Source organism: Colius striatus, chromosome 4, assembly GCF_028858725.1.
Source record: "Colius striatus isolate bColStr4 chromosome 4, bColStr4.1.hap1, whole genome shotgun sequence".
NCBI lineage: Eukaryota > Metazoa > Chordata > Aves > Coliiformes > Coliidae > Colius > Colius striatus.
Window position 1 is genome coordinate 1547355 of NC_084762.1, and position 117293 is coordinate 1664647.

General features: G+C 42.2%; 2 protein-coding genes across 6 annotated transcripts; both read right to left on the minus strand.

Annotated features, from left to right (window-relative positions):
* Positions 1–4365: 4365 nt before the first annotated feature.
* Positions 4366–72380, minus strand: RECK (reversion inducing cysteine rich protein with kazal motifs). Of its 2 annotated transcripts, XM_061995234.1 has the most exons (21): positions 72292–72380; positions 68745–68803; positions 65436–65510; positions 63655–63691; positions 61724–61809; positions 60329–60376; positions 52481–52514; positions 51471–51668; positions 50786–51053; positions 49215–49394; positions 48034–48246; positions 47511–47647; positions 46223–46363; positions 45245–45433; positions 43076–43198; positions 42375–42546; positions 40809–41001; positions 38558–38768; positions 37307–37380; positions 5611–5766; positions 4366–5514 (listed from the first exon to the last, which is right to left on the minus strand). In XM_061995234.1, exons 1-21 carry the CDS (start codon positions 72365–72367, stop codon positions 5299–5301), a joined length of 2886 nt encoding a protein of 961 aa, XP_061851218.1. In that variant the 5' UTR covers positions 72368–72380; the 3' UTR covers positions 4366–5298. The 2 variants fall into 2 exon arrangements, with proteins under 2 accessions (XP_061851218.1, XP_061851219.1); XM_061995235.1 differs by lacking the exon at positions 68745–68803 and having other exon boundaries at positions 72292–72373.
* A 1222-nt stretch (positions 72381–73602) lies between these two features.
* TGFBR1 (transforming growth factor beta receptor 1) lies at positions 73603–110828 on the minus strand. Of its 4 annotated transcripts, none has more exons than XR_009818589.1 (15): positions 110654–110828; positions 102966–103217; positions 102311–102553; positions 98695–98925; positions 94619–94786; positions 93774–93930; positions 90362–90486; positions 89579–89709; positions 85079–88805; positions 83824–83990; positions 83480–83732; positions 82746–82946; positions 82142–82398; positions 76804–76870; positions 73603–73870 (listed from the first exon to the last, which is right to left on the minus strand). XR_009818589.1 is itself a non-coding variant. In XM_061994606.1 (9 exons), the coding sequence occupies exons 1-9, from the start codon at positions 110730–110732 to the stop codon at positions 88680–88682; spliced, it is 1512 nt and encodes a 503-aa protein (XP_061850590.1). In that variant the 5' UTR covers positions 110733–110828; the 3' UTR covers positions 84617–88679. The 4 variants fall into 4 exon arrangements, 1 of the variants encoding a protein (XP_061850590.1); XR_009818587.1 differs by having other exon boundaries at positions 76798–76870; XR_009818588.1 differs by having other exon boundaries at positions 76798–76870; positions 82746–82976.
* Between the last annotated feature and the right edge of the window lie 6465 nt (positions 110829–117293).

Below are 117293 nucleotides of genomic sequence, written 5' to 3' on the forward strand. Positions count from 1 at the left end.
GCATTGCCTCTAGCATTAGTTTTATCTGCAGTGTATTAGAAGCCCTTCTTGTTGTCCTTTGCCTCCCTTGCAAGGCACAACTGCAATGAGGCTTTAGCTGTCCTAGTTGCCTCCCTGTACCCTCTGGCAACAGCCTTACATTCATCTCAAGTGGCCATCTCTCCCTTCCATCATCTATAGACTCTTCTTCCACTGGTGTTTGCCCAGCAGCTCCCTGTTTAACCCTGTGGGTCTCCTGGCTCCCTCGCTGGATTTCTTACCTGCTGGATGCTCTGAGCCTGAGCCTGGAAAAAGGGATCTTTGAGCAGAGACCAACTGTCTTGGGCCCCTTTATCCTCCAATACCCTGTCCCACCAGATGTCCCCTAGTAATTGCTTGACCAGGCCAAAGTTGGCCCTGCTGAAGTGCAGGGCTGTGGTCCTGCTTGACATTCTGCTCCTACCACACACGAATGAACTCCACCATGCCATGGTTGCTGCAGCCAAGGCTGCCCTCGACCTCCATCCTGCTTGTTCAGTGAGTACAGGATCCAGTGGTGCTCCTCTCCTAGTTGGCACACCCACTGTTGGCATCAAGAAGTTCTCAGTGCACTGAAGGAACCTCCTGGACTGTCAGTGACTGGCTGTGTGGGTCTGTGAGCAGATGTCTGGGTAGCTCAAATGCCTCATGAGAGTTAGGGCCTGTGATTTTGTGAGGCTGCTCCCAGCTGCCTGTAGAAAGCCCCATCAGCTTCCCCATCCTGATCAGATGGTGTGTGATAGACACCCACAGCAGTGTCACACATGCCAGCCTGCCCCTTGATCTGACCCACAAGCTCTCAACTTGCCCCTCATCCTCTCCTGGACACAATTCAGCACACTCCAGCTGCTCTTTCACACACAGATGGTGAGAGAACATCATTAGCACTCATATGGAAACCTCAGCTGAAACCTGTGTCAGACTTGGTCTCTCTTAGGTTCCTGTTTTGTAACTTGCAAGGAAATGTGGGCTCAGTTTCTTCTGCACTTCCTCCTCATTCACTTGATTCAAACCCTGTCAGCAGTCTCTTTGTTCCTCTGAGGCAGGCCAGGGCCTTGGGAAACATGATAAAATACCGAAGTACTTTTATCTAGCCACCAAAAAGAAGCCCAGGCTTGTACACTTGCACAGAATCACAGAGTCTGAAGGGCTGGAAGGGACCTGCAGAGCTCATCCAGTGCAACCCCCTGCCAGAGCAGCAGCACCTAGAGCAGGGCACACAGGGACTCATCCAGCTGGGTTGGGATGTCTCCAGAGCAGGAGCCTCCACAGCCCACCTGGGCAGCCCCTGCCAGGGCTCCCTCACCTCAGCAGGGAACAAGTCTTTCCTTGTGTTTCTTTGGAACCTGTTGTGTCCCAGCTTGTGCCCGTTGCCCCCTGTCCTGTCACTGGCCATCCCTGAGCACAGCCTGGCTCCAGGCTCCTCACAGCCACCCTTGATGCATCTGTAACCATGAGTGAGGTCACCCCTCAGGCTCTTCTCCAAGCTGCAGAGCCCCAGCTCCCTCAGCCTTCCAGCACAGGGGAGATGCTGCACTCCCTCACTGTGGTGTCCCTGTGCTGAACCCTCTGCAGCAGCTCCCTGTCCTCCTGCAGCTGAGGGGCCCGGAGCTGCACACAGGGTTCCTGATGTGGTGTCAGGAGGGCTGAGGAGAGGGACCCTTCTCATGCAGCCCAGGCTGCCGTTGGCCGCCTTGGCCACAAGGGGGCGCCGCCGGCCGCGGCTGCTCCTGTGCCCCCAGCAGCCCCAGGTCGCTTTCCCCGGAGTGCTGGGTTGGAAGGGACTTCAGAGCTCATCCCGTCCATCCCCTGCAGAAGCAGGGTCACCTAGAGCAGGTCCCACAGGAACGTGTCCAGGTGGGGCTTGAAGCCCTCCAGGGAAGGAGCCTCCACAGCCTCTGGGCAGCCTGTGCCAGGGCTCCCTCACTCAAACAGGGAGAAAGCTGCTGCTTGTGTTTAAGTGGAACTGTTTGTGTTCCAGCTTCACCCCATCACCCCTTGTCCTGTTGCTGGCTGCTATAGAAAAAAGGGATGTCCCAACCTCCTGACACCCACCCTTTAGATAGTTATAAATGTTAATAAGATCCCCCCTCAGTCTCCTCTTCTCCAGACTAAACAGCCCCAGTTCCTGCAGCCTTTCCTTCTATGAAAGATGCTCCATTCCCCTGATCATCTTGGTGTCCCTGCACTGGCCTCTCTCCAGCACTTCCCTGTCCCTCTGGAGCTGAGGAGCCCAGAATTGGACACAATATTCCAGATGTGTTCTTGCAAGGGCAAAGAAGGCACTCAGTAACTCTGCCTTCTCTGTATCCTCTGTCACCAGGGCACCCACCTCATCCAGCACCCAGCCTGCATTGCCTCTAGCATTAGTTTTATCTGCAGTGTATTAGAAGAAGCCCTTCTTGTTGTCCTTTGCCTCCCTTGCAAGGCACAACTGCAATGAGGCTTTAGCTGTCCTAGTTGCCTCCCTGTACCCTCTGGCAACAGCCTTACATTCATCTCAAGTGGCCATCTCTCCCTTCCATCATCTATAAATGTTAATAAGATCCCCCCTCAGTCTCCTCCAGACTAAACAGCCCCAGGTCCTGCAGCCTTTTCTCCTATGAGAGATGTTCCATCCCCTGATCATCTTGGTGTCCCTGCACTGGCCTCTCTCCAGCACTTCCCTGTCCCTCTGGAGCTGAGGAGCCCAGAACTGGACACAGGACTCCAGATGAGGCCTCAGCAGGGCAGAGCAGAGGGAGAAGAACCTCCCTTGACCTGCTGCCCACACTCTTCTTGCTGCCCCCAGGCTGCCATTGGTTTCTTGCCCACGAGGGCACATTGCTGGCTCATTTTCAGTTTATTATGAATCAGCACTCCCAGGTCTCTCTCCTGGAGCTGCTCTCCAGCAGGTCACCCCCAGCCTGTGCTGGTGCAGGGGGTTGTTCCTTCCCAGCTGCAGGACTCTGCCCTTGTCCTGTTGAACCTCAGGAGGTTCCTCTGTGCCCAGCTCTCCAGCTGGTCGAGATCCCGCTGACTGGCAAGGTCATTAATGAACAGATTGCACAGTCCTGGTCCCTTCAGCGGCCCCTGGGGGACTGCCAGACACAGGCCTCAGCTAAACCCTGCCCCACTGATCACAACTCTCTGCCTTCTGCCCTTTAACCAGTTGCCAATCCACCTCACTGCCTGATCATTCACTTGGGATGCTGGATGCTCAGGGCTTGTAACAGGACCCACAAGATCTCTTACAAATAGAATGCAACCCCTTCAACCCTCCTCTCTTTTCTAGCAAGTGCTGCACACTCACCAGTGAATTAAAGACTCTCTGGGCTTAAAGTCTGCCTTTTGTAGGTGAAAGCTGAGGCAACTTCTTGTGGTATTATCTGTGATTGAAGAAAATCTTTGCAGATGTAAAACCCCCCTACCTACACGTTCTGTTCCTCAGAAGGGATACTTTTAAGCTCTTAACTAGTTTTTGCAGTGTGGTGCACAAATATGTGTGTGTATAGACACACATCTTCTCTCAAAGATGCTTATAAATGCTTTCATCTTAGTAGGCAGCAGAGTGCTTCAGCTAAATGCTGAGCAAGCCACCAGGCTCCCTGGCAGGGAGAAGAGCTGCCTCTGATTGGGAAAGAACAAGGAATTCATCGAGTCACCTGCCTTGCAGTGTCTGGGGAGGTGATCTAAAGCCATTCCAATTCACAAAGCTTCCCCAGTGCTTTGCTTATACTCCTGAGTCCAAGTTCCTAAAGATGCCACAGAAGGAACTTCAGAAACAGAGAATCAAGGTATTCAGCAAGTGGTTTTGTGTGTGGGCTGGCATGATGTGCATGAGGCTTCCTGGAGTTCTTTGGCAGGGGGTCTTCCAAAGATCACCCACATCTGTACTTGTCTACCAGAAGTACTCAGAAACTCTATATATACACTGCACTTATAATATCTAACTTGAGGCCTGAAATGACAGAGGTCATAGAATTCATCACACCCACTCTGTTGGCTTGCACCATCACTCAGTTTGCTTTGGAGGAGGTGGAGTGGTGAAGTTCAGGTGGAAAGAGGGCACAGTCCTGTCCTGAACATCTGTGAGGGCTTCTGGCTGGAGGCCAAAGCAAAACTGAGGATGAGGGTAACCTTACCCAAAGTAGTTCTTCTGTAGTTAATTGAGTCATGGCATAACTTACAGGCAGCTGACAGGTTTGGTAAATCCCAGTCCCCAGAAATGTACTTAATCTGGAAACCTTGTGCTGTGAGTCAGGAGTGTATGTAACTGCATGTACTTTGAAGTGTTGATTTGAGACAGGGAAGGCAGAGGCTGTGCTGCACAATCCAGTGAAGAATCCAAGGACACATGACACAGTGTTTTATTAAAATAGAAAGCTTTAATACTTTAGCAGGTAAAGGACTGAGCAGAGAACAATTGCTACAGCCAGGCTATGCCAACGTCACACACGTTCCAGCAGTTTTTCAGTGCTTTCTTTCCCAGGTCAGCATTTTGGCACGAGTAAGGTGTCTCTCTCTATACTTCCCAAGTTGGCTATTGTAATACTGATATAAAATACTTCATGTAGGCTAAAGGTCAGGTGCATAAAATACAATAAGTAATAAAACATAGTTTGTATAAAACATTTAAAGTATAAACTTCATTAGATAACATGCAAATACTGCAATATTTTAAATGGCACTTAAATAAGAGATACTGAGATTCTTTATAACTTTGCATCCAGTACAAGATTCTGAAATGTACAAGGCTCTAGGAGAACTTCTTTCTTCACTGAAGTCAGGTCCCAGTCCAGGGCTTGATTGTCATTTTACAGGCAGTGAGCCCAGCGTCCCGCAGCCCTTCACTAGTCCGAGTCGAGATGTCTGCTGAAACAGGCCCAGGCCGACTTAGTTTTCTTCATCATTAAAACAGGAAAGTGTATTTACATGAGGATAAACTCTTTAACATTTTTTGGTAAGGTAATTAAGTAGCAGCAATTTGTTTCTTCCAAAGCTGGTGTTTAGCAGAGGTTATACAAGACCCTCTTCCCTTGGTTCGGTGCTGGAAACACCCCTCTGCGATTCCTTCACAGGAGCTCCAGCACGGCAGAGCTGGCTCGAGCATCTTTGTGTTTCCAGGACCAAGGGAAAATGGTCTTCGTGGTGCTGAAACAGTCACCTGGGTAGGAATGAAGAATCACCTTTTCACATGATTCCCAATACTTTCAGTCCTTCATGGAGAAGTTCAGGCCCGAGTCCATCACACGGGGACAGCTATGGTGGCTCTGCAGGTCCTTCATGGGATCAGAGCAGTTAGGCAGAGCACAGGCATGCTGCCACGGTGGAGAGAAGGCTGATGATGAGGGAGTGCAGCACAGGCACCACTGTGACAGAGGGAGAGGAAATGCTGAAGGACACTTGCACTCGAGACGCGATCAGAGCCGACAGCGGCACGTGCGACGCCAGCGTGGGGCTGTCGGAGTTGATCAGGGACTCGATCTTTTCTGCTTCTTTATTGCAGGCTTCAATCTACAGGAGGGGAAAAGAATGAGGGGGTTATTTCTCTTCCAGCCATGTGAAATGCCAGGGCAAATCTGCCAGGAAAAGAACTCCAGCACAGGGTACCTGCAGGGGTTTGGGGTTGTGATCCACAGGAATGATGAGGATGACGATCTCGGACTCGATGCTCAGGTACCCAAAGACGTCACACTGCGGCACCGAGATGTGCAGCCGCAGCTTCTCCAGGATCTCCAGCACTGTGATGGGCTTCTTGTTGGTTACCTGCAAGAAAAGGAACAGACTCTGAGCATGATGTGGTGTGATGCCAAATGGCACTTCTCCCGTTCGGGTGTCGGCACTTGATGTCAGGCCAGGAAATGCGTCTCGGTTCTTACGTCCCTGTAAATGATGTGAGGATTGTGAATGGAGGAAGGAAAGCAGAGCTGGTGTTGATACAGTGTTCAGTATTCAGAGATGTGTAATCAGGAATCCCAACTGCCAGAGTAAACTGCAAAGGTGAATGTTATGCATACAGGCTGATTCAGGTAACAGCTGCACTTGGAAGCATCTAGTGTGAAGAGCCTAGTGGAGTGTTCTGAAGGTGATGGAGGTGTCTAACAGTAATTTTCAGATTGTGGCAGATGTTCAGTGAGGCAAATGTCCTTTGTTGGCTGAAGGGATTTAGTGGAGCCAGTGAAAGAGTGAGCAGTGTGCAGAGAGTGCTGTAGTGTAGATATGGTCAAAGGCATCTGCCTGGTGTTAGTGTCAAGAAAGACTTCTAAGGTGTGTGAGTTGAACAAGTTTTGTTTATGGCTCTGTAGGACTTGAGAAGTGCTACTGTTGTCTCAGATTTCTTGAATATTTAATGACCTTGAAACATTCTGGAGCTTGTGCTCAGGGGCTGTTGTGGCACCCACCAACCTACAACAGTCTGGCAGCAGGAGAACAATCAAGTGTGCAGCTTTGCCAGTTGTCTCTATCCTAGGCTTAATGATACTTGCTCTTTATGAAAGGGTAGAAACAAAGGGGATTGAAGCCTCCTGTAATTATTTTGTGGTTCAGTCTCCTTTACTTTTGTCAGGAGATTTGACTGGAACTGTAAGAGATGCTTGTTGATAAGTAACAAAGAGTTTTTAAGATGTTGGTTTTGGAGTTGGGCTGCCCTTTTTCATGTTGTACAATGCAGTCTGTGCAGCAGATGGCTGTTAGGGACCAGGTGCTGGTTTCATTCTACTGCCTCTAGCTGGATTGTTCATACGAAAAAGGCTAGGCCAGAAACATTTTCTACAAAGAACAGTGCTTAATATACTGAAACATACACTAGCTAATATAGTAGATCATCTCAGTGACATTAACTACAGAACTGATGCAGGATGTTACAGAGGGTGTGTGAGTATCATAGACTACATCCATTCACCCCATATTAGAGTATATATCTATATCTGTATAAGATAATAATACTGAATGTAATGGTGCCAAATGTACTTTATGATGTGTGACAGGAATAGGGAGTAAAAGATGCAGCAGCAATGTGTTGGAAATGAAGTTTGATGTGTCAGGCTCAGGAGGTCTGAGTATGTTTTGTCTGAGGTGTCTAGCTGTAGTGGAGCATAGACTGGAGTATTGCATAGAGTGGAGTATTTCATGTAGGTGGTATAAAAGTGAGTTGGTGAGAGGGTGAAATGCAGGGTAAGCAGGTGCAGTCATGATGTTGGACATGACAAGAGAAATAAGAAAGAGAAGAGAAAGAAGAGAGAAAGAGAATGAAGAAAAATAGGAAGAAATAGAGAAAGAAGAGCAATAGAGAAATAGAAAGAAGGGCAACAAAGAAGAAAGAAGAGCAACAAGAGAAATCAAAAGAAGAGCAACAAGAGAAATCAAAAGAAGAGAAATAGAGCAATACAGCAAGAAAGAAGAGAAATAAGAGAAATAGAGTGAAGAGCAATAAGGAAGAAAGAAGAGCAATAAGGGAAAAGAGCAATAGCGAAAGAAGAGCAATGGAGCAAGAGGAGCAAGAGGAGAAAGAGAGAATGAAAAGAAATAGAAGGAAGAGAAATGGAGAAATAAGAGCAATAAGAGAGAAAGAAGAGCAATAGAGCAACAGAGAAAGAAAGAGGAGCAAAAGAGAAAGAAGAGAGTAAGAAGAGAAAAAGAAGAGCAATAGAGAAGAGCGATAGAGAGCAAGAAGAGCAACAAGAGAAATAAAGAAGAGCAATAAGAGAAATAGAAAGAAGAGCAACAAGGAAGATAGAAGGGCAATAAGGCAGAAAGAAGAGAAAGAAGAGCAATAAGGAAGAAAGAAGAGCAATAAGAGAAACAGAAAGAAGAGCAATAAGGAAGAAAGAAGAGCAATAAGGAAGAAAGAAGAGCAATAAGGAAGAAAGAAGAGCAATAAGGAAGAAAGAAGAGCAACAAGAGAAATAGAAAGAAAAGCAACAAGAGAAATAGAAAGAAAAGCAACAAGAGAAATAGAAGAGCAACAAGGGAAATAGAAAGAAGAGCAACAAGGGAAATAGAAAGAAGAGCAACAAGGGAAATAGAAAGAAGAGCAACAAGGGAAATAGAAAGAAGAGCAACAAGGGAAATAGAAAGAAGAGCAACAAGGGAAATAGAAAGAAGAGCAACAAGGGAAATAGAAAGAAGAGCAACAAGGGAAATAGAAAGAAGAGCAACAAGGGAAATAGAAAGAAGAGCAACAAGGGAAATAGAAAGAAGAGCAACAAGGGAAATAGAAAGAAGAGCAACAAGGGAAATAGAAAGAAGAGCAACAAGGGAAATAGAAAGAAGAGCAACAAGGGAAATAGAAAGAAGAGCAACAAGGGAAATAGAAAGAAGAGCAACAAGGGAAATAGAAAGAGGAGCAACAAGAGAAGTAGAAAGAAGAGCAATAAGGAAGAAAAAAGAGCAATAAGAGAGACAAAGAAGAAGAATAAGGAAGAAAGAAGAGCAATAAGAGAAATAGAAAGAAGAGCAATAAGAGAAATAGAAAGAAGAGCAATAATGGAAATAGAAAGAATAGCAATAAGGAAGAAAGAAGAGCAATAAGGAAGAAAGAAGAGCAATAATGGAAATAGAAAGAAGAGCAATAATGGAAATAGAAAGAAGAGCAATAATGGAAATAGAAAGAAGAGCAATAATGGAAATAGAAAGAAGAGCAATAAGAGAAATAGAAAGAAGAGCAATAAGAGAAATAGAAAGAAGAGCAATAAGAGAAATAGAAAGAAGAGCAATAAGAGAAATAGAAAGAAGAGCAATAAGAGAAATAGAAAGAAGAGCAATAAGAGAAATAGAAAGAAGAGCAATAAGGAAGAAAAGAGCAATAAGAGAAATAGAAAGAAGAGCAAGAATGGAAATAGAAAGAAGAGCAAGAATGGAAATAGAAAGAAGAGCAAGAATGGAAATAGAAAGAGGAGCAACAAGAGAAAGACAAAGAGGAGCAACAAGAGAAAGACAAAGAGGAGCAACAAGAGAAAGAGAAAGAGGAGCAACAAGAGAAAGAGAAAGGGGAGCAAGAAGAGAAAGAAAGGGGAGCAAGAAGAGAAAGAAAGGGGAGCAAGAAGAGAAAGAAAGGGGAGCAAGAAGAGAGAGAAAGAGGAGCAACAAGAGAAAGAGAAAGAGGAGCAAAAAAGAAGAAAGAAGAGCAACAAGAGAAAGAGAAAGAGGAGCAACAAGAGAAAGAGAAAGAGGAGCAACAAGAGAAAGAGGAGCAACAAGAGAAAGAGAAAGAGGAGCAACAAGAGAAAGAGAAAGAGGAGCAACAAGAGAAAGAGAAAGAGGAGCAACAAGAGAAAGAGAAAGAGGAGCAACAAGAGAAAGAGAAAGAGGAGGAACAAGAGAAAGAGAAAGAGGAGCAACAAGAGAGAGAAAGAGGAGCAACAAGAGAAAGAGAAAGAGGAGCAACAAGAGAAAGAGAAAGAGGAGCAAAAAAGAAGAAAGAAGAGCAACAAGAGAAATAGAAAAAAGAGCAATAATGGAAATAGAAAGAAGAGCAATAATGGAAAAAGAAAGAAGAGCAATAATGGAAAAAGAAAGAAGAGCAATAAGGAAGAAAGAAGAGCAATAAAAGAAATAGAAAGAAGAGCAATAAGAGAAATAGAAAGAAGAGCAATAAGAGAAATAGAAAGAAGAGCAATAAGAGAAATAGAAAGAAGAGCAATAAGAGAAATAGAAAGAAGAGCAATAAGAGAAATAGAAAGAAGAGCAAGAATGGAAATAGAAAGAAGAGCAATAAGAGAAATAGAAAGAAGAGCAAGAATGGAAATAGAAAGAAGAGCAATAAGAGAAAGACAAAGAAGAAGAATAAGAAAGAAAGAAGAGCAATAAGAGAAATAGAAAGAAGAGCAATAAGAGAAATAGAAAGAAGAGCAATAATGGAAACAGAAAGAAGAGCAATAAGAGAAAGACAAAGAAGAAGAATAAGAAAGAAAGAAGAGCAATAAGAGAAATAGAAAGAAGAGCAAGAATGGAAATAGAAAGAAGAGCAATAAGAGAAATAGAAAGAAGAGCAATAAGGAAGAAAGAAGAGCAATAAGAGAAAGACAAAGAAGAAGAATAAGGAAGAAAGAAGAGCAAGAATGGAAATAGAAAGAAGAGCAAGAATGGAAATAGAAAGAAGAGCAAGAATGGAAATAGAAAGAAGAGCAAGAATGGAAATAGAAAGTAGAGCAAGAATGGAAATAGAAAGAAGAGCAAGAATGGAAATAGAAAGAAGAGCAAGAATGGAAATAGAAAGAAGAGCAAGAATGGAAATAGAAAGAAGAGCAAGAATGGAAATAGAAAGAAGAGCAAGAATGGAAATAGAAAGAAGAGCAAGAATGGAAATAGAAAGAAGAGCAAGAATGGAAATAGAAAGAAGAGCAAGAATGGAAATAGAAAGGGGAGCAACAAGAGAAAGAGAAAGGGGAGCAACAAGAGAAAGAGAAAGAGGAGCAACAAGAGAAAGAGAAAGAGGAGCAACAAGAGAAAGAGAAAGAGGAGCAAAAAAAGAAGAAAGAAGAGCAATAATGGAAATAGAAAAAAGAGCAATAATGGAAATAGAAAGAAGAGCAATAATGGAAATAGAAAGAAGAGCAATAATGGAAATAGAAAGAAGAGCAATAATGGAAATAGAAAGAAGAGCAATAATGGAAATAGAAAGAAGAGCAATAATGGAAATAGAAAGAAGAGCAATAATGGAAATAGAAAGAAGAGCAATAAGGAAGAAAGAAGAGAAATAAGGAAGAAAGAAGAGCAATAAGAGAAAGACAAAGAAGAAGAATAAGGAAGAAAGAAGAGCAATAGGAGAAATAGAAAGAAGAGCAATAAGAGAAATAGAAAGAAGAGCAATAATGGAAACAGAAAGAAGAGCAATAAGAGAAATAGAAAGAAGAGCAAGAATGGAAATAGAAAGAAGAGCAAGAATGGAAATAGAAAGAAGAGCAAGAATGGAAATAGAAAGAAGAGCAAGAATGGAAATAGAAAGAAGAGCAAGAATGGAAATAGAAAGAAGAGCAAGAATGGAAATAGAAAGAAGAGCAAGAATGGAAATAGAAAGAAGAGCAAGAATGGAAATAGAAAGAAGAGCAAGAATGGAAATAGAAAGAAGAGCAAGAATGGAAATAGAAAGAAGAGTAATAAGAGAAAGAGAAAGAGGAGCAAGAAGAGAAAGAGAAAGGGGAGCAAGAAGAGAAAGAGAAAGAGGAGCAACAAGAGAAAGAGAAAGAGGAGCAAAAAAGAAGAAAGAAGAGCAACAAGAGAAAGAGAAAGAAGAGCAACAAGAGAAAGAGAAAGAAGAGCAATAAGGAAGAAAGAAGAGCAATAATGGAAATAGAAAGAAGAGCAATAATGGAAATAGAAAGAAGAGCAATAATGGAAATAGAAAGAAGAGCAATAAGGAAGAAAGAAGAGCAATAAGAGAAAGACAAAGAAGAAGAATAAGGAAGAAAGAAGAGCAATAAGAGAAATAGAAAGAAGAGCAATAGGAGAAATAGAAAGAAGAGCAATAGGAGAAATAGAAAGAAGAGCAATAGGAGAAATAGAAAGAAGAGCAATATGAGAAATAGAAAGAAGAGCAATAATGGAAACAGAAAGAAGAGCAATAACAGAAATAGAAAGAAGAGCAATAAGAGAAATAGAAAGAAGAGCAATAAGAGAAATAGAAAGAAGAGCAATAAGGAAGAAAGAAGAGCAATAAGAAATAGAAAGAAGAGCAAGAATGGAAATAGAAAGAAGAGCAATAAGAGAAATAGAAAGAAGAGCAATAAGAGAAATAGAAAGAAGAGCAATAAGGAAGACAGAAGAGCAATAATGGAAATAGAAAGAAGAGCAATAATGGAAATAGAAAGAAGAGCAATAATGGAAATAGAAAGAAGAGCAATAATGGAAATAGAAAGAAGAGCAATAATGGAAATAGAAAGAAGAGCAATAATGGAAATAGAAAGAAGAGCAATAATGGAAATAGAAAGAAGAGAAATAAGGAAGAAAGAAGAGCAATAAGAGAAAGACAAAGAAGAAGAATAAGGAAGAAAGAAGAGCAATAGGAGAAATAGAAAGAAGAGCAATAAGAGAAATAGAAAGAAGAGCAATAATGGAAACAGAAAGAAGAGCAATAAGAGAAATAGAAAGAAGAGCAAGAATGGAAATAGAAAGAAGAGCAAGAATGGAAATAGAAAGAAGAGCAAGAATGGAAATAGAAAGAAGAGCAAGAATGGAAATAGAAAGAAGAGCAAGAATGGAAATAGAAAGAAGAGCAAGAATGGAAATAGAAAGAAGAGTAATAAGAGAAAGAGAAAGAGGAGCAAGAAGAGAAAGAGAAAGGGGAGCAAGAAGAGAAAGAGAAAGAGGAGCAACAAGAGAAAGAGAAAGAGGAGCAAAAAAGAAGAAAGAAGAGCAACAAGAGAAAGAGAAAGAAGAGCAACAAGAGAAAGAGAAAGAAGAGCAATAAGGAAGAAAGAAGAGCAATAATGGAAATAGAAAGAAGAGCAATAATGGAAATAGAAAGAAGAGCAATAATGGAAATAGAAAGAAGAGCAATAATGGAAATAGAAAGAAGAGCAATAAGGAAGAAAGAAGAGCAATAAGAGAAAGACAAAGAAGAAGAATAAGGAAGAAAGAAGAGCAATAAGAGAAATAGAAAGAAGAGCAATAGGAGAAATAGAAAGAAGAGCAATAGGAGAAATAGAAAGAAGAGCAATAGGAGAAATAGAAAGAAGAGCAATATGAGAAATAGAAAGAAGAGCAATAATGGAAACAGAAAGAAGAGCCATAACGGAAATAGAAAGAAGAGCAATAACAGAAATAGAAAGAAGAGCAATAAGAGAAATAGAAAGAAGAGCAATAAGGAAGAAAGAAGAGCAATAAGAGAAATAGAAAGAAGAGCAATAAGAGAAATAGAAAGAAGAGCAAGAATGGAAATAGAAAGAAGAGCAATAAGAGAAATAGAAAGAAGAGCAATAAGAGAAATAGAAAGAAGAGCAATAAGGAAGACAGAAGAGCAATAATGGAAATAGAAAGAAGAGCAATAATGGAAATAGAAAGAAGAGCAATAATGGAAATAGAAAGAAGAGCAATAATGGAAATAGAAAGAAGAGCAATAATGGAAATAGAAAGAAGAGCAAGAATGGAAATAGAAAGAAGAGCAACAATGGAAATAGAAAGAAGAGCAACAATGGAAATAGAAAGAAGAGCAAGAATGGAAATAGAAAGAAGAGCAACAAGAGAAAGAGAACGAGGAGCAACAAGAGAAAGAGAAAGGGGAGCAACAAGAGAAAGAGGAGCAACAAGAGAAAGAGAAAGGGGAGCAACAAGAGAAAGAGGAGCAACAAGAGAAAGAGAAAGAGGAGCAACAAGAGAAACAGAAAGAGGAGCAAAAATGAAGAAAGAAGAGCAACAAGAGAAATAGAAAAAAGAGCAATAAGGAAGAAAGAAGAGCAATAAGGGAAATAGAAAGAAGAGCAATAACGGAAACAGAAACAAGAGCAATAATGGAAACAAAGAAGAGCAATAATGGAAACAAAGAAGAGCAATAATGGAAACAAAGAAGAGCAATAATGGAAACAGAAAGAAGAGCAATAATGGAAACAGAAAGAAGAGCAATAATGGAAACAGAAAGAAGAGCAATAATGGAAACAGAAAGAAGAGCAATAAGAGAAATAGAAAGAAGAGCAATAAGAGAAATAGAAAGAAGAGCAATAAGGAAGAAAGAAGAGCAATAAGAGAAATAGAAAGAAGAGCAATAAGAGAAATAGAAAGAAGAGCAATAAGAGAAATAGAAAGAAGAGCACTAAGAGAAATAGAAAGAAGAGCAAGAATGGAAATAGAAAGAAGAGCAATAAGAGAAAGACAAAGAAGAAGAATAAGGAAGAAAGAAGAGCAATAAGAGAAATAGAAAGAAGAGCAATAAGAGAAATAGAAAGAAGAGCAATAATGGAAATAGAAAGAAGAGCAATAATGGAAATAGAAAGAAGAGCAATAAGGAAGAAAGAAGAGCAATAATGGAAATAGAAAGAAGAGCAATAAGAGAAATAGAAAGAAGAGCAAGAATGGAAATAGAAAGAAGAGCAAGAATGGAAATAGAAAGAAGAGCAAGAATGGAAATAGAAAGAAGAGCAAGAATGGAAATAGAAAGAAGAGCAAGAATGGAAATAGAAAGAGGAGCAACAAGAGAAAGAGAAAGGGGAGCAAGAAGAGAAAGAGAAAGGGGAGCAAGAAGAGAAAGAGAAAGGGGAGCAAGAAGAGAAAGAGAAAGGGGAGCAAGAAGAGAAAGAGAAAGGGGAGTAAGAAGAGAAAGAGAAAGAGGAGCAAAAAAGAAGAAAGAAGAGCAACAAGAGAAAGAGAAAGAGGAGCAACAAGAGAAAGAGGAGCAACAAGAGAAAGAGAGAGGAGCAACAAGAGAAAGAGAAAGAGGAGCAACAAGAGAAAGAGAAAGAGGAGCAACAAGAGAAAGAGAAAGAGGAGCAAAAAAGAAGAAAGAAGAGCAACAAGAGAAATAGAAAAAAGAGCAATAAGGAAGAAAGAAGAGCAATAATGGAAATAGAAAGAAGAGCAATAATGGAAATAGAAAGAAGAGCAAGAATGGAAAAAGAAAGAAGAGCAATAAGGAAGAAAGAAGAGCAATAAGAGAAAGACAAAGAAGAAGAATAAGAAAGAAAGAAGAGCAATAACAGAAATAGAAAGAAGAGCAATAGGAGAAATAGAAAGAAGAGCAATAAGAGAAATAGAAAGAAGAGCAATAGGAGAAATAGAAAGAAGAGCAATAATGGAAACAGAAAGAAGAGCAATAATGGAAACAGAAAGAAGAGCAATAACAGAAATAGAAAGAAGAGCAATAAGAGAAATAGAAAGAAGAGCAATAAGGAAGAAAGAAGAGCAATAAGAGAAATAGAAAGAAGAGCAAGAATGGAAATAGAAAGAAGAGCAATAAGAGAAATAGAAAGAAGAGCAATAAGGAAGAAAGAAGAGCAATAAGAGAAAGACAAAGAAGAAGAATAAGGAAGAAAGAAGAGCAATAATGGAAATAGAAAGAAGAGCAAGAATGGAAATAGAAAGAGGAGCAACAAGAGAAAGAGAAAGAGGAGCAACAAGAGAAAGAGAAAGAGGAGCAACAAGAGAAAGAGAAAGAGGAGCAACAAGAGAAAGAGAAAGAGGAGCAACAAGAGAAAGAGAAAGAGGAGCAACAAGAGAAAGAGAAAGAGGAGCAAAAATGAAGAAAGAAGAGCAACAAGAGAAATAGAAAAAAGAGCAATAAGGAAGAAAGAAGAAGAATAAGGAAGAAAGAAGAGCAAGAATGGAAACAGAAAGAAGAGCAAGAATGGAAACAGAAAGAAGAGCAAGAATGGAAACAGAAAGAAGAGCAAGAATGGAAACAGAGAGAAGAGCAAGAATGGAAACAGAGAGAAGAGCAAGAATGGAAACAGAGAGAAGAGCAAGAATGGAAACAGAGAGAAGAGCAAGAATGGAAACAGAGAGAAGAGCAAGAATGGAAATAGAAAGAAGAGCAAGAATGGAAACAGAAAGAAGAGCAAGAATGGAAATACAAAGAGGAGCAACAAGAGAAAGAGAAAGGGGAGCAAGAAGAGAAAGAGAAAGAGGAGCAAAAAAGAAGAAAGAAGAGCAACAAGAGAAAGAGAAAGAGGAGCAATAAGGAAGAAAGAAGAGCAATAATGGAAATAGAAAGAAGACCAATAAGAGAAATAGAAAGAAGAGCAATAATGGAAATAGAAAGAAGAGCAATAATGGAAACAGAAAGAAGAGCAATAAGAGAAATAGAAAGAAGAGCAAGAATGGAAATAGAAAGAAGAGCAAGAATGGAAATAGAAAGAAGAGCAAGAATGGAAATAGAAAGAAGAGCAAGAATGGAAACAGAAAGAAGAGCAAGAATGGAAATAGAAAGAAGAGCAAGAATGGAAATAGAAAGAAGAGCAATAAGAGAAATAGAAAGAAGAGCAATAAGAGAAATAGAAAGAAGAGCAATAAGAGAAATAGAAAGAAGAGCAATAAGAGAAATAGAAAGAAGAGCAATAATGGAAACAGAAAGAAGAGCCATAATGGAAACAAAGAAGAGCAATAATGGAAACAAAGAAGAGCAATAATGGAAACAGAAAGAAGAGCAATAATGGAAACAGAAAGAAGAGCAATAATGGAAACAGAAAGAAGAGCAATAATGGAAACAGAAAGAAGAGCAATAATGGAAACAGGAAGAAGAGCAATAAGAGAAATAGAAAGAAGAGCAATAAGGAAGAAAGAAGAGCAATAAGAGAAATAGAAAGAAGAGCAATAAGAGAAATAGAAAGAAGAGCAATAAGAGAAATAGAAAGAAGAGCAATAAGAGAAATAGAAAGAAGAGCAATAAGGAAGAAAGAAGAGCAATAACGGAAACAGAAAGAAGAGCAATAACGGAAACAGAAAGAAGAGCAATAACGGAAAATGAAAGAAGAGCAATAACAGAAATAGAAAGAATAGAAAGAAGAGCAATAAGGAAGAAAGAAGAGCAATAAGAGAAATAGAAAGAAGAGCAATAAGAGAAATAGAAAGAAGAGCAATAAGAGAAATAGAAAGAAGACCAATAAGAGAAATAGAAAGAAGACCAATAAGAGAAATAGAAAGAAGACCAATAAGAGAAATAGAAAGAAGAGCAAGAATGGAAATAGAAAGAAGAGCAAGAATGGAAATAGAAAGAAGAGCAAGAATGGAAATAGAAAGAAGAGCAAGAATGGAAATAGAAAGAAGAGCAAGAATGGAAATAGAAAGAAGAGCAAGAATGGAAATAGAAAGAAGAGCAAGAATGGAAACAGAAAGAAGAGCAAGAATGGAAACAGAAAGAAGAGCAAGAATGGAAACAGAAAGAAGAGCAATAATGGAAACAAAGAAGAGCAATAATGGAAACAAAGAAGAGCAATAATGGAAACAAAGAAGAGCAATAATGGAAACAGGAAGAAGAGCAATAAGAGAAATAGAAAGAAGAGCAATAAGGAAGAAAGAAGAGCAATAAGAGAAACAGAAAGAAGAGCAATAAGAGAAACAGAAAGAAGAGCAATAACGGAAACAGAAAGAAGAGCAATAACGGAAACAGAAAGAAGAGCAATAATGGAAATAGAAAGAAGAGCAATAATGGAAATAGAAAGAAGAGCAATAAGACAAATAGAAAGAAGAGCAATAATAGAAATAGAAAGAAGAGCAATAATGGAAACAGAAAGAAGAGCAATAAGAGAAATAGAAAGAAGAGCAATAAGAGAAATAGAAAGAAGAGCAATAAGAGAAATAGAAAGAAGAGCAATAAGAGAAATAGAAAGAAGAGCAATAAGAGAAATAGAAAGAAGAGCAATAATGGAAACAGAAAGAAGAGCAATAATGGAAACAGAAAGAAGAGCAATAAGAGAAATAGAAAGAAGAGCAAGAATGGAAATAGAAAGAAGAGCAAGAATGGAAATAGAAAGAAGAGCAAAAAGAGAAATAGAAAGAAGAGCAAGAATGGAAACAGAAAGAAGAGCAATAAGAGAAATAGAAAGAAGAGCAAGAATGGAAATAGAAAGAAGAGCAACAAGAGAAAGAGAACGAGGAGCAACAAGAGAAAGAGAAAGGGGAGCAAGAAGAGAAAGAGAAAGGGGAGCAAGAAGAGAAAGAGAAAGAGGAGCAAAAAGAGAAAGAGAAAGAGGAGCAAAAAGAGAAAGAGAAAGAGGAGCAAAAAGAGAAAGCGAAAGAGGAGCAACAAGAGAAAGAGAAAGAGGAGCAAAAAAGAAGAAATAAGAGCAACAAGAGAAATAGAAAAAAGAGCAATAAGGAAGAAAGAAGAGCAATAATGGAAACAAAAAGAAGAGCAATAATGGAAACAAAGAAGAGCAAGAATGGAAACAAAGAAGAGCAAGAATGGAAACAGAAAGAAGAGCAAGAATGGAAACAGAAAGAAGAGCAAGAATGGAAACAGAAAGAAGAGCAAGAATGGAAACAGAAAGAAGAGCAAGAATGGAAACAGAAAGAAGAGCAAGAATGGAAACAGAAAGAAGAGCAAGAATGGAAATAGAAAGAAGAGCAAGAATGGAAATAGAAAGAAGAGCAAGAATGGAAATAGAAAGAAGAGCAAGAATGGAAATAGAAAGAAGAGCAACAAGAGAAAGAGAACGAGGAGCAACAAGAGAAAGAGAACGAGGAGCAACAAGAGAAAGAGAAAGGGGAGCAACAAGAGAAAGAGAAAGAGGAGCAGAAAAGAAGAAAGAAGAGCAACAAGAGAAAGAGAAAGAAGAACAATAAGGAAGAAAAGAGCAACAAGAGAAATAGAAAGAAGAGCAATAAGGAAGAAAGAAGAGCAACAAGAGAAAAAGAAAGAAGAGCAAGAAGAGAAATAGAAAGAAGAAGAACAAGGAAGAAAGAAGAGCAATAATGGAAATAGAAAGAAGAGCAATAATGGAAATAGAAAGAAGAGCAATAATGGAAATAGAAAGAAGAGCAATAATGGAAATAGAAAGAAGAGCAATAATGGAAATAGAAAGAAGAGCAATAATGGAAATAGAAAGAAGAGCAATAATGGAAATAGAAAGAAGAGCAATAATGGAAATAGAAAGAAGAGCAATAATGGAAATAGAAAGAAGAGCAATAATGGAAATAGAAAGAAGAGCAATAATGGAAATAGAAAGAAGAGCAATAAGGAAGAAAGGAGAGCAACAAGAGAAATAGAAAGAGGAGCAACAAGAGAAATAGAAAGAGGAGAAACAAGAGAAATAGAAAGAAGAGCAATAAGGAAGAAAGAAGAGCAATAAGAGAAAGACAAATAAGAAGAATAAGGAAGAAAGAAGAGTAATAAGAGAAATAGAAAGAAGAGCAATAAGAGAAATAGAAAGAAGAGCAATAATGGAAATAGAAAGAAGAGCAATAAGGAAGAAAGAAGAGCAATAATGGAAATAGAAAGAAGAGCAATAAGGAAGAAAGAAGAGCAATAATGGAAATAGAAAGAAGAGCAATAAGAGAAATAGAAAGAAGAGCAATAATGGAAATAGAAAGAAGAGCAATAATGGAAATAGAAAGAAGAGCAATAATGGAAATAGAAAGAAGAGCAATAAGAGAAATAGAAAGAAGAGCAATAATGGAAATAGAAAGAAGAGCAATAAGAGAAATAGAAAGAAGAGCAATAAGAGAAATAGAAGAGCAATAAGAGAAATAGAAGAGCAATAATGGAAATAGAAAGAAGAGCAATAATGGAAATAGAAAGAAGAGCAATAATGGAAATAGAAAGAAGAGCAATAAGAGAAATAGAAAGAAGAGCAATAAGAGAAATAGAAAGAAGAGCAATAAGAGAAATAGAAAGAAGAGCAATAAGAGAAATAGAAAGAAGAGCAAGAATGGAAATAGAAAGAGGAGCAAGAAGAGAAAGAGAAAGAGGAGCAAGAAGAGAAAGAGAAAGGGGAGCAAGAAGAGAAAGAGAAAGGGGAGGAAGAAGAGAAAGAGAAAGAGGAGCAAAAAGAGAAAGAGGAGCAACAAAAGAAAGAGAAAGAGGAGCAACAAAGAAGAAAGAAGAGCAACAAGAGAAAGAGAAAGAGGAGCAACAAGAGAAAGAGAAAGAGGAGCAACAAGAGAAAGAGAAAGAGGAGCAACAAGAGAAAGAGAAAGAGGAGCAACAAGAGAAGGAGAAAGAGGAGCAACAAGAGAAGGAGAAAGAAGAGCAACAAGAGAAAGAGAAAGAGGAGCAAAAAAGAAGAAAGAAGAGCAACAAGAGAAATAGAAAAAAGAGCAATAAGGAAGATAGAAGAGCAACAAGAGAAAGAGAAAGAAGGACAATAAGGAAGAAAGAAGAGCAACAAGAGAAATAGAAAAAAGAGCAATAAGGAAGAAAGAAGAGCAATAATGGAAATAGAAAGAAGAGCAATAATGGAAATAGAAAGAAGAGCAATAATGGAAATAGAAAGAAGAGCAATAATGGAAATAGAAAGAAGAGCAATAAGGAAGATAGAAGAGCAATAAGAGAAAGACAAAGAAGAGCAATAAGGAAGAAATAAGAGCAATAAGAGAAAGACAAAGAAGAAGAATAAGGAAGAAAGAAGAGCAATAGGAGAAACAGAAAGAAGAGCAATAGGAGAAACAGAAAGAAGAGCAATAGGAGAAACAGAAAGAAGAGCAATAGGAGAAACAGAAAGAAGAGCAATAATGGAAACAGAAAGAAGAGCAATAATGGAAACAGAAAGAAGAGCAATAATGGAAACAGAAAGAAGAGCAATAATGGAAACAGAAAGAAGAGCAATAATGGAAACAGAAAGAAGAGCAATAATGGAAACAGAAAGAAGAGCAATAAGAGAAATAGAAAGAAGGGCAAGAATGGAAATAGAAAGAGGACCAAGAAGAGAAAGAGAAAGAGGAGCAAAAAGAGAAAGAGAAAGAGGAGCAAAAAGAGAAAGAGAAAGAGGAGCAACAAAGAAGAAAGAAGAGCAACAAGAGAAATAGAAAAAAGAGCAATAAGGAAGAAAGAAGAGCAACAAGAGAAATAGAAAGAGGAGCAACAAGAGAAAGAGAAAGAGGAGCAACAAGAGAAAGAGAAAGAGGAGCAACAAGAGAAGGAGAAAGAGGAGCAACAAGAGAAGGAGAAAGAGGAGCAACAAGAGAAGGAGAAAGAGGAGCAACAAGAGAAGGACAAAGAGGAGCAACAAGAGAAAGAGAAAGAGGAGCAAAAAAGAAGAAAGAAGAGCAACAAGAGAAATAGAAAAAAGAGCAATAATGGAAACAGAAAGAAGAGCAATAATGGAAACAGAAAGAAGAGCAATAATGGAAACAGAAAGAAGAGCAATAATGGAAACAGAAAGAAGAGCAATAATGGAAACAGAAAGAAGAGCAATAATGGAAACAGAAAGAAGAGCAATAATGGAAACAGAAAGAAGAGCAATAATGGAAACAGAAAGAAGAGCAATAATGGAAACAGAAAGAAGAGCAATAATGGAAACAGAAAGAAGAGCAATAATGGAAACAGAAAGAAGAGCAATAATGGAAACAGAAAGAAGAGCAATAATGGAAACAGAAAGAAGAGCAATAATGGAAACAGAAAGAAGAGCAATAATGGAAACAGAAAGAAGAGCAATAATGGAAACAGAAAGAAAAGCAATAAGGAAGAAAGAAGAGCAATAATGGAAACAGAAAGAAGAGCAATAATGGAAATTGAAAGAAGAGCAATAATGGAAACAGAAAGAAGAGCAATAAGAGAAATAGAAAGAAGAGGAAGAATGGAAACAGAAAGAAGAGCAATAAGAGAAATAGAAAGAAGAGGAAGAATGGAAATAGAAAGAAGAGCAATAATGGAAATAGAAAGAAGAGCAATAAGGAAGAAAGAAGAGCAATAATGGAAATAGAAAGAAGAGCAATAATGGAAATAGAAAGAAGAGCAATAATGGAAATAGAAAGAAGAGCAATAATGGAAATAGAAAGAAGAAGAATAAGGAAGAAAGAAGAGCAATAGGAGAAATAGAAAGAAGAGCAATAGGAGAAATAGAAAGAAGAGCAATAATGGAAACAGAAAGAAGAGCAATAATGGAAACAGAAAGAAGAGCAATAATGGAAACAGAAAGAAGAGCAATAATGGAAACAGAAAGAAGAGCAATAATGGAAACAGAAAGAAAAGCAATAAGGAAGAAAGAAGAGCAATAATGGAAACAGAAAGAAGAGCAATAATGGAAACAGAAAGAAGAGCAATAATGGAAACAGAAAGAAGAGCAATAATGGAAACAGAAAGAAGAGCAATAATGGAAACAGAAAGAAGAGCAATAAGAGAAATAGAAAGAAGAGGAAGAATGGAAATAGAAAGAAGAGGAAGAATGGAAATAGAAAGAAGAGCAAGAATGGAAATAGAAAGAAGAGCAAGAATGGAAATAGAAAGAAGAGCAAGAATGGAAATAGAAAGAAGAGCAAGAATGGAAATAGAAAGAAGAGCAATAAGAGAAATAGAAAGAAGAGCAATAAGAGAAATAGAAAGAAGAGCAATAAGAGAAATAGAAAGAAGAGCAATAAGAGAAATAGAAAGAAGAGCAATAAGAGAAATAGAAAGAAGAGCAATAAGAGAAATAGAAAGAAGAGCAAGAATGGAAATAGAAAGAAGAGCAACAAGAGAAAGAGAACGAGGAGCAACAAGAGAAAGAGAACGAGGAGCAACAAGAGAAAGAGAAAGGGGAGCAACAAGAGAAAGAGAAAGGGGAGCAACAAGAGAAAGAGAAAGGGGAGCAACAAGAGAAAGAGAAAGGGGAGCAACAAGAGAAAGAGAAAGGGGAGCAACAAGAGAAAGAGAAAGGGGAGCAACAAGAGAAAGAGAAAGGGGAGCAACAAGAGAAAGAGAAAGGGGAGCAACAAGAGAAAGAGAAAGAGGAGCAACAAGAGAAAGAGAAAGAGAAGCAAAAAAGAAGAAAGAAGAGCAACAAGAGAAATAGAAAAAAGAGAAATAAGGAAGAAAGAAGAGCAACAAGAGAAATAGAAAGAAGAGCAACAAGAGAAATAGAAAGAAGAGCAATAAGAGCAACATGAAGAGCAACAAGAGAAATAGAAAAAAGAGCAATAAGGAAGAAAGAAGAGCAATAAGGAAGAAAGAAGAGCAATAAGAGAAAGACAAAGAAGAAGAATAAGGAAGAAAGAAGAGCAATAAGGAAGAAAGAAGAGCAATAATGGAAACTGAAAGACGAGCAATAATGGAAACTGAAAGACGAGCAATAAGAGAAATAGAAAGAAGAGCAATAAGAGAAATAGAAAGAAGAGCAATAAGAGACATAGAAAGAAGAGCAATAAGAGACATAGAAAGAAGAGCAATAAGAGAAATAGAAAGAAGAGCAATAAGAGACATAGAAAGAAGAGCAATAAGAGAAATAGAAAGAAGAGCAATAAGAGAAATAGAAAGAAGAGCAATAAGAGAAATAGAAAGAAGAGCAATAAGAGAAATAGAAAGAAGAGCAATAAGAGAAATAGAGAGAAGAGCAATAAGAGAAATAGAGAGAAGAGCAATAAGAGAAATAGAGAGAAGAGCAATAATGGAAACAGAAAGAAGAGCAATAATGGAAACAGAAAGAAGAGCAATAATGGAAACAGAAAGAAGAGCAATAATGGAAACAGAAAGAAGAGCAATAATGGAAATAGAAAGAAGAGCAATAATGGAAACAGAAAGAAGAGCAATAAGAGAAATAGAAAGAAGAGCAATAAGAGCAATAGAAAGAAGAGCAATAAGAGAAATAGAAAGAAGAGCAATAAGAGAAATAGAAAGAAGAGCAAGAATGGAAATAGAAAGAGGAGCAACAAGAGAAAGAGAAAGGGGAGCAACAAGAGAAAGAGAAAGGGGAGCAACAAGAGAAAGAGAAAGGGGAGCAACAAGAGAAAGAGAAAGGGGAGCAACAAGAGAAAGAGAAAGGGGAGCAACAAGAGAAAGAGAAAGGGGAGCAACAAGAGAAAGAGGAGCAAGAAGAGAAAGAGAAAGAGGAGCAAGAAGAGAAAGAGAAAGAGGAGCAAGAAGAGAAAGAGAAAGAGGAGCAAGAAGAGAAAGAGAAAGAGGAGCAAGAAGAGAAAGAGAAAGAGGAGCAAGAAGAGAAAGAGAAAGAGGAGCAAGAAGAGAAAGAGAAAGAGGAGCAACAAGAGAAAGAGAAAGAGGAGCAACAAGAGAGAGAAAGAGGAGCAACAAGAGAGAGAAAGAGGAGCAACAAGAGAGAGAAAGAGGAGCAACAAGAGAGAGAAAGAGGAGCAAAAAAGAAGAAAGAAGAGCAACAAGAGAAATAGAAAAAAGAGCAATAAGGAAGAAAGAAGAGCAAGAAGAGAAAGAAGAACAATAAGGAAGAAAGAAGAGCAACAAGAGAAATAGAAAGAAGAGCAACAAGAGAAATAGAAAAAAGAGCAATAAGGAAGAAAGAAGAGCAATAATGGAAATAGAAAGAAGAGCAATAATGGAAATAGAAAGAAGAGCAATAAGGAAGAAAAGAGCAATAAGAGAAAGACAAAGAATAAGAATAAGGAAGAAAGAAGAGCAATAATGGAAACAGAAAGAAGAGCAATAATGGAAACAGAAAGAAGAGCAATAATGGAAACAGAAAGAAGAGCAATAATGGAAACAGAAAGAAGAGCAATAAGAGAAATAGAAAGAAGAGCAATAATGGAAAGAGAAAGAGGAGCAACAAGAGAAAGAGAAAGAGGAGCAACAAGAGAAAGAGAAAGAGGAGCAACAAGAGAAAGAGAAAGAGGAGCAACAAGAGAAAGAGAAAGAGGAGCAACAAGAGAAAGAGAAAGAGGAGCAACAAGAGAAAGAGAAAGAGGAGCAACAAGAGAAAGAGAAAGAGGAGCAACAAGAGAAAGAGAAAGAGGAGCAACAAAGAAGAAAGAAGAGCAACAAGAGAAATAGAAAAAAGAGCAATAAGGAAGAAAGAAGAGCAACAAGAGAAAGAGAAAGAAGGACAATAAGGAAGAAAGAAGAGCAACAAGAGAAATAGAAAAAAGAGCAATAAGGAAGAAAGAAGAGCAATAATGGAAATAGAAAGAAGAGCAATAATGGAAATAGAAAGAAGAGCAATAATGGAAATAGAAAGAAGAGCAATAATGGAAATAGAAAGAAGAGCAATAATGGAAATAGAAAGAAGAGCAATAATGGAAATAGAAAGAAGAGCAATAATGGAAATAGAAAGAAGAGCAATAAGGAAGAAAGAAGAGCAATAAGAGAAAGACAAAGAAGAGCAATAAGGAAGAAATAAGAGCAATAAGAGAAAGACAAAGAAGAAGAATAAGGAAGAAAGAAGAGCAATAATGGAAACAGAAAGAAGAGCAATAATGGAAACAGAAAGAAGAGCAATAATGGAAACAGAAAGAAGAGCAATAATGGAAACAGAAAGAAGAGGAAGAATGGAAACAGAAAGAAGAGCAATAATGGAAACAGAAAGAAGAGCAATAATGGAAACAGAAAGAAGAGCAATAATGGAAACAGAAAGAAGAGCAATAATGGAAACAGAAAGAAGAGCAATAATGGAAACAGAAAGAAGAGCAATAATGGAAACAGAAAGAAGAGCAATAATGGAAACAGAAAGAAGAGCAATAATGGAAACAGAAAGAAGAGCAATAATGGAAACAGAAAGAAGAGCAATAATGGAAACAGAAAGAAGAGCAATAATGGAAACAGAAAGAAGAGCAATAATGGAAACAGAAAGAAGAGCAATAAGAGAAATAGAAAGAAGAGCAAGAATGGAAATAGAAAGAGGACCAAGAAGAGAAAGAGAAAGGGGAGCAAGAAGAGAAAGAGAAAGGGGAGCAAAAAGAGAAAGAGAAAGAGGAGCAACAAGAGAAAGAGAAAGAGGAGCAACAAAGAAGAAAGAAGAGCAACAAGAGAAAGAGAAAGAGGAGCAACAAGAGAAAGAGAAAGAGGAGCAACAAGAGAAAGAGAAAGAGGAGCAACAAGAGAAAGAGAAAGAGGAGCAACAAGAGAAAGAGAAAGAGGAGCAACAAGAGAAAGAGAAAGAGGAGGAACAAGAGAAAGAGAAAGAGGAGGAACAAGAGAAAGAGAAAGAGGAGCAACAAGAGAAGGAGAAAGAGGAGCAACAAGAGAAGGAGAAAGAGGAGCAAAAAAGAAGAAAGAAGAGCAACAAGAGAAATAGAAAAAAGAGCAATAAGGAAGAAAGAAGAGCAATAATGGAAATAGAAAGAAGAGCAATAATGGAAATAGAAAGAAGAGCAATAAGGAAGAAAGAAGAGCAATAATGGAAACAGAAAGAAGAGCAATAATGGAAACAGAAAGAAGAGCAATAATGGAAACAGAAAGAAGAGCAATAATGGAAACAGAAAGAAGAGCAATAATGGAAACAGAAAGAAGAGCAATAATGGAAACAGAAAGAAGAGCAATAATGGAAACAGAAAGAAGAGCAATAATGGAAACAGAAAGAAGAGCAATAATGGAAACAGAAAGAAGAGCAATAATGGAAACAGAAAGAAGAGCAATAATGGAAACAGAAAGAGGAGCAAGAAGAGAAAGAGAAAGGGGAGCAAAAAGAGAAAGAGGAGCAACAAGAGAAAGAGAAAGAGGAGCAAGAAGAGAAAGAGAAAGAGGAGCAACAAAGAAGAAAGAAGAGCAACAAGAGAAAGAGAAAGAGGAGCAACAAAGAAGAAAGAAGAGCAACAAGAGAAAGAGAAAGAGGAGCAACAAGAGAAAGAGAAAGAGGAGCAACAAGAGAAAAAGGAGCAACAAGAGAAAGAGAAAGAGGAGCAACAAGAGAAGGAGAAAGAGGAGCAACAAGAGAAGGAGAAAGAGGAGCAACAAGAGAAGGAGAAAGAGGAGCAACAAGAGAAGGAGAAAGAGGAGCAACAAGAGAAGGAGAAAGAGGAGCAACAAGAGAAGGAGAAAGAGGAGCAAAAAAGAAGAAAGAAGAGCAACAAGAGAAATAGAAAAAAGAGCAATAAGGAAGAAAGAAGAGCAATAATGGAAATAGAAAGAAGAGCAATAATGGAAATAGAAAGAAGAGCAATAATGGAAATAGAAAGAAGAGCAATAATGGAAATAGAAAGAAGAGCAATAATGGAAATAGAAAGAAGAGCAATAATGGAAATAGAAAGAAGAGCAATAATGGAAATAGAAAGAAGAGCAATAAGGAAGAAAGAAGAGCAATAAGAGAAAGACAAAGAAGAAGAATAAGGAAGAAAGAAGAGCAATAATGGAAACAGAAAGAAGAGCAATAATGGAAACAGAAAGAAGAGCAATAATGGAAACAGAAAGAAGAGCAATAATGGAAACAGAAAGAAGAGCAATAATGGAAACAGAAAGAAGAGCAATAATGGAAACAGAAAGAAGAGCAATAATGGAAACAGAAAGAAGAGCAATAATGGAAACAGAAAGAAGAGCAATAATGGAAACAGAAAGAAGAGCAATAATGGAAACAGAAAGAAGAGCAATAATGGAAACAGAAAGAAGAGCAATAATGGAAACAGAAAGAAGAGCAATAATGGAAACAGAAAGAAGAGCAATAATGGAAACAGAAAGAAGAGCAATAATGGAAACAGAAAGAAGAGCAATAATGGAAACAGAAAGAAGAGCAATAATGGAAACAGAAAGAAAAGCAATAAGGAAGAAAGAAGAGCAATAATGGAAACAGAAAGAAGAGCAATAATGGAAACAGAAAGAAGAGCAATAATGGAAACAGAAAGAAGAGCAATAAGAGAAATAGAAAGAAGAGCAATAAGGAAGAAAGAAGAGCAATAAGAGAAATAGAAAGAAGAGCAAGAATGGAAATAGAAAGAAGAGCAAGAATGGAAATAGAAAGAAGAGCAAGAATGGAAATAGAAAGAAGAGCAAGAATGGAAATAGAAAGAAGAGCAAGAATGGAAATAGAAAGAAGAGCAAGAATGGAAATAGAAAGAAGAGCAAGAATGGAAATAGAAAGAAGAGCAATAAGAGAAATAGAAAGAAGAGCAATAAGAGAAATAGAAAGAAGAGCAATAAGAGAAATAGAAAGAAGAGCAATAAGAGAAATAGAAAGAAGAGCAAGAATGGAAATAGAAAGAAGAGCAAGAATGGAAAGAGAACGAGGAGCAACAAGAGAAAGAGAACGAGGAGCAACAAGAGAAAGAGAACGAGGAGCAACAAGAGAAAGAGAAAGGGGAGCAACAAGAGAAAGAGAAAGAGGAGCAACAAGAGAAAGAGAAAGAGGAGCAACAAGAGAAAGAGAAAGAGAAGCAAAAAAGAAGAAAGAAGAGCAACAAGAGAAATAGAAAAAAGAGCAATAAGGAAGAAAGAAGAGCAACAAGAGAAATAGAAAGAAGAGCAACAAGAGAAATAGAAAGAAGAGCAACAAGAGAAATAGAAAGAAGAGCAACAAGAGAAATAGAAAAAAGAGCAATAAGGAAGAAAGAAGAGCAATAAGGAAGAAAGAAGAGCAATAAGAGAAAGACAAAGAAGAAGAATAAGGAAGAAAGAAGAGCAATAACAGAAATAAAAAGAAGAGCAATAAGGAAGAAAGAAGAGCAATAAGGAAGAAAGAAGAGCAATAATGGAAACAGAAAGACGAGCAATAAGAGAAATAGAAAGAAGAGCAATAAGAGACATAGAAAGAAGAGCAATAAGAGACATAGAAAGAAGAGCAATAAGAGACATAGAAAGAAGAGCAATAAGAGACATAGAAAGAAGAGCAATAAGAGAAATAGAAAGAAGAGCAATAAGAGAAATAGAAAGAAGAGCAATAAGAGAAATAGAAAGAAGAGCAATAAGAGAAATAGAAAGAAGAGCAATAAGAGAAATAGAAAGAAGAGCAATAAGAGAAATAGAAAGAAGAGCAATAAGAGAAATAGAAAAAAGAGCAATAAGAGAAATAGAAAGAAGAGCAATAAGAGAAATAGAGAGAAGAGCAATAAGAGAAATAGAGAGAAGAGCAATAAGAGAAATAGAGAGAAGAGCAATAAGAGAAATAGAAAGAAGAGCAATAAGAGAAATAGAAAGAAGAGCAATAATGGAAACAGAAAGAAGAGCAATAATGGAAACAGAAAGAAGAGCAATAATGGAAACAGAAAGAAGAGCAATAATGGAAACAGAAAGAAGAGCAATAATGGAAACAGAAAGAAGAGCAATAATGGAAACAGAAAGAAGAGCAATAATGGAAACAGAAAGAAGAGCAATAATGGAAACAGAAAGAAGAGCAATAATGGAAACAGAAAGAAGAGCAATAAGAGAAATAGAAGAGCAATAAGAGAAATAGAAAGAAGAGCAATAAGAGAAATAGAAAGAAGAGCAAGAATGGAAATAGAATGAGGAGCAACAAGAGAAAGAGAAAGGGGAGCAACAAGAGAAAGAGAAAGGGGAGCAACAAGAGAAAGAGAAAGGGGAGCAACAAGAGAAAGAGAAAGGGGAGCAACAAGAGAAAGAGGAGCAACAAGAGAAAGAGGAGCAACAAGAGAAAGAGAAAGAGGAGCAAGAAGAGAAAGAGAAAGAGGAGCAACAAGAGAAAGAGAAAGAGGAGCAACAAGAGAAAGAGAAAGAGGAGCAACAAGAGAAAGAGAAAGAGGAGCAACAAGAGAAAGAGAAAGAGGAGCAACAAGAGAAAGAGAAAGAGGAGCAACAAGAGAAAGAGAAAGAGGAGCAACAAGAGAAAGAGAAAGAGGAGCAACAAGAGAGAGAAAGAGGAGCAACAAGAGAGAGAAAGAGGAGCAACAAGAGAAAGAGAAAGAGGAGCAAAAAAGAAGAAACAAGAGCAACAAGAGAAATAGAAAAAAGAGCAATAAGGAAGAAAGAAGAGCAACAAGAGAAAGAGAAAGAAGAACAATAAGGAAGAAAGAAGAGCAACAAGAGAAATAGAAAGAAGAGCAACAAGAGAAATAGAAAAAAGAGCAATAAGGAAGAAAGAAGAGCAATAATGGAAATAGAAAGAAGAGCAATAATGGAAATAGAAAGAAGATCAATAAGGAAGAAAAGAGCAATAAGAGAAAGATAAAGAATAAGAATAAGGAAGAAAGAAGAGCAATAATGGAAACAGAAAGAAGAGCAATAATGGAAACAGAAAGAAGAGCAATAATGGAAACAGAAAGAAGAGCAATAATGGAAACAGAAAGAAGAGCAATAATTGAAACAGAAAGAAGAGCAATAATGGAAACAGAAAGAAGAGCAATAATGGAAACAGAAAGAAGAGCAATAAGAGAAATAGAAAGAAGAGCAATAAGAGAAATAGAAAGAAGAGCAATAAGGAAGAAAGAAGAGCAATAAGAGAAAGACAAAGAAGAAGAATAAGGAAGAAAGAATAGCAATAAGAGAAATAGAAAGAAGAGCAATAAGAGAAATAGAAAGAAGAGCAATAAGGAAGAAAGAAGAGCAATAAGGAAGAAAGAAGAGCAATAAGAGAAATAGAAAGAAGAGCAATAATGGAAATAGAAAGAGGAGCAACAAGAGAAAGAGAAAGAGGAGCAACAAGAGAAAGAGAAAGAGGAGCAACAAGAGAAAGAGAAAGAGGAGCAACAAGAGAAAGAGAAAGAGGAGCAACAAAGAAGAAAGAAGAGCAACAAGAGAAATAGAAAAAAGAGCAATAAGGAAGAAAGAAGAGCAACAAGAGAAATAGAAAGAAGAGCAACAAGAGAAATAGAAAGAGGAGCAACAAGAGAAATAGAAAGAGGAGCAACAAGAGAAATAGAAAGAGGAGCAACAAGAGAAATAGAAAGAGGAGCAACAAGAGAAATAGAAAGAGGAGCAATAAGGAAGAAAGAAGAGCAATAAGAGAAAGACAAAGAAGAAGAATAAGGAAGAAAGAAGAGCAATAATGGAAATAGAAAGAAGAGCAACAAGGGAAATAGAAAGAAGAGCAACAAGGGAAATAGAAAGAAGAGCAACAAGGGAAATAGAAAGAAGAGCAACAAGGGAAATAGAAAGAAGAGCAACAAGGGAAATAGAAAGAAGAGCAACAAGGGAAATAGAAAGAAGAGCAACAGGAGAAATAGAAAGAAGAGCAGCAAGAGAAATAGAAAGAAGAGCAGCAAGAGAAATAGAAAGAAGAGCAGCAAGAGAAATAGAAAGAAGAGCAGCAAGAGAAATAGAAAGAAGAGCAACAAGAGAAATAGAAAGAAGAGCAACAAGAGAAATAGAAAGACGAGCAATAAGGAAGAAAGAAGAGTAATAAGGAAAAAAGAACAATAAGAGAAATAGAAAGAGAGCAATAAGAGAAATAGAGAGAAGAAAGAAGAGAAATAGAGCAATACAGCAAGAAAGAAGAGAAATAAGAGAAATAGAGTGAAGAGCAATAAGGAAGAAAGAAGAGCAATAAGGGAAAAGAGCAATAGCGAAAGAAGAGCAATCGAGCAAGAGGAGCAAGACGAGAAAGAGAGAGAATGAAAAGAAATAGAAGGCAGAGAAATGGAGAAATAAGAGCAATAAGAGAGAAAGAAGAGCAATAGAGCAACAGAGAAAGAAAGAGGAGCAACAGAGAAAGAAAGAAGAGAGCAAGAAGAGCGAAAGAAGAGCAATAGAGCAACAGAGAAAGAAAGAGGAGCAACAGAGAAAGAAAGAAGAGAGCAAGAGAAATAGAAAGAGGAGCAAGAAGGAAGAAAGAAGAGCAATAAGGCAGAAAGAAGAGAAATAAGAGCAATAGAAAGAAGAGCAATAAGGAAGAAAGAAGAGCAACAAGAGAAAGAGGGAGAAGAGCAACAAGAGGGAGAAGAGCAACAAGAGGGAGAAGAGCAACAAGAGGGAGAAGAGCAACAAGAGGGAGAAGAGCAACAAGAGGGAGAAGAGCAACAAGAGGGAGAAGAGCAACAAGAGGGAGAAGAGCAACAAGAGGGAGAAGAGCAACAAGAGAAATAGAGAAAGAACAGAAATAGAACAGAAATACAGAGAAGAGCAACAGAGTAAGAAAGAAGAGCAATAAGAGAAATAGAAAGAAGAGCAATAAGAGAAATAGAAAGAAGAGCAATAAGAAGAAAGAAGAACAATAAGAGAAATAGAAAGAAGAGCAATAAGAGAAATAGAGAGCAACAAGAGAAATAGAAAGAAGAGCAACAAGAGAAATAGAAAGAAGAGCAACAAGAGAAATAGAAAGAAGAGCAATAAGGAAGAAAGAAGAACAATAAGGAAGAAAGAAGAGCAATAAGAGAAATAGAAAGAGAGCAATAAGAGAAATAGAAAGAGAGCAATAAGAGAAATAGAAAGAGAGCAATAAGAGAAATAGAAAGAAGAGCAATAAGGAAGAAAGAAGAGCAATAAGAGAAATAGAAAGAAGAGCAATAAGGAAGAAAGAAGAGCAATAAGGAAGAAAGAAGAGCAATAAGAAATAGAAAGAAGAGCAATAAGGAAGAAAGAAGAGCAATAAGGAAGAAAGAAGAGCAATAAGAGAAAGAGAGAGAAGAGCAACAAGAGAAATAGAGAAAGAATAGAAATAGAACAGAAATACAGAGAAGAGAAATCAGGAAGAAAGAAGAGCAATAGAGCAAGAAAGAAGAGCAATAAGAGAAATAGAAAGAAGAGCAATAAGAGAAATAGAGAAAGAATAGAAATAGAACAGAAATAGAACAGAAATACAGAGAAGAGAAATCAGGAAGAAAGAAGAGCAATAGAGCAAGAAAGAAGAGCAATAAGAGAAATAGAGAAAGAATAGAAATAGAACAGAAATAGAACAGAAATACAGAGAAGAATAATCAGGAAGAAAGGAGAGCAATAAGAGAAATAGAGAGAAGAGCAATAAGAAAGATAAAGAAGAGCAATAGGGAAATAAGAGAAAGAGAAAGAAGAGCAACAGAGAAAGAAGGAAGAGAAATAAGGAAGAAAAAAGAGAAATAGAGAAATAAGAGAGAAAGGAGAGCAATAGAGAGAGAAAGGAGAGCAACAGAGAGAACAGAAATAGAGAGAAGAAAAGAGAAATAAGGAAGAAAGAAGAGAAATAGAGCAACAGAGAGAGGGAAGAGCAACAGAGTGCAGAGCAATAGAGAGAGAGTGCAGAGCAATAGAGAGAGAGTGCAGAGCAATGGAAGGAAGAGAAATAAGGAAGAAAGAAGAGCAAGAGCAGCAACAGAAAGAAGAGAAATAAGCAAGAAAGAGGAGAAAGGAGCAATAGAGAGAAGAGAAATAAGGAAGAAAGAAGAGAAATAAGGAAGAAAGAAGAGAAATAAGGAAGAAAGAAGAGAAATAAGGAAGAAAGAAGAGAAATAAGGAAGAAAGAAGAGAAATAAGGAAGAAAGAAGAGAAATAAGGAAGAAAGAAGAGAAATAGAGAAAGAAGGGAGAAAGAAGAGAAAGAAGATAAATATAAGAAAGAGAAATGAGAGAAATAAGGAAGAGAGAAGAGAAGGAAGAGACATGGAGAGAGAAGAGCAAGAGAGAGAAGAGAAGAGCAAGAGAGAGAAGAGAAGAGCAACAGAGCAATAAGAGAAATAGAGAGAAGAGCAATAAGAGAAATAGAGAGAAGAGCAATAAGAGAAATAGAGAGGAGAGCAATAAGAGAAATAGAGAGGAGAGCAATAAGAGAAATAGAGAGGAGAGCAATAAGAGAAATAGAGAGGAGAGCAATAAGGAAGAGAGAAGAGCAATAAGGAAGAGAGAAGAGCAATAAGGAAGAGAGAAGAGCAATAAGGAAGAGAAAGAGAGCAATAAGAGAAATAGAGAAAGAACAGAAATAGAACAGAAATAGAACAGAAGAGAAATAAGGAAGAAAGAGGAGCAATAAGAGAAATAGAGAGAAGAGCAATAAGAGAAATAGAGAGAAGAGCAATAAGAGAAATAGAGAGAAGAGCAATAAGAGAAATAGAGAGAAGAGCAATAAGAGAAATGGAGAGAAGAGAAATAAGGAAGAAAGAAGAGAAATAGAGCAATACAGCAAGAAAGAAGAGAAATAGAGTGAACGAAGAGAAACAGAAGGAAGAGAAATAAGGAAGAAAGAAGAGCAATAAGGGAAAAGAGCAATAGCGAAAGAAGAGCAATGGAGCAAGAGGAGCAAGAAGAGAAATAGAGAGAATGAAGAGAAATAGAGAGAATGAAGAGAAATAGAGAGAATGAAGAGAAATAGAGAGAATGAAGAGAAATAGAGAGAATGAAGAGAAATAGAGAGAATGAAGAGAAATAGAGAGAATGAAGAGAAATAGAGAGAATGAAGAGAAATAGAGAGAATGAAGAGAAATGGAGAAATAAGAGCAATAAGAGCAACAGAGAAAGAAAGAAGAGCAATAAGAGATAAAGAAGAGCAATAGGGCAACAGAGAAGGAAAGAGGAGCAACAGAGAAGGAAAGAGGAGCGACAGGGAAGAGCGATAGGGAAGAGCGATAGAGAGCAAGAAGAGCAATAGGAGAAATAGAAAGAGCAACAATAGGAGAAATAGAAAGCAGAGCAATAAGGAAGAAAGCAGAGCAATAAGGAAGAAAGCAGAGCAATAAGGAAGAAAGAAGAGCAATGGCGAAAGAAGAGCAAGAGAAGAAATAGAGAGAATGAAGAGAAATAGAAGGGAGAGAAATAAGGAAGAAAGAAGAGAAATAAGGGAAAAGAGGAATAGCGAAAGAAGAGCAATGGAGCAAGAGGAGAAATAGAAGGAAGAGCAATAAGAGAAATAGAAGGAAGAGCAATAAGGAAGAAAAAAGAGAAATAGAGAAATAAGAGAGAAAGGAGAGCAACAGAGAGAGAAAGGAGAGCAACAGAGAGAGAAAGGAGAGCAACAGAGAGAGAAAGGAGAGCAACAGAGAGAGAAAGGAGAGCAACAGAGAGAAGAGAAGAGAAGAGAAGAGAAGAGAAGAGAAGAGAAGAGAAGAGAAGAGAAGAGAAATAGATCAACAGAGAGAGGGAAGAGCAACAGAGTGCAGAGCAATAGAGAGAGAGTGCAGAGCAATGGAAGGAAGAGAAATAAGGAAGAAAGAAGAGCAAGAGCAGCAACAGAAGGAAGAGAAATAAGGAAGAAAGAAGAGAAATAAGCAAGAAAGGAGAAAGAGGATAAAGAGGAGAAAGAGAGAGAGAGAAAGAGGAGAAAGAGAGAGAGAGAAAGAGGAGAAAGAGAGAGAGAGAAAGAGGAGAAAGAGAGAGAGAGAAAGAGGAGAAAGAGAGAGAGAGAAAGAGGAGAAAGAGAGAGAGAGAAAGAGGAGAAAGAGAGAGAGAGAAAGAGGAGAAAGAGAGAGAGAGAGAAAGAGGAGAAAGAGAGAGAGAGAAAGAGGAGAAAGAGAGAGAGAGAAAGAGGAGAAAGAGAGAGAGAGAAAGAGGAGAAAGAGAGAGAGAGAAAGAGGAGAAAGAGAGAGAGAGAAAGAGGAGAAAGAGAGAGAGAGAAAGAGGAGAAAGAGCAATAGAGAGAGAAAGAGGAGAAAGGAGCAATAGAGAGAAGAGAAATAAGGAAGAAAGAAGAGAAATAAGGAAGAAAAGAGAAATAAGGAAGAAAGAAGAGAAATAAGAGAAATAGAAATAAGAGAAATAGAGAAAGAAGGGAGAAAGAAGAGAAAGAAGATAAATATAAGAAAGAGAAATGAGAGAAATAAGGAAGAGAGAAGAGAAAGAGAGAGAGAAGAGAAATAAGGAAAAAATAGAGAAAGAGAGAAGAGAAAGAAGAGACATGGAGAGAGAAGGAAGAGATGGAGAGAGAAGAGAAGAGCAAGAGAGAGAAGAGAAGAGCAAGAGAGAGAAGAGAAGAGCAAGAGAGAGAAGAGAAGAGCAAGAGAGAGCAAGAAGAGCAAGAGAGAGCAAGAAGAGCAAGAGAGAGCAAGAAGAGCAAGAGAGAGCAAGAAGAGCAAGAGAGAGCAAAGCAATAAGAGAAATAAGAGAAAGAGAGAGAAGAGCAATAAAAGAAATAGAGAGAAGAGCAATAAGAGCAATAAGAGAAAGAGAAATAAGAGCAATAGAGAAAGAAAGAAGAGCAATAGAGAAAGAAAGAAGAGCAATAGAGAAAGAAAGAAGAGCAATATAGAAAGAAAGAAGAGCAATAGAGAAAGAAAGAAGAGCAATAGAGAAAGAAAGAAGAGCAATAGAGAAAGAAGAGAAATAGAGTGAATGAAGAGAAATAGAAGGAAGAGAAATAAGGAAGATAGAAGAGAAATAAGGGAAAAGAGCAATAGCGAAAGAAGAGCAATGGAGCAAGAGGAGAAATAGAGAGAAGGAAGAGAAATAGAGAGAAGGAAGAGAAATAGAGAGAAGGAAGAGAAATAGAGAGAAGGAAGAGAAATAGAGAGAAGGAAGAGAAATAGAGAGAAGGAAGAGAAATAGAGAGAAGGAAGAGAAATAGAGAGAAGGAAGAGAAATAGAGAGAAGGAAGAGAAATAGAGAGAAGGAAGAGAAATAGAGAGAAGGAAGAGAAATAGAGAGAAGGAAGAGAAATAGAGAGAAGGAAGAGAAATAGAGAGAAGGAAGAGAAATAGAGAGAAGGAAGAGAAATAGAGAGAAGGAAGAGAAATAGAGAGAAGGAAGAGAAATAGAGAGAAGAGCAATAAGGAAGAAGAGAGAGAAAGGAGAGCAACAGAGGGAGAAAGGAGAGCAACAGAGAGAACAGAAATAGAGAGAAGAGAAGAGAAATAAGGAAGAAAGAAGAGAAATAGAGCAACAGAGAGAGGGAAGAGCAACAGAGTGCAGAGCAATAGAGAGAGAGTGCAGAGCAATAGAGAGAGAGTGCAGAGCAATAGAGAGAGAGTGCAGAGCAATGGAAGGAAGAGAAATAAGGAAGAAAGAAGAGCAAGAGCAGCAACAGAAAGAAGAGCAATAGAGGGAACTAGAGGGAAAGAAGGGAGATAGAGGAGCAATAGAGAGAGAAAGAGGAGCAATAGAGAGAGAAAGAGGAGAAAGAGGAGCAATAGAGAAATAGAGAGAGAAAGAGGAGCAATAGAGAAATAGAGAGAGAAAGAAGAGAAATAGAGAAATAGAGAGAGAAAGAAGAGAAATAGAGAGAAGAGAAATAAGGAAGAAAGAAGAGAAATAAGAGAAATAGAAAGAAGAGAAATAAGAGAAATAGAAAGAAGAGAAATAAGAGAAATAGAAAGAAGAGAAATAAGGAAGAAAGAAGAGAAATAGAGAAAGAAGGGAGAAAGAAGAGAAATATAAGAAAGAGAAATGAGAGAAATAAGGAAGAGAGAAGAGAGAGAGAGAAGAGAAATAAGGAAGAAATAGAGACATGGAGAGAGAAAGAAGAGACATGGAGAGAGAAAGAAGAGACATGGAGAGAGAAAGAAGAGACATGGAGAGAGAAAGAAGAGACATGGAGAGAGAAAGAAGAGACATGGAGAGAGAAAGAAGAGACATGGAGAGAGAAAGAAGAGACATGGAGAGAGAAAGAAGAGACATGGAGAGAGAAAGAAGAGACATGGAGAGAGAAAGAAGAGACATGGAGAGAGAAAGAAGAGACATGGAGAGAGAAAGAAGAGACATGGAGAGAGAAAGAAGAGACATGGAGAGAGAAAGAAGAGACATGGAGAGAGAAGAAAGGCAGAGCAGAGAAGAAAGAAGGCAAAGAAAAGGCAAGGAGAAATAAGAGAAAGAAGACAAGACAGAATATAGAGGGAAAGAAGAGAAAGAAAAGATAGAAGGTAGAGAAAGAAGACAAAGTAGACAGAAAGAAGAGAAAGACACAGAAAGAAAACGCAGAAAGAAGACAGAGAGAAAGAAGAGAAAGTAGACAAAGTAGACAAAAAGAAGAGACAAAGAAGGCAAAGAAAAGACAAAGATAAAGAAGGCAGAGAAAAGGCGGCAGAGAAAGGAGTGTAAGAAGAGAAAGAAGATAGAAATCCACACCACCATTCTGTTGTGTGTCACACCAGGGATCCATGAGTGAGGAGGTAAAGCTTCCTTGGGATGTCAGAGGGGAGCTGCACCTTACCTTTTCCGATGTTGGGGAAGTGCCACTTTCCTGCACCTTAAGTTGTGCCCTGGCTGTGCTGTTAGTGCCACTGAAGGGGTGCCTTGGCGCTGTTGGGTTCCTGCTACTTTTCCATTTACAGTAAGGCACAATCACACTGCTTACCCTTGCAAAGGTATCCAGCTTGTCTTTGTCATACAGGATCCTCAGCATTCCAGCACAGATGGGACAGCAGGCTCCTGAGGGAGTGAAAAACCGTATCTCAGAAACAAAAGCAATTCAGTCTTTTTGCTTTGAAGTCAGCAGAGGTCAAAAGTAGAACATGGACTGAGAATGACAAGAGTAACACTACCCCAGCCAATGTTTTGGTTTGACAGCAGGACTGCACAGTTTCCAGGATTTGTTTGATGTTGAAAACACGTCTCTTGCAAAAGCAGGCACCCCTCAACACACAGATCCTGCTCTCAGCCTGAAGCAGCAAGCTTACTGGCAGCCAAACCCCCCAGGCACTGCATTGCACAGGCCAAGGTTTTGCAGGGATGCATGCATGTGCTACTACAGAAACGGTGAATTCCAACAGCTGAAAGAGCCAGGACACCACAAGAGCAGTTATGCACACAGACAACATTTCCCTCTGCCCCTGTACCATGCTGGGGCTTACACTCCTGACACAATAAGGGAGGAGGAAAGGACTTCTGCCAGATTTCTGTTTGACACAGAAGCTGAACATCTTTCTCCTCCTGTTTTCCCTCACCGTCGGAGGAAACAAAGGGCTAATATTTCAACTTTCTACCTGTGCCTGTGTATTTAATTCAGCCTCCAACTTACACAATTCACACTCACAGAGTGACTTTGACAATATTAAATATAATACCAAAGCACAAAGACCCTTTTCCAAACCTGTGCATGAGAAAAATGGCCAACACTGCTTCTTTTTAACACCTGAGCTGCCCTTGCTCTGTGCGCCACCTGCGACTAGTCACTGTTTCACAAAGGAAGTATTTGTGACCACAGTAAAATACCAGTTCAAAACAGCACAACTGCAAAACTATTCCTGCTATCTCCCTCCTTCTCATCTGATATCTCCCTCTGTCTTCCAATTAACCACCCTCTCTGTTGCTCTGGCATTCCAGTGGGGCATCTGTGCTGCCGCTTCCACACACTCCCTCACCCGATTCCCACACACACAGACCTCGCTGGTTCCTCCCAAACCAGTTGCTTTGGGTTGATGTGGACAGGGGGACAGCTGCCAGTTTCTAAAGCCTGAAGGAGTGTGACTCCAAGGCTTTCCCACTTCAGAAAAGGCCTCAGGACAGATGTCTGCTTCCCCCTGTCTCTGGGACGTCTCCAAGGCAGCGGGGGGCTATTTGAGGCGGATTTTCCAGGCGCGTTCCCTGGCGGCAGGAAGGAGCGTACCCGGCGCGATGACGGGCTTGCAGGCGGCAGCAGACAGCTGGGGACACTTGACAAAGGCACACTCGCTGTGGAAGCCGTAGTCTGAGAGCACACCCACGGCCTGGCACGGGCCCCGGTAGTCCACGGCCACGCGCTCGGCGTAGGCGGCGCACACGCTGCTGTAGGTCTCGCCGTTGTGCCCGCACACGGGTTCCACCGACTTGCAGAACGGCTGAAACACGAGAGAGAAACGTTCCAAACATCCACCTCTATGTGCAGCAGGACCAGAGTCAGTCCAGCACCAGGGTAAACCACAGTGACTGGGAGCTGGCTCATAACATTGGCAATGGCTTGGAAAAGAGGGAATCCACAGTAAATAGCCCACCAGCTTGTGAAGGGGGAACAGAGGCAGAGTGCTTAAAGAAGGTGACAGAAGAGCCTAAGAAGGAGACACATAGAAGGGGACATGGTTTGGGAAACAACACCTTTGGTTCTGTGTTAGTGCATCAATAAAATGACCATGACATTTAAACCAACATTACATAACTTAGGCAAATCTACTGTCTTCTATTATGTCATAAAGTGCTACTTAATTAATCCAATCCATTAGGAAATAATCCATTACAGCATTCACAGATATTTGAATGACTTATAAATCACTGACTCATCTCCCTCGTGCTTTGGTGTTCTTAAAGTCTAGTGTGTGTGCACATGTACTTCTGACACACTGAGAAGCTCAATGTACACATCTACTGGAACTGAATCAAACCCATTCCTAGACCCCTCTGCCACAAATAGTTGTTGTTGAGACCTTTACATCTACGTTTGCTGTGGCCATTTCCTCTCAGGAGAACACACCCAGTCTGACATTTGACTCAAACATGTAAAAATCAAAGGAAATGGTAATATAGTTTCTTCCTATCCTGCCTGCACATGTACATAGTGTTAGTCCAACACACTCAAGTGGTCAAACACCAATAAACTTACGCTTCTCAACATCCAAAGTCTAGTGAAATGACACAACTCATTCCATAACCTCTTGCTAAGGTCTAAATGTTTCATTAAACTAGTATTTCAAGTTATTCAGCAGAGCTCTGTGATCACTGTACCCTCTAACATAGCAAGACACTTAAGAGCATCTAGGTTACACACCTAAGCTAACAACACCACAGCTAGAGGACAAGTAAATGTGAACACCCCAGACAGTTTCATATCTTGCTGTCATCTTCCTTATAAAAGCAAGAATGAAAACTTAAAGCTACCAGTGTCAAAAACTTGGTGAACATGGACACAACTAGACATACAACAGCTGGAGGAAAAAACACAGACATGCAATCAACATTCCTTTGATCCTTACTGTTCAAGGGCTGAACATTTCCCGAGTATCTCATGAGATTGCTGAGGTACACAAAGAATTATCTGTATTTAATGAGGTTGCTGAAAACAGGGCAAAGAAAAGAAGGTATAAAGACAGAAAGGCAGAAACTAAGAGTGGGGTAAAAGAGCAATAGCATTTATAACACAGAAAAGCCCTGAAAAAATGTTCTGTACTTCAAAGAACATCCACCAGCTGAGACCAAGAGAAGGTCTCACATTCATCCCTGGCATCTGAGGAAAGCCTCTGCAGAGTCAAGCCAGCAACTTTGAAAAGAGAGCTCCTGCCTGCTCTTGTAAAGCAACAGAAATAGCTTGGCTACCAACACTGTGGGGAGTGGTGGGATGGAAGGGCAAACATCATCCTAACATGAAGACTAATCCAATCCAGACTGAACAAAGACAATATGACAAGCTGCCTAGTCTGACAGAACTGAGGGGTAAATAGATCCTGAGCGACCTCTGTGGTGAGTCTGGGGCACGGGCACACAGGGTGCTGGAGACTCTACAAATGGGCATTTAAAACAAGTTCAAATTGGTGAAAACTAGCATTGAACTAGGCAAGGAACTGCACTAATTACTGCAAGCTTTCCTGCTGAAAGATACAGCAAGGCAACATAAACATCAGGGTATTACCCCCAGGAAAGCACGAGGTAAGCAAGCTTTTGATCACACACGAGACAACCAAAGCAGAGAAACACTTGACAACATTCTGAGTCTCACTTTGTGGGTAGTTTTCATACTAGTTAGAATTACATTTTTTAAGGACTATTTTCAATGAGAATGTTTTCTGGACTCGTGCCAAACCCCACAACAGTGCCAAACCCCACAACAGTGCCATGCTGAACATCAACAAACAAAGCAGATTCGAGTACTTATGTCAGGAAGCACTTCCTACCTGGCAGGGTCCTCTGTATGCTAAGCTCTTTCCCTTTTGGTACAGAGTACAGAGGTTAGCGTATTCCACGTTGTCCGTGTCACAAACAGGGTCCCGCGTCTGGTCGCAGCTCAGCTGCCTGGGCACACATTCGTGCTGGCTGCATTCAAACTTTCCAAAACTTGTCAGGCAAACTTGTTTCTTTGGTATGCACCTGCATCAAGGAATAATAAATCCACATCGTGTCACGGGATGTCATTCTCAACGCATTGTCAAGGGCTAGCTGTGGTTCAGCAGAGATGCAGGAAGTACAAGTGATAAAACATCCCAGGCAGCCAACTTCGGGCCCCATCACACGCCTGGAACTGGTGTGCTCATGGTTAGTTAATGTATGTGAAACCTAACTACAGTTTCCACTGAAATCTACCTTTTAGCAAGGATTTTTAAATACATTTTCCCAGGAGGCTCAGGTAACCTTCTTGCCTACTCCCACAAGCTTCATTTTGGAAATGCACGTTTGAGGAGAAGTAGAGAAAACGTGAAAACACTGAAGTGCAAGAGAAAACCTTACTGCAGCTGGACCTGGACTGCAGCTTTGGCAGTCCAGTTCCAATGGCATGATGGTGATTACAGCTGCTCACCTACAGCGCTTTCTCTACAGGCACAGAGAGAAAACCAGTGTCTTCTGCATCAAGGCATTTGACATGCAGAAAAAGGGGGAAAACCCCCCACCCCTGCTATCATCAGTTTTCATGAAAGCACAGTATTACACAACTTCTCATGGTGGCTTCCTTTCAAAACAGAAAAATGTACACAGTCAAAGGAGGCTGCAGGATTGCACAACACTGAGGAAATTGAAGACAGAGACCAACAGTATGAGGCACAGCCTTTGATTTCTGTAAGAAAGGTCGGGCTGTCTTTTCTCCTGACGCTAGTGCAGAATGTGCTGTTGTTCTAACGTGTCTGCCTGTACAGATCTGGGGCTTTTCCTGATGTTAAAAAAAATAAAGATTGTACAGGCACCAGTTTTCACAAGATGTCAGTCTGCTTACGAGAAACCCAAGTGTTCCAGCGTGATCAGGTTATTGACTCAATGTGCCAGGTTGACTCCACATCTTACACAAGTGTGGGGTTTTTAAACTACTAGGAAAAAAGGTGTGAAACAAACTAGTAAAATGACATAGCTGCTTCAACAGAGTTTGATTCTCCTGCTTTTGAAAGTATCAGTTATCTTTTACTGCTACAGCTGAGACCTGCATCATGCATTTAAACCCTGTAGCACTGCGTCTCGTTCCGCTGTGACCTGATCTAGGTGGGAGCTGCTTCAGCAGCGGGGTTGGACTGGATGATCTCTAAGGGTCCCTTCCAACCTCCACCATGCTGTGACTCTATGATAAAGGGAATCAAGAATTGGTAGTTATTACAGTCCCTTACTATGATAAATAAAATGCAGCTACTTCAAGCAGTTATTTACCCAGGAATACCTCAAACGCATGACGGTACCACAATATATAAGACATTACAAATAAATCTGCTTTATGAGTACAAGATAATAAAGAGAACCTTAAAAACACATTCTGCTGTTACCTCTGGTTTTTGTTGCAAGGGTTAGGGTTACAAGGATCCTTGGAAATACACGATCCAAACTCAAACTGACTGTCCTGGAGCCCGACACAACGGGCTATACACGCGCTGGGGTAGGTGCGTCCGTTCTGCCCACACACCGGCACAAACTGATCCACACAGTTACAGGGCAGACCTGGGAGAGGGACACACAAGGCAGGCACTTGGGGCACGCTTCCCTTCTTCAGCACAGTGCACACAACCCACCACCCAGGCAGCTGTGCCTTTGCAAAGATGTGCCTCCTTCTTCAGCCACTTCCCCATTCCCGTCTTTCAGTAGTACTGAGTACACACACCCGTACAAGCAGTAGGAAGGGATGTTTGTGCCCTGCCTTCCTGCTGATCCTACTCAGCTTTCTCCACTTTATCCCCCCCAAAAATGGAGAAATGTATTTTTTCCCCATTTTTCCCCTCTGTCCCCAGAGGCATTACCGTGTCTCTACCTATTTTTCCCTCGTACCTGAGGTTCTGGTTGGCCACCAGAAAAACAAACAGCTCAAAGACCGTATTAAGAACAACTTATCAAGTCTCTCCTGTTAACACCACATAAGGAATGGAGAAGCTCTAAGAGCAGAGCTAGGACTAGACGATCTTTCGAGGTGCCCTTCCAACCCCCCCGTCCTGTGTAACGCCGAGCTCACAGCTGTCACGGTTTGGGCAGTTACCTGTGAACTTGCGACGCTCATCTTCTGAACTGTGCTCCGTGAGACACTGCCGTGTGGAACAGATCAAGTTGCCAGCGAAGCACGAGCACACGTTGCAATCGATGTTAAAGGACGTTCCGTGGCCTTCGCAGACGTTAAGTACATGCATGCAAACAACCCGTGTCAGCGTGCCACGAGACACACATTCATCCGTGTTACACAGATACTACATCCTCATCACTAACTGCTCCTGTAATTTCCCTTATCCGCTTTATTTTTCCACTGAAATACCTGGGTTTGGATTTCAAGTCTCGTCATATTTGTTTCATGAAAGTCTGCTGACATGTGGCTGTCATCAACTGAACAAGGAGGCAAGCACTTCCTCATCTCAAAGCCTGTGTAAATTAGGTTTCCTTCTGGTTTTAACAACAATTTAAAGTTGCAAAGAGACACACACTCAGGAAACAGCAGCAGTGGCAGAGAAATCCTGGCTAGCAGGCTCCCTCTTTATTCATGCTAAAACTTCAAAGATACGTTCTCCTGAATTGATTTCACAGGAGACTGCTCAACTTTCAGCCACAGTCTCAAACATACTGCAAAGCTCCTCTGCAGAGCTCGTTACTTTTCCTCCCTGTGCACTTTTTGTCAAGAAATAAGTGCCAATGCTCCATTCCAGCCTTTACTGCTTTGCACCATCTATTGTAGTTGCAATGTCAGCCTCAATAAGCAGTGTAAGTTCCAGTTTGGCTTTGAAGATGGTAGCAAAGCTGAAGAGCAACCCAGATCTAGATTCACAGGGGTCTGTGCTCGCTGGCTTTCTAAAAAGAATGCAACTGGCACCACCACAGCTGCTTTCTTACATGGAGCAATCTGCCTAATTGTTGCATTTGATAAGGCAGTAACCTTTTCCCATCTGAATCCAGGAATCACACTGCAAAGGGGAATTGCCCTTCAGTTTAGCAACCCCTGTTTGGTTTTGCCAACTGCCCACGAGACTGTTCTGTGTTTTATGGAAAATCAATTCATGTTGGCAATAGCCAATCTACCCATAACCACACGGCCACTGAATACACAGCTCTCCAGGAAAACAAGAGGAACCGTGCCTTACAAAATAAGGCATTTCCCTTCTCTTTCAAAGGGCTGAGATTAAGGATCGGGATCTTTGGGAAGTATTACAAGGGCTCAAGGAAAAGCCTCAGCATCTGAGCAACTGGGAAGAGGCACTCCTAGAGAAATGATGGCAGAACAGGAGGGGATGGGAGAGAAAGCCTCTGGCACAAAAAGCTCTGTTGTAACAGTAGTACTCAAGGGAAGAAGGGATTTGTCAGCAGGGAAAAAGCTTCCAAGGTCTGAAGGTATTGCCAAACACAGGATCCCTGAGGTGATTCTAAAGAATAAAGAGCAGCAGACTTAGGGTCCACTTGAGAACTGTCACTAACTTTTGGCTCTCACTATCAAGAGTGCACACAGCAAAGCACCCTCTCCATCAGCAGTCATTCCATTCACTGAGTCAGTGCACTGTGCAAAAACTGCATCAGATAAAGCATTCAGGGCTCTTTGTTTTTGAGAGGATGGTTTTAAACCCCACAGTCCTGATTTTATGACTAAACCCTGGCTTTTTGCAACTGGCATCCTCCTCCCCAGACACCTCTATTAGTCACTGGATATCCAGTGCTGTTAAAATAGACTGAGAGCACCCACAAAGCTGGAATCCAGGAAATGGGCAACCATTCAGAGTCAGTTACACTGTGCTTCAAACCTCACAACCACAGCGTGCTTAAAGCAGATGGATTTGTTTTGCTGTAGTTGCTTCATCCCTGCTGCTTGTTGGGCTCCTCTCAGAACTTCTCCCCTCCTCCATCCCCAGAGCTCCCACCAGAAAGTTCTTCTGCCAGAAAGGAAGCTCCCTGTTACCAAATGCCACGAAATACAGGGGCTGTGAGGCAAGTCAGTGACCTGGTGTGTTAAACAGGACTGTCATTGGTTGAGGCAGACACAGCTCAGTGCTGATTTCAATAAAGGAACCCTCTGGCATATATAAGAATAAAACAAGCGTTATTATGGAGGGATGCAAACATTAACCTTTGCCTTGTCTGGTAAACTGCATTCAGAGTCTTCAACCGTCCCTCAGAACTCATTACCTGAGGAGCAGGTGCTGGATAAAGACACAACTACTGCTCTAAAACTTACTTTTCCTTTGTCCTCCAACAATGCACGACTTCTGGAGGTCAACACAACGCATCTCCATGCAGTTTTCCAGCAATCCACTGTGTCCACAGGTACAGATCTTGTAACAACCAACATCTCCAGCTGAGGATGGAACCTGAATAAGGGTACCTTGACGGACAATAAAATCTGAGGCTTCTCCCAGTTTGCAACCTATATACAAGGAGAAATTTCAGCTCATATTTAGTAAATACTTTGGCAAGTGCAGCTACCAGAAAGAACTAGTACTCTTTGACTTGTGAAAAGCTAAGGTGTTCCTAAAGCAGCCTCGCTCTCAAACCTTAGGCAAATTCACTCATTTCGCAGAGGCAACAAGGAGCAGTGGCAGAAGAAACTTGCTTGAGGCAGTGTTCTGAAAAACGTGGAGAAATGTCACTTTGCACAGAGGCTGCTAATTCCAACAGCTCTCAAGTCACTTCATTTCCCACAGCTCTGTACCACTACGAAATGAACGTGATATGGCAAAAACCCACGCGTATGCCTCACTCTCCCATGCAGAACCTGAACTGAATGGTCTCACAAGCAAAGTCCACTCATTTCCCCTCATATCTTCCATCATGTCTTCCTTCCCTGCTTGTATCTCTTATGTGAACACTGAAGGACTCGTAGAGAGACATGAAGAGAGGAGAAAGGGGGGAAAAGCAGGAAAGCTGTATTTAAAAACAAAGAAGGAAAGAGATTTTTACAACTGCAAGGAAGAGCTAATAAATGCTAAAACTACTCCAGGAGTGATGAGCTGCAACAAATCTCTGAGCACTTTCAACCAATAAAAGACTGAATTAAACCAAAAGTCACCTTCTAGAAGGCAGGCTGCAGCTTTTGAAAGCAAAGTAACTATGGTAACAGTTCTTTTAGGATTGTTAGCAATTCACTTCCCACAAGGTCCCAGTAACATATGCTTGTCAGCAAAATTCAGGTAAAGAGAAGTCCCAAGCCCCTTACCTGGCACACACAAATAGGGAAGACACAGTTCTCCAGACTGACAACCTTTTCTGTTGACTTCACATAACTGGTTGGCTGCACATGGATTTGGGTTACATGGATGGGTAACATCTTCGACGATGTTCCCTAAAGAGCTCGGGCCTGGAAACAGAACACACAGCATCTCTGCTGATGTCAACGAGGTTTGTTTCCCTTCAGTAAAGCACAGTGCTCCCTGCACTCAGTACAACTGTGGTTTGGGCAATCCTGTGAAATGCATATTTTGTTTTCTTAATGATACTTGTGGAAGATGGACATTACAAGGCAGTTGACATCCTTCAAAAGTTTAGCCCTCAATCCTGGAAACAATGAACCAGATCATTCTTCACCAGCAAGACGTATTTCCCCTTATCTTGTTTCCCCAGTAATTTCCCCTATATGACAAACACACACCTTGACAATGGCAATTGAATCAAGACAAGTCCCACAGTCAGTGGGATGTTTAAAGCATACTTGCTGTTTAACCAAGTTTGCTATCTTTGATAAACTCTTGTTTCTATCTTCCCCCAGCTCACTCCTAACTTTTGCCTGTTACAAGACCAAGGAAAGGGAAGACAACATGGAAAAGCAGCAGCTGAATGGAAAGAGCCAATCAAAGCTTTAATACATCATCTGCTCTGCCATGGGGCCCCTCCTCATCTCCTGCTCCTCTCACCTTGGTACTACCTCTGCTGTTTCTCACTCTTCCTGTGCCCTTCTCTTCCATCTGCCTGGCACTTTTTACACTTTCATAACCACGATTTTATAGAGGCACCACAAACTTTTCTACGTGGCTCAGCTTTAGTCCATTGCCAAGCTGGCTGTGTCTGGCACAGTGCAGTCCCTCACAGCTTCCCATACAGCCTCTGCAGCCTCCCTGCTGCCAAAACAACCTTCCCACATCCACCCAGTGCAGGAAGGAATACATGTGACAAGACACAGCAAGTTGAAAAATCCAATTTTCTTCAAGAGGCCTCAAGCTGCCCCAGGGGAGCTTTAGATTGGAGCTGAGGAACAGCTTCTTCCCCCAAAGGGCTGCCCAGGGCTGTGGGGGAGTGTCCATCCCTGGAGGGATCCCAAAGCCGTGTGGTTGTGGGGCTGAGGGACATGAGTCAGCTTACAGGGCTTTTCCAACCTCAGGGATTCCGTAAAGCGTCTCCAATTCAAAACAATTGTCTTTGACAGACATAACAAAAGTTACTAAAAGCAATGACAAGCATTCAAAGCATCTTGGTTTCTAGTTTTGTGGCACAGGTAGGTTGTTACTCACTGAGGTATGTATCCAATGGGATGCAGCTCTCCAAGTCATCTGTTGGAGACAAGAGCTCGCAAATACTTTCAGCCGAGTGGCCTTCAGGGAATTTAGTATGATCTCCACATTTCTTCAGGATCTCCACACAATCTGATCTTCATGCAAATAAAGAAACAGAACTTCATGAACACTACTTGAAGGAAAAAAGGTCTTGCATGAAAAAGTTTTCTTTCCACGTTTCTTCCCTTCCCCAAAGCCACAGCCTTCCCCTCCTGCCTCACAGCAGAGTGTTTATGTCTGTGCATGGACACTGTACGTTTCACACACAGGGGGACAAACAAATCTGTGATACAAAGACAGGAGCTATTCCTTACACTACTCTCTCTCTAATTTGGGCTTGGTGATCTCTCTTTTCTACAGCATCACATGCATATATCTTTCAAACATTTCCTTGCTTCACTAACATCTGAGTTGGATTCTCTCTCAGTACCTGTGCTATTTACCAAAACCTCTGTTATTTCCCTCCCCACAGAATACTTACTTGCAGATAATACTTCCTCTAGATTTGCTGTGGCAGGGTTTAATCTGCAGTGAGCAGGCAATTGCCTTCCACATTTCTGGCTGGCACTTTTTAATATCAAGCACGGGAATATTTATGAATGGCATCTTAATGCTCCCTTTTTCCCACAGCTTCATGTCATTCATGGCTCCCTGGTCTGACTGCGTGTTGCAGCTCCTGAAAAGCTCTGTTGGTCTTAAAAGAAGAAGGTAAGATATAGCACATGCACATAAGAAAGAAAACGCCACATATTTTACCTTTCACCATACGAGCTCTACAACCTTGATATGGCTTGCTTGGTGGGACAGAATAAATCAATGCCTTCCACAGCTCAGCAATATTAAAAGCAACCTGAGTTCTGTTTTTAAGGAAAATAAGCTCTTTCAGACTCAAGGCTGAAACTCCTTGCTCACCTCTACCTCTCAGATGGAATATCCCTTCAATTTTTCTTACCTGAAGAAGGTTGACTCAAAAGCAAGTATCTCAGATATCCTGAACATGTGTGCAAATGTTTCCTGGTGAATCACTAATGCAAGCTGATCTACCATTTATGTTTGCCCAGGCTGCATCTATCACATACGTGATTCTACATCTCACACAACACTCAGGCTGCTGTATGTCAAAGGAAAGTCAGAGACCTCTACTAAACAACTCAGCTCTGACAAAACGTTGAGTGCTTTTTTGAAACTCAAACTGTTTGATTTGTCACCTTGCAATTTACCAATTCAGACACCACTTTCACATCATGCATTTTGCCCTAGACAGTATAAACCCACAGAAACATCTCTGAAAGAAAAGGAATTTTCCCAGAGTAATGTGTGAATTTAACAAGCATTTTCACCTTGTTTATAATACACAGCATTCCAATAATCGTGGCTGACTTGTCCATACGGTAAGCCAGAGGAACGTGCTGCTAACACACGATGCCATTTTACAAGTTCATGGGTTAGCTTTTACCCCTGTAAGTGTTGTTATGCCTGTTGTTAAATACATTCCCAGAAGTTTACCCTCAAGAAAAAAACTATTTATTTTGAAGTATTTGAAGAAACATCTGCAGAAAGACAGCTACACACAATCTCACAGCAAAGCCTCAACAACATTTTAAAGAAAGAAAATCAAAGCACAGGAAATCCTTTATAAAATATTCAGTGTCTCTCTCCTACCTGTTATTAAAATTAGTGCAGTAAGTAAGATTTCTACAGCCCAGCTGACAAGGTTCTCGTACATCTGCTAAACAGGTCAACATGGAAACTTCAACTGCATTATACTCACAGAAGCGATCAAACTCTTGCCAGCTCTGTGAATTGCCCCAGCTCGTGCTATAAAGTTTAGTGCAGAGCTCTCTGAAGAACAAAAAAAGAACAAAGAACAAAGAAAATGAAATTCTAAGGACAGCAATTGTTGGGATATAGCAGAGCCTGTTGTTTCTTTGCTGATGACAACAGCCTGCACTCGCTGCAGGAGACTGCCTTGGCACCCACAAGGTCTGCAGGAGTGCCCCAATGTGCTCAAAGCAAAAAAACCCCACTTCACTGGTTTTTAGGCTTTTCAGTTTTGCTTAAGAATGCTAGCAAGTCTCTAGGCTAGGAAGACTGCAAGAGTTCAGAATCTAAAACTGCAATACCAATGAAAATGTAACAGCTGAAAACCTCAACTAACGAATTTGAGACAAGAACTATTCCAGCTCACGTTATTTGCAACATATCTAGGTTGACATGATATAATGAACAACTCCCAAACCCATCCTTCAACTTCAAATCACACCTCCTCCTCCTCCAGAAATCATTAGCAACCTGCTCTTCAAAGCCCTGAAGTTTGAAACAGGGATCACTGTTGTAGCCAGCGTTTGAGTTGTTTCCTGGTGTCAGCAGTACCCAAGCCACTTTGTACACAGCGACATCCTACAGGTACAACTGTTCCCATCCCACTGAAGATACAGAACGTCCCTGTGGGATGAACACCTACGGTATACTGAAAATGGGAGGGAAGGATCCTATGCTACAGTGATCTAAGAAATACTGTAACTCCAGGGCTCTACTATTAAGCTCCTTACAAGATCCTGCTGCATTCAGGAACTGTTTGTTACTGCGGACTTTGGTATAAAAGGAAGCAACAGCTAAAAGCCATAAACGTTTGCAAATTCATTTTGACATATTGATACATTTAAAGTGCAAGAGTGATGTGCTTCTCAGTAAGGACAGACAACCACTGTGAACTAAAATCGCTTCAGTTACAGTTCTGTACCTTCAACTGTCAGAATAGTTAGCTCCATTGCTTGTTAAATAACCCAAGATCTTGTTCATTGACAAAAATCCGAATAGCACCTCGTAAGGAACACTGCCAAGGTTTGAACACGAGGCAGCCAGGTACCTGAGGGTTTGTGCAGCTCGTTGCCCCCTTGGCTCTCACTGGCATCTGGTTAAGGCCTCTTCATCTGCCTGCAACGTTGGCTGTTATAACCTCAGGTAAGGTGTAGGTTTCATTAACTTGGTGTGTCTGCTATAATAAGACTGCTAAATGTGAGCAAAGTGAGGTTCCTCTTACAGAACAGTGTTTTGAGATACAGAGCAAGCCCAGGACAGGATGTGACCCCCGTCTGATTATCCAAACTTCCATTTTCTCTAAGAATTAACAGAACTCTTCCTTATTTGATGCACACAGCGAGATTCGGGCCCAGGCCTGATAAATCCTGCAGCATTTTCACAAGGGGAAAGGAGGGTAGAGAGATACTGACCTACATGTGGAGGAATTGGCTTTAGAACAGCAATGGAGCTTAGCTCCATCGAGGCCCGTGGAAGGTGGAGGGTGCACAGTGACTCCTGGGTGAACGGATCTCGAACTCTCAAGAAAACATTGCCAGAGTGGATCCTGAGGGAGAGGCATTGTCTTACAGCCTTCTATGAGTCCATCAACAATTTCAAGCTCTGTTTTCATGGACATCAGGATTCTTTTGCAAGCAGCCTGACACGCATAGTCTTCTGCCCTGTCACAGCAGTACAAGCCTGTTAAAAAATGGAAACATGGTTAATGAGCAAGCACAGCACGACGACCAAGATGCATGACATAGCAGTCCCCAGAGAAAGAGGGCTATGAGGAGGCTTTTTTTGCCCCACAAAGTAATCTCAAATGACATTGCTCCTTTTAAAAGCAAACAGAATAAATTGTGGGGAATAAAAACCAACCCAGCACACCACCAGTACATAGAATTACAAAAGGAAATAGAACCAAAGAGTGCACCTACAAACAAAAGTTGTCCTTACATAAATGCACAGAGCTATTTGTCACATACAAAGACATTAATGTAATTCATACAGCAGTCTTAGACAACAACACACTTTGGGTAACACCTGCCTACAATCCCCGAGCTTTTCCAGCACTTTTTGGTAACTTCCAGTACAGAAGGATGTTCTCATACTCACTGTCTGTTGGATTTCTCATGGGGTAGGACTGGGTGTAGTTGTTGACACAGTGTATGAGCTGAGGGCTGATGGATGCACAGTAATTTTCAACTGCTTTGATTTGTGAAGGACCAGGAGAAGAGTCTGTGCGAAAAATGGCTTGACAGTACTCCCGACAGTTTGTGTGGTGACCTGCATAACTGCAACAGACTGACCCCACTGGGGAAACACACAGAGACAGACAACAGAGACGTGAAGAACTGAGCATGTCTGTGCCACACAAAGGCGACAAAGCCCAAGGAATTACTGTGAAGAAGAAAGGCAGAGCTTTTCCTATTCCTACAGAATGACTGGGAGTACCTGTAAACTAGTCAGATTGCATTTGTTTGTTTGGCTGGAGAAAAAAGTCCCCTGAAGCTATCTTGAACTCAAGTTCATGACACCATTAAGCCAGTTGAATAATATCTTCAGCTATTTGGTTCTTATTTAAGGTAATCAGGCTTGTTATGTAATTGAATCATTAGGCTAATATCAACAGTGAACAAGTAAACAGGAGAGCAGTATCCAAAAATCCACTTAAAAACCTTCAGACAGATGATATCACGATTCACCCATTTTTTGATACATTATTAAATACACAGTTACTGAGAAATACATTGATCTCTTTTTATATAGATAGACAGATAGACATCAGGCAACAAACCACTTGCACGGGGCAAGATTTCATCTATGCACTCAGTTTGGTTACTTAGCACTCACCAGATGAACAATGCAGAAAGCAAAACCAAGCTTCTAAGCAATCACCCAAATAGGACAGGAAACCAAATACAGATACTCCAAACAAAAACCTGATACAGATTATCTCAACAACCCAATCCTCTCATCACTTGAGCAAGAGAATTTACGCACACGGTTTGTTCTGTGGAACTGAGTCCATGTGATTTGTGTACAGGTACTCCCAGAGAATTCCTTACATTTCAGAGAAGAAAGATATAAAAGGAGAAAAGACAAACTATTCATCACATACTTACTTTCATTTCTGTTAATACAACTAAAGAGAGCGTTCTGCAACCAAAACAAAAGTAGTGTTAGGAGCCAGAAAACTTCAAACAAATATCTGAGTGTCCAGTCATATCTTACAACTAGCTCATAAATCTAACTTTGTTATTACTTGTTCCATTTGGTTTGGATGAAAACAAAACCACCATACAAAAACACCACACAAAACCTCTGAGAGGAGGAAATTAAAAGACCAGGGGTCACACCAGTTCTGCGTGCACTAGTAATAAGAGTTAGACAAACATTCAAGCAAGTAAATAGGAAGTCTTTCCTAGAGCAACTCAGAAATAGCATCCTGTAATAGGATGTCCCAACAGGGCTTTGTAAAAATGACAGTGATTTAGAAGGTCCTGTGTGGAAAAAGGAGCTCTGCAGAGATGCACACAGAAAATGTCAGCAAGCAAATGCAAAAACAACGCACCTTCAAAGCTAAAGCATGCTGTCAGCTCCCTCAAACTGCAGCCAAGAGGTTCAGTTGGGGGACAGATCACGTGTTAAATGACAGAAGAAGGGGAACACAGGGCTCCAATACACAGAGCAATCACTGATTCATAGAACAGTTTGGTATGGAAAGGACCTTTAAAGGCCATTCAGCTCAGACTCCTGCAGTGGACAGGGACACCTTCCACTAGACCAAGTTTCTCAGAGCCCCATCCAACCTGCCTTTGTATGCTTCCAGGGATGGGGCACCTACCATCTCTCTGGGCAACCTGTGCCAGGGCCTCACCACCCTCAGTGTAAAACATTTCTTCCTTACATCTGGTCTGAATCTCCCCTCTTTTAGTTTAAAACCATTCCCATTCCCCCTTGTGCTGTCACTACAAGCCCTGCTAGAAAGTCTGTTCTCATCTTTCCCATTGGTCCCTTTAAGTACTGAAAAGCTGCAGTGAGGTCTCCTGGAGGCTTCTCTTCTCCAGGCAGAACATCCCCAACCCTCTCAGCCTCTCTGATGATTTCTGTGGCCTCTGGACCTGATCAAACAGCTCTGTGTCTGTCCTGTGCTGGGGCCCCAGAGCTGGAGGCTGCACTGCAGGAGGGTCTCACCAGAGAGGGGCAGAGGAGCTGAACCCCCTCTCTCAAGACTCTTGAACTCTCACCCCAAACAACCAGAGTCTTGCCAACACTGAACAAACACTGTTCTTAAAAACATCAGATACCACCCGTAAGCTTTCCAGAACGCCATAAAAAGATGAAAGTCACGAGGCTGAAAGTCCAAACCCGAGTTGCCAATTATCAAAGACTATACAATTACACAAATTGTGGAAGAGAAATTTGAAGCCCTTCCACAAAAGACCTCCACACTTGTCAGAACACTGGGCTACAGAAAGTGGTCAAATAGTTCAGCACAGAACACTACGTAATCCCCATCTTCAGAGAGCTCCTGAGCTCCTTCATTTCCCCCATCACCAAACAAATTTGTATTTTACACAGTATCTAGAGAAGAAAACAGAAACAGCACCATACTGACCCACAGTGGGATTAAAACCTTGCTTCAGTACAGCAGAATATCAGATGTGCTACTACCTCTGCACAAGAAGAGGAAGAAACCTCAAAACACAGACCTCAAAGCTCAGCAGTTCACTGAATTCTTCAACTGGTCAGTTGCCAGCGTTCACTGCACTGCAGAGAAGTGGGTACCCCCAGTAATCTTTGGGGCACCCTTGTGAACACTTGTACTGCTGCAAACAGATGTCACTGACACACTTTTAAGGTGAAGAAAACGGAAACGTGTCAGGAATCGTTCCTTTTGCTTTAGCAATTGTCTAGAATGCAGGAGTCTGTTCAGTTCATATTCTCTACTTGCTTTCTTCTCTGAGATCATTTCAGCCAATTAATCTCTCCTGGCAGCATACTTATTTTCCCCTCCACAATCTAGGTAGGATTACTGAGAAAAACAACTAAGTACCAAAGTGCTCAAACCTCCCAGTGGCTAACTCCTAAAAATGCCAGTAACCACAACACCTGAATGCTGAGGGTTTCCCTCCCAGCAGCTTGCTCGTGTGCAGTTGTGCTAAGGAGAGAAAGGTAAATGCAGAACACTTCTGTTCACAGGAGTGGCACAGTCTCACCTCTGCCTGACAGCTCCAGCATCTCACCCACACTCACTGCATTCTTCCCCTTCTCTACACACCTTCAGACAGCTTAAATCCTGACATCAGAGTCAGTAAGCACCATACAGTCAGCTAGTTTTCTGTGAAGGACAGCAGCTTGTCATTGCAGTGATGATGAAGAAAAGCAGCACAGGTCTATGGAGAATACCTCAACACAGCAATTCAACAGGCTGCCTTACACAAAGCAACGCCTGAAACCTCACAAAGCAACTTGGCTAAAAATTGTCACGTTATCGAAAAGCTGAGTGGTACAAAAAACGTTACTAAAGAGCAGTTCAGGGATAACAGTGTCCCTGGCCCTCTTAGCTCAGACTGCAGTTTGTAGCTGCAGAGGACAAACCAGAGGACAATGGTGAGAAGATGATGGTGTCTACCAACGTTCCTCCTTTAAAGAAGGGCTCAAGCTGAGACCAAACTATCTTACAGCAGTTTCACGCACCAATTTCATACAGGCAGGATGCCCTGACCACATCATAAACCTTTCTGGACTTTGAGACTAATGTCTCACAGACTGATGAATCACTCTAAGTATGCTAATATTTCTGTTAAGAGGAGATGGACTCACTTCTCTCTTCCACCTTGTTTTCAACTCCTCTTTCACTGTTCCCAGCTGAACAGTCTTGTGGATGCCTTTACGCCAGCTCTGGCACTAATCATCCTCTCATGACCTGTATTTGCTCAGTAACCCTGCTGAAAACTCCCTTTTCAAGACTAAGAATTTAAATCAGCAATTTCAACAGGTATAACACAAAGTATGGAGGTAAGAGAATAAGTTTTCACATATCCTCTTAGAAACCACCTTTGAGACAGACGTGCCAGAGGCAGAGTTAGGTCAGGAGAAGTCTATTTGTACAGCTAGCAGTGGGAGGGAATGTGTGTGGAGAAAGGGCAGGCTCAAGGAGGAAGAACTTTAGCTGCACTGAGTTGTTAAAGCAACTCACTGTACGTTGTCAAACTGTAGTGCCTGCAGCCACCACAGAACAGTGCTAGTCAGGGGGCTGACTTTGCTCCTTGTGTAGGTGTAGATGATCGTTCAGTTTCCCAGGAAGCACAGGTACTGTATCCATACAGGCACGAAAGAATCATAGAGAAAATAGGTGTCTGTCACCACCTGCTCATCAATAAAGCTAACAGCCTTAGACAATTGATCTGATTGGAACTACCGACTATAACTTCATTACAGAACAGCAGATTGATGCCCATCTCTGGTAAAGCAGCACTCACATTCAAGAAATGAGCAGCTTCTCTGCCCACTCAAGCTTCCTTCTGAATCTGCTAGTGAACTGGCAGAAGACACAGAAAACAAAGCATGTCTCTATACACATATACAGAGATACAGGTAAAGAAAAACAAAGACCCACAAAACCCAAGAGAACAGAAAAAGATGCTCTACTTAAAGGAAGAACTACATCACTGAGACCTGTGAAACAGGATAAAACCCCAGTACTGTGTACACAGAGCCTGACACTCCACTTCCAACTTGTGAGCAAAAGATTAAGTGAACAAAGGTGGCAATAGTGGAATTGCTAAAACACAAACATGATGATTTGTTTCACCTATGCATTAATCTCATCTTTCAGACTATAAGCAGAAGGAATGCAAAGTGGCAGGCAGACACAGGCAACACAACCGTGTGTGCCCCAGAGCCAACAGTCTCAAAGATCTCTTGGTGTTAGGGACATTAAAAAAGGCAACCGAAGCTTATCCAGCTGAGGACATTGTCCAGTCTTCCTCACCAGAAGCTCCCTGAAGAAAGGTTTTAGCCAGTACTGCAGGACCTAACTGGTTTCGCTCTTTTTGGAGCTCATCAGCTGCAGGTAACGGCTCAAAAAAGGACACCCGTGCACACAAACACAGCACAACACTTTGATAAAGGAAGAAGTCTCCTGCATTGTAAGGCATCTCCTGTGCTCTAAGTGCACTTCTTCCTAAATGGCTGCCTCTCGTGGCCTGAGGGAAAAGCCACAGCAAAGCTGTTCTTTCACACCAGAAATTGGAGAGTGTTTTGCTCAAAGGCAAAGATTATTTCCCTCTGCTAAAAATTACCCCAGAATCTATATTCCACTGACTTTGGCACAAAAATAAGATTAGTAGTGTTGTGTTGGGCAACCTACCCATGTTAAATATTTGAATATAGAGCCTATCCAATCAAAGCCATCTCAATTTACAAATATTACCTACAGGCAACAAACACACCACAACAGGAAACGCTTCACTCAATGACGACAGCAACGAAAATGCTGTTCATCTCTCCTTGACTTCAGTTCATCTTCCAATTTACCAACAGAAGGTAAGTCAGAGGGCAGTTTGCTAAGGTTTAGTGGAGGCAGCTGAAGTTTCAAATGATGGGGCACATTTGTTAAGAACTGCACAAAACCTGCAGGAATTAACAAGTAAGGCCAAGATCTGCCTCAATTCTGTAAACCAGGAAAGAAGTGAGAACACTTGCATGGTAAGGTAGGGAAAATGAACTGGAACTTTAATTTTGGCAAGACCTTTGAGTGTTCTTTCAGCCTTCTTTGAACAGTAGAGAACAGAGACAGAAAGCACCAGCAGACAAGATGACACGAGGTGTAGCACGTGGTCAGAGTCCACTCTCAATTCATTAAGTAATACCTCCACGTGCCTTAGGAGTTCATCAGAACTGTTCTGGAATCTTTTCCTAAATGATATCCTAAACAGCTCCTTGAGTGATCATCTATCCTCTCTGGAAATCCACACAAACAATTAGGTAAGAGCTAAAAACTGCTGGCTGCATTTTCCAGAAGGGGTAACGAGTAGGCAGCGTTCACTACAACCTCAGCAGAAAGCGGGACCGTGTGACTCTGGAAGACAAAACAAGCCAATACCGTAGCACTGGGAATACTTTCCTGAAGCCCTGCTACAGCACTTGAAGCTGCAGGCACTGCACATGAAGTTTCTGTATTTAAAAACTGTAAGAACACAAAGTCAGATTAAGCTCAACTGCTTGAATCTGTGAGAGCAAAAACAGCTTCAAACAGATATCAAAAGTGTTTACTGCTGTGTGTCACAAACAGCTTGAAGAGCAGAAACTAAACAACTGGCAACGTTTCCAACTACATCCCGAGTGCTTGGCAGATGTGACTGGTGCTCAGCAGCAGCCAAGCTCTCGTGATGCCAATTAACCAGAGATGTCTGAATGTCTTACAGAGCACACACAAAATAAGAACCGGAGCTCCTAACATGCAGAGGTGATCCCACAGTGTGTGGTGTAGGGCCTCAAGGGCTGTAAGCTAATCCAAAGTCTAGTACTACCCTTTCCGTGCACAGAGAAGGAAAAGTGATCCTAAACACAGTAAGAAAACCTCTACAGCTTATTCCAAGCTTTATAAACTCTGCCCAGTTACTCCTCCAAGTATGTCTTCTGTGCAGTCTGAGAACGAACCTCAACTTTACACAACACATTCAAAACCAGGAAAACCAGAAAATCCTACATACAATCTCCACCTCTTTGTTTTACTACTTCTTTTTACTATTACCTACCTTATTTTTAGAAGATGAACAGGACAGCAGAAAGCTGGAAGAAGTAGTAAAAGATAAAAGAGCTGAGATGCATAGAACTAGAGGAAAAAAATTAAGATGACAAAATGAGTACGCGAGAGGCAGAAGGTGGGAAAGGGACTACCACAATAAAATCTTACACAAGAAGGCAAATAAAGTACATTTCAGTAATATTCACAAACACTCAGCAAGTTGTGTTAAATTTCTGCATGCAGTGCTACTTGAAAATGGAAAGTGTTTAACAGAGCAGGCGATCTTCAATGCACTGACCAAAAATGAGTAGCTTTTTACAACATCATTCATTGCTAAATCGTGTCAGAACTCCACATTATGAGCATCACAAGCTTCAGAAAAGTTTACAGCAAAAGTAACCCACAAGTACACCATCAGCAGAAAAAGTCTCTTCAATTAACCTTGTGAAAAGTTGGCACATCAACGCCAAAATGATGCTGCTGCTGTACAACCCGAGACTCTGCTTAGCAACTTCAAACTCTGTGACACCCCCTGCTTGGAGTCTGGGTTTTTCCCCACTGCTCTGAAGCCTTTGCCCTACCTTGGCAGACTCACCTCATTCTTCATGCTCACTAACAGAGTGGGAAGCTGAAGGGTAACTCATGAAATCGCTTCCCTAATCTCAAAAAGATTACAGAGAAGTACTATGCACAGCTCAGCCAACTACTGTAAGAAGCTTGTGAAAATCCTCTGGGAAATCCCTATCTGAGCATGTAAGTAAGCTTGAAAAACTTGGCAAGCTACCCAACTCTTTACACTTTTACATACTTACTTCAGCTGGGTTTTGCTTAGATGTGGACTTACACATCCAATACAATAACAGACTTAGGAGCTGATGAACAAGCAGTGTGCATCACATACTGTAACTCAGTGGGTTGGATACTTGTTTCTAGTGAGCAGAGTATGAATTCTTAAACACAAAGGTGTTTAAACTCAGTATGTGTGCCACTGCATTTATGTGCTTCACAGTCTGTTTGCCATCACCCCTCAGTTCTAACTAGCCCTTCCCTTCCCAGTTGTCCAGTTTCTTCCCCAGCTGACCTAACCGAGTACAGAGTATAGCACTGGTCACAGACTACAGAGGCAGCAGGACACATTCACCAAGGCATCATGAAAGAGGAGAAAGAATAACTAAGGTGTGAGAAAGTGCAGGTTCCCTCCAGAAGCATTTTTGGAATCTTATACCTAAGGCAAAGCTTCCTTGAATTCTATACATTCCAAGTACTATTTCTCATGAGTACCTTTAAGCCTAGATACACAGGAAACCCCACTGTCACAGAAACTGAACATCTGCCACATCAGATATTTAATTTCTGCCCATAACACATTAAAAACATCCTCTTTCCTCCACCAACCAGCAGACTGATTCCTTCTGCCACCATTTTTCCCCTCTCCCTCCCTTTTAGTGTTGCACAGATAGTTAAGGTTTTCTGCAAGGCCACTCTTGAATAAGAGGGACCCACTTTGCAGAATTCCAGATTGAAGCTGGAGAAGTAAATAAGGCAACTATCACTATTTTGTATTCATTCTTTAATCTCTTACCTTTCCTCTCCCGTTCTCCTTCAACCCCACACAGGCCAACCTCCTACAGCAGTGCAGAAATCCAGACAAAAGAGAAGGAAACAGACCAGCGTAACAGAGGAGAAGCTTACAGATGCTGACAGTATAGCATATCACAGCCTGAGAGGAGACAGAACTACTGGAAATGAAAATACATCATTAAGAGAACAAGCCACAGTAAACTTCAATGGCGAAGGGTCCAGAAAAATACTCTGTGGATTGTTTAGACAAAAGGACCAAGGTGGAAAAAAACCAAAAAGTAAAAGTTAATGTATCCTGGAAGACCAGGAAACCTGCCACACCTGTGCCCAAATCAAGGAGCCAGAGAACTGGCTATTATCCTGAACTGTTGAATATCAGCAGAATTTATGCAGGACTAATTGAGGGCAGGAGGAGAAGAGATGAAAGGGGGGAGAAGGAACCAGAATTTTCAGAAACAGGCTGAAAGAAAAGAACTAGCAGGACAGCACTCCTACAAACATCATTGAGAGAGGGAATTTACATTTGGGTGAAAATGAGCATAACCAGAAACACAACTCTTCCATGGCATACTTTTTACTGAATTTACAGCCAGCTGATTTCTAGCAAGATACACGTACACATGTACACACGTACCTCATATTCCTTCCTGCAGACCTTTAAAATATCATTCTTTGCAGAAGCCTGAAAGACAGACAAATTTCTTCATTGGATTCCATTTAAATGCTCCTTTTAAGAGTCTAAAGGATCCACGTAAAGCTTTAAGAAAAAAAGCAGAAACTATGACTGTCAACACTGTATTTAATGAAAAACCCAAACCTTGTCTTTCTGCACCAAGTTAGTTGAGACCAGAAGCACATAAAGCCACTTTGCTTTTGTTTACTAGATAGAGCAGAACACAGGAAACATTTAGGAAATGGAAGAACTTGAGCATAAAAAACTCCCTGTCTTGCATGATCAGTACTTCTGTGCCTCCTTCCTTTCTCCTCCCTCTTGTATGTACAATCCTACAGTTCCTACTTGCCGGTCCACGGTTAAGATTACACAGGTAACATCCAGGATACGACAGGGACTATTACACACATCCGTGCTCCAGACTGAGCAACAAGGGTGAGGATAAATAATGACATGCTCTTTGCCTTCGAGGATGGTTTTATGGTCACAAGCACGTATTTGGAAAAAAAGAATCATAAAATGATCCCCAGAGTTTTAACAAAAGGGTCATTGCTAAATTTATCTGTCATGTTTTAAATTGCTAACAAAAAAACCAGTGACAGACTAACACCAAAACCAACTTTCTTCCACCCAGTGAACAAAAATCTCTTTGAAGAGACATAAGAATCTACTTGGGGCTGTAACCACAATGTTGCATTGCTAAACACTACACTACAAAAAGAGCTCACAGAAACAGCCACACATGGGCTTCCACTCAGCATGACTTTAAAATAGCATCAGCAATAATCACACCCCTGCTGTTTGCAAAGCAAAGATCAGTGGATGCTCCGCTTCCCAAGTGTGCCAGGACACACTGCAGCCAGCTCGTTGGTGTCTCAGTTACAAACACAGGAAGATTCCACCTCACCTGCATCTTCGTTACTGAACAATGAATTGTGCCATCAGAATGTACAAAAGAAAGGGCACAGCTCACCCCAAGGTCCTAACATTTCTTCTGTAGGCTCATCAAGCAGACTAGTCCTACAGCACAAGCGAAAATTCCAGACCCCAAAGAACCCTCCCTCCCTCCCTCCCCAACCCCATCACTTCTTCAAGCTGGGTTTTCATTCCAGTAGACTTGAACTTTTATTTTTTGCTGAGAATTCCCTTTGAAACGTAATGTGGTTTGTGTTTTGGAGGCTGGCTGCTGGCACTCATCCCCAGCAGCGCTTCCTGCACAGCACCTGGGCGCACTTCACAACTTCCACAAGGCTCTGGGTTTAATTTTGGTGTAAAAAACACATTAAGTTTGTGAGCAGTTCCAGAGAAACGAACTCACTACAGTGCCACTTGGCAGGAGCCACAGAAAAGCCTCACCTGTTTGCAGGCCTGCCGACACTCCACTGCGATGGCCAGCTCACAGCAACCTAAGCCAACCCACCCGTCAGACTTCTTCAGGACTCCTTGGAAGAGAAGATGACAGCACATATTACAGGAGAAAGTCTACCACGGCTCTCCTTTGTCTCCCTGTGAGTCAGTCACTTTGCACCTTTGATAATCCCCTTCTCATTCAAGGAGTCTGTTTATAGATTACATTTTTATTGGAATTTATGAAGTCGTTCCAAACCAACTTCAAGCGGGAGAAGGGCAAGCCTGGGCCTTAACAGATGCTCAGCTTGGCAATGATGAAGTATCTTCTATGCACTGAGTTTAAAGATGCTTTATGCAAATTATCTTATATGTTCACTGGAAGTGTCAAAGTTTGACAATTTACCTCACCTGAAATATAAAGCCAACAGAAACCGACAGGAAAAAATCCCTCATTGAAATTACCATCATCATCTCCTCTTGTTGGTTCCAACAGCATATTTTCTACCACCTTTGTCAATGCAGAATACGTTTCTTACTTTTTCTCCAAGGTTCCTGTATTGGTTTTGGTTGGGATGGACTTAAATGTCTTCCTACTACTGGTCTATGTTTTGGGCTCGTGCTGCAAACACAGAGATGTTTTGCACGGTGTCAAGGCCTTTTCTGCTTTTCATACTGACCCACCAGTGAGCTGGCTAGGGGTGAACAAGAAGCTGACCCAAGGGTTATCCCACACTCGGTCACACTCAGCTGAGGCTGGAGATTGGCAGGAGTTGCCATTGCTTGGGGATTGGCTGGGCGTTGGTGGAAAGCAGAAGACATTCAAGAAGAACGCAAAGGGACTGGCCTTGTGCAGCTACAAAGCTCAGGACACCCCAGGAAGACTGCAGTTTTATCACAGGACTAAGCCATGATTTACATCACCATTGAAAGGGACTTTTCCCTATAAATCCGAGGGTAACAGAATCCTACCAGAAACGTGCTGATGAGGCCTCACACCAGTTTAGGAAGTACATAAGTTGAGAGTGGTTCATTAACAAAGACTTCCAACACCTTTTCACTTGTTCACACCCAACGTATTTCTCACTTGCAGCAAAAGCATTGCCACTCATGTGGATACAGCTGCTGAGCTCCAACAAAGACTAGGTGCTGTCTCCAACTGAAAACGTATCAGGTTTTGGCTGAGACAGAAGCACTGCAACTCCAAGAGATATTACTGGTGAGGTAAAACCACCAAAACATGACACAGCAGATCTCTTTGCACGCGCTGCAATCACCAGATGGCGGGGTGGGGGGGGAACTCTGAGCAGATGCCACGAAACTGTTCCAGCCCCGCCTCTCCTCACTACCACAACAGCACACTAGTTTCACTCTAAGTATTTAGAAATGACATATGATACAACAGTACTACTTAAGTGCAATTTCACCTGGTTTTGATCCTTCCTTTTAACATAACAGTCCTGTCCTGTGATTTACGCCCTCACTTTCTAAATCCACCTGTGGATTCTATGAGTCTCTGCGTTTCTTAAATGGTCTAATTTCCCTGTTACCCTGTTTTTTTTTTCCAAATCATACTGCATTTAGAGCAGAGTTGCAATCATCCCTAATTCATACATCAGGCAAAGGCACATGGAAACTAAAAAGAATAGAAAAACCTTTAAAGAATAGAAACTTTGGTATTTCTTGGAGGTGTAACAGAAACACACACGTTTAAGCACACAAACATATTACACATTCTCTAACTAGAAAAAGAAACGTTTAAAAACTGCACAGGTTACCCAGTTTAGATGAAAGGAAACTAGACACCAAATACCATTTATAATGGAAGCATAATGAGAGTTAAACCAAGGGAAAATGCAGAGGTGCAAGTGGCAGACAATATCAAAGCAAGCACACGGTAAAAAAGCAACACAATTCAATAGTAGATGAGTATTTCTTACCTGGCAAAGAAGAGTTTATACAACCCCACACTTCTCCCTGAAAAGCAAAAAGCAATTAAGCAACAGTAAGTCTACAGAGAGTTTTCAGCATTTTTGCTCTGGGTTTTAAAATCCCTGTTGGAAGAATTCTTATGTTCTAAATCCTCTTTTGAAGAAGTCCAAAAGGACGGAGGTGGAGTGCCAGCTGCCTTGGCGAGAAGGCCATCATTGGGATATGGAATCAACAGCAGGGTTTCTGCAGGTGCAGAACATGCAGTAATCACCTAGAGTATGCCAGCTTTGAGAACTCAGTAGCAACTATTTAGACAAAGACTTATCTAGAGGCAAGACCTGTGGAGAAGCTTACTGACCTAGCAATCCTTTCCACCAGTGCTGTAATGATGCAGGTAATGCTCATCCAAAGACACAGAGAAGCTAGGAAATGCACGTACAAAGACGCACACAGGCAACGTAGGATCCAGCAAGGTTGACTCGAAGCCACCCTTTGTTTGCTACCTACTTCTTTATACACTGCTTCTGCCCAGGTGGTCACACAGGGCTCAACTGATTAACACACAGCACTTGTTCCTAATAATTGGAAGTAGCTTGCCAGCTGCATCAACTTGTCCCTGCTGTCTTTAATCACACTGAGAAAGTATCTGTCTGGTCCAAGTCATATTCATATCCACACACCAGCTTGAAAAAGATCCCCAAACAACAGATATAACACCCATGCAACAAAAGAAAGGGGTTTTAAGGTACTCCAAGGACCAGAGAAATGCAGCTTAGGGAAAGATAATTACATGGAAGAAAGAGTCATCTAAGTGAGGTTTATTAAGAGGAAAAGTCACAATAGGGATGTTGGGTCCACCCTGACTGCAATGCCCTTCTGGTCCTGAGCACTGGTCCTGTTAAATGACCTAAGTGGCTGACAGCATTAGGCAGAAAAATTCTGTCAGCTTTCCTTTATTTTTTGGCAGAATTTAAGGCCAACTGTCAGAAACAAGCACATACTGCAGTTATGGTGGGTGGGCTGTGTTAGAAGCCTGGAGGGTTAAAAGGAGTTGCTGTACTATGCATGTACATCCTGCAACTGGAGGCTTGCAACACCTAGACAACACGATCACAGCGCAGTGTTTAAACTGACAAGGACACAGAAAAGCCTTGAAGGATTATGTGTTTTAGCACAATGTGATCGAGCTTGTTTCTAAGTTAGAGATGAACGCAGAGATGCAGGCAGTAAGTGACAAGTCAGGGAGCTTTTAGGAAAACAGAGGACTTTTAGGACTCTCACTTAACCAATAAGAGCATTACTTCAGTTTGTCAGATATGGCCATAAACCATTCAGGGCAGCAATGAGGGTGTCCTTGCCTCGGCCAACCCACATCTCACAGCTCTGTCCCACGCACAAGCTGGAGCACACGCTTTAATTCAAGTTGCTGCCACAAACATCCAAGTGGCCCAGCGTGATTTCTTACAACAGAGTTTTGTTGCATTTCACAGCTTGGGCAACCAGGACACCCAGTAAAATTGGCAAGTCCCATTTTATTGCAAGCAGTGTAACACAAGATGGCTTTAAAAAGAAAGACTCATCTTTGAGGACCAAAGCTCATTATAAGAACGCTTCTAGTCCTCATAACAAGGGAGAAAAAGCCTGAAGACCTCACATGTTCTACCAGCTCAAAACTCGGGGAGGAAAGAAAACACAAGTAATTTAAAGGCCTTGATTTCTGCAAGCAAAACTTTGCCCACGTAAGACTGGTTGTGTTGCTTTCTTTAAATAAAACACTTGCAAGCCTTACCATTGATTCTGGACAATACTCGGGTGCTCGTTGCAGTAAGTGCTTCAGTCGGGAATCACTCTTGGAAGACAGAATCTGTTAGAAAGAAAACCCACCTTAAAATATGCAGAACGTAACTACACACTGGACACTTTCAAGTGATTTGTTTTTTCTCTTTCACCGCTGTCTACCCTTTGGCAACTTGGGGTCACAGTTAATACACAAACAGTGCAAAGCTAAGATTTTCTTTTCTGCATGACAGTCTTGCAAATATGCTGCCCTTTTGATGAAGGAGGAATTGTTATGTTTAGAAGCAAAAGAGGATTTCCTCCTCAATCAGGAAGTTTCTGTTGATGAGGCAGCGTGAAGAACATCGAGGATTTCTGCGCTATGCATCGAAATATTACACAACTCTGCTTAATTAACCTTCTGCTACATGTTTCATGACCTCAGGCAACTAAACTCCTTCCAAAAAACCCTGAACCAGGTTTGTTTTGTGGAACAAAGATGAACAAAACCTGGAACAGCTAGACTAACATAACTAATAAGGGAATGAATTCCACTCACAGCAGAGCAAGTTAAGCACCAGTGAAGCAAACTGAACACCCAGAAGTTTATGAGAGTGGATGGGATGCAGCTGAGGCTGTGGAGAACCTGTAGCCACTGTCACTGCAAGGCAGCTTTGCTGCCATTTTTTCGGAAGACCATGGTGACTGGGCGAGGTTCCTGATGAGGGAAAAAAGGACAAACATCCTATCCCACAGAAAGGCAAGGAGGATAATTACAGGAAGCAAGCATTACTGGCCATTCAGCCTAACCTCACCCCACAGGAGCACTCTGCAACAAATCCTCACTGAAGCCATGACAGGGCTCCTGTTCACACTGAGGCAATGCTGCTATCCTCTGCTGCTTTCTCTGAGTTCAGGAAGCTGACCAGAGCACAGCTCCCACAGTTAAAGCGTCACTGACTCAAGGACAGACACCATCCTCTCCCTGCAGCCCCAGGCTCGGACAGACATGGGTTCCCCCTGTGCCATGAGTGGCTGGCCTGGAGACTCCTGCTGGCCATAACAAGCACCTGCTGCTGGCCCTTTCCATCTGAATCGGCTGTGTCAACATCCAAATTCCTGGCTATGCACCCTGGGCAGTGGCAGTACCTAAGCATCAAACAGAAACACAGGGCACAAACCTGCTCTCTTTCCCTGCTGTCCCTGGCAAGCAACGGCAACATTTTATGGCTCAAACTACCAAGGCTGGGAGAAAAAGATTTTTAACATTACTATTGAATAAACGGCCAAGTGGGGATGGTACACTGTGGTGGTACAGACACAACGAGTGCACAGCCAGTATTTCACAAGAGATGGTTGGGAGGACAGAGAGGCAAACCATTCAGCCAACTCTGCTCCCTTGCAGTCAGCCCCCATGTACGTAACACACCACATTTCTAGGATGAAGGTTAAGACAAGGGGGTAAGTATCAAACACATTCTAAAATGGATTCAACAAAGACAAAGTATTTGAGTCACGCAGCACAGAATTGTTACAGAACATGAAAATCAGCAGAAAAATAGCAGGCAGCCCCTTCAGTCAGTTTGTGGACCACTCAGAAAGCAATGCCATAAGCCTTCTGTGAGGTAACTAAGCTCCTTACAGAACAATTTGAGGGGCAGCAGTCTCGCTTTAGACTCATCCTGGATCTCTCACCACAAAGATTCTGAATATGCTGATTATCTGAGTAGAGAGGTATCATTCACATGAGACAAGATGAGAATATCATAGAATCACAGAATGGTAGGGCTTGGAAGGGACCTTTAGAGATCATCTAGTCCAACCCCCCTGCAGAAGCAGCGTCACCTAGATCAGGTCACATAGGAACATGTCCAGGTGGGTCTTGAAGATCTCCAAGGAAGGAGACTCCACAACCCCTCTGGGCAGCCTGTGCCAGGGCTCCCTCACCTGAACAGTGACACAGTTTTTTCTTACATTTAAGTGGAACCTTTTGTGTTGCAGCTTCACCCCATCACCCCTTGTCCTGTTGCTGGCTACTATAGAAAAAAGGGATGTCCCAACTCCTGACACCCACCCTTCAGATATTATTAAATGTTAATGAGATCTCCCCTCAGTCTCCTCCAGACTAAACAGCCCCAGTGATGAATTTTTACAGCAAAAAGCTCAAGGCCTTTCCTGAAGAGCTCACAGGAATTCACATCATAAACTGGGAACTTGAAACCAATGGAACAGAAGAAAGAACTGGACCGATTACTCCAAATGCCCTCTCAATGCAGGTACTAAACCTGCCACTTAAATCTGTTTGTATATAGGAACGGATATCTTTCTCTCACAAGTAAGTTTTAATGCAATATTTAAGACTGAGTCTTATACTGTTGATCATCTGTATTCAAAGAGAGAAACTTGTGCTGAAAGGGCTGCAGGAGTAATTGTAGGACTTGGGAGTCTCTTACGCAAAGAGACTGTAAGACTCTTTCGTGTTTGGCCTTACAATGGGAAAGCTGAAAGGGGATTTCTACAAATAGGGAGGGAGAAGTGCCATTTAAATACAAGTTTTGTTAGCAAATCACAGATAAACTCACTCATAGCCAGGTTCAGTGCTGGCATAGCCCCAAAGTGGGTGATGAAGACACGAAAAGGGGGCAGGTACAACGTAAGGACTGGATTTTAACACGAGAGCTGTGGACACGTGTAGGTCTGATTTACTGATGTAACATTTCTATGTATGTAAATTTATATAAAGGCACACATTCAAAGATGTTCACCATCCTGTCCCCAAAGGTATAAATCTAAACAGGAGTTGTGGAAAAATATTTCCCAAGCTTGAATTTAGCACAAGCAGCCCTTTGTTATTACCTTATGAACAGAGTAGGCAGAGTTTTTCAAAGCCATGTACTGTTAACAAAGTACCTCAGATGCTCAGCTAGGAAACAAGAAGTGGCAGGGAGGAAGAGCAGTACCAACGTCTTGTTCTTCTTTTCAAATTCTCAAAAACTTGGAAACACACGAGATCCAGAAATGACACAAAACACCTTCACCCCTCCCGTTTCTAACACACCTATCCCTTCTTGACCAAACCCCGACCTCAGCTTTGTACCTCTATTTTAACTCAACCTCAGCAGAACATGTTCTCCACCATGAAAGGACAAGGACTACAGTTTTAAACCCTGAAGTTCTCATTTAAAAAACAATGTTACATCTCACGATTCACATGTAGCATTTGCACACAAAATCCTTTGCTTATAACCCTAATCCCGCTACATCATTCCCTAAAGGCAGGCTTGTAACTCTGAGGGATTAACCAAAGGTAAACCAAGCTTACCTGTTCACAGACATCACGGCACATTAAGTTGTCCTTTGCGTGGTAACAACAAGACAAGCCTATGGAAAAGCAGGAGGAGGGAAAAAGATATGTAAACCACTTGAAGCACTTCAGTCCCCCTCCTGAGCAGAAGTGCCTGCTCCATTGCCTATCAGGAGCATCTGCCTGGTCCACGGGTAGCTGTGAGAAATCTTCCTTCCCAGAAAAAAAGACCATAGAGACTAATAGGTCTTTGGAAGTGGAATTGTCCCCCAGAACCTGAGAAGTGTGAGGAGAAGGAGACAAATGGTGCAGGACCCCCTTTTCCCACAGAGGTGAGCACAGCTGCTCGCTGACCTCTGGCTTCTTAAAAACCTGGAACATAACTGTAACTTGTTTCAGTAGTGAAGGATGATTAAGAGTGGTTTTGCCTGACTAGACGGAGCCACAGAGCAAACACAGCCCTGAACAAGCCAGCAGGAAAACGAATGAGAACCGGAGCACCGAGAAGCCACGAAACACGATCGTTTAAAGAGGCATTTTCGATGTTATACTTTGTTGGGCTTTGTTCCACCTACCACACAAGTATCTCCTTCATTCAGAGTTCACCTTGGCCAACGTAAGATGAATTGCACAACTCCTTGATATTCATTTTCATCCTTCCTGCCCAGCGCTTGGAAACTGACAGAGGTTTCCTTCAAAGCTTTTACTTCCGTGCACATCTTCACTCACGGGATCATCTAATGATTACAGCTTTCTCTTCAACTCTATCTGAACTACATATTGCACCAACACAACATAAAGGGATACTGTGCCACGGCACCACCCATATAAAGCTGCGTTTCACAATGCTTAGTTATGAAATGGATGTTAGCTGAGCCGACAAGAGGGATCTTGGGCATGAATTCCTCGGTAGCGTCCCAGATTACAAGTGTTTACATCTCAAAGCTTACAGCTGCTACAAGAAGATTTCCAAATGAAAAAACAGAAGAATCCACCATCAGCAAACCCAAGATTCTCCAATATTGAAATGGATTTAAAAAGAAAAGAAAATGTCGGCTTGAAAACGCCGAGGAACCAGGAGAGGGTGACGCTGAAACAGTTGTCTAAAGCAGCCACCCCTTAAAATGGCCACTACAGGACTGAGCTGTACTTTAATGCAGCAATCTGTCATTCCTGAAGAGGACAGGGGAGAAACCAAAGGAGGATGTGTAACTGGTGAACGTTTTCATTGATAACTGGATAACCTGTGATAAATGGGGGCAGTGGTGAAATCCTGCTCACAACGGGATGAAATAAACCAAGGAAATTGTGAAACTGACTTGAATGGGTTTTGCCAATTTTCTACCACGGCAGCAAAACACTGAGATATGAAACAGATGGCTCACAAATCTTTCCAATTCGAGGGCTGCACATGGGATCTTGCAGGTTTTCCTGCACTGCTCAGCAAGCCCATCTGTGCCAAGAATCACCTTCATCACCACGGGCTGCACCGCGTTCAAGCATCAGCTACTATTTCACTGAAAAGCTTTGCTGTGTGCTTTCTTAGCCCTGTTATAAAGCCACAGTATGAGAAATAGACATAACAAGAATCAAAGCCATTAACTTCTAAGAACAGACAGCTGTTTTCTCAAGGCAAGAGTTGCCCTTATTTCAAGCACGGTAACGTGGGTTCACAGAGAAAAGGTATCCAGTAAATTAATTGTCAGAAGCAAGAAAAGCTAGCCCAATGTGCCTAAATGTGGGCTTTACTTACAGAGGTACTGGCTACTCAGATCTGGGTTTGTAGCTTCGCTTCACCCAAAGCCCCAGAAGCTCTCCATTATATACACTGTTATTGAGGGACCCCAGAACTCAGAGCTCCCAGTCTTATAGAGAACTTCACTGACTTAGGTGACGATGGGTATGTTTAACTGTGCATGTCACTGTGATTTCAGTTCCTGACCATCAGGCAGCATTTTATTAAATACTTGCTTTCATATATTATGTAATACTCTGTGGCCTTTTATCTATTCACTTTTGTGGCTCTCAAGTCTCCGATGATAAACAGACATACCTCCAGGGCAGTTCTTCTCAACCACTTCCACTGATGAGCTTCAAGTTGTACTAATTGTACCAAAGAGTGTAACTTCATGGCTGTTTAACTCCTCTTATACAACATCCTAATTAATCCAGAGGATCTTGAACTAGCAGCAAATTAATCTGGCCCAGAGCAATCTCTAATACTTCAGTCAGAAGTGGAGAGTTATTAAAAACACTCATTTCAAACACAGCTCTCTTTCCAGATGACCTCTTCTGAAACACAACGCCTCTTCCAGTCCATCCCTCCCTTTCTCATTCCTGCTCTCTGAAGTTGTACTAAAAACATTCCAGGTTTTGTTTCAGAACTTTTACTCACGTCCAGCTAGGAAACATCCGAGCTTCCCTCTTCGAACAATCTGCTATCTGTGCAGTATGAGTAGGTGCACCCAGAGAAAGGTGGGCTAGAGCTATGTCATGTTCCATTCATGAAACATCTGAGCTTCCCTCTTCAAAACAATCTGCTATCTGTGCACTATGAGTAGGTGCATCCAGAGAAAGGTGGGCTAGAGCTATGTCATGTTTCATTCATGAAACATCTGAGCTTCCCTCTTCGAACAATCTGCTATCTGTGCAGTATGAGTAGGTGCACCCAGAGAAAGGTGGGCTAGAGCTATGTCATGTTTCACTCCGTGACCTCTTCAGTGCCTTCCTCCTCAAACCGTGCCTGGCTAGAATTCACTTACAGCACGACAATGAAACGTCCACAAATGCCTCGGTGACTGCAATCTTCTGCTTTAAAGCGTTTCATGTTGTGTACTTTCTATTGCTGTGACAGTACTACGGACGTGATCTATTTATCAAAAGCTACCTGTCAGTATGTGCCGCCTTCTTGTGCCGTTACTCTTTTCTCCTCCTGTCAAGAAGCTATCTGCCACCCTCGCTTTAGTGCAGGGAACTGTTTTACCGCTATCCTCTCTACCCAACGGCTTGCTTTCACTTTTAAACCCCCCTCTATACCTCGATCAGTTCCTTACTGGAGACAGTGGCAAGCCCAGAGAAGCCAGGCGCCGTTCTGACGTTTCCTACGGCACCCCAGCAGCCGGGTTTTCCCCGTTCGGAGTCGGACCCCGGGGCCGCTCCGTTCCAGACCTTGGGAGTTCACCCGGAGCCGTCACGGCAGCCGACAATGGCCGTGCGGCCGCCCCAGGCTGCCCGGCGGGGCGCGGGCAGGCCGGCCGAGCCCCGCACGCCGCTCCCCCGGCGGGGCGAGCCCCCGCCCGCAGCCGCCGCCGCTCGCAGCGGGACGGGCGGACCCCGCGGCGGGAGGCACCGGCGCCGCGTCCCCGCGCCCAGGCGCCGCTCCCGCGGGCCGCCTGCCGCGCTGTGCCCCGTCCCCGGGCAGCCGGCCGCGGCGGGACAGGCCCCGAGCGCGACGCCACCGCCCCGAGGCTGCGGCCCCCCGCGGGCGGCCTCGCCCCTGCGCCATGTTGTCGCCGAGGGACCGGAGCCGCGTCCCCCCCTCGCGCCGCCCCCGCTCGGTACTCACCGGCCGCCGCGGGGAAGAGCAGCGGCGCGGCCGCCAGGCACAGCAGGGCCCAGGGACACCGCGCGGCCGCCGCCATGGCCCGGCCCCGCGCCCCGCGCCCCGCGCCCCCCGCCCGCCGGGCCCAGGCGCCGCCAGCGCCCCCGCCCCGCGCCGCCGTCCTATTGGCTGCCGCGCCGCGGGCCCCGCCCCTTCCCCCGCCCCATTGGCTGGCGCTGCGGCCACGCCCCCTGCGCCGCGGACATCGCGGCGGGCGGCCCCGCGGCCCCTAACGGGGGGAGCGCGCTGCGCTGAGCCCCGCGCTGCGCTGAGCCCCGCGCTGCTAGCGGCTGCGCGACGCGACCGTGGGTGTCCGGCCAGCGTGCGGGACCAGCGAACGGGAGGGCACGACCGGGTGCCCGAGGGACGCCCGAGGCAGAGCAGACCCCGCGGGCAGCGAGGAGAACGTGCGGCGGCTGCAGGCTCTTGCTTCATCCTCCCGGCTCGCTGCTTGCTCCAGCCGCCCGCAGGGCGCGGGGGGGCAGGGACGTGGCTTGAGCCCGCAGTGGCTCACGGCAAGGGTGAAGGGGAGAGGCAGGAGCTGTCTGAGCCCGGCCCCTGCCCCCCACGCCGCTCTGCATTACCGTTGCTCGGTTGTGGTGCGGCCCCGGCTAGGCTTCAGCCTGGACTGTGACCACCTCTGCTCTTCCTTCACCTTTTGTTCAGGGTGTGTGCTGGTGGGCTGCTTTCTGGCGTGGGTCAGCCATCAGATGCCAGCCCTGGCAGCTGCAGGGCGAGCTAACGCGTGGAGAGTCACTGCAGTGCACACAGAGACTCTGTCACTGCAGACACTGAGGAGCACCTTACCATCCCCGTTTGGGATTTTCTGGCAAAAATAAAACAGCCACATTTTTTTTGTAACCCAGAAAATTTGGTGTCCCACAGAGTGCTTACATTATTTTCCCAGTCTCTCATCCCACTGAACTCCTCCTCCAAGGCCAGTTTGACAAGCTGCCACGCTAGTCATGATTCCATGGTCTTCTAGAGCCTGGAGGACCTGTAGGAACCCAGTGCTCCTCCAGTTCCACTATCAAATTCATAAATGGTCCAAAAAAACCCCTCAAAGCAGTACAGAGAACATTCCAATGAGATGAAAAATGTTTAAAAATCTCATCAACCTATAAGATGAAAAAAATCTCATCCTATCAACCTATACACCAGTATACAGCGATTAAACTGTACTGCTACTTTATGGAGCAAAGCCATAAGAAATAACAGTACCTTGAGCTGTATTTGAAGTCTAACACATTCAAGTCGTTGCTTTAACTGTGAATTCAAGAAAGCAAAAAAGTGCCAAATGTTACCTGATTATAAAAGAAGAACTTTTCACACCGGGAAAGAAATACGATGCACATAGGTAAGTGAGTTCAGATGCCAGTTAAATAGCTGGGATTTGCCCCCTCTAACCACAAAGTTATCTCCGTTACTTTTCTGCCTGCCTGCTATCTCGAGGACTTAAAATTCCTCCTGAGCCCATGAGATGGCAGCAGATCCAAGCGCAAAGCTCGCCAGAGAGCTACACTTGTAGGCTGGTTTCTCTTGTCTGAAAATACAAGGTTACATACAAGAATAGAAGATTAGATGCATTTCTCCCCACACTTATACTAAATGGTTTAATTTGGCTTGATTTTGGATGAGAGTGAACCGCTGTGCTTCCCCTGAACAACGTTTATGCACATTTATGTTGTCATTATCAACACTGATTTGCTTCACAAGCAGGCAGAGGCAGGAGATGTCAATATGTCTGGGGATTTAAAGGCCCTGCATTGTCACTCCAAGTCACCGTTTCAGTTCCAGAAGAACTAACAGACCTCTGAAAGTGTTTCCCTCCTCACTTTAAAGCAGCAAACTGAACTCTGACACAACACAAGCTTTTAAAATGGGGCTTTCAGTAAGGACAGGATAAGTTCCAACCAAATTGTTCCAGAAAGCAAAGCACTTTGTTCCTGGGGAGTTTGGATGTTGAATCTGCAGGCTGCTGTTTTGCAGTTGAACCATCCATATTGGTCTTTGTAAACCAGAAACCCTTCTGCAAACGTATTTTGCTGTTTGGTGCTCCTGTCAACCACTAAGGTAAAGTGAATACTTCAATCCATGCACTCTGTTTCTTGTTACTTAGAACATAATAAAATCTGCTCATTCAGCTACATTCTTGTATTGGCTTGAATGGTTAGTTCACGATCTCTAAAGGTCCCTTCCAACCCCTGCCAGTCTACGATTCTGATTACATTCTGTTCTGTGTGGTGTTTGATCCTGCTTCCTTCTACTTACAATTGCTGAAACATTAAAAGGTTTGAAGACTACTCTGTAATTTTATGTGAAGGTCTCCCTTAGCTATAGGTGAAGATTCTGATGCAGTCATGGTCTGAATTACCGATCCAAACATAAGCCTTACTGAAAGAGACCTGACCTGATCAGGAGCCTCTCAGAAAGTAAAATGCCACCACATTCTTCCTAAACCCAGAGAACAACACTGTCCACCTGGCACGCATCTCTCTGTTCCAGCAGAATGCTTTCTGGGCTGAAAATACACTGTCCTGTATTTGAATGTAACATGGTTACATCTGGTTTGAGATGTACATAAATCCTGCAGACCATTAAAGGCTTCCCAACCTTTTCAGATCTTTGAGAACCAATATACAGCTCACAGGACTTTATCAGGCAAAAGCTTCTTTTCACCTCTTACACCTTCTGTTTCTATTTGTATCTCACTGCTGGAAGCCAGTGGCGTTTTCCTTCTTGGAAGTTTCTAACCCCACTGTATTGTAGCTATGGATATTAAAGAAAAAATAATTGCTTTGCTCTAATTGTTAGAGTGTCTACACTTGACAACTGGAAAGGTACTTAAACCACTTGTAGACCTACCCTAATTAGCATTAATTTGTCTAATCTGTCTATCAACAACAAGATACCTGCATGATAAGCCAGTGCCAAATTTTCAATGCACGTTGAATAGTTTTCCTGTGCTGAGGCTTGTTTTGTTCCCTCTCTGTGCTGGAACTAGGCCTGGCTTTGCAGCTAGCAGGAACTCCGGGCCCAGGTGTGGGTCTGTTCCTCACAAGCTGTAATCTGGCCAGGGAGGCTGTTGCCTGTTTCTTCAGGCTGAGGATGGGTTGCCACAACAAAGCCTCTTTCAAAGAGCTTTTGTGCTTAAACAGGCAAACTTTAGCTACTTTATTTTTCCTCTATTAGATCAGGCAGCATTTTCCAGCTGACTTTCCAAATAAGGAATAAGAAGGATTAACTTAAGTTCTAATTCTTAACCCAGAATTCTCTGAAAAGGCAAAACACAAAAGCAAGGTTTGGTGGCTGCTATGCCCACACATCAGAAACAGTGTGCAGTTATGCTGATGAAGTTGTATATAAAGCAACACAGATGCACATTAATGCTAAATACAACGTCTGCAATTAATTTTAAGCAAGTAGAACATGTGGTGCCTATTAGAGTTTATAACATCTTGCCGCAGGCAAACGATTAATGTAGCACAGATCAAGTCTGGAAGGAGAGCTGACTGAAAGTGATTTAAATAAATGTGCAGTATATAATTAATTACAATTTGCTATGAAGGTAATAAAGAAGTAAATAAGATTCTATCATCAGCAGTGAGCATAAGTCAAGGAACTACTCCATGGTTTTGGAATGGGAGTTGAAATAGGTCTGACATTCACTGAAAGTGGCAGCTTTGACATTCATAAAAGGTACCATTAAAATATCTGTCTCTGCTTTATGTTGCATAAAACTTTTCTTATCAAAGCAAATGACCTGAAACTAAAGTCACCTGTCAGCCTGAATTCAGTTACGGGATTAGAGACCCGTCTGCTTCTCTTCAAATGAGAGCACAGAGTGAAGGAAAAGATACTTCTTGGTACCAGAGCGGACGAAATGGACAATTTAAAAGCAGCTTGTGGACTGAAACATGGAGACCATTCATTCTGACACAGAAAAACCTCATCAGCAAAGCCTAATCACCATGTCCTTCCATGTTAAAGAAGGTGATTTTCTTTTTAGGCATTATTTTTAGCATCATCAAGATACATTTACGCTATTTGGTCAGATGCCTTTTACTCTTTATACTGCTTTCTATGCTCTGTATTTGTACTGATACATCCATAACAGAGTGGTGTATGAATGTAACTGCATCAATTTGCTGCCTTCAAAATCACTGAGAGTAGGCTGTTAAACCCTGGGTGGGGTAAAGGCTCTAATGGGACAGAAGATTATTTCCATGTGATTTCTGGAATAACATTAAGGGATTTGACAGAAGAGAAAGGTTTGTTATTCAGTCTGAGAAACTGGAAATGAGGTAAACAATACTGGAAGATGCTAGAGTTTGGAGTAGAAAACTGAAACCTTCAAAATGTGGAAGAAATATTTCAAATGAATTGCCTTCAGTCCAGGCAAACCCTTCAGCTATCCCAATGGCCAATCCAAATCTAAACTCAAGGGTCCCAATACAAGGTCTGTCATACCTGTACCTTAGTAGAGATGGGCTGTGCTAGTGGCAGTCTAAATCCTGTCTCCTTTCTGGCCTTGGCTCACCATCTGAAAGGAAAAAACCAACAGTTAGCAACTGAGGACACATCGACATCTTTAAATACAGATAAAATGGAATTAATCCTGCTTTTCAGCTCAGGCTTCAGTGCATCTGCCAGCATATCAGAAGTACGGGTGGGAGACAGGAAAAGATGTGCTGAAGAACACTGAGCATGCCATACGGAAAGTCTTCTGTGGATTATCCCACTGACTCATCAAGTCGTGTAGAGAGATTAGTTACTTCTCCATATGGTGCTTAAGGACCAAGTTGCTGCTGGAATATTTTCCAAAGGTTATTTTAATGTTTTGCTGGAGTATGGAGTTGTGTTAAAAATTACATCACAACCTGCACCTGTGGTGAGCTACTTTAGAAAGTTCCCAAAGAGCTTGTATCCATTTTCCCCGGCGTTTCAGCAGTTATCATAATCTCCCAATTAGTCATCTTTGAAGACTCGTAATTCATTCACTGCTACACACACATTTCCGTATTAACACAGTCTGCAAGCCTTGCAAAAATGGGTGTGGGCGGTATGAAATCATTTATGCTGCTAATTGACAATTATACAGTCACTTCTAGTTTCAAACAACAAAAAAACCAGTGTAGGCTGGTAGATAAAATAAAGGGGAAGGCATCACATTCCATTCTGTGCAACCAGCTTGTGTCACGCTGCTTAAATTGGCTTTAGTTAAACTGCCTAAAAGGATTACTTTAGCTAAAATGAAGTTATTGCATGCTAGCTATTCCATCCATTAGCTAGCAAGTCCTGTCAAGATGACATTAGACTATTATGTGAATTACAGATCAGTTCCCATTGGTACCTACACCTGAGTGACGTGTCAATTAGGGTAGAACTTCACTAGTGGGAATTAATCCCGAATACTCAAAATATCCCAATACTCAGAAGGTGCTTGATTTACCCTAATTGCTGTAACTTTCTGTAATGCAGATACATGTGCAAAATGTACATGTGAGGGAAGTTAGAGAACCCCGATGCCTTTGCAAGGACATTTTTTGATGAGAACAATGGGACAAGGCATTGGGTACAGTGGGAGGAAATTAAATAGTAGCAAAATAACTTGTTCATTTTGAAACCCTGTACAACAGATCAAAATTCAGATCCTAAAAACGGACTTTTGAAGCCTTCCCTTTTTAATTACTTTTATTAATATTTTTAATAGAATAATTACTTTTCCCTTTAAAATGCTCCTATTTACTTTTCTTGTCAACTGAAACTAAACCAGGCTTTAAAAACCACTAAGCACCTGATTTCTCTCATAACTGATATCCAAATTTAAGATACAAATGTGCACAAAACATAGCAAGATCCAAGTAAAACTGAGCTACCTGAATCAAGACTGAAGACACAAAAAACTGAAATTGAAATGTGAAAAAATACACTGACTGCTTTCAAGCATGTAAACATTACAGACTTGGTGGCCCAGCCTCCTGGGTTCCGTTGGCACTTGCTTCTCAGGTCCTTGGCTGTTCCGGTGGACTGTCATCCTGCCAATCTCAGCTCCTCCAGTGGAGCACAGCCAGGATGTGGGTTTCCATATCCAAGCCACAAAGCTATAAGCCCCCTCACCTTTGGGGCAGTTACAAGTAATACCTTGGTGATGTCAAAAATTAAATGATGTGATGCACTTTGTATGTACCTATGCACTTATGTGCACTGCTTCTGTTTTAAGTCTGCAAACAGCAAATAAGGAAGACACAGTAAAGAGATGAAAGTTGGGGGAGAACTGTCAGTGTACTGCATTTTCTATTACATAATGCACTTCTAGAGGTGCAAGGGTTCTTTCAAAAACAGAACCAAAACCGTATCTTTGGAGTACTTAGAGGGTCTGGAAGTCATCTGGTGTGGCTTCTGCTCTTTCTGAACAGCCTAGCTTTGAAGATATGGGGGGGAAAAAATGGTCCTTGAAATTCTTCTGCAATTCCTAAAGAAAAAGCTTTTTTAAAAACCCAAAGTTGATGTATGTATTTATTCAACAGCTATGAGTGCACCCTATCCAGCAACAGCCAGAACAACTTGCTGAGCCAACAGCTGACATGAAATTAACATCTTAACTACAGCACTAACACCAGAAAGGGAGTCTGCAAAATGCTAATATGGCCATTTTTCCTGAGAACTGAGGAAAGCACTATTTTCCTGTTTAATCTCAGAAGAACATGCTGAGGAGCTGCAGAATGTGGCAGCCTGACAGTAGCAAGGCTGGTAACCAGCCTGAGATCCTCTCCTTTGAAAACACCGAGGATTTTACAGAGAAGATTAGTTCCATACACCCGCCTTTCTCTGCTGCTACTGCAGATGACCGACAACAGTAAATCTTGTGCTTTGAGTTAAATATCTTTATAGAGTCTCTTTTCTTCAGCAGAATACACACTATAGGTCTGTCTGAGCAAGCATGGTGCAGCAAACACGCAAGTGAAATATTTTACAGGATATACTTGCACTCTTAGGAGTACTTTTAATGCTGGATGTTACAAAATGAAACAGTATTTTAGTTAGTGACATTATTAAAACACTTTAACTGAAATTGATCATTAAAGCTTTTGTTCAATTATTCAGCTATTTCATTTTCAACATCAGGTGGCAAAAATCAAGAGGGTTGGACTGGGTGATATTTTGAGGTGCCTTCCAACCCTTAAGACTCTGTGACAAAAACATTATGAATAAAAGCACTCTAGAGTAAGACCCCTTGATAGCATTATCTAACACTTACTGAGCAGTTTGCCTCGCTAGGTTTCTCCCTTGCTTCTGGGTCATTGATTTTATAATCATCTCAACCATCAGCACTGGTAATTAGATGTGAAACTCTTTTGTGAATTACAGAGCAGCCAAACAGCCATTATATATTTTTGTCAGTCCTAGTAGATTAGGATTTCTGATCACCTCGATGTATTATTCCCAAGACTAGATATGACACAGTATTTTATATGCAACAATAAATGCTACAGTTCTCTGACTCAAACACACAGCAGCTCCACTGCCTCCAAGGAGAATGGGTTATTTTTCATCTGGAGTTTGTCACAAGAGGTTTTTCTAACAATGAAAATTCCTCAGTGAGGTCGGCAGCACGGTTCTTAAAGACCTTTTTTACTTCTTAATGCCCCTGTGGTGACCCAAATATTTTAATATGGAGGTACACAAGACCATTTGCAACACAAAGTATACAATGTAAACCACCACCAATTATCAGCGTGCGTCACTGCAGCGCAGTTACACAGCCACTCATTTTTGTGGCAGCAAGGCTGACTTTCTACTGGAATTTCTTGATGTCATGTCTGATGCTAGGAACCCTAAAACACAAAAGAAATTCTGCTCATTGAATTGTGTTACTATGCTTGCATTTGAAAGCAGTTTGTTGTGGTGGGATTGGATCAAGAAATCTATCAGTAGAGCTACTCATGAATCCCAGCGTTTTATGCTTTTTAAAGGGAAAAAGCCCAAAATACATTTCTCATCTTTTTTTGTGCCAATAATCATGAACTCCCTGATCTGTAAGGACTGTGTTCTAATCATAGAATCACAGAATCTCAAGGGCTGGAAGGGACCTGGAAAGCTCATCCAGTGCAATCCCCCTGCCAGAGCAGCACCACCTAGAGCAGGGCACACAGGGACTCATCCAGCTGGGTTGGAATGTCTCCAGAGAAGGAGCCTCCACAGCCCACCTGGGCAGCCCCTGCCAGTGCTCCCTCACCTCAACAGGGGAGAAATTCTATGTAAGAAATCAATTTCTCCCAGGTCACATTCTGAAGACTACCTTTCTATTTCACCAGCTTAAGTAAAATCAGTTTTGATTAGTTAGATTAGTATTTCAGTAAATGAACTGAAAATGATAATCTTAGACCAAACGTAAAGTACAATTCTCTCTGTCCCCATAACATCTCAGGGAGCCTCAACATTTGTTGCTTTAGTTTGAAAAAAAGGAAATGAAAATCCTCTGTTTCATGCAGACCATATTCTCTTCTAACCTCAAGAAACAGGAAACAAAACCAGAGATAACTATCTGCAAAATTACAGGCTTGCAAGACAAAAAAAAATATTTCCCAGCCATATAATTCAGATGACTTCCAAAGCTCGTTTCTCTGTAAAGAATTTCGAGTAAAGTATAGACCTGAACTAAAATTAAGTACAGTATAGCTTCCCTGCAGCAAGAACCCTAAAAGGACATAGCTAAGATTTTCTCATTAAGAGAAAAGTATATGAAAAAATAGTTCTTTGTAACTGGAGATAATGATACCAGTACACACTCTTGTCAAAGTAGCAGGCCACTAAAGATGTCAGCTTCTTAACTTAAACCATGATTTGTTTATCTCTTGATGAAAAGACTCTCACAGCAACCACTGACATCTTCAGACTTCATCACTGAGGCCTTTTCCTTAAGAGAACTGGACTGTATTGCATTAGATAATGAAAAAGTGTGTGACCAGTCTGCATACCTGCTTTAACTTCATCTAACTCAACCTTCTACCAAGTGCATAGAGCTTTAACAGTTTGTAGCAGCTTTAGAACATATTGCAAGGGAGGTAATTGCCTTTGATTAATTGCCCTTGAACATGAAGTAACCACATCCACCAAATTCACACGTTATCACATCACAGCCAATCCTTGTTCCTTCCAGGTACCAAAGCCATCTACCTACATGCCACTCAAGCTCACAACTTTGAAACCAAGGAAACAGAAAATACAGACCAGAGGCAACCAATACATGTTCTCTGAACAAAGCACTCAGAAAATGGAAATGGTTCCCTTTTTTTGCTAAGTACATTGACAGGAAAAGAAAATCCATGTATTGCAGTGAGAATAAAAGCTTAACAAAATAGTTTTTTAGCCACAACCTGATCTTTTTGACAGTTAAGTGAGTCTTCCTTCTTTAAAAACTATTTACTGATACAGTTCAGAAAAAAAGGCACACAAAACTAACTTAGGGCACTGCCAAACTTCAAGCCAATATAGTGCAATGAAGAGCTACACTGAGACTAATCAAGAGGTGAATGCTTGTGATTCCCCTCAGAATAGTCCTGTGTCTTTGTAGTTAAGGATTTTTTTGTCTCTCTGATTTAAACAACACAGTTGCAACAAAACAAGGATCCAAACACCAAATGACATCATGGCATGAGAGCAATCGATGATCTAGTAACCATGTCAAAACGCTCCCCACATACAGATAGATTTCAAATCACACAACAGACATATGAAAAGTAGTTTCATATTAATGAATCTGTTTATTAAGAGACATTAACCAGAAGAATAGAAATGAAAACACTCATACCTGGGAAGTAATGGCTTCTCACTGATCTTCCAATGGCAGAGATTTCCGTAGCAACTTGCTGTGACCTGCCCTACCGAGGGTGCAGTCCTGCTGGCACTTCCTCATATTCCAGAACGAGAAAGACATCTTTTCCAGAACCATTTCCATCCATTCAGGATCACCAAAGCAAAATGCTGCTGAACCAAGCAGCAAATTCTGACAGCCACATGAACTCGCCTCACAAATGCATCCAAACAGCATAGATTCATCAGCTCCAGCTGTGGAAAAACACCTGTCAAGCTTTCTGAGCACAAACAGCTACCTTTAAACCTGCAGAGCTGGGGCTGATTACATTAAAAATGCATTTTATCTTGCACATTCTACTAAAAATTGAGTCAGTATTAGGTCTGTAGAATGAAAATGGAATCAAAACACTACAGTTATTTGTGAGCTACAAGAGCACAGAGGGTCTTTAACCTTGGCTCCTCAGTGCTATTTGTGCCTCAAAAACAGTGCCACGAGCCATCAGCAAGATGCCCTTTGCAGAACAGAATAATCAGGGATAACTTATCCCCTGCGTTCACAGCAGAAACATAAGCTGCTATGTCAGTGTTTTCCAGCTTACTTTATGCTCTTTCACTTTCCTGGTGTTGGCTGATACAAAAAGAATCATCTTTTTCCTCCTAGATAAGGAGCAAGTTTTCCTTCAGTGGTTGTTTTACTCTTCCCTGGCGAGCTGCCCTTTCTCCATCTCTCAGTGTTCTAGTCACCTCAATTATGACAGTCCATGTTTCAGAGTCTTTGTTGTTGTTGCTGTTTCCAAAGTCTGTATGAAAACAGATTCTGGAATGATTTTCTGTACGAAAGAACAAAAATCACAGCACAGACAATGCAAAACTTGTGCTGTCTTCAAAACAGGAAGCATCAGCAAAGCTCTGTCTAGCACCTCCTCACATGCACAGATGGCACGAGAACTGCTAGTGATACAGCTTGGTTTCTTTCTCACTTTCTTAGCCTTGATTTATCATTTTCATGTCTCTTGAATTTTTATTGCATGAGGCCACGTTTGTGTTGTTGCACAGCCATTTCTTTATTGACAGCTTCCCAAATACCTGCATTAATGTTCCTTGCTATGATGCTTCTCTTTCTACAGTTATTTTTAACTTGTCAGATGACTCTCAAGACTTCCTCAGGGAAGAGGACTTCACTTCTCAGTGTGAGAGTCACCATCTCAGTGCTGTTTTGAATAGAGCATTGCCTGGGTAAAAAGCCATCAGTCCATACTAAATTGTGCCTAAACAACAGCAAGCACTAGACCTCAAACACTAGCAGAATGATGAACAAAGACAGGTTACTTACCTGCAACTTTTCCTCAAAACATTATCTGTTTGGAGAGTTACACTGAGATTATCTGTGAGCAAGCAGGGAAATTAAACCACACGAGTTTCCTCAGTACTGTACTTCAAGTCTCCTGCATATAACTGCTGCAACAATAAAAGGAGGAATGCATCTACCTCTTCCTCTGGAGAGCCCTCGTCATGAAGGAACCAGATGAGGACTTTAAGAGGGCTGTGTAACATACTGCACACACTGACAACACAGCCTGCAGAAACTGCAAAAGAAATGTTGTAAACTTGATGTTTCCAAAGATCCTTCCTGCTCCTTTGAGTTCAACACCACATAAGAACTGGGGGGGTGCTTACCTATAGTGCCACAACATGCACAGCAGCCCTGAACTGTGTCAGGTTCCATCACATCTCAGACACCAGGGATTTAAATTGTACTTTCAATAAACTCTCAGAGAGGCTCAAGTTCTTCCTTTGGCCAGTCACAGTAGAGAGGCATATGCTCATCCAAACAATCACAGCTCCTGTGAAAGAGTTTAACCAGGAACACAGCATTTTGACACAGCTTTGGGCTTTCCCTGGACACCTCCCCACTTCCCATTTTGGAGGAAGTTTGCCGGCAGGAATGCTTTCTGGTAATTCTCTCAGGTCATTTCTGAACCAAAACTAATGGATGCACATAAAGCTACGGAAGGGTAAGATGTCATATTTGTTGGTGTGTCTACATCTTCACCTTCCTTCTGAAATGTAACACCGGCCCAAACCAGAGTTTTGTACAGAAGCACTCTACTCTGACACAAGCCAATTGCTTGAGGTCAGCCTGAAATCCTCAGCAGCTCTGCTGCTTTTCCAGAAATGGAGAGAAGGAATGCTGTGTCACTGGTTTTGCCCAAGAGATCAGAGACACCAGCGAGGTACTTATTGAAACATCACTGTGGGATGCAGAAGACCAGGCACCTGATCATTGTCTGTACAGCACACACGAGACAGATTGTCTCCCAATTAGCAAACCTCTTGATCATTTCTGTACCAGCAGAAACTCCTCCTGAGAAGAGGAACTGCCAGTGAGCCCACATTTTGCCAGGCAGAGAACATCACCCCCAAACCCAAACCTACCTGCAACTTCTTCCTCTGAAAGACAACTCGTGCATTTTGAAAAAAAGCTATTTATTTCCACTGCTTTAATCTCTCTACTGTAGTGTTAGCACTTAACATAAGCAATCCACTCTCCTACTGTCCTATTTACAATCCATTGAAATGTATACTCTACAAATACAATACATTTTCAGAAATGTAAGGGAAATGCACAATTTTTGTAAGGCTTAAAAAAGTGACACTCATCTGTACAGGATCCTCAAATCATCCAAAAAGGAGAATTTACAAGGCAGTATCCACACAGCTATGTCAGGGCAGGTGCTACAGTGACAAAGGAGCAAAGTTGCTACTACAATAAAGTACAGGGAATGAGTGTGTTTTGGGGCGCCAGCCAATCCATCAAGTACCGCTGAAGTTGTCAATTTAGTAATACCCACATTGCTAGAAATATGTAACTGCAAACCTGGAGAATGTTCTGAAAAATATTAAACATTATATACACATGAGGTAAATGTACCTTGGTCTTTGCAGAGGTAACTTGAGTTTAAAGCAACTGATATGGTGAAGCTTGTTTTTCTTCCTCTTTTTTTCTTCTGAACACGAAATGGTTAACACCTCACAACCATTCCAATGGCACGATATACACAAGGACCTAACTAAAAAGGTGAATTTCATGGCAATCACACTCAGAACCATTACTGAGAACAAAAAATATAGCCTCTCATTTCATCTGCTGCCTTCATGTCCCCAAACGGTCAGTCCCAACGTCTTCACCTATGTACAAAGTCTCTCTTAGGATTACAAGCAGAACCATTGGATGGTGACAGCATGTCATACTTGGAAAGTCAGCTTGAGAAGCATCCCAGACCTCCAGCTCTGAAGGTTGGGAAGTCCCAAAATTCCAGCATCCCCAATACAACGTTTTGGGCTTTTCAGCATCAGACCACCTCCAATGCTCCTTAACTCTCCACGTCCGTATCCACCCGGTCGCAAGTCTGTAAACCAAACTGAGGCTTTAATGCTACTAAAACATCAAATTGATTGAATCCACAAACGTGAACATATAATGCACATAATATTTACAATAGACATTTGCATCAGTATTCGTCAGGAATCGTTTTGGTATATACTTGAAATGATACAAAATAATATCTTGAATGCTAAAATATTTTGGTCCCCCTGGATTTCCAAGAGTAGATCTGGTGATATTACAATCTTAATTTAAAAAATACTCATGTGTACCTGTGTCCATATATATAAGATATGATCTCACACAGGCAACATTTAAAGTTACATAATATATACAGACACAGCCTTTGTAAAAGGTGTTCAGTTCATATCATGGAAAAGAAGAACAAAGCTTGAAGTTGTGGTGTCAGAACTCGAGGATATGTATGGCTCTATTCAAAATGTTCCTGTTCTGCTTTTCAATGTAACAAGGTTGTCCCAAAATAACCCTCCTAACATCACACACTGTATCCTTCCTATGCTTTGTTTTTGCAGGTTTCTATTATAAAGCAAAAAACTGGGACAACATAAGAATAGCTGCTAGCAGCTGAGGAGAGGAAGGCTAGTAGGTGGTTGAGATGAGACAGATGTAACAATGGGCTGCACAGCTCATTGAACCATCTGCGTGCCATGATGCTGCCCTGCTGCCCTTGCCTCCCTTTTAAATGCAACACAACTGCTGCCTGTATTTTAGAAAACTAAACTTTATGGCAATGAGGTTTGGTAGATGTTGGAGAGCCACTAATGAAATGATTTGATGGATTGTATTGGAAGCTCTCTCATGTTACCATCAAGACCCCTATAAAGATCTGAGCACGTCAGTAGCCTGGTGGTTCCAAAACATGAACCTCATTTACCCCTCATTTGTGTTGATGGTAAAGGCCCAGCTACACCCATGAAAAAGTAAACATTTAACAAAGCTAACCAATCTTTTAAATGAGAATCTTTGAAACTGCTATGAAGATATAGTAAATCCTTCCTTTGATGCTGATTTGTTTAACTATTTGTCTGGATAGAACTCGTTAGAGACATGACAAGTAGGTGGACTTGGAATTTAGTTACTTTTGATCTGTTTTAGAACAGTCACAATGGTGCCTGTCTCTCCATTTGCACAAAGGCATACTTTATTTTAAACACCTACATGAAGTTGGTTTTGATCCAGCTTTGATTGACAAGGGCCTGAAGCACATAAGCCTGACTGGTCAGGTAATGCCAAACAAACAAATAAACATCACAGCCATACATTTGTTTGAACCCAATTAAGCTCAGTTTTCTAAGAACTTCCCTTATTGTCCCCCCCTTCTCCTGGATACCATCTTCCAGCTTGAGCAAACTCATCTATAAAGGTGGCTGAATAAAGCAATTCATTCTTTGCAGCTCAACTGCAGGTCTGCAGTTCCCACATTATTTAAACCATGTTCAAGCAAGCACTGAGAATTTGTCAACAGAAGAACTCAGGCTTAGCTTAGCTAAGTCTTGTGTCATCTATATGGGGGCAATCCACCTTACTGCTTTAACTAACATCAGAGAGCACGGGGTACAATCTCTGCTCTGCCTCTGTTAGCAAGCACCCTGCCACAGCTACTAGTTTTGTGGTAGACTGTGGTGGGCTGCAGGCTAAAGAAGGGAAAAGAAGCAAAGTTAAGGATGCTGTGTGTGCTGCCTAACAGAAGTCCTATGTTTGGTCAGGAAGCAATTCCATTTGTCAAGTTCGTGACAATCTTGTGATATCCTTAAAATCTCAGGCAAATCTGACTAAAGCCATACATATTCTTCTGGGTTCTCATGACAACACAAGCCACCCTAGCTTTGTTCTTGTAACTATGAAGAGGATTGCTGGAATCCTCTGGTATTTGTATCCAGAGACCTGCAGCTCACCACTTTCTGTAGCTCACCACTTCTTGTGTATGAGGCACACACAAAATATAAGCACATAAAATTCATAAGCAGCTTGGAACTTTCTAGTACAAAAGCCCAAATAACTTCTCCCTCATTACAGGTGCACTTACTACTCGTTCAATTGGAAATACTGTTCTTTGAAATTTAAGACTCTACAGGACTCCACAGAAAATGCTTTTCATATTTAGTTCAATGGAGCAGGGTCTCCCTTAAGGACATCTTACTCCTCTTCTGGAGTAGGTAGGTACTTAAAGTGTTTCAGAAGTACCACTTGATAAAATAAATCTAATTATAACTCATGACTTGACAATTACAAAATATGACAGTGAATTAACTAGCTTACACTATTTAAAACTCCTACAGTGGTTTAAAAAGTCGTATTTTGGTAAAGTTAAAGGTATTCCATGAATCTTCTCCCTTGCTGAAACAAATGTGAGTTAGATCTTAGCTGGGCGAAGGAACAGTCGATTTTTGACTCGTATTTTTGACACCAAAAGTACCATAGGCTTTGTACACTGCTCCTGTTTTGCATTAAAAGACTCAAAAGCGGCACTTACTGGTACAATACAATCTATTTTGAAGGCAATGTAATGTTCTGGAAAAGTGGGAAAAATCCCCCAGTAATCATGTATAAAGTATAGCTGAATAAATTATGTTCCCACAACTGAAAGAGGTCAATTTGTAAATCGAGCTAAGAGTCCAAAAGATATACCACCTCGATGGCTAGCAAAAGTATCCTCCAACAGCACATTCCCAATCTGAATCAAGCAACTGTGAGAGTGGTTCAGAAGAGTCAATGTACCAGCCGGGAATAAAGTTGCTTAAAGAGCCATCAAGGCACCCTAGAGCAAGCCAGCGAACCAGTTCCATTTGAAAAGCGACCTCCTATTCTTAGGACAGGTAACCAGAAGTTAAGACCAGCTATCAACTTTCCAAATAATAATAAAAAAATTACAGGTATTAAAAAATAAAACTGGACTACACAACGTTTTGTAAGTAACCTGGGAAAAGAGGTTCATAGTGCACAGAAAGGACCCAACACAACTCTAGCACGTCCACAAAACCCCTAGCAAGTGACGTTCCTATATAGTACTGAAAGGCAGCAATATCCTTCTGTTCCCCCAGTGAGGTAGAACAATTGACCTTCTAAACACGCCACTCTGGTGCAGAGATGGATCTTTTTACAGTGTTCTTCGGTAGCAAAGCCGGGGTTACATCTTGATCCCCTCCTGCTGACTAAGCTGGGACAAGGTTTTCTTGATGCGCAGCGCCGTGAGCCTGGCGGCTCCGTTGGGGTACCAGCACTCCCGCATGATTTTTGCCATTACTCGTAACGCCTGCGAAGCAAAGACAAGTAATTACAGGCACTGCTGTTCCAGCTCTGTCCTGCCTCCGCCTCCCCAGGCATTTCTGATGTCTATTACATCTAATACATCTGCATGGGAAGAGGGTGGTGCATGAGAAACCCCCCAAATTCTTACTTCATTTACAGAAAGCTTTACAATTTCGTAGGGCAGAACTAGTATTTTTTCAGTAGAACTTCAGACCACACAAAAATCTTCTAATGAAAAATTATTAGCTTGTCTGTAACTCCTCTGAATTCTCACATTAGACAAAAACTACAATATTTCATGCCTCCAGTTAAGGAGTTTGTTCAAGTTACAGCAATTCGAAGCTGTGTAAGCACTGCTCAGCAACAGCTAAAACATCAGTGTGCTATCCAACTGCTTTGGTCACAAAACCAAAACATAGAGGCTATTATGAAGACAGTTAACTCTATCCCAGTCAAACACAGTACAAGCCCCAGTTACACAAAACTTATCTGCAGTAATGCTTCCTGTGTAACGTAGTTCAGGCTAGCTTTAGTTTTACATTAGCATCACGTGTGTCTCACGGGAAAGGACCCTAGAATCTTCCACACGGGGTTAACTATTAATTCTGTGGAATTACATTAAACATTATGTGTAACCAAGGATCAATGACACTCAAAGTCACAATGGTCAGAATTAAGTTCTCCTAGAAGCAACAAGCAGCACAATTTTTAAGCCACTGAAATGAATAAAAGCTCCAGTGTCCATTAAAGCAGCTTTAGCAAGGAGATAGTTAATACCTCACAGCTCTGCCATCTGTTTGGAGTATTGGGCCTTAACTTCTGCTCACACACAACTTTCCTCATTTCTTCAACAGAAGGATCCGAAGGAACAAGGTCATAGTATGGCAACTGGTAATCTTCGTGGATCCCTGCAAGAGGTTGAAAATGGCTTTATTTTAGCTAACATTAAATTCCATATCCTTCGCTCTTTCCTGTGTTCTTGATCTGTACCTGACTTTGGTTTCCATTAGAAAAAGATTACATTATAATGACTGGAAAATAAACGTTAAAAGAATTCCTTAAGCACACCTCAGGGAGTGCTCACATTAACCTTGAAGAACTTTTAATGTTGAAGTTCGTATATAAAGACAGAAGCTATGCCAAAGCTTTCACGTACTGATGACACACTTCATGGAAGCACAGCATTTATAAAAGCGTGGTTTATTTTCAATAAGGTGGGGATGTTAGCTGAACACATTCCAGTTTGTCCTTACTTGTGGGGTCTGCCCCTTGCTCAAGGACATTTAACTTCACCTTTTTTTCTCCCCTCTATGTAGGGGTTTTAGAAAAAGGAAACATAACCAAGGACATTTCCTATTTTCTTCATCAGGTATGGTTCATCAGTTTACAAAGAGGTCAAATAAACCAGTCATCATCTGTAGGATTTACAGAAAGTTTGAGACACAGCAGCTGTTATATCTTGCCCCCTTTTTAGAGCAAACCGTGTACTCAAACTTATTGAGGTTCTGTAAGTTACTTGTAACCCCTTAGGATGTCCAACTTGTAAAGACTGACACATACCACCGATGGAACACCGTCGAGCTATCTCCCAAAACACCAGTCCCATTGCATAGATGTCTGCTCGCTTGAATGACTCAAAATGTTTCATGTTTATGGAATCATCTAGAACTTCAGGGGCCATGTACCTGTTTGCAACAAAAAAAAAAAAGGGAAAACATTTCATACATAGTTACTGTAGAGAAAGTTCAGTGCTACTGATCAGCTCAAAACCAGTTTAAATATTTATGTGGAGAAGGACGCAAAGGAAAGTCTGCTTCACTGAGGTGATCCAATCAAAGACCTTCCAGAGCAAAGGGGATAGTAAATAAACTGAGAGGAACAAGCATAGGAATGCAAGGAATACCAAACCATGAAACAATAAAGAAATAAAGCCACAAACCTGACAGAGACAGGATAAAAGAAACATTAAGAAAGACCAAAAGACTCCAGTTTTTAATTGATGGGCTATTATGAAACTCCAGGCATACCTTTAGAGAGGGCCAGTCTGGAGATTGTAACTGCTGGTAAGCGGGAGTTATGGAGGATTATGGATTTTCAAGGGCCCTGGACACACAGAGGGCTGCACTGATAGCTGAGGGATTCATAAACATGCATGGGCTTGTGAGGCTATGGAAGGGAGCGTGTGTTTTCACTGAAGAAGTTCCATCCTGATCAGCTGAAGAGAAGGATGGAGACTTGGATTTCTATACTTGCATTTTATACAAGTTCTGACAGTTTCACATGGGTGTTGAAGACAGCACATGGTGTAGAGCAATCTGTGTAATCAGCCCTGTCAATGCTGTATGTGTTTGTATGCCCAGCCTCTCTGCTGACTGAAGCCCCTGTAAGAAGGCAGCAGCCACATCCATGGGCTAGGATAGGGGGACACCAGGCTGCGCTCCAGAGGCCTGGCAGGAGGAAATCCCAGCTTCTGGGATCTGCTGAGATGGAGCAGCCACTTGTAACAACCCCTAGAGAGGCCAGAGAGGGAATAGACACGAAGGGCTGGCTAAAAAAACAGCGCTGTTGAGGATTCCTTGGGAACAAAGGCTCCCTACCATTGCAGCAAGTGGCTGTTCATCATACAGGCTGTATGTCCACTCATAAGCCATGACAGGCTTTTAAAAACCATTTTGAATAGTACATCCTATTTGAGTTCCATACAAACAATCGTACTCACAAGCAACATTTACTTTAGCAATGTTTCCTACAAGAGAAAAATCTGTGACAGATTTTGAACTGAGAAACAAGGACTGAAAACCGGTCGTGGCATCCAAGTGATTGCCACCTTGTCTAGGGACTAGGCCTGATGTGGGAACATCAAGCCAAGTGTCCATGAGGACTGCACTGAGAGAGTTACTGCCAGCAGCATCCCTGCTGGCTTGCTGCAAAGAATGAATGGTATTTGCTGTGTCAGGCCACATCAGCTGCAAGTACTGTACTCTCAATCTGCTATAGCTCTGGCAGCTAAACCCAATGTGTAACGTTTAGCAATGTTCAGTGTGTTTCTCCACATCACTGCCCCATCAATCTCAAGCTGACATATTAATGAAGCAGGTGAACAATGACACTGGGGCTTTGGAGAGCACAGTTAACAAGAAGAGAAGCAACACACACAATACTGGAGTGGAACACAGCACCAGGCAAGAGCCCAACCTCTGGAACAGCCACAGGAGCCTATGCTCAATTTCATTTCATCCACACAGTACCAGGATTGTCTTTTCCTAGGTAGGCAGAATGCAAGACACATCACTTAAACATAAGACCTTTCAGAACCTTCTCAGCACCACTTACAGGGTACTGTCCCTCAGAAGAAAAAATTCCACCCTCCAAATGTGACTTCCACTGAATTTATTGGCAAATGGACCTCTCACCATGATCCTCCATCAATGCCTTTTAGATTGGCTTTGGCTTCCATAACACAGAATGGTGACTGACTGCTCAAGAAGCCTGAGAGATTAGTGCTGGAACAAGGGAGGCAAAAGCCAAGTAGGTCATCTGATGTGGTTAGCAGATTAACCCTTTCATGGCCATCAGACAGAAGGAAGAGAAACACACATCTCCTGCTCAGCTTATGTATTGGAAACGCATTGCTTGCCAGAAACGGGATTTTAGGTTCCGGAAAGTACTACTCTACATAGTCTGACCTTCTGAGCAAGGTCTGCAGCTCAGGACCCTCCAAAAATGAAAGGGAAGTCTACAAAGAAGTTTACAAATGATATTGAGCCTGGCCTTGCCACACTTTGTGTGTACAACGACCTCTTCCCCCCACTCCTTTCAGTCCACAAGGCTCCATTTACCTGTCTCAATTTGTTGCACAGCACAAAGCCATCAGACAGGACCCATACACATGTTCAATGTGACATGTCCCTTCACCAAGCCTGTTCTCCACAAGCATAGCTAGAATTCTGCTGATACTGGGTTAGGTATCTGCAGAAAAGCACCCACGATATGGCAGAAATCACAGCCACGTTTCTTTTCAACACAGCTCATTCCAAGTACCAAAAGGAACAGTTGGGCCACATTTCTCAAAAAACCAACCAAACCAACAACCTGTATTTTTTTTTACATGCCTGAGGGAATGAGAGGAGGAATCTATTTCTTTCTCAGTTTAAAGCTCACATTCCCTGCTTTATGCTGCGCTGCTAAAGCACACAGTTCACAGTTTACCCTCTGAGCAGAAGAGACATAAAGGTTCATTCATTCAGAGAGAAGGCCCACCAGTCTGACTCAGCACCTAGATCACCTACCCAGAGTGAGTCTTGCTTGCTTCCTAGACCATACTGTCTTTACAACAGACAGTCATTAGGAAAATATAACCTTAGTCAAATCTCCCTGATCTTGCACACAGAGCTTCCATGTGCAGAAGAGATACCAGCAGCTGTAATCAAGGGGAGCTTAAATTGTCATTGAACAGGTAAGATCTGAACTTTGTTATGAAAAATTAAGCAGAGGTGCAGTTACCTAAGGAAGTAGAGGAGTGGTGGAGAGGGGATCAAGCCTTTTATGAGAATAGAACAATTTTCAGAAAGGTAGAAGTGTCTTTGAAGTGGAAAACAGACTTCATCCTGCTGCTGCTGCTCACTGCAGCAAGAGTTACTACAGCTCTACCCTTGTGAGGATACAGCAGTGAATTCTCTAAAGCTGTCATTCACGAAGTCTCCTAATTGTTTTCATATATGACTTGTGCCCTCCAATATGTTGCAGTTTTGTTATTTCACACGTTAGTTACAGATGCCAAGATTCAACACAGTTTTGAAGCATCTACTGTCTAATTACCAGCTGTCAAGAAAAGGCACGGGAACTCTACCTGCCGTTATTTACATTTCCCTGCTATTTGTGTTTGTACTCAGAGAGACCTTTTATACAGGACAAGAAAAAACAAAGCACTTCATGATAAAAGTTGCCTGAGACATCAGGTTAACGATGTTACCTTTTTGTTCCCACCCTGTGATTTGGGGCAATGTCAATCGTGTCCGTGGCTGAATCGTGCCTAACTGCCAAGCCAAGGTCTGCAATGCAGCACGTTCCACTTTTCTTCACGAGTATATTTTTTGATTTCAAATCTCTGTGGGCAATTGCTGGCTTGCCTGCAAGGGAAAAGAAGCAGAAATAACACATCTGTTAAACAGGCAAGTGCTATTATTTTAAGCCTGGTGTGAATTTCGTTTGAAGTTAAAAATTCCTTCCCATTCTGCTGCTTTATGTGCACAATGGTGACTCCTGAAATCATTCAGTGTGGACTGGCTGGCTGTCCAAAAACTGCCTTAAATGTCTACCCTGCTACTCCACTCTACTGCTCCTTTCTCTCTTCTTGCAAGTATTTATTGCACACACATGCTGTTTGCTACAAATCCCTAATATCTCTGGAATTAGACCTATGGTGCTGTCTCAAATCAAAGTTAAGAGCATGCTAGAGGCACCATTACTTAGTGCTTTTTAACAGCTGTTTTATTACATCACAAAACCTGGATATGGCACTGAAAGGCAGACAAAGTGTCTTCCAAATGAAGAAGTTCTACTGGTTCAGAAGCTATCACAGATCCCAAACAGACACTTTTCAATGCAATCAGCTCCACAAGGGATTAAACTTGGGTACCTGTGCTGAGTCCAGCTGCCTTCTCATCACATAAGTAAGCAGGTGTGTGCAAAGCAACTACAGTCTGAGAAGACTGAACATTGTAATGAAGAAGAGAGTTACAACAGAGAGAGCTACACGTGTCATTAGAAAAAAATCCAGTATTATCCACACGACAGGCTGAACAGTTGTGAGATTACCTTGTGTGCCAACAATTTCCATGTGAAGATGAGCAAGACCACTGGCAGTGGACAAAGCTAGTTTTATCATTCCTTCCACTGTGACTGTATACCTGTTCAGGTAATCAAAGAGAGATCCATGCTCATGGTAGTCTGACACCAACCACAGCTGAGTCCATGTACCATTGTCTGCAAAACAACACTGGCATGAATACCATGCATACACACACAGTAGAGACAAGCCATAGGTGCCACTTCAGTACCATGCTTGTGAGGTACAAACTATGTTTCGCAAGGAATCTCAGCTAATCAGACTCTTAAATATTTACTTCCATCCCTGTAACACTTAAATGCCTCTGTAAGGGCTGGGATGACCATGCTAGACTTTCTGAACATTCTTTTATTTAAGCTAAAAGATAAATCATAGAAAGCCAATGTCACCATGATTCCAAGGTGAGCTATTCAGGGTATTAGCCAGGCCCTGCCTTCCTCTAACTTTGCTACTTGAGGAGAAACAGTGCTGAAAGCATGATGCAAAACTAATCCTGTCACTAACGGTCTAGTAGAATTTTGTCCAGGCTACCCATAATAAAAAGGATATGTCATTCAAGCTTTGCCCTGTAACTCCTTCATTCCTCCCACAACCTATCCAGCCACAGCCTGGGAGACAAATTTCCACTGTTACCAGCAACTGGTGGAATTCTTTCTCAGCAGCAATTACTACAAAAACAGTCAAGTTCCACCTCTGGTGACCTCTAAGTTGCCGGCCAAAATTGAGGTTTCCAGGAGGCACAAGGGTAAAAACAACGAAAACCACTGATTTTGAGAAAACCAGTCTGCTCTGATTTCTTGCCGAACTATGAAGAACAAGCTAAGTCATACCCCAAGGCATACAAATTACAGGTAAGAACTAAATTGTTCACATTATTAAACGAGCAGACACAAAATACTTTAAGTTTAAACCACAAAGAAGATATTGAAGGAATTCAGATCAAGAGAGGTGGAAAGGTGGGGTTTTGTTTTGACTTAAGAAGCAGAAATCTACCCAGAAAAGAACATTTCTTTAAAAGCTGGGACTCCCATCCAGAACGATACAGCCACTATTCCATAAGAACAAGTGAGAAAACTCAGCACAAGCCAGTGACACATGCCATTATGTGTTAGTCCCTGAAGATTATCAAAATGCATACTCATAAACTAAATATGAAGGATAGGAAGAAGGAAATTCATAAGTCAGTTCCTACCACAAACATACTGAAAAATGTTTAGCTTCCTAATACAAGGTTCTTACATCTCCTTCCCCCTTCCTCCACGTCCCTCGGAGAACACACTTGGCCCAGAAAAGCCAGAGGCACAAAATCTCCATTCTACAGATTGACAGAAACTATTTTTGAGTACTTATCTTTAAATAAGCATTTGGGGGAGGTCAGGAAAACCTTCCAGCATCCTTTCTACTTCAATATTTCTAGAGGCCAGCAATGTCATTAAAAATAATGATGGAAATAATAAACCAACAAATGCTTCAGAGTCAGGAAATAAAAGTCTAATCCACGTTTAAACAACTCTCAATGTAAAGAGAATATTGCCTTGCTACCTTCACAGAATAGTGCTAGCTAAGTTGTTAATTGAAACAGGTAAAAGAAAGCAGCCACGTGATACAAAAAAAAAGACTTGAGAAGCTGCTGGCGCAGTGGGAAGCTTCTTATAATATGCCACCAGAAATGACCCCCAGGCTTTCATTTTCAGGAAAGAAAAAAGGAAATTAAAGACCTCTTAAAAAAAGATATCTTCCATTATTTTATCAGTGAGACTGCTGCTTCTTTTGCACCTTTGCATATCCAATCATGAACTCGTAGAACTTGGCAGACTATTCAGCCTATTCCAAAGCAAATTATGGTCTCAATGTCAATCCAGCAGTATTAGCTTCACTGAACCAGTCTTACAGAATCATTAAGAAGCAGATATGTGTTCATAGGGTTAAAAAAGGTGCTCTCAAATACATATAGTCAAAGAGCTCCACGCTTCACCAGTTGAAACCCTGCATTGCCTGAAATAATCCTCTCCTGGGCATTAACACTATACACACACTCATGGCTTGGCCCTATATTTGATCTCTTCTCCTGTTTCTTATGATGGGAAACCTCAGCAGGTGTCTGAACTAGCCACCAGTAAGGGAAATTAGAAATGTAATTTTAAGGAGCCCACCAGACCTACTGCATTTAAGTAGATCTTTTAAAGGCGGAACAAAGCTCCTGAATAATTATTGTTGCTTTGCGTCAAGATTAGAGTGTCTTTGTATAAAGTGTTTTTCTCTGTAGGTGCCCACATAGAAGAGAATATGTTGCTAATTACACACCCTTCTACTTCAGTTTTATCTTATTACCTTCAAGTTTTCACATTCAGTCTCCTTTTACCTTCCTTCCAAAGGAGGAAATGCAAAGCTGGGCTTACTATTGATTGTGAAAGATGCCATCACTCTTTCACACTGTACATCGCATTTGTGTCCCTCCAACTCAGGGTTAAGAAGGGATACTACTACAACCAAGCTTACATAAATAACACTATTTACAGACAAGCTGAAATACAGCATGTACAATGTCTAGCTACTACATTTGACAAGCTACACGTTTGTTTAGCAATCTGGAAGCACCACATATGATGAACTTCACTGTCAACACTATAATAAGACTTAATTATTAGCAAGTAATAATTAATCTGACCCTGAGTATTTTTGGCTGCATAGTAAACAGCATCTGCCATGAAGCTTTCAATCACAGGATTTGCATTATCAGGTAAGAAAAAGTAATTACACTCAGCAGTAATTACGTGCAGTAGCACAGCCTTCCATGACAAGGCAACCTAATTTCCTTCACATACACACACCCACAATCAAGAACCTCAAGCAATTTCAGAGTGCTCAAGAACATTACAGACATTTCTGTATGTTCCTGCAAACCTATTTAAGAGTTTAATTATGGCTGTTTCATCTGTTTGCAAGGAACCTGAATGTATTTTAAACCATTGAAATCACTCAATGTGATTTCTTTTTCAAAGTTGTTTCTTTTGCTGATAGAACACAGTCTGAAGTTGTGAGTGAAGCAGCTTTCACATCTGTTGTTATAAGACTCATTACAGTTCAACAAAAACACTTCAGTTTTGCCTTTTCTTTCTGCCCATCCTCCTCCCCATCCTACTAAGAGCAGTAAGGCAGAGCTGTGTGCAGCACGTTGCTCAGTTGCTGGCTGGGGTTAAACCATGACAGAAACCTTCCTCGTACTTCCTCCACACAGCAGCAAAGTGCATTTTTGGGACAAACTATCTATAGGTTCATGGCAAAATGGGAGACTGGTATGGTTAACCAGTTAGATTTTGTTTAAAGTTACAGCTAAGGTACTGCAATATATCCTTTATGCTTAAGAAAGACGTAGTACCTAAGGCTTCTGCAGAGAGAGATTTTCAGTTCTCCCTTTAATGCAACAGATCTACTCATTTTACACCTAAGAAACCTTCATCTGACTGAAACCACATCAAATTTATAAGAGAAAAAAGGTTAAACTTGTAGTGGATACTTTAAGGCTTACCAGGAAAGCCTGAGGAAACAGGCAGAGATTTTTAACACTAGAAAAACCAAAACAATTAAAACCCTTTTTCTACTTTAACTGGTGATCTAAATGAATAACTTAGCCTTAAAAATCGTCTACCTCCTACTTTAGATTAGGACAACGGGACTAGACATCATCTATCTTACGAGGCTACTAGGGAAGAACAGGTATGCAGCAGATGCATGGGCTGACAGGATGAGGCACCTCCTTTTTGACACAAAACTTAGCCAGTATTTTAACTTGCTTGTAGAAGCCACTCAAGGCAATACTATTTTTGGTTTAGTTAAACAAATCAAGTTTCCCAGAGAAAGGAAAACGTACTTTTTTTTCTTCATTAAAGCAACGAAAAGGCTGTCAAACCCTGACATGCTCTAGCAGCAAAGTTATATTTTACTACTCTTAAATGGATCCTCACGTCATTTTATTTCCCTCCCCATTTACTAGCTATTCCAACCAGGTACAACAATCAGCAAATGAAGGCACAGCATCACTAACCTTTGTTGTCTGCAGCTATGAATCCAAGAATGTTTTCATGCCTTAGCATAACTGTTTGATAAATTTCTGCTTCCCGAAACCACGAGCGTTCCTCTCTTGAGGAGAAGATCTTCACAGCAACTTCTTCTCCTCTCCACTTGCCTCGCCACACCTCTCCAAAGCGACCCTTACCAATGCTTTCTTGAAGTACTATGGTTCTTGCAATTGTCCTTTGCACAAGTAAGGGCAAACCTGAAAAGAAGAGTTAACATTAAACCTCAAACATATTCTAACAAAATAAACACTTTCATAAGTACTTAAGACTCAGACTCCATTAAGATATTTCTCTTAGAATGCACACAGACTCTCTCAAGATTGTCACAGCTTTGCTGTGAACTGCGAACAAGCACGTCGGTGCTTCAAACTTAAAGGCCAGCAAAACAAGTACTTGAAGATATTATGCTACAAACTGCCTCTCAAGTTACTAAACATGCTACAGACCTTCTTTCAGTTTAGATTTTTTTTTTTACAGTTGAACCAATCCACCTACAATGAAAAAAAAAGAAACAACCCGTGACACTCTCAGGGCCAGGACTGAAGGAGGTCTTTTGTTTGGTCATGGCAGTGTGGGTTTTTAAAGAAAGAGATCTGCTCACAGGTCTCCTGGCAAGGCAGTTCAAGAGCATCTTTGCTAGTCATTTATTCACTTGATATGACTTGATTGATTTCCACGTTAAAGTTAAACCATGCTTATCAGCACCAGTGACTGTCAAAAGTTCACGCTCCTGCCTAAGAACGGCTACAGCCTGTTAGCACCCTCAGGCCACTCTAAAATAGGAAAATATCCTTGCAACATAAGCTTCCCATTTTACAGGCCATTCTTGTGCACCTCACCATAATGATACTTGAGAAAATGCTTTCATTCATGAAGGTTTTACAGCTTCAGAACAGCTACATGCTTTCAACTCACAGCACTGCACAAGGTGCTTTGGCAAGTTTATACAACAGACAAGAAGCGCTGGCATCCCCTAACCAGGGTGAGTTTTGTTTACTTTCTATCTTCCCTGGAGTTCCTCAGGACTTCCATGCCTATAGGAATTTTGGCATGACCTGTGCTGACAATATGTCTACGTGAAGAAAGGAAGGGGAGAGAATGGACATCATACCAAGGATTTAATCACTGTCAGGTGCTGCAATAATTCCTAGAGACAGGCAGTGTTTTCGCCGTGTGCCCAAACTGTAAGGGCTCCTCTGTGAAGCCTGACTGGCACTCTTTACAAACAGACTTTTGAAATGCAGAAGAGGCCAGAACAGAACCACCACAGGACCCAACTAATTCTGGAAATGTAAATATTTGACTTTGTTGGCCAGTGAAAGCTTCCTCCCTTGCACTCCTGTACTACTGCAAAATCCACTGGTAAATGTCAAATATAAGCTGATTGTTAGGACTTGCAAGGGTTAATATCCCTAACATCACCATTTTCCTACAGCTGCTTCAGAAAGCTGTACATTTTCAGTTTCAGGTGTACTGCTCTCAATTTGTTGTACCATGACTGTGCATGAAGTCAGTTTTCCCCATCGGAAGGATGAGAAAATCCAAGCCCATGTTAAATTCAGCTGCAGCTCATAACATTTGGCATCTCATATTCAGACACAGTCATCCCATTTCTCTCTGCAGCCTTCATCATCACCCTCGTCCATCACAACAAAGTACTCTCAAGCCTTCTTGGAGTTTAAAAAGAAAGCTCCTTTTCTTTTCTGTATCTTAACTGCCCTGACTAGTCTGCACCAGCGACTGTCCAGTGCTTTAAGAAATTTGTACCTGATTTAGATAACCTGGGAATTAAGGAATTGAGCTCTAAAGCACTAAAGAAAGGCCAACAAAAGTAGCTGCCAGAACTTTGCTCTTGTTCATAAGTCTCTACCCAGAAAACTTCCTCTGATGAATAATACAAAACTCCAAGCCCCTGAGCTGTGAAAAAAAATCTCATTCCCTTCAAGCCTCTACGGAACCACAGACAAGTTTAAGGAGTTTTACATTCACTTCAACTGACTCAACTTTACATTGACTTTTGTGACCCTTTGGATTTCAAAACACTCAAGTTCCTGCTTGAAGGCACATACCAATAACAACCAAAGCTTTCCACCCCATCTTAGGCAATTTTTCCTGTTTCCTTGCAATTTGTGAGCTGGAGAGTAAAAAATGGGCATCCCAACCCGTCTATACAATATGCAACTGATACATAGAGATTTGCATCATGATCTGAAAAATCACTCTCAGCTCCAAGAGACTTTGAAATCCTTCTCTTGGAGGCTGTGGCTTCAGCAAAAGGATCTATTTTAGGCCTTTCATCAAATCCTTTCATCAAGCTTCCAGTTGTTTCAGGTCTTGTTCAGCATGGAACAATAAGACAATACCAACAGAAGTCCAGACTGAATAATTAATAACAGCTTGCAATTCATCACTGCAAAAATGAGTTCTACTTCTTTAGAGTTTTGATCACTTCTCTGTTTTATACGCCTCTCTCCAGAGAATAGCATAATACAAAACTGGTAGAATCCTTTGTATTTGAATACAAGCTCTTTTGGTCCCTCAGCATGAAGTTAAGAGCAACACATGAACTTCAGGGCATCAGATTAAACGTCATTTTGTCTGTTGGGTACATTTCTATTGTGTTTCTTGCAAACTCTTGCCCCAACAGCATCTTTATCACAGCTCAGTTTGACAGGGCTAAGCACTATTTTAATTAGCAGCTCTGACTTTTCTCCCTTCAGTGACCCTGTTTCCTCATCCTCAGTTTATTCCAGAAACATTCAGCCTTCTCAGTTTTAAATGTATTGTACCAAAGTCTGCATTAAAGTAGACATTTCAGGGAGGCTTGATTGCTGCAGGAGTATTTCAGGATATAAGAAAATTATCAGTTCAAGTGCTAGGGCACTGTGAATTGACATAGTCACTGACTGACTGCTATTGAGGCAAAGTGAAAGAATTCAGCCGTTGAGAATGAGACTCGAGGATTTCTTTGCAGAAAGTACTCTGAAAGGGCAAGGATGTTTCAGCATATGCACTTGCAAGCAGCAGGAACAGTTTTCACTATTATCTTTCCTGTAGCAGAAGGCTGATAAGAGGCTGCAGTACACAAGCTGAGGTCTCACTCCTCGACACAGACCATAAATTAATTTGTACAATGATTCATCTGACATCATCCACCATCAACACCTATTAAACTGTATTTCTGTGATACACACCACCAGAAGCCTTACTAACAGAGGAAGCAAAACATTTACAATAGCTGACTGTGATGTTCATAGAATATTAAGGCTTGGAAGGGATCGTGAAAGATCATCTAGTCCAACCTCTTTGCCAAGAGCAGGGCCACCTAGAGTAGGTCACACATGCCCTGCACATCGGATTATACTTTCAGAACAATAAACAGTAGCAGCAACTCGATAGGTTTCTTTAATTTCTCTTATTTCCATGTATTGCATCTTCTCTGATCCTGAATGAATCTACATGAAAGGAGCTTTTCTAGTAATTTCTCCAGTGCATTACAAGTTCATTTGACAACATTAAAAAAGTGCATGCCTTACAATGCTCTTAAACACAGAGTAATTGCTCCTAAAAAGTGTGACTTACCTGATCCAGAGCCTGACGTTGTCATATCGTAAATCAAATCCCTTAAAGTCGTTCCTTCCGATATAAAGGGCCGATCCAGCGAGGGATCTTCTTCACTTGGCACCCGGTGATGAATGACGGTACGATTGTGACAGAGGTACAGAATCAACATGAGTGAAATGCAAACGAAGCAGACAGGTCCAGCAATGACAGCAGCCAGTTCCACAGGTCCCAGGTTAGAAGCTGGTTTTCCTGGTGTAGGGCCTGACAGTAAGATTAAGGGAAAAATGCTAAAACTATTTCTTTCTTTTCATGCAACTAAGTCTATTGTATATCACAGTGATCTTCAAATTATTTCAATGTATTTGATAGAACACTTGCACAGTAAATTTCTCCAGAATCAAACTAAGCATTACAAAGGACAAAAGCAACTAGGTGCTTACTTGCAGCTTCCATTTAACTTGAACACAAGTCTTCAAAAGTAGCCCAACAACCCTATCCAGAAGGATGAATTTCTTGTTCCAAATCTCTCGAAACTTTAATTTGCAGGATTTACTGTGTACTTTAGGCCTTCAGATTCACCGATGACTTCAAAACCAAAGCTTCTATTCTCATGGAATTCTCAGGTTTAAAGAACAAAATAAAACAGGAAATCCGGTATGTCAAACCCCCCTACCTGGTGTTGGAATTGGAAGTTCTATTTTATTGCAGTGGTCTCTGTCACAGCAGTAAGGCACAGTAATGACTCCATCTCTGGAGGAGGAGGCACACACGAAGGGCCTGTCTCGGGGAATCAGATCGATTTCTGCTATGCACATGCTGTTGTGTATGACTTTGTCTGCAGTCCGTGTTACTGAGGTAAAGCACAGCCCATCCGTCACACACGTAAAGTTATCTTTAGTACACAGATGGCAGTAACACTGCAATGCTGCACAGAGGAAAAAAACATCACTGTTAGTACTGGGACATGCTCTGAGTGCAGAAACAACCTGAATCACTAAACAGAAGTCCAAAGCAACAGGCAGCCTACAATCTTTTTGGTTATGTAAACACAGAACTGCAACACTAACAAACAAACCCTACAAGGCCATTCAGTGTGGCCGAAAAGAGGTTGGGAGATGAGCAGATGAATGTCAAATTTAAAGCTGAAGCCATCTCTCCTTACACAGCTATGTATTAAAAGAGAAAGGCTGCAATCCTGCATGTTCCTTCAGGTAAAGAAGTCCTATTTCAGTTTCTCCTACTAAAGATCTCAACCTGTTGATACCACCATATCCTCTCAAGCATGCAATTCTGCTGTTTTCAAGTCAAATACAAATAATGCCATCCTTCCACAACCACCGTGGGTATAGCTTTACTGAGTGACAAATAGGATGCTGCTGGCTACCCAAGCACAATACTTCATACATCGCTTGACAGCCTCAATTCTGCACCGAGGAATGGACACACAAAGGCTTAAACCTCATTAGAAACCAAACCCTGAACGACCCGAGAACACACTCCTCCCCACAAGCAGAACACAGTTTAGACTTGTTTTTTATGAGGCCATGGGAAGATGCTGCCTTACAGTACTCGACTTCCTCATTTACTAAAGCTATCAGATGCACTAGTGAAGGACCATGATGAAAGGATGACAGACTAATCACGTCTAAGGTGACTAGGTTTCATTTTTTAAGCTGCAGAAGTTCTTGGAGAAGGAAGACTACTACTAGAAATTGCTTTCTCCATTCCTTCCTGCATTTACAGGATCAAAGCCAGACAGAAAACAGCGCAGCGGCAACAACAATATCAATACACTCTGCCTGCACTTGTTCAAAAGCTGGCACAGAACCTAGGTACATGCACACACAGATATAAAATACAAGAGATTTAGACAAATTAAGTCTTAAACGTTCCTGCCCAGAACACGAAAATGCACTGAATCATAAACAAGCATCTCTCAAGGGCACACAGAAAATCTCGCACCAAAGGTGTGAGGTCTAATAGGTGCCAAAGCAATGGATGCTCCAATGTCTGAAATTTGGCGGTTCACTTCAAGAGTTTAAGAGAAACACCTGAACTGCCCTGGATTTTACATTCCTCTTCATCATTGCACATCATGGATTTCAACAAATGGCTACCTGATCTCAAATATTTACATACATACATATACACTCCCCGTCTCAAAGCCTGGATTCAGAGTTGCGCCCCTTTCTCTGAAATCTTCCAAGACTTTGAATCAAGCCAAATTACTGCCAATCATCCTCTGCTGTTACAGAAAAGACACGACAAAGTTCTTAAGGCCAGCTACCGAAAGATAACGCATGTTTCAGAGAAAGCCTCCAGCTCATAGACCAGTCAGAAAAATAGAGATAAAGATTGAACGGGATTGCAAAATTATTTGTTTAGTATAAAGATTACTGAAGAAATAAGTAGAAAGTATCTGGAATGATAACTGCACACATGAAGGTAAAGCTAAAACAGTGCCACTTGTTGAAGACGCAATTCCTCCCCCATCAGAGAAATAAGGAAAGTCTTATTATCCAGAGTGTAACTGTAAGAAAGTCACGCAGTTATTTCCCTGCAAGGGCCTTTGGTAACTTATGCTTGAACACGCTTTTTTTAACCCATTAAAAGTTTCCTAAACTATTTACACACAGATATTTTCCAGCTGTATCTCACTTGATCCACCCATGATTTTCTTTTCCTATTTAAATAATATTCTTGTCTCATCCCAACCACGTACACACCTGAACGCCGGCAGTAAAGGACAGATGCTCAGTAAGGTGTGTTTACGTTCACTTACTCTACTCAGGCCGAGTTACCTGAAGTTAAAAATGAAGGTTTGGGTTTACATTTATTCATCCTCCTGACCTTGTGCAGTTGCAGAAACACACCAATACCACTATGACTAAATCATGCATTTGGTGTCTTATCTTCCTCCCTCACTTTGCTCCCACCTCTCTTTTGCTCCAGGATGCCCAAGGAGTGCAACGTGACACAATTAATGCCACTGTCTTCTAGTCTCCTGTCAAGGCACAGCACACTGTCACACACCACAAATACATCCCTGCTTCTGAAGCTGCTCTCCTCCTCAGCAGCAGAGCACAGGATCCGGCGAGCTGGGGAGCCAAAGCCTCTGGGAATACAGGTTTCTGCTGCTCCCTAGTGGGCACTCTCTTAAAAACCGCAAACCACACGCTAAAAATCCCTGCAGTCCCTTCCCCTGCTCTTGCCACTTAAAAACTCTTCATACCTTCCAGCTCAAGCAGAAGGTAATATGGAACTTCCATATTTTACTAACGGGAAAATTAATTCAGTGTCTTCAGTAACAAGAGGACGAGAAACGGAATTGGAACATCCCTGCCCACGGCTCACCCTCCATGTCTACAAGAACAGAGACTGCCAGCACGTAGCTGATATTAAACATCAGTGAGATGAGATGCCCATGACCAACTGCAGCTATCACTTCATTCCTATAAGGTAGTGTTTTCGCCTGGAACTCGTGCCAAAGAAGAAAATTTCACTGGTGGCCATGGCAGTGCTGGCTTAAGGGTTGGGTTTGATCTTAAAACGTCTTTTCTAACCTAAATTGTCCTCTTGGCAACATAAATCACAGAACCTCAAGGGTCGGAAGGGACCTGGAAAGCTCATCCAGTGCAACCCCCCTGCCAGAGCAGGAGCACCTAGAGCAGGGCACACAGGGACTCATCCAGCTGGGTTGGAACGTCCCCAGAGAAGGAGACTCCACAGCCCATCTGGGCAGCCCCTGCCAGTGCTCCCTCACCTCAGCAGGGAAGAGATTCCTCCTTATGTTTCTTTGGAACCTCTTCTGTTACAGCTTGTACCCACTGCACCTTGTCCTATCACTGACAACAGCCTGGCTCCATTCTCCTCACACCCACCCTTTACGGATTTGTAAACCTGAATGAGGTCACCCCTCAGTCTCCTCCAAGCTAAAGAGCCCCAGCTCCCTCAGAATGTTTGCTTTGTCTCTAAATAGTCCATATTTTTCTCAGAGAAGCATTATAGTAATTTTAAAACCTCAGACAGAAGCCAGCCAGGTCTCCAAGTTCACCTAAATGAACACATACATTTCTAGAATGGGTTGCTAACAGCATGACAGCGTGTCAGCTCTAATGTAAGCTCATCTTCCAGAGCCGGTCGTATCTTTCAGGTGAAACACACTTGGATGCATTAGAAAGCACTACTTAATCTAGTACCACAAAAAGTTCCTTCAAAATGACTAAAACTCAAGAAAAACCAGTTTCCACTCAAGTCTTTGTCTGTTTGCCATGGTCCAGAAGAACTCTCTTTTTCTTTTCAAGTACTACAGCAGTGTTTACACAGACCCACCAGCATGAAACTCCACCACCAACTAATGCAAAGTTATGGCTGTCGATGATCAAGCAAGCAATGAAAGCACCAGAGGCTAAAGGAGTGCACTCAGGGTTGGAGATACAACCGGTGACAAAGCCAAGAACAGAAATTGGGTCACCAGGGTAACTTAGGGCCTTCACTGTATTTCCTTCTTGGGCCATGACCGCTCTAGAGCTGTTGCTGCTCTACCCAACTGACTGCTGTTACAGAAACCAGCAAGATGATGCGGCTGGGAGAGCCTGCCTGTGCCTTATGACACATATCACGTCACAGAAGTTATCACCAGCAGACTTCTCATACCCCCATCTGATATAATAACAGACTGAATAGTAACTCTGGTGTTGAATACAATCGCTTGGGTAATGTCTCAGGCTCAGACTCTCGGTTTGACAGCTTTCTGTTCCCTTTAAAAAGCCTCTTCCATGGGTGTTGCAGCCTGGAAAGCCCACGGTGAGGGTAAAGCAAGCTGATAATGTACATGAGAGACTGAAATGACACAGCTTGACAAGACTTGAAATAAGCTGGTTCCCAAGAGCTCAGATATTAATACTTTATAGAAAACATGAACAGAGGACTAAGCACACCCTACCTGCTTCTACCAGTCTGGGTACCTATCAAAAGAGTCTTTTTTTTGTACCCATTGTCTTTCTGAAGTAAGAAAACTGCACAAAGTCTTTATCTTTAAAATTGCACAAAACCCTGTGAATCACTATACAGTATTTGGTGGCACCCTGCAGAACTACTTCAGCCTGACAGTTCAGCACAGAACACTGCTCTCATCCAAAGAATGTTTAATTGCAAATCGTATGTTGAAACATTATCTTTCAAAGGATGCTAACAAAGGCTATTAACAGCAGTTAAAACTTGTAAGGTGCTCTAATAGCGCCCCAAACTCACATCTCATAATGAGTAATTCACAACTGTGCAGCATTAATACTTTTAATCATGTATCTTTGCTTCACACAAGTTTCCAAAAGACCTCAGGTCCCCAGTGGCAGCATCATGTTGATAAAGAAACTCCAGATCCTTCTCTCGGGACTTTCTCACTCTTCTCCCATGCAGAACACAACTTTTGAAACAAACATTTCACCAGAAAGTGACACTTCCAAGAGTCCTGATTGTTCTTCTGGCGTCCCACAGCATTCAGAGTTTTGAGGGCTAAAAGAGCAAGGCTATGTTGTGCAAGAGAGAACAAACATGTTTTGGGGAGATAAGCAAGAGGGCTGTAGCAGTTACTGTGGGTGTTTTGCCTGTCCAATAAAATTTGCCACAAGCAAAAAAGCGTAATACAGAAAGGTGCTGTCAGTTTCCCATTCTCTTACTCAGAGGCTCCTGTCTGGACACTTCTAGCTCAAGATATAAAATGTCTGGGTTTTAAAATATCTGGGCCATGGGTACATTCATTTTAACAGTCACACTCGGTGAGCTTCCCTAACTCAGTCTCCTCACAAAAGCACTAATTAAGTTTAACGGTTGTATCAGCACAGGATATCAAGTCTTCAGGACAACTGTCACTTATCTATGCTAAGCAAAACTTTCACTGAAAACGTCAGTTTTCAGCAAAGAAAGCCATGCACTCCAGAACAACTACTTCATCAAGGCACCACCTTCAGCTCCCAAGTAATGGTAAAGCCTGAAGAAAAACTCCACCTTCAAAAAAGCACCGCTATGTTCTCTGCAGTGCAGTTGCCAAGTGAGACACTCAGTATCTTTGCACCTCATCCATAAAGCTACTCACAGGTATGTTCATGTCTCTTACAGGAAGACCCATTAAAGTTTTGCTTCTGGTACCTTTCACAGAAGAGGATGTTTTAGCAAAACGAAAGTTACAATTAAAAGCCTAGGTTAAAATTTTGCTAAAGTCATGAAAACAGAAAGGATAATGATCTACCTCATTTATACTTTCAGATTCATGCCTGCATATATGTCACATTTCTATGTTTAATTGCAATCAGGGGGCAACTCTGTGAATGCAAAGGTTTCCAAGAGAGGACTCCCTAGAATTTTGGGGAAACCAAAGACAGTGGCTCACACAGTGAAAATAAAGCAGCAAAGCGAAATTTCAGGGTGTGTCTTACAAGCGAAGGTTGTCCTGCTGTTCAGCTAGCTGCCGTGATTCATTACACAGCTCATCTGCACATAAACGCTATCAACAGACAGCAGCATACTGCGGGCTAGCAGAGGCCATCAGAAAACACCTCATTTCTGTCAGCCCACGATAAGAACACTAAACAACAGTAACCAAGGCTTCACTTGCACTTCTTTCTCAACTTAGACTACCATGTTCAGAAATATTTACCCCATTACCAGTACCTAGGAGCTGCTCCGGCAGGGGGGTTGGACTAGATGATCTTTCGAGGTCCCTTCCAACCCTTAAGATTCTGTGACATGCCCAGTTCCCTTGCATAGGAAATAGTCACCTTTTTAATAAAGAACCGGCAGCACACCACCACTTCCACCTACGCTTCTGTATACAAGTCTATTGCCTTGATTCCACGTAAAGCCTTTAGACCTTAATTTCACAACTGAGACGAAATGAAAACTGTTGATTGATCAAAGGCGTTAGAAAGGAAGAGTTCCTTCAACATCTAAGCTGGATGTGTTGCATAAGAAAGCGTTCAGTTACCCAACCCTGCTGCAGCTTTTCAAGAACACCAGAAGCACAACAGGTAACTTCAGCTTATTTCACTGTTTCCACATCAAAGATTCTCCCTCTTCTTCAATAAGGATACGAGCAATCAACAGAGCATTACAGCAGAACAAGTTATGTTTTTCCTTAAGAAATGTTTTCTTTGCAGCACAAGTACCATCTTAGACTGAATTAGGGACAGCACAGTAACAGCCCGGATCACGGCATGTCTTAAAGGCTGAAATTGAAGACAAAAGTTGTGCTTCTCTACTTGCTCTTTAAAACCCAAAACAATATGCAACCCATCTATGGAATTTAGGAAGTGGATCTGTCGGAAAACACGGAGTTTGTGTATCTATCGTCTAACGCTATAGATAAAACTGAAACCTAAGTAATTAGAGTAGGGTGTGGGTAACATTTGTATGTATCTGTGTACCCTGTCAGGGGCCCAAGCTGCTAACTGATGGGCAAAAGAGGCTTTCCAAATAAACCCAAGGAAAAATATGTTGCATTTCTGGCTGCTATCAAGGACTGCTGCTTCATGCACTAGCTCTGCAACAGCGTGGCTCTGCCACTACACCTCTCACCGTACTGACAGCACAGGTACAGAAGGCTGGAGGCACAAAGCTGGTTTACTGTTGAATATTCACCAAAGCTTTTATTCCTGCGCTGCCTGGCCCTGCTCCCACCCGCGACATCACCCACAGCACAACGCAACGGGCGTGTAACGGAGCGCAAGCACCTGACGTGGGAGTTCAGACAGCCTTTCACCTTCGCAACGTGCAACACGTCCCGACAGCCGCGGCCGGTGCCTCCTGCCCCGGGGCCCCGTGGGCAGCAGCGCAAGGAGCCGGCCGGCCCTTCCCCGGGCCGGAGCGGGGGCAGCGTGCCGCGGGCAGGCAGCGTCCCGGGTAGGGCAGCGCTGCCCGGCCGCCCTGCCTGCGAGGCGGCTCTGCCACGCCGGGCCACGGCCGCCGGCCCGCGGGGTACAAGAAGCGCCGGCGGCGCGGGAAAGTTACCGCCCGCGGTCGGGGGCACGGCGGCCCGGCCGTCAGTAGGAGCTGCCGCCGCGGGGACCCAGGTCACCCCGCACTCCCAGCCGCAGCCCCTCCTGGCCCGGCCACTCCCGCGGAGCCGCCGCTTCGCTCGGCCAACAAAGGGACGAGCAGCCCGCGGGCTCCGGCAGAGCTCGGACACCGGGGGGGTGGGGGGGGGGAGGAAGGCGACTCCGCCCCAGCCGGCCCCTCCGCCATGTTGTTGAAAGGAACCGACGGCGACCCGCAGCCCCCCGCCGCTTTCCCCCCACCCCCCCCAACCCGCCGCCCCCCGCCCAGGCACCACCTCACCCTCCTTCCCGCACACGCGCGTGCACTCACCGACCGCTCCGGGGAAGAGCAGCGCGGCCGCCGCCAGGCACAGCAGGGCCCAGGGCCGCCGAGCGGCCGCCAGCGCCATGGTCCGGTGCCGATAGCCGCCGGGCTCAGGGCGGGATCCCGCCTCACGGCCCCCCTCCCGCCCAGCCCGAGACGCGGCGCGGCGCTCGCGCTGCCCGCACCGCCCCGGCTCGCTCCTGCCGCCAGCGCGACTGACGCAGCGCCGCCGCCTCATTGGCCGCTGGCGCCCCGCCGCCCCGCCCCCGCCGCCCGCCGCCCCGCCCACCGGCAGCTGCCGGGGAGCCCCAACAACAACAACAGGCGGCCGGGGGCGGGGACACGCCGCTGGGGGGCGGGGACGAGCGCTGATTGACAGCCGGAGGGGGCCACCCGGGGGCGGGGGCACGCCGTGATTGACGGCTCACGTGGAGGCGGGGCGGGCTCGTGATTGGCGGATGGCGGGCACCGCCTAAGGGGCGGGGGTGAGAGCGGATTGGCTGGGGGAGGGCACACCGGGGGCGGGGCCTGGCTGTGATTGGAGGCTGGAGGGCGGCGCGAGGCGGGGGCGGGCCCGCGGGAGGCGGTGCGGGCGGCTGCCGCGGCTGCGGTCGGACGCGGGGACGGGCCGGTGCCCGCTGCACGGGGTCGCTCGGCGGGAGATGTGTATAGACAGCTCTGAAAAAGGACGGGCGCGGGGACGGAAAGTGTCCCGAACCAAGCTGGACCTCGGCAAGAAGGAAAACGCTGAATGTGAATAACGTTTACCCAGAGAACAGAAAAGGCTCTTTGCAAAGCAGCCCTCCTCAGGCAGCAGACACCTTCCTTCCACCCCCCAGCCCTCTGTCCTCCCCAGCAGCTTTACTCAAGCTAAGACAGAAGTGTTTACCGTTGTAAACACGTTGAGACCCACAGTGCGGGTGGCAACAGGGCAGCGGCAGGGTGCCGGACCTGATTGAAGCCTGCCGCACCTCACAGAACCCATGCGTGCGGGAAGGTCGGACCTGATTGAAACCCGCCCGTGGTTCCGGGTACGGGTGGGCACCGGGACCAGCTGAGGATGGAAACCGCTTCACTTTGGAAAGCGAACTGTAGTGGAACTGGGCTCCTTAGCGGGTGAAACCCACGGCGCTGAGTCTCACCGCACCCGGCCTCCAGCGCAGCCCCGGCTCGCTGAGCATGCGCGGTGCCCCGCAAATACACCGCAGCTCCAGATCACGGCTGCCGAGTGGGAGCGGGACAACTGGGAATGTCCCGATTTCCTAACTGGTACAAAGCCTCTGCTTCCCCGTCCGCAGCAATTGCCCTGCAGCACCCACCGCTGCGCAAACACGGGATGAGCACATCCCTCGGCGCTGTGTCAGAGGTTGGCTTCGCGCACACCGGGTACCGCTCCTCGCCTGGCAGACAACAGGGCGTCCCCGTGTCACCCCGCAGCGTCCCCTGGGCCGGGCGAGAGGCGCCCGCAGCCGCAGAGCGGAGGGAACCCGCGGGGACGGGGAGCAGCTTCCCACGGGCCAGTGTCACGTCCCGAGGGTGCAGATGGGGGACGCAGGGGACGGGACACACGGGGACGGACCTGATGAAGACCCACAGCGGGGGTCGCAGCAGCGGAGCTGTGAAGTTCCCGAATGGGGGAGCTCGGTCCCGCCTCCCTCCCATTCGCTCAGGACCCGGCCGGGCCGTGGGCTTCAATCAGGTCCGCGCTCCCGCTACTCCCGCCATGGCCGCCTGCACTGCGGGTCTCAATCAGGTCCGCTGCCCTGCACAAAAAGCCCCAAGAAACAGAGGCTGAGGGGAGACCCTCTCGCTCTCAGCACAGCACACATGGCAAAATGAAACGGCCTCAGGTTGCACCAAGAGGGGTTTTGATTGGAGATGGGGAACAATTTCTTCCCTGAAAGGGCTGTCCAGGGTCATGGGGGAGTGCCCATCCCAAAGCTGAGGGATCCCAACGCTGTAGAGCTGTGAGGCTGAGCGACATGGCTTAGTGGTGGCTGTGGCACTGCTGGGGAACGAGTGGACTCCATGAGCTTAAAGAGCTTTTCCAGCCTCAGTGACTCTGTGATTCTCAGGAGTGTCTGGTGATATGTCACTATTACCTGATATGGGCCCTCTCTTACTAAGAAATACTTGAATTGCTTTTTAATTTTTGATAGTTAAGGGATTATTTAAGCATTTTGTCTTTCTTCCTGATGTAACTTCAGTTCTGACTGCAATGTTGGCTCAAATATTACTACATTTGCATCAGTACTGCTTTCAAAAAGCTTATCCTGCTTCCAAAGTATGAAATACTAACTATGATGGTTTGGAAGAGTGCCAGCTGCTCAGATAAAGTGAGAAAAAAATGAGAAGTTGCAATGAGAAATGACCTTCTATTGATACACAGGGTTTTTCATAGTTTTTTTTAAAAGAAGCTTGTTTCTGACTTTCACAACCTGCAAAGAAACCCCAGTCATTCCCATCCTGTCCTTCATGTGCATTTTCTCTGCCAGTGAGAGCCTTGATTGGCAAGTTGCTCAGGTAATGCTCTCCTCAAGTGTATGTGCAAGTTAGTGGGACTTACAGCACACAAATAAATAAGCTCAAGTTGGGGAGAAAAACCCTCACATTTTTAGTGAGAGGCCCTCATAGGTGACCTGGTATCCCTCTCCTGTCAGTTGACAGGGCTTTTTTTTCCTAGTATTTAATCTCATGAGAATATTTTCTAAAAACTTCTCCGAATTTCCCAGTACATAAAGATAACAGTTGACTCACACCTCTAATTTTGTCTGCTAATAAAGCTTCAAATGTCTCCTGAAACCATGAATCATGCCTGTTCTTGTGTCAGAACTTCAGCAGTGCAGCAGCAGTCACAGGCCTCACCAGAGTCATGCAGGTTTCCTAGCACTCATCTATTTGCTTGCCTACATCTGGGTAAAATATTTCTAATGTGTCTGACAGGGGAGAGGCTTTCTCATCCATCTTTTAAATTTGGAGCCAAGAGATGTGGGGTTCTAGTGCCACCCTCCACAGGTTGTTTCTGCTGGTATCTGTGAGCAGTTTGCAGATCTCCTTTGGTGATGGACGGAGTAGCTGCATTGTGCCACGGTAAGCTGGGAGCAGAACCTCAAGCCCTGATGTCTGAGTGCTGGCTATCCAACCAGGGAAGCCAAATCCCTCTACTCAGCAGTCCTTGCTCTAACCAGGTCTTATTGCTACTGGAATAGGTACCAGAATGTGGACACCAAGTGTTCTCCTACTTCACAACCAGCTCTGCATTCCTCCAGCAGAATGAACTGTGTGCTGCTTTCTGGAGGGGCAGCACACAAATCACCTGCCTCCTTCAGCCCAGTTACCTCCATTCATTTATGAGTAGCTTTGGTTCAAATGTGTGACTATCTAAGAGAGAGGATGTAAAGAAACATCAAAATGAAAAAAATTCCCCTGCTAGTACATCCAGCACTTTGTGTGCATGCTTATGAGGAACTTGGGTCTGCTGGATTGGGTCTCAGTGTAGAGCTGGTGTCTTAGCAAACACTGAAAGGAAAGGCACGTCATGTGAGTGGGAAACACCAAAAAGTTTCAAAATGAGTATGTCCCAGTCTGAGAGATGAATGCTCATGGGCAAATGTGTCTCACTATTTCAGTGGTGATTGCTGCTGCAGCCAGCCAGCCTTCAGCCTCTCCATCTGATAGTGTAGATCTAGGGATTTGCTGCTCTTCACTGAATGCCTCTTGGTTTCATGCTACCTTTTTGGTAAGACGATACCTGTACCTGAATATAACACCCCGAGTGGATTTGTACCACTAAATCCCCATCCCTTTTTGGTACTCACAACAAAGCAGCTGTCCTTTCCAGGGAACATCTTGCTTCTGTGGCACGTTACAACCCACTGGCAAGAGCAAATTAAATAGTGTTGGGCTTTGGAAGCCGAGAATTTAATTCTAGTCTCTGAAATGTGGCTATTTTTTCCAGACAACAAAACATGGTATACTGCTGTACTGTCATCCTGCTTTCCTATGACAACTCATCAAGAACTGCACCTAAAAGCTAAAGCATATAAACCTGTTATTGTTATACTTCAGATAGTGACTATTAGCTGCTGTTAAACTATGTGGAGACCATCAGAAGCCACAAAACAGGAAATGCAAGAGGAAGTTGACACTAAGGAATAAATAGTTCTGTTAAAGTCTGAGAGGATGTTTAAATTCCTTGCCACTGCTGTCATCACAAGTGTTTCCTATTCCTGAAATCACGAGAGGTCACTAATCATAACTGAAATTAAAGAGCTACTACCTAGTCAAATTTGATCATCTGTCTTGCATCTGGTGAAATCAAGGCTCTAGATAAACCTACATCTCCCAGAAGTTCTGCAAGAGCAGCATAGAAAATGCTTTCATCACACCTGCCCAACCAGGCTGCTCCTTGTCAGTGCTGTTGAAAGGAGACTGTTGCCAAAAAAAATCATGAGAAATGTGTCACTAACTTAAAAACAGGATAAAACTAAGGAAAAACTGAGCATTTGACGTGAACGTCAGGAAAATGTCTGTCATGGCACTGGGTTACTTTGCTAGCAAAGTCATGGAAGTGATGGTAGTGAGAATATATATGTGGAAGGTGGGAAAGGAAAAGCCTTCACTGACAAGGAGATCTCAGTTTAACTAGCTAGACAGGGAACTAATTTTGTCAGGGTTGATGAACGTGTGACAGGACAGAAAATAAAGAGCTTAATAAACATTCAGTGCTCACTGGGGCAAACGACTGGAGTCAGAGCATCTCAGAGTTATTCTATTGCAGCTCAGTTTTATAAAGAAGGTTACTCCTTTGGTAGTGGTAGCTGAAGGCACTGCAAGTCCAGTCTTTTTCCTTTACAACTTCAGTAAAGGTCAGAGAACTGTGCAGGTATTATATTTTGAAGACTGGCTGTGGTGTTATGGGGTTTGGGGTTTTTTTTTGCACAGTTTGAGTTTCTATTTGCATCAACTATCAAACATAGATTGGCCTATAAACACACCAGAATTAGTTTGTTCTGTTAGCCTGGCTGAGAAAAACAACCCCACCTCTTAGCATTTGTAGGATTATTCTGCAGGTGAGATAAAAGGAGGTGCACAAAGAAGATGTCCTAAGTTACCCACACACAAAAACCCTATGATGGAAAAACTGTTGAATACTGTGAAGTAAAGCACTCAACAGAGATAGTTCAATATCCCTGCCTTGCTCAGAACACAAAGTGAGCAGAGCCCCTTTGGTGACCAGCCCTTGAAGGGCTTGTTTGATTCTCACAGCTCAGGAGGTTGCAGTGCCTCAACAACATGAGCGAGCAGTGCTGCTCTCTGCACTGTGGGGTTCTGCCCTCCCTCCTGCTGACACTTGCCTGTGTCTGATCCCACAGCAGCCAAATCAAATTGCTAAATCAGCAAGGAACAAGTATCTTTTTACTTTGCAGGGTTTGCTCTGTGGCCTCATGATAACATTTGTAACCTACTCAGAGATGGATCAAGTTTTATGTAGCTTTTCACCCCTGAACGAATCAGGGACAGAATCCCACTCCTTTGGGCGCTGCTCTGTTCTCATAAACATGACATCATCCTCTCTCTTTGGCCACACCATGCCTTAGTCACTGCAGCATTTGTAACACATGAAAGTGGGGTTTTCCAGACAGCCTTACCCTTCATGAGTAGTCCTGGTTTGTTCTCTGGACATCGCTTTCTTGTGGGGAAAATGAGGAAAAAGTGTTCTGAAACAAACACTTCTGTTCAGGCACGTCCTGGAGTCCTGCTACAGGCTTTGAGTTGGATGAGGACTCCAGTTAGCCCTGAGGCCAGGCACCATGGCTAAGCACCTGGGACTGCAACAAAACCTTTCTGTTCCACAGTAGGGTGGCTCCTTCAGACTATCCACAGAGGTGTTTGTTAGCACATGCTGTCTCCCCAAAACATATCCCAAGGCAGAGGCTGGAAAGGTTCCAGGTGGCACCGAGCAGAGCTATGCCAGGGAATAATTCAGCAGTCAGTCATGCTGCTTATGCTCTCACCTGTACCCTGACCCTACTCTAGACATAGCCTCAGAGATGTAGCTAGCCTCACTTGAGACTTTGGAGCCTGCATTTTACATAACCCTACAGCAAAGCTAACACCAATGAACCACTTTCCAGAGGTTAACACCAACCCATCCTCTAACTCAGTGGGGAGATAATGTTTTTCCAGCAAGATCTTGCTGAACATGCCTGGAACTACAGAAGACCAACGAAAATGATTGTGAGAGGAGATGAGGAGAGAGCCACAGCCATGGGCAGTCCCTGCTGCTGTAAGCACACTCAAAATGCAGTGCACAAAACACACCTTTCCTTTGTCATCACCCTCTTAGCTTTCATTTGATTCTGTAGGTGCTCTTATGTCCTTCTTACAAGGTCAGACAAGACCCTCACTCACTTCTCCACTATAGCCTCTCTATCAGCCCGGAAAGCAGGTTATAACCTTGCCCCATCAACACCAGGGTGTGATGCTGAACTGACTTCACCTGTAGAAATCCTCACAGCCTGGGCTGTCTGTAATTCTGTGCCTTGAGCTTGAAAGAGCTAAGGTGTCATTGTGCTTGACAGGAGTGTGTGGGGAGGCTGGTGGCTTTGTAAAGGAAGGAGGGGTTGTGGTTTCTTGTTGGCTC

Coding starts and splice junctions, on each gene's coding strand:
- RECK (XM_061995234.1), bottom strand. CDS start 72,367: ATGGCGGCGGCCGCGCGGTGTCCCTGGGCCCTGCTGTGCCTGGCGGCC. Junction 63,692..65,435: donor AGTATTGTCCAGAATCAATG/GTAAGGCTTGCA, acceptor TTTGCTTTTCAG/GGAGAAGTGTGGGGTTGTAT. Junction 37,381..38,557: donor CAAGCCCGTCATCGCGCCGG/GTACGCTCCTTC, acceptor TCACTCCCTCAG/GAGCCTGCTGTCCCATCTGT.
- TGFBR1 (XM_061994606.1), bottom strand. CDS start 110,732: ATGGCGCTGGCGGCCGCTCGGCGGCCCTGGGCCCTGCTGTGCCTGGCG. Junction 98,926..102,310: donor AACGTCAGGCTCTGGATCAG/GTAAGTCACACT, acceptor TCTTCTTTTCAG/GTTTGCCCTTACTTGTGCAA. Junction 88,806..89,578: donor ACAGATGGCAGAGCTGTGAG/GTATTAACTATC, acceptor TTTGCTTCGCAG/GCGTTACGAGTAATGGCAAA.